The following is a 122,331-nucleotide window of genomic DNA, read 5'->3' as shown; positions in this document are numbered from 1 at the left end:
GAATTGAACATGAACAGGGAAACAGCGTAGCATATTCTAACAGAGAAAGATTTCCGCAAAGATGGTGCCTCAAATCTTGACAGAAGGTCAGAAAGAATGTCCTCTTCAAATTTCATTTGACCTTTTAAGGAATGCAGATTTTAAATTTTTTTTAATTTTTGGGAATTAAATGGTCACACTTCGTACTCAAACGGCATACAAAGCAATTTACAGAAATCTCTATATAGGTTTATGTATTTCATTTGAGAAGAACTCAGCACAGTACATGAAGATTGAGATGAACCCTAGACTGAAAGTGCTGGACAGAGCAGGCAAGCATTTCGATTGGACAATAGCATTTATAAAGAGAGGAGATTTATCAATTCTGCCGCACAGCAAGGCAGTGCAAAACTACAGCAATGAGTAGGGATAGATTTAATACAAGTTCTTCCTTTACGCTGCTCATTGTAGCATTATGACAATATAAAACATGTTTCTATAAGAAAAAGTTTAGTACCGGTTCACATATATGCGGATCGGATGTGGTTTGAACTGCACCCAATCCGCATGACATGTGAAATAATATTGCTTCCTATGGTGTCTGTTCACATATGTCCAGTGCATTGGCAATGCGAATTAAAAAAAAAAAAAAAAAAAAAAGAGTCCTGTCCGATTTCTGAGCGGTGCCTTCAGGTTCAGGTGCGGATTACAGGCTATTGACTTCTATGGAAACCATTTCTAAACCGCATGTGTGAACAGGATAAAATCCTGATCTAAACCTGTCCTGAACCTGATGTAAACCTGGCCTTAATCACTGAACAACTACTGTATCAATTAGCTGTGAAACCTGAGCTTCAGTCCCCACCGCACATGCGTGAATCAGCTCTTTTCAAAACTATCACAGCCGACAGCCCAAGACTGCAACCATAGAGAGATGCAATCATACACACTATAAAATTCCTTAAGGAGAGGCAGCAAATTTGCAAAAATTCTGTCAATAACATGCTTGATAAATCTTCATTTGTATGTACAGCACCTCAAAAAAATGATTCACCCCCTTGGAAGTCTTCATATTTTATTGTCATAGAATACTGAATCACAGCAAGTTTAATATTGATTTTTACACTGAGCAACAAAAAGCACTCTCTCAGGTAAATATACAGTCCCTTTAATACACCTAAATCCTTACTGGTGCCACCAATTACTTCCCAAAGTTATGCTGAAGTGAAATGGAGACCACATGTTTGTAGTCAAGGGGTATCTTGTGATTGTAGTATGAATAGGAATATTCGGTGTAATACAGTGTTCAGTACTGTAGCAAAACCTGCATTAAGAAGACAAGAACACACCAAGCAATTCCTTAAGAATTCCTCCCAAAGAAGGTGACTGAAAAACACATCAGTGTGTAGATACAAAATATTTTCAAGTCACTGAATACTTATTGTCTACAATTCAAATGGAAGTAAACCTTGCAAAGCTAAAATCTGTTCAGATCATTATAGAAAGGGTACCTGAAAAAAGGTTATTGTGCTTTGGATCCCAGGCATGCTCCAGTTTCCCACCAATAACTCTCTGTCTCCTTGGGCTATTTTTTACTGACACCTTGCATTCCATAATGACTCCCAACAGTTAAGCTGGACCAATGTAACTATGCAAAAAAACCCCCATAAATGGAATTCATGGCCATGTCAGAGTTGAGATCTCGATCCAATACAGAATTTGTGGCTGTTCACCCACAATCTCTATGTAACCTGAAAATGTGTGAGCAGTTTTACATGGAGGAATGAGGGAAAACTGCAATATCCAGATACACAAAGCTGGTAGAAACCTAGTCCCACCATATACCAGTCATTTTCAAACAGGGTCCCTTGAGATGTGGCTGACTGGCTGCCCTTTTGATGGTGCCTGCAAAGTTCCAGAGCAAATGCCAAATGGGCCAGCCAGCAGCATGACATCAATGATTTTCTTACTGACCTCTGATGAATTGCAGGAGTTCCCTTTAACCTTAAATTTATTTCAAGGGTTCCTCTTGGGTAAAAAAGTTGAGAAAGGCTGACTTATACACGCACACAGCAGTAATTGCTAACCAATGTGCATCTGCTAAATACTGAAATACTGACATGGAGTGCGTGTATACTTTTGTACTTGGTTATTTTGTGTTTTTTTTATTGTTATTCATTTAACTCAGTTTTCAGGGATCTGTTTTTACTTTGACATGAAATAATCTGTATCTGTTAATTAGTGTGAAAAAGCTAAATTAAATCCAGTGTGATTCAATGCTCTATTGGAATAAAATATGACAACTTTCAAGGCTGAATAATGTTGGATGTGGTGAATAGTGCTGAATAGTGGTGGATGTGGATAATGATCTGGCTCCTCGATCAATGCTGGCACACCAAGTACAGGTGTAGGCAGACCAGTTAAGTACATAATGCCTAAAAAATATAGTTGGCATACAATGCAGTAATGACTCCGAGCGTGAGCTGTTTCAGTGTACTGCAAAATAAATATGAATCTTGCATGCACTTTTAAAAAAGGCACAAATATTCCAAAATTTTTACTCCTAAAATGAAGGTACAAAAATAAGTGAAAGAAGCAAAGTAATCTCTCAAGTACTTTATCTATTTTTTTTTTGTTCTGGATTGGTGGGGAACTAAAGTACCCATATCATCTCTAATTTTTATTTTAAAAATAACTATTCCATTATTCAGGAATCAAGGGATTTTTATTTTCCACAGTGAGAAAATGGAAGGCCTAAATTTCTTCCAAATGCAGACCAATCTGTTGTGCTACCCTTGAGAAGTGCAAGGTGCTTGCCGACTCTTTGGCGGAAGAGAAAACTGACCCAGTGCTGTGCTGGTTTTCTTATCAGCCAAAAAAACCTTAGGAGAATATAGCAATTTGGGCCACATAGCAGCCAACAGAATTGCAAACAAAAAAAGGCAATGAATCCCTCTGAAAACGTAGCATGCACTGCAATGAGTGCACGCACTATTGGACCATGTTGACATTGCAAGCATTAGATCATTTATTGTTCATGACTGCCTTAAAGCGGAGTTCCAATCCCCAGAAGAAATTTTTTTAAAAAGTTGACCCAGGATTGCCATTTCGAGAACATTAACAATTGGATAAAGTTATAAGTTACAGCCTTCTAGTTTGTTTTAAATATGTAAATCTTTACCTTGATCTCGGAAGCAGGCAGTCGCCATAATGGCTCTGGGCATCTGAAGCTCACAAGGCTTTTTTTTCCAGGAGTTGGTGCTGCTGGTTATCCCACCATGCACCACTCGATCTCGCGTCTGCGCAGTACTGACACTGCTCGGCACTACTTGTATAGAACAGGTTGTCATAACAATGGCGGGGACAGCGGAAGTTCCTCCCCCCTTATGGCAACCCGTCCTTCAAATCACACCAGGGGGAAAGCAATTGAAGTCTGGAAACAGAGCAAACCCCGCAACAATAATTAGAACAGCACAGATCTTACACTTCCTTCCCACACTGGACTCCAATAAAATGGCGCCAAACTCCGTCCATTCGTGTCACTTCCGGTTTTGAAGTAATATGATATTCAGTCACTAGGAACCCAAAGAACTCCTGGGATACAGGAAAAGACATCCCAGGAGACGTTGCGAATCGGCTTAACACACCATTGCCTTGGTGGCCGGGACCGGAAGTGCAGTCATGAAATACTATTTTAAGGTATTTACATTAAGAAAAAAATTTTTTTTATCCAAATCGTGCTGACAACACACGGACCATGTAATCAGAGGAACTTCAAAAAATGGGTGGAACTCCGCTTTAAAGAAATCTGTGGCTTTCCAAGTGTCACTAAACACATTGACAATTATCAAGCTAGGCAAAAGATTCAACAGGATGGCTTTGTTCTAGTGATATGCTATCTGCTTGATAATATAATATGCACTTCCTGGAGCGGGAGTCTAAGAGTGCTTCCTATGAGCCCTTTACAAGGGCCATGCAGAAAAGAGAACTTGGACAGGCTAACAGAACAGCCCATCAGAATGAACAAGGATCAACATTTCCATGCTCCAAATATAGGAATTAAAAAAGTTTTACACCACAAGGGCTTCACTTCCCACAGCATACACGGTGCTGAGCTAGCATTTTGACTCTATAAAATGGTTTTTTGCATAGGTTATGCTTTGGAAATATCATGCCAAATATTATCTAAGTGATTAACCAAACTATACAGGTATGACTCCAATATAGATACACAAAGAAATAAGAAGACCATTTAGCTACAAGGATTACATCTACCCAAGGCAAGTATTCTACTACACAATTCTTCAAGTAAACCACCAGAACCTAAATCTAAAAACTGAGGTTGGTAAATGACAGTAAAAATTCATAAGGCTGCACTTTTGGGTCATACAGGTGAAAGAGAAACTAAAATACAACTACCCACCTGACTCGCCAAGATTTATATCTTTAAAACAAGAAGGTTAAACAAGACGCCGACCACATAAGCAAAAAATATATTGAAGCAAAGTCACATATGACCGCATTACAATACATACTTCATGGTTTGTACATGTATAAAAACTGAAGGAATGAAAAAGGAGAACTGGTTGCTACGAGTAACACAGACGCTGTTATTTCCTTACAATTTTTTGTATACAAAAGGCTTGGTAGTGGTAGGTGTGGCAGCTTCAATCACGTCAAATACTAATCATGGATGCACCCTAGCCCCCCTTGATGTATGCAATAGGCAACACAATATACAATTTAACAGCTATTTTCTCTTAGTGCAGGAGCCAGAGGGTAGTACTAAGGGAACAAAATATTGGCTAATAGTGTATAAATATGATGATCATTTGATGAATGTAACACCTAATCCTGTCACTTGAAGTTGTAAAATTAGTTCTATGACAGATAAAATAGGAAATATTGGTAATGATTTCCTGACCCAGCTGAAAAACGTTTCCTACCGATAACCAGTTTAAAACAATTTTTTATCAAACAAGACAATTGCTTATTGTCTATGGCAGGCAGCATGTCTAAACGTTAGGAAATCTGTAAATTATGATTGAACAGAAACAGAAACAACGTATTTTGCCAAAAATCAGCCACACAAATGAATCCAAACATGTACAACATTATCATTCAGTCAGTTAAATAGCATTATGATATAAAAGTTGAAGACTGAAGGATCCGATTGTGTATGGCCACCGAACAGAGGCAGGGGAACATTCTTCCTTCAATACCAAAAGAAGCAAATGAAAAAAGGTAGGCACTGCTTGTTATTTTGATTACCTGGCTCCTGGGATTGTCCAACCAAGGAGAATACAAATATTGCATTATAATAAAAGTAAAGATTTTGGTGTTTTAATAGGACACTTAACCTATAACGTAGCGATAAACACAAAAGAATGGTTTGGGTTTTGTACAGCGCAGAGAGAGACCTATAAGTATAATTGTTGGTCCTCACACTGCCAATCCAGAACTGTACATGCAATGTTCTAAAACAAGACACCTATGCTGAAACTTTTAAAGTATCTCATGCCAACAAACCAGAATTTCAGCCAATATAGCAAGACCAGCCTCTTCTATCAAAAATAAGCAGAAAGTCTTCTTTTCAGATATATATTTAAGTCAGAATCTACATATACATTTTTAAACCCATTCTTTAACTTAATGGCCAGACAGTGGTAAATAAAATCTGGTGACTTGCTGGTCCTCTTGTTAGAATAACTTCCCCAAACTAAAAATCACATGCAAAGTTTAAAGCAACCATAATAAAGAAAAACTATCCACACAGAAAATAATACTACGTTTTCTGATCAATATATAAATATGTTTTGCATTTTCCTTCAGAATGCTGAAAGGAAGTCAAAATGATATTGCATAAAATAATTAAGACAAACAATAAAAGCAATCAAATCGTAAAAATGGAAAAAAAATATATATATAGGAATTTGTAAAATGATGCACTGCCCCCTAATACACATCATGTAGTAAAAAGATTATTATTATTATAGCAAATGTGAGCAGCTATTGGTTAAAAGTAACGGTAATCAATCAGACTTGTGATGAGAGTCTGGCAGTCTTGTAGACAATGAACACATGCTATCTGCAGTGGCCAGCTAGTTGGAGGTTAAGTGTACATATCCCATTGAGACACACGGAGTTATATTCCAACTACTTGTATTATACTTGACTCTTGATATTGGGCTTCTCTTCAAAGAAGAGTGTGTGTCACTATAACCTCATAGCTTTCCCTTGAATCCAACATAGCTAGTAAACAGAGGACAGTCTACAGTTGGGCAATACAGTGTCTCATACTGCTGCTGCAAAGAGGTCAGTTCTATTCACTCTCCTTCAAGCGAATCGGATTCAGTGCATCCAGTGATTAGAGTTTCATAGATGTCCTTCGTAAACTCCAACTTCACTAATAAATCAATAGTGTTTGCCATAATAGTAATAATAAAAGAAAAAAAAAAAAACTCAAACTGATAACTGGCCACCAAGCTAAATGGAAAAAGTGCTTCTGGAAGCAGCGGAGGGCTCATAAAAGCCATCTGGTTTCTAAGCTGGATGTGTACTGGTGGGTTGCTTCAGCGGTAACTATAATTTGCTAAACTGTAGGGATTCCTCTAGTTATATACCAGAAGGATTTGTTTCTTCTTTCTCGTAGTCTTTTCTTCATCTTGTGGCAGCAAAAATGATCACCTCCGCTCTGCTGCAATACAGTAATGTCAGCCAAGAACCTATCCAATACAAACAAAAGATGTCACACAATCTGTTCAATCAGTTAGATGCAAGCAGCTTCTATTACAAATGAAGTAACAATGGTGTAACCATTTTCTGCATACTTGTGAAAATGCACATTTTTGGCCTGATGATTCCTTAACCCCCCCCCCCCTACAAAACGTTATACATTTTTGAAAACAGAGGATATGTAGAATAAAAAAGGCGGTAAATGTTTATGTCACACAGTATTGTGCAACTGTTTATCAAACCTATAATTTCAGTAAAAAATACACTGAAACTAATTTTAGTGCACAAATGCAATATAATCCCTAATTGATAGATAAAATAGAAAAGATGAGATAAAATATAAATATGTCAGGTCTGAAAATTGTCTGTGCCAACAAAATAGACACAGACTAGGATTTAAGGCGAGCTGTATACCATGGCCCTAGATGCAAATGGAGAAACAGAGAAAGGGCGCACCGACCCAGTGCATTATCGTTTAAAATATTTATTGAAAAAACAAAGTAAGTATCATACTCACCATAGACAGCCATGGCAGTGGATCGCACGTGCTGGCCAGCCCCATATACTATTCACCTTCCCTTACATGTTTTCATCATAAACCACCAATGATCTTCCCATAAGTGTAAGTGATTACACATTTATTATTTTCATATATATATATATATATATATATATATATATATATATATTATGATTGAATTAATTTATTTTTTGTCCAATTTTCGAATTGGATGTTAATGGGTTATGTGATGTCAGGCTCCGCCTTTGGGTGGATTTGATACGGCCCTTTTGCTATCATTTAGTAACTTATATAAAGAGAAGTACAGACTCCTATAGTGTTGGCTCTGAGGAAGAGGTTGTGTTCTCAATATGCGTTAGCCATTTGGACATCCAGGGTTCCATCGTATGGACTCAGATGTTGTTTGGATCATACATCTTGTTCAGTCTGACATGCCTGTGTTTTTATGTCTATTGTGAGTATGATACTTTGTTTTTTCAATAAATATTTTAAACGATAATGCACTAGGTCGGTGTGCCCTTTCTCTGTTTCTCCATTTGCATCCAGTGTATTTGGACCACCCCGGTCTGTTGAGGGCAGCAAGCAGTGCATATTCCAGAAAATTCCAGAACATTCCTATTGGGTCTACTGAGTCCTTTCCTAGCGCAGGAGAAAAGTGTTTGTTGTGTTGGATATACTATGGCCCTAGAACTATTCTTCTAAATACCCCGTGAACGGTACCTAACTTGGGTTGCATAATCAGCGTTTACATATGTACAGTGGGGATCGAAAGTTTGGGCACCCCAGCTAAACATTTGTATTAATGTGCATAAAGAAGCCAAGGAAAGATGGAAAAATCTCCAAAAGGCATCAAATTACAGATTAGACATTCTTATAATATGTCAACAAAAGTTAGATTTTATTTCCATCATTTACACTTTCAAAATAACAGAAAACAAAAAAATGGCGTCTGGAAACGTTTGGGCACCCTGCAGAATTTATAGCATGCACTGCCCCCTTTGCAAAGCTGAGACCTGCCAGTGTCATGGATTGTTCTCAATCATTGTCTGGGAAGACCAGGTTATGTCAATCTCAAAGGTTTTAAATGCCCAGACTCATCTGACCTTGCCCCAACAATCAGCACCATGGGTTCTTCTAAGCAGTTGTCTAGAAAACTGAAACTGAAAATAGTTGACGCTCACAAAGCTGGAGAAGGCTATAAGAAGATAGCAAAGCGTTTTCAGATGTCAATATCCTCTGTTCGGAATGTAATTAAGAAATGGCAGTCATCAGGAACAGTGGAAGTTAAAGCAAGATCTGGAAGACCAAGAAAAATATCAGACAGAACAGCTCGCAGGATTGTGAGAAAAACAATTCAAAACCCACGTTTGACTGCACGATCCCTCCAGAAAGATCTGGCAGACACTGGAGTTGTGGTACACTATTCCACTATAAAGAGATACTTGTACAAATATGGTTTCATGGAAGAGTCATCAGAAGAAAGCCTCTTCTATGTCCTCACCACAAAAATCATCGTTTGAACTTTGCAAATGAACATATAGACAAGCCTGATGCATTTTGGAAACAAGTTCTGTGGACCGATGAGGTTAAAATTGAACTTTTTGGCCGGGATGAGCAAAGGTACGTTTGGAGAAGAAGGGGCACAGAATTTAATGAAAAGAACCTTTGTCCAACTGTTAAGCATGGGGTTGGATCAATCATGCTTTGGGGTTGTGTTGCAGCCAGTGGCACAGGGAACATCTCACGAGTAGAAGGAAAAATGGATTCAATAAAATTTCAGCAAATTTTGGATGGTAACTTGATGCCATCTGTGAAAAAGCTGAAGTTAAAGAGAGGATGGCTTCTACAAATGGAGAATGATCCTAAACACACCTCGAAATCCACGGGGGATTACATCAAGAGGCGTAAACTGAAGGTTTTGCCATGGCCTTCACAATCTCCTGACCTCAACATAATTGAAAATCTATTGATAGACCTTAAAAGAGCAGTGCGTGACAGACAGGCCAGAAATCTCAAAGAACTGGAAGACTTTTGTAAGGAAGAATGGGCAAAGATACCTCAAACAAGAATTGAAAGACTCTTGGTTGGCTACAAAAAGCGTTTACAAGCTGTGATACTTGCCAAAGGGGGCAGTACAAGATATTAACTCTGCAGGGTGCCCAAACTTTTGCAGACGCCATTTTTTTGTTTTCTGTTATTTTGAAAGTGTAAATGATGGAAATAAAATCTAACTTTTGTTGACATATTATAAGAATGTCTAATCTGTAATTTGATGCCTTTTGGAGATTTTTCCATCTTTCCTTGGCTTCTTTATGCACATTAATACAAATTTTTAGCTGGGGTGCCCAAACTTTCGATCCCCACTGTATATATTGCACTACATAGTTGAAGGTAAATCTAAAGGAAATTGGGTGGAAATTGGACAGAAAATTGTATAGTGTATGCCCAGCCTTACTGACTGGCAGGAGTTCATTCCCAGCACTCTTTCTAAATTATGACAGCAGGTGCGTGAAGATCCTCTGCCCACTGTCACAAGCAGGGGGATTAGGGGGAGGGAAGGCAGGAGCTGGAACATGTTACATGTTCTACCATAAATACAGATGTAACATGTTCCAAAGGTGAACTTATCTTTTAAGCAGAGAGAACTCCTTGAGGCTCTAAACCATGGCCCGATTTTTATGAATGGTAAGGGTCATGGAAAAAAGCACATTGCAGCATAGAGCGGCTAGGGATGTCCACTCTCCATAATAAATGAGCGCCTTAGTTATCTCCTCTCCTTTATTAAAACAAGGCTCTGTTTTTTTATTACAGCTATGTACTCTTGACTGGGGAAACATGATTTAGACATGAAATAGAGCTACAGCAATTGCGTGACCGGAGGATCTTCTCCCCTTTTAAAGTGGAATTAAACCCACTGATTTAATGGTTTCCCAAAACAGTTACATTGAGCCTGGGTTCACACTGATGTGGTGCGGAATTCTGAGCATTTTCTGTGCGAATTCTGCACCGCATCAGAATCGCACCCCGTTCATGCGAACCACTGCGGGTGTATAACTTAACAACACCTCGAAAGCGGTCCACAAAATGTGGTGCGATGCGCAGAATCGGATTGCATAGGTGTGAATACCCATGCGATCCAATTCTAGTGCGGACCAAAAAAAGGGTCCTGCACGTTTATTGTGTGGATGCGGTGCGATTAGAGCCATACAAAATGTATGGCTTCAATCGCACCGCACACGAATCGCATGTGATTTGCACAGGAATGCGGTGCGGTCCCTGTTCGAATCACATGTGATATACCGCACCGCATATATGTGAACTGATAGAGGCGAAGATGGCAGCTTCCTTGGCTGTAAAGGTTAAAAGGGATTGTTCTGCTTTAAGTTGATCCCAGGCAAAATGAGTAAAGCTAAACTGACCTCTTCAACATTCTATCTATTGTAATTCTTCTGCAGTCAGAAAACCACTTTAGACTATTTTAGTCTAAATTATCTCTTGAATTGTGAAGCCACCAGTGTTACAAATCATTAAAATGAACAGTTACCCCAAAAAATACTTAAAGAACACGTTACCACCAGTTAATTTTCCCAGTCTGTGCAAGGCAAATTCTCTTCTTCATCCTCTGATTCAGGTGAAGCCTCTTTAATCCGTCTAAGTGCCTCATGAATGCTGCGTGTCAGCGGGTCTGTGTCATTCAAAAGTGTGAAAGATTCTCTTAAAACATTTTGGACCTTCTTCAATTTCACCCCCTTCCGGATTTGTGCCAATATATTATTGCTGTCATCCTCATCAGGGAAAGGTGCCAGTGTCCTTTGCTCCACTTTTTTCAGATGAAAACTTCCACGTTTTAGGGAAGCTAAAACTTCATCCATTGGTGAGCTCACTAGAAAAGACACGGAAATCAATGCTAATAGTTATATCATTGTAATTTTAAAGGATTGCAACATTTTTTGGATGAATTAACTGAAATCAGAAGTGCAAAGAAAATAAACCTAATCTAAATCATTTAATGTCCTACAGTTTCAAAGATAAGTGACTTATCGCCACCTATATCATCTGAATGTTTAGGTTGGGCCTCTCTGCCTTACTGTTTAAGGTCCCTTTCACACAGGCGTTCCGTATTTCCCTTTTTTCATCCCTGTGTTAATGGATGAAAAACAGACACTAATGTATTTCTATGGGCTAACAGATATAAGCGAATGATCATCCGTTGACATTTGCTTCCATTAACATTCGTTTTTTGAAATGTTCCGTAAAAAAAAAAAAAGGATGTAAAAAGATGTAAAACGGACATACGGTCTATTTTTGCATTGATAAAAGATGTAAAAAACTGATGAGAAACTGATCCGTTTTTTCTTTGAAAAACGTGACTGAACTAATGAAACACACAGAATGCCTGTGTAAAAAGGGCCTAATGCAAAGACTGAATTACTTCAGGCCTTAAAGACCAATTAACATTCAGTGTAACCACTTGACCTCAGGAAGGTTTTACCCCCTTCATGACCAGAGCATTTTTTTGCTATTCAGAACTGTGCTACTTTAACTGGCAATTGCTCGAAAAATTCATATCATTTTTACACACACAACAGAGCTTTATTATGCTGGTATTTAATAACCACTACGTTTTTATTATTTGCTATATAAATAAAAAAAAGACCAAAAAGTTTGAAAAAAAAAAAAATCCGAAATTTTGCAAATAAATCTTAAATAAATAAAAATAGATTAAAATGTAGTTTTCTACATTTCTTTTGTAAAAATAACACAAATTAGTGTATACTATTTACTCTCTGTTAAAATCATCTGCAATTTATGGTATATTTAGCCCAAAAAATGGCAGGGCAGAAAAAATACCCCCAAACGCCCCCTTTTTGGATAGTAGACAGTCCATGGTTTAGTAAGAGGCATGGCAAGTTTTTTTGAAATTTTATTTTTTTGTCACTTTTTTTGAAAATGAATAAATTAAATAAAAAAATTTTTTTTACATACTGTCAACAGTGCAGCACAGCATCATCATGACTGATGTGGCAGCAATCAGGGATATTGAACAAAGCATGCCCTCTATAATGTGTACTTTTATCAATTAAGAGCAGTAAGTGTCATTTCTTAATGCTGCTTGTTCCTTTGCTATCAGCATGAGTAATTTTTGAGGAATTTTCTTGACACCAAGAGAAAAAAAAGATGACGGGGGAGGGCGCAGCCTGTAATTGCAAGTCTCACTATGTTACAGCTAGGTACAACTTATGAAGGATGAGTTGCTCCATCTCTGTGTATCACCTGAGGCCATTCACTTCACTAGATATATGTAAGGGTTTACAACAACTTAAAAAAAAAAATCTATTTTTTCTTTTTTTACATATTGTCATCAGAGTAGTTCGGTGTCACCATGGGAGTAATCAGCAAATTTTTCCAACCCTGTGACTTATTACAGTGATGATCACTGTAACAGCAATGGGTTGAACTGTCATGAATAGCTTTCATGCACAACTCATTGTTTACTATTGTGATGCTATGATTGGCTCACAGCTATCACACATGATACAGGGCGCTGGGATAGGCCTAGGTACCATGTGATTACTGGTGACCAATCACAGCATCACAATAGTAAGCAATCCGTCAAGACTGAAAGCCATCCATGAGAGTTTTGCTTACATGTTATTGCTATGATTGGTCATATCTATCATGATACCCCGGCCGCTAATAGCGTCCATGCATCACGTTACCACGTGACTCTTTGGTGAAAGATAGAAGGGGGAGAGATGCATGGTTGCATTATCTTTTGCTCCCCAAAATATCACATATGTTAGAGCAATCATGGTGGACTAGATTTACAGCTATAAGGTTTTACATCAATGGTGAAGGAGCTGTTGTATACTAATCTATTTATGCTTTGTTACATGTAGTGTGTAAACCAAAACTTAATTATCTTAGGAATACAAATGTGTATATCCTTGATAATCAATATGATATGTGTGTTCCTCCATAAGATTCTCCTTACATTTAAACTGCATATATATTGTTGAAAAAGCGGACTTTATTCCAAGAAACGCATTGGATGAAAATCATCGTATGCAAGATAATCTTTGATATATGCCATGTAACTATGAGATTTATACTTTTAATGAGTAGAATTTAGGAATGTGAAAAATCCTCTTTATTTCGTGAAAACAAAAGAAAAAAAAAGAAAAAAAGAAATGCTTTTAAGAATATGAGAAAGAACACTTATCACATAATATCCTCTTTCTCTGTACTATTTACCTTATAAAAGGCATAGGGTCTTTCAGGGGCTCCCGCTGCTGTCAGTCAAATCATGTGATGAGGAAGAGGGGGTCAGGGCCAAAACGCTCTGTGTCCATGTACACAGGCTACGTGGCTTGGGATTGAGCCTGCAAGTGTGCCCCGTGAGCAAACAGTTTGCTATGGGGGCACACCAAGAAGAGGAGCCAGGAGCACCAGCAGGGGAACCAAAACCTGGAGGATCATGGCCACTCTAATAGTCAGCAAAGGCAAAAGATCCCATGCCATCTACCCCCCCCCCTCCCTTTTGTTTCCTCTGCATATTTCTCTGATTTGGGGGTTAAGTTTTGATTTATCATGTGCTTCTCTGAATACTCGTTATTGTTACATATTTATCTGATCTGTTTCTTTAGGAAGTACTAGCAATGATACTAATTCTAGATGTTGGCATGGATTCTCAGGAAATTTTTAAGACACCGTACATTTACAATATAGTCAATGGACTGATATATTTACTATCTACTGACGGATATATTTTGTTATTTACAGGGGCTGATGGTCTTTGGATTGTTAACTTTTGTAACAAAAAATCCTTTTTTTTTTAAATTTCACGTGAACTTGTATATGAAATGAACCCACTCTTAATATTTTTTTGATACAGCAATGGCAGCTTCCGTAATGTCTCATGACAAAGTCACGTTAAACTAGCTCTTGGTTTCGGTTAGAGATAAATGCAATGCTACAACCCAATCAGTATTCTGGAAATAGTACTCTACCTCTTCTTTGCTGCAGGCCTTCTAGAGCTCCAGTTTTCTTCAACTTTTTTCTGGCACTGACAAGTTGACTGCTGTCAAATAACTGGGATAAGGGGGCGCCTGCAGATGTTGGAGGTGCAGTGTCCTCCGGCTCCTTCTTGACGTGTATAACTCTGACATCTAAAGGTTCTGTCTCCTCTTTTAAGGAAGGTGGAGGCGGAGGTGGTGGCGGTGGAGGGGGAGGTGGAGCACAGGACACAGGCAGAGACTGGGGTTGTACAGTATCAAGTTCTAGTTTTTCACTTGTGAAGGTGGGAAGAGAAGCTGTTTCAGGAAGCTGAGAGCTAACTGCATCAGGAGGTAAGGAATTCTCTTCAAGCTGTGGTTGTTTATGGATTTTAGAAACATCCAATGGCTGTAACACTTCTAGTGTTTCCACATCAGGTATCCCTTGTGTCTGAATACTGACAGATAGGGAATGTGGTTCATCAAGGTTGGGGGTAGTTCTTGCTGTGGGTTTCCTTCTGCCAGGAGTCAAACGCAATCGTGTAGACTTCAGTATCACTTGCCCAGGATGACGCTGTGTATTAAAAAAAAATAAGTCTAAGCAAGGTCACTGATCATAAAACCCATAGGAAGACAGAACATTCCATAAATTGCATCAAACTGATTTTACTTACTCCAAACTGCCACAAAAGTACCATTGCTGCTGGCAATATAAAGCTACCTAGAGCACCGTCCTGATTTGCCACTAACCTGTTTAAATGTGCGGAGTCTATCCAAGGTCTTCTGTCGCTCCTGACTAACCCAAGTGCTCTTTTGTTCTTCTTCATCTTGCTGTTGGTCACGTTTCTGAAACACAAAATGGTAAACATAATTATCAAAACAGACGGTATGAAGAGACATTAACCCCTTGACGCCGACGTAACACAAATTTGCGGCCTCACAGAACTGGGTTTTCCATGGGGTCACATATTTGCGTACCTGTCTTTCTGCTGGGAGTGCACCGCACGGCACACTCCCAGCTAAAAGACCACGGTGTCACTGAGAGCACCGGGTCCCGTTCTAAGGATCGGGACCCGGGACTCCCAATTCTGGGTCACATGATCGCTGTGATAGCCTCTGACTGGCTATCACAGTGGTCAGTCACTACAGCCCGGCCCCCTTGTTTTTTTTTCTCTCTATGAATGGAGGAGAGAGATACGTTGTATCTCTCTAGCTCCTGGCATAGAGGGAAAAAAAATGTTTGTTAAAAAAAACAAACAAAAAACAAATAAATAAATATTAATAAATAAAATAAAAAATAAAGAAAAATACCTAGATCAAGGTTTGATCTAGTTCTGTGCCAGTTTAAGTGTTTGGGTCAAGGTCAAAGTGAGGGTCAAAGGTCAGGATTTAAAAAAAAAAATGGTATCAGTGGGTCAGTGTGTTTTAGGTAAAAAAACAAAATGTGCACTATTGTTTCTGCGCTGTACTACAGGTACAAACAACAAATAACATACACATATATGGTATCACTGCGATCAACAAGAGCTGGAGAATTTATTCTGGGTTGTTCTTTGGTGGTAGGTTATGGTAGTAACACACAGCTAAATAAAAAAAAATGTATTTATTTTTTTTTTACTATTTTTGGCCAGTTTTCCTTTGATAATAAAACAAAAAAATAAGGAGCTATCCAATACCATTTACCACCAAATCGCAAGTGATATAATAGAGTGCCATGTGTACATAAGTGTTCACACAGGATTGCTATTGACAGGAGTTTTCACACTGAAGTCAATGGGAGGTGGTTTTGCATTGAAGTCAACGGGCCACGAGTTTGCATTGAAGTTAATGGACCACAATTTTGCATTGACGTTAATTGGCCACGATTTTACTTTGAAGCCAATGGGACGCGATACTGCACTGAAGTCAATGGGAGGAAATTGTAGCGAGAAAGAGCAGGCAAAATCGCACCTGTACTGAAATCACACAGAAACAGGAATGGTATTCACAACGAAACATTGCTATTTCACTACACATTTGTGAACCCAGGCTAAAGAGGCTGCTTGCCTGCAGCAGGGCTAAATGTGAAAAAAACCCACCTGCCTGGTGCCTAGGATTGCATGTCCTGGGAACCGGGCGATGATTTGCCAACCCCTGAGTTATGCTATACTAACACTTGCAAATTCTAAATGGCATATGGCCATCTAAAAAGCTCTTGATTGTTTTGTGGTGGTGACAACCATTATATATTTCTGTCTAAAATGTGCAGCACACTGGCTAAATGGTTAGCACTTCCACCTGTAATCCCAACCACGGCAATACCTGCCTGGAGTTTGCATGATCTCCCTGCGCCTAGGTGGGTACTGGGTGGGTTTCCTCTGGGTACTCCCGTTTCCCTCCCACACTCCAAAGATATGCTGGTACGTTAATTGGATCCTGTCTAAATTGGCCCTAGTATGTGTATGTATGAATGTGAGTTAGGGACCTTAGATTGTACACCCCTTGACGGTTAGAGACTGATGTGAATGTACAATATATATGTAAAGTGCTGCATAAATTGACAGCCCTATATAAGTACCTGTAATAAATAAATAAAAAAAAAAAAAAAAAAAACAAGTCTGTGGAAATCAATGAAATAAATGAATATAGAGTTTAAACATACTAGCTGTGCAGCATGGTGTGCACTATATTCCTCATCACTATGAAGTCGTTGCTGTATCTTCTCTGTATGCTTGGCAATACAGATCTCCTGAAACAAGAGACAGAAAATAAGTAAAAAATATGCTAATAAAAAACAAAAATAGATTTCCAAAAAAAGGTAATAGGAGGCAAAAAAAAAAAACCGGTAGGTACAGTTCTTTAATTCTTCCCTCCCCCCCCCCAATATATTCCTTACCTTTTCCCTTGTTCTTCATGCCTATACTTGAAACTTCCAGGGCCAAGCGGCACTATCACACGGTGGTAGCCCTGTGTGAGCTATGACTCTAATGACTCTTAGCAGTCTCAGGGGGCATGTATTTGGTCCCAGAAGCTGAAATGAGCAGTGGGGGTGTAGAAAGGAAAGCCTACATAGAAGTGAACCTGTTGCTTTGAACTTTGTGGATAAACCACAGGCTCACTTGTTTTGTAACTTGTTTAATTTACTTGGTTACATTCTGGATCTCTTACATTTTGTTACGGATACTGTGGTTTACAGAAGGGTTACACGAGAAAGGCAAGAACGGGAATCATGTTTTAGAAACTGCACCTTTTTGTTTCTGAGGTAGGCTTTCTTGGCTGAAATTCGGCCACGTTTTGCTTCAAGCTGCCGAACTTTCTGCTGAAGTTTATGCAGTTCTTCTCTTTGTAAATGGATAGAAGCTGCCATATCTTCAGTTGCAAGCATTGCCTCCATGCTTTCATATGTATCATAATAGACAACTTCATCTCTTTTCTCTGCAGAAAAAAAAGGTACATTATTGAAAACGATCAACCTTTATAATTCTTTACAATCTGCATCAAAGACAAAAAGGACAACCGGTATTTGATATCAGTTTGAATTACTGTTATATCACTTTGAGATATAATTTTTATTACGGTATTAAGAACCTAAATATGTTTTTGTACTTATCAAAACCATGTGGTTCATTCAAGATGTTAGCAATTAGCATAGCTGCCTCTATCTATGCACGTGGTGGTACAATTATTTGGAGGCCATACATGTAAAGTCTCATCAGAAATCTCAGCCGGCAAAGCCTGAAAAGGCCATAATATGCATCACTGCAGTCATATTGGAGATCTTCCTGCACTGCTGGATAAATTCCTACTGTTGCTGGTATCTTCATATACTGAATCCAATCACATATTTTAGAGTATCGTTGTAGAAGTCTGGTTAAATAAAAATGGTCAGTGCACAACTATTCTAAAGAAGAACTATAGGCAAAACCTTGCCCCCCCCATTTTGGATAGAATAAGGGAGGGTTATAACCCCTGTCAGATTTTTTGCCAGCTGTATCCCATTTCAGAGATTTCCCTTCACTACATATCCCATAGTCAAAGTCAGAGGAAATTCCTGCAAATTAAGAAACTTCTTTGGGGCCCCCAGGTCGCCAAAACTAGTGTCCCCATTGGATAATTTCCCCTCTATTACTTTTCTGGGGACAACCCAAAATTTGCAATTTTCTTTTACTTTACTATACACTATATTGCCAAAAGTATTTGGAAGCCTGCCTTTACACGCACATGATCTTTAATGGCATCCTAGTCTTAGTCCATAAGGTTCAATATTGAGTTGGCCCACCCTTTGCAGCTATAACAGTTTCAATTCTTCTGGGAAGGCTGTCCACAAGGTTTAGGAGTGTGTCTATGGGAATGTTTGACCATTCTTTCACAAATGCATTTGTGAGGTCAGGCTCTGATGTCGAACGAGAAGGCCTGGCTCGCAGTCTCTGCTCTAATTCATCCCTAAGGCGTTCTTTCGGGTTGAGATCAGGACTCTGTGCAAGCCGTTCAAGTTCCTCCACCCCAAACTCGCTCATCCATGTCTTTATGGACCTTGCTATGTGCACTGGTGCGCAGCCATATTGGAACAGGAAGGGGTCAAACCCAAACTGTTCCCACAAAGTTGAGAGCATGAAATTGTTCAAAATGTCTTGGTATGCTGACGTCTTAAGAGTTCCCTTCACTGGAACTAAGCGGCCAAGCCCCACCCCAAAAAAACAACTCAACACTATAATCCTCTCTCCACCAAACTTTACACTTGGCACAATGCAGTCAGGCAAGTACCGTTCTCCTGGCAAATGCCAAACCTAGACACGTCCATCGGATTGCCAGACAGAAAAGTGTGATTCGTCACTACAGAGGACACGTCTCCATTGAGTCCAGTGGCACCGTGCTTTAAACCACTGCATTCGATGCTTTGCATTGCCCTGTTTTGATGTAAGGCTTCGATGCAGCTGCTTGGCCATGGAAACTCATTCCATGTAGCTCTCTACGCACTGTTGTGCTAATCTGAAGGCCACTGAAGGCTAATCTGAAGTTCCCAGTTACTTCCACTATTTTATAATACCACTAACAGTTGACCATGAAACATTTAGGAGCAAGGAAATTTAATGGATGGACTTATTGCACAAATGGCAACATATCACGGTACCACGCTTGAATTCACTGAGCTCCTGCGAGCGACCCATTCTTTCACAAATGTTTGTAGAAGCAGTCTGCATGCCTAGGTGCTTGATTTTATACACATGTGGCCATGGAGGTGATTGGAACACCTGAATCCAATTATTTGGAGAGGTGTCCCAATTCTTTTGGCAATATAATGTATATTTGCATCATGAGAATGTACGTCTTGTAATAACAGAGAGGGCAGGGCAAGAAAAGCACAGAGATTGGTTGGAAAAAAATACAACCCATTCAGTCAGTTCTCCCTCCAATAAAGCTCAGGCAGGAGACTTCTAGAATTCCTCATTGGTTGTGGCAGAAGTAAAAAAAGTGCTGGATTAGACAAATGTTTCCTGATTTCTTTGTACACCTTAGGAAAAGACCTGGCTTCAGTGCTGTAGCAAACTGGACAAACAAGGAAAAATACAATTTTTTTAAAACTATATTAGGCCCCTTTCACAAGGGCAATCCGATCAGGTCCACCCGTCAGTTTTTTGGGCGGACCTGATCAAATGGTCTATGCATCCCAAGGATAGATGAGAGTAAAGAGACTTGTGTCACCCGCCTACCTCCAGGTCCAATCGGTCTGCTTAAAGGATCGAATCTGAGGGTAGTCGGGTGTAAAAGGACAGCGGAGTCTGTTTACTCCCAGCCACCCATAGAGCATAATGGGCTCTGTCCGTGTCCGCTCTGCAGAAACTGAACAGACACAGAGGTGTCATCTGCCCGCTTTGCTCTGATCAGCGTGGGATCTGTCAGCTGATCCCCTGCTGATCAGAATGGAATCTGCCCCATGTGAAGGGGGCCTTACTTGGTAAATGTGGTCCAAGTACTGAATAAAAATTCAGTAGTTTTACAAGCAACACTAAAGCAAGCCATACGTGTTTATGTTTCTCTTGGTCTGCCTGCAAACACCATGGATGGAGGAATTTCTCTTGCAAGCTGTAATGTTCACACAGCCACTACTTGAATCCCCACACAGTCACTGCATCTGATAGGATGAATCACTGTTCAGACAAATATTTCCCTCCAGGTTTCTTTAAATTGTAGCTGCAAATCTGTCTAGCTTGGTGGTATGCCAGCAGGGCGCCCACAGTTCAAATTTAGGACAATTCAGGATTCAGACAAATTTTCTGGCACAGCCAGTATGGCAACCAGAACTGTGCAGAGATCATAATAACATATACTTGTCAGTTCAGGCCTTATTAAATCATTCAATACCATGTGTGTCATTTTGTTCGTTAGGGAAAGGTTATGATCCAATCTAAATTTGATTTGTTTTTATAGCAGACCTGAGGTCAAATTTAGATCCGAACTCAGATAAGGATAAAATGGAGACTAAATGGACTATTATAAGCTGTAAAGAAAGGTGACACATCTATGTGTAGAACAAACTTTTGGCAATCATATTCCTTTAGGTAGAAACATTTTAGACAATACTTTGTCTTTAAGACACTATTTGAATATACTGTATAATATATCTCTTATAGAAACATAGTTGTCTACACACAAAACAAGAACCACTCTCCATTTACATTCAAATACATCAAAGTCAAAGAGCTGGCTTACACAAAATGTACTGTTTTATCTGACCTTTATAATAACAATAAAAACTAGTAGAACATATCTGTCACAACACTGGAATGCTGTATGCATTGACTTAAATATAAGCCATGACTCATCTTTACTGTAAGGCTAGGCTGTCATTAAAAATGATTCTGAAATGCAGGGTGATATAATTAGACTCAAGGGAGTCACGCTAATCAAATAACTGACACCCCGTTTTATCTTCCTTGTTTGATATTTTATAGACTGATAACAGATGATGATCCTCAGCAACAATAGACGTTTTCTGCCAGTAAATTTCAATGATTATAGCAATGTTTGATTTTGTTTTTCCTATTTGAAAAGATGCTTCTAACAAAGGTTAACTAACATTTAACTGAAATGCAAAGGCTAGCTTTAAAATGATGTGCTGCTTAAAGCAAAACTAAACCCTCCTCATCCTTTACAGCCAAGGAAGCTGCCATCTTAGCCTCTGCCTGATCTACAGTTGTCATGGTAGTGCACATGTGATCAAATACGACACCAGCCATTTGATGGATTGACAGTTTGGTTGAGAGCACAAGCAACTGTAGTGGGCATGCCTTGAATTTAACCTGTTTTAGGAAGCAGTTAAATGAGAAGTATTACCAATACTTTTTTTGGCCATACTTCTCTTCTGGATCACAGAAGTGCACTTATTTCTGCAGTCCTGTGACCCAGATTGAGCAGACAGCAGGCTAAAACCCAATGTTGGCAGACATCACAGATTTGTTCCAGTCTCTGGATGTACCCCAGAAATAATGGAGGGATCTACTCAAATGCCTGACTAGCAACTGGCTCAGACTCTCAGTTTTGCCACTTTAAGAGTGACGACTTCTGATGCTGTCCTCATGGTTGATTGTTAGACTGTACCCTGATTGGGAGACCCTAAACCAAAGGAAAAGAAGTCAGTGTGGAAGGGACAGTGGAATTGCTCTGAGCTCCAAAACACTGATCAACAGCTGAGCTTCCTCTAAACATCTATGTGCTCTGAACTAAAAGGAAATCCAGGACTCCTTGCCAGTCTGCTAGGTTGGCATCAATACCTTTCAGCCCATTGGGATAAAGATCTTCTCCAATTCTAGCACCAACTGGACATTCATAATTTCAGGACCAACCTGGTTTTCCGGAAGGATGCAAGAGTAAATCCAGGGAGCAAGACTGAAGCCCATGCTAACAAAATGTTAGGTTGCAACAGTGTGGATTCAAACTGGGCATAGAGGACTGCCTTGAAGAAGGCCACCATGAAGCGAATACCCTCATGCAGAATCAAACACAGGGGTGAGTCATGGACCACAGATAATGTTACTTCAACCAAAGGGTCAGAAGTGTTTTCTGCAGAAGCAAAATGTGTGTCAGAGCATGGTTAGGAACAGATATTCCAGGTGGTGCAACAGATCCATAGCTGTCTTTTAGAACTTCAGGATTCAGCCATAGCTCTGCAGAGTCTGCACTGTCCTCAGGACATTAACTGCCAGCCTGTCTGCGGATTGTTAAGCAGAAGCAGGTTATCCAGATATCCAAAAACGGGGATCCCCTGAACTCAAAGAAGGTTCAACACCTTGGTGTAAACCCATGGCGATGTAGCTAGGTCAAAGTACAGAACCACAAACTGAAAAACGGCAATTCTGCTAATACAAAATGCAGATTGCTCCGGTGTGGTTGGAAAATGGGAATGTGCAGGTAGGCATCTTTGATGTCTACCAAGGCCAAAAAGCCCATGATGACGAAGAGCAATCAGTGACTGGACTCCATATAAACCGTTTGTACATAAAGAAATTTGTTTAGGTGTTTTAGGTCCAAAATGGTGGGTACACTTCCATTCAGTTGTGGAACAGTGAACAGGTTGTAATAATAATGCTGTTGCCATGGCTGCTTTCCTGTGGAGGGCAGATTTTATACTGGATAACAAAAAGTAAGGTGAAAACAAGGCATGAAACTCCAGCTTGTAGCCTCTGGGCACAATATGCTGGATTTGAAGAAGTGAGGGAGCCCCTTCACTGGAAAGAGGGATTTCCTCTTGCCTTGAAGGATCTGGGAGTTCGGTTCCTTTTACAGAACGGAGTGCAGTGCTTTTGCATAGAACCATGAAGCTTGGAAGGGACAAAACAATGGCTTTACCGTCTTCTTCTGAAGCAAAAGTGAACTTTTGTCTCTAATGATTTTGTGGAAAATGTATCCAAGGCATTGTCAAATTGGCATTCCTCTCAAAGGACATTCGTTCCAACTGTTTCTCGTAGGGAGCTCCGCCGACCAACACTTGAGCCACAAAATGCATTCTATGTGAATGGACATGAGACCCAAATGAGAATGTTCTCAGAAAGAATCTCCAAACCAGAGCACAGATCATCCTGTTCTGAAGGCCACCTGCTTGGCTCAGACCAACAAAGCATGACAGACCCACTACGTATAGAGGACTGCCTGACCACACCTACCATGGAAAAGAATGATTTAGGCCTCATTCACAGGGGCATACTTTACAGGTGTTCTGTACATCTCTATGCAGGATTCAAATCAATTGGGACACAGCCGCTGCTCTCAATATGACATCTGTACAGATCCCCAAACCTGCACTGTCTGTGCTTGGGGACCTGCACGCAACTGCATCCACATGGCTGTCTATTTGAGAGCAGCGGCTGTGTCCGGAACACCTTTACATCCTGTCTGGGCAAACATGGCCCTCCCATGGTCGTAGACTTAAGTACTGGGCCAACTGCAGGGGGGCGGATAAAGACTTTGTCAGGGTGTGCCAGTCTTCATACAGGAACTTTGGAGTATGAGGATGTAGCAGTAAGGTCTTGACTGGCTTTGGAGCCTTCCAAGAGCTTAATACAAGAACCTGGGTCCAGAGGTTTCTGGTTGCAGCATGCAACCTCTAAATCTCTCGACGACGAAAATAGAAAAAGCTTGTAATAAAGATGGCCAGATAAAAATATCTCCTTAGAGACAAGCACAGTGGAGGAAAGTGACCCAGATAAGAGTCAGGAGAATCTTGACACCAGTGAGGATAAAAGTCAGTAATAAAGTCAGGTAGAGGGCCAATGCTGGAAGAGTTTGTAGAGGGATGCACCATTCCCTTCTTTTCACCATGTGTTCAGCTAAAGTGCTTGCCAGGGGTACTCACAACCTGGACATGGTGTAAAATTTGGAGGGGAAGGCCCCTTGGTATCCTACCACCTGAAGGCCTTAGGGCCCAGAAGCAAAAGAACCACCTGTGCTGCTAGTAACTAGAGGGAACTGTATAATGGTGTTCTGTGGCTATTTGGTAGGAAAGGACTATACCATGACAAGATGGTGTGTACAAATGCATTATGTTCCTGAGGTGGAGCCACCCATGTGCAGGGGAAAGTAACCCCCATAAAAAGGCAAAATCCCATCAAAATGAGCCAGTTTGGAATATGATCAAGGTGCCCATTTTGACTGCTTGCCTTCCATGACTTTGTATGGAAGCTCATGGCCAACTAACCCTAACAGCTGCTGCTACTTCTCAATGCCCAAGAGCATAAGTGCAGTGCACTGGGACCCTATGCAGTCTTCAGATGCAGAGCTGTAGGTTCTAGGGACCCAGCTCAATTCTTTACTTCCAGTCCCATTCAGACTATCCCCTGCGGGTGTCTTCAGGGTCCCCTGCAGTGGACCATGGTCCTGGACCTGTATAGCACCCCACAAGCTCTCTCAAGCTCCTGCAGTAGTGTGCCAGGGTAAGTGCTTCCCATGGGGTTCAGTGCTAGCTAGCACCATTACAGGCCTTCCCTGCTGTTATGCAGGGTCTTGTTACAGTCACTCAAAGCTCTGTGATGTTGGAGGCAAGGGATTTGAATACTGCTGTGAAAAAGAGCCTTCTGTTTAAGCAGCAGAACACCAGAATGAATCTCTAAAAGATCAATTTCAATGGACAGTAGCCAAAAAGTGAAGGTAAGCTGGAAGTGGGAGGAGCTGTGAAGGGCTTGGTTTCAGATTTGCTATTTGCCACTGTCCAATCACCTGCAAGCGAAGCAATATCTGAACAGTGACTGCATCTCTTAGGTTGCAGTCACTGTTTGGCTGGCCATTTTTCATCCATCTCCTTTGACTTTTCTTTTGAGTTTTGCTATGCTGGGTGGTGCAATTAGGGAAATTCACAGTTTGAAGTTCAGCTGATTCAGCAGGAATCAGCCAAAATTCAAACAGTGTATGGCCAGCTTATAAGGCTCCCATATATGAATTCTCAGAGAATAAAACAAAGTGAGAAAGATCTGTGCTTAGGATGTGCATTATATCCTGAAACATAGGAAACAGAAAAAAAGATGACAATCTCTGTATTTTATAGATTATGAATACTTTATAGGATAAGTTCCGTTTGACAAAAATAATAAATGCACATTTTTTTTGCAAGCAGAAAAATGCCTGTAAAGCATTGCACCAGCGATCAGCAGACCAGTCAGTATGTCTGCTTGCCTGTACAGGATATACGGGCAAGCAGATATATGGACAGGAAGAATCAATGAACTACCACAGCGCACCACAGTCCATTCCATTGAGAGGCTGTTGGGACTTGTAGTTCATTCATTCACAGAACGCTGTGAAAGAAAGACGTGGCCATGTGGGCTGAGCCACGCACAGTCGAGCGGTTTTTAAAAAGTGACAGCTAGCAGGGGAACTTCTCCCCATAGTGCTGTCACAGGGTGGGGAAATCGGGCATCGGCTGCAGCATTGGGAACACGTTACATGTTCCACCCTAAAAATGGGTGGAACATACAGTCATGGCCGAAATTGTTGGCACCCTTGATATTTCTCCAGGAAATCATGTATTTCTCACGAAACGTATTGCATTAACACATGTTTTGCTATACACATGTTTATTCCCTTTGTGTGTATTGGGACAAAACAAAAAAAGGGAGGAAAGAAAGCAAATTCGACATAATGTCACACAAACCTCCAAAAATGGGCTGGACAAAAGTATTGGCACCCTTTCACAACTGCGGATAAATAAGAATGTTACAAGCATGTGATGCTCCTGTAAACTCACCTGGGGCAAGTAACAGGTGTGGGCAATATAGAAATCACACCTGAAAGCAGATAAAAAGGAGAGACGTTCACTTAACCTTTGCATTGTGTGTCTGTCTGTGCCACACTAAGCATGGACAACAGAAAGAGGAGACGAGAACTGTCTGAGGACCTGAGAACCAAAATTGTGGCAAAATATCAACAATCTCAAGGTTACAAGTCCATCTCCAGAGAACTAGATTTGCCTTTGTCCACAGTGCGCAACATTATCAAGAAGTTTGCAACCCATGGCACTGTAGCTAATCTCCCTGGTCGTGGACGGATGAGGAAAATTGATGAAAGATTGCAACGCAGAATAGTCCGGATGGTGGATAAGCAGCCCCAAACATGTTCCAAAGACATTCAAGCTGTCCTGCAGGCTCAGGGAGCATCAGTGTCAGCGCGAACTATCCGTCGACATTTAAATGAAATGAAACGCTATGGCAGGAGACCCAGGAGGACCCCACTGCTGACACAGAGACATAAAAAAGCAAGACTACAGTTTGCCAAAATGTACTTGAGTAAGCCAAAAGCCTTCTGGGAAAACGTCTTGTGGACAGATGAGACCAAGATAGAGCTTTTCGGTAAAGCACATCATTCTACTGTTTACCGAAAACGGAATGAGGCCTACAAAGAACAAAACACAGTACCTACGGTAAAATATGGTGGAGGTTCAATGATGTTTTGGGGTTGTTTTGCTGCCTCTGGCACTGGGTGCCTTGACTGTGTGCAAGGCATCATGAAATCTGAGGATTACCAAAGGATTTTGGGTCGCACTGTAGGGCCCAGTGTCAGAAAGCTGGGTTTGCGTCCAAGATCCTGGGTCTTCCAGCAGGACAATGACCCCAAACATACGTCAAAAAGCACTCAGAAATGGATGGCAAAGAAGCGCTGGAGAGTTCTGAAGTGGCCAGCAATGAGCCCAGATCTAAATCCCATTGAACACCTGTGGAGAGATCTTAAAATTGCTGTTGGGAAAAGGTGTCCTTCCAATAAGAGAGACCTGGAGCTGTTTGCAAAGGAAGAGTGGTCCAAAATTCCGGGTGAGAGGTGTCAGAAGCTTATTGATGGTTATAGGAAGCGACTGATTTCAGTTATGTTTTCCAAAGGGTGTGCAACCAAATATTAAGTTAAGGGTGCCAATACTTTTGTCCAGCCCATTTTTGGGGTTTTGTGTGACATTATGTCATATTTGCTTTTCTGCCTCTGTTTTATATTTGTTCCAATACATACAAAGGGAATAAACATGTGTATAGCAAAACATGTGTTAATGCAATACCTTTTTTGTGTGAAATACTTGATTTTCAGGAAAAATATCAAGGGTGCCAACAATTTCGGCCATGACTGTATAACATGTTCCCAAAGGTGAACTTATCCTTTGCTCCATGCGCACTAGCTTAAAAAAATGCTGCTCCTAGAGAAGTTTACAGTTTTGCATGTAATATGTAAGCAACAAATGTTATCCTATGTGTCCATGCACACTAGGTAGTCTAGAGACTTTAAGATCAGTGTTTACAGGCAGAAAGAAAAACCCTTCCGTTTTGCATTTTTTGGAGCACTAATCACTCCTAAAAGCTAGTAAAAAACCGCTCAAAAGCAGCATTTTTTCTGCCAGGAGCTTTTTTAAGTCAGTGAGCATGGAGCCTAAAGCTTTGTGGGGAATGTAGGTTATAGTGACAGGACAGAATTTTTGTACAAGTTTATGATGAAGCCAAACCAAACTCTTTCCAATAATGTAACATTAACAATATCCCTTGTTGTCAATCTGACACCTTTGGTTGTCCTCTGAATAAAGACATTTTGGACATCTTCAATGACAGGCTCAGTATGACGTAAATCCCACACATACCAACAGAAGTTAATTCACCCAACACCCTGAGCAAATATTTGATCCACACACTACAGTTCCACTTTAAGTAACTGGGAATAAATTTACATTTTCAGGGTTTTAAAGATTTTAGTAAATAGACAAAGTACATAACAAAGGAAATTTACCTGACATCTGGCGTTTGATGCTCTCTAGCTGAGCTGTAAGTAGTAGCTCCTCACATTTGAGAATCTCAAACTGGACTTCATATAGCTGAAGCTGATGGGTATAATAATCTGCTTCTAATCGGTCTAACACAGCTATTGCTTCTTCTCCACCATGTAAACTCTGCATCTAAAATAGTAAAAAAAATATTAAGATTAGCTCAAAGGACTGCATTAAACAGAACCTTGCCGAATAAGGGTATCATTGTTATATGAATATGTTTGTCTTATGTGCTTCACTGGCAATTGAATTAAAATAAACATACAACAGCCTGGAATAGGAAAGCCTAAAAGCAATAGGTTCCTGGCGTGGAAAAGATGCCAATGCTCCAATAACAGCATTTAAAGCATTTGCGGACACACAGCTTCAAAAGGCCATTGTAATACAGCCTATAGAATTGTGTGTCTCCTTTATCTTCTCAGGTTCCCGCTGACACTCATGGCCCCCCCTTCCTCCTGTCGGGTGCCCCCATAGCAAGAAGCTTGCTATGGAGGCACCCAAGCAGGTGCGCTCTGGAGCCATTAAAACCACTTTACGGAGTAGGTGGCAGTCTGCGTCCATAACAACCAATGACTCATCAGGATTCCCTGCTGACAGTTGAATGTAAACAAAATAATGCCGGGATTTAAAAACAAAAAAAAAAGGCCACATGTCCTCAACATTGGAGGAGGGTGTTTTTGGGCAGGGGGGCACAAGGGCCTCTTTCCCACAACCCTGGACAGTGTATGTAGGGGTCTCCAGGCAGGGCGCTTTAGATCCAGCACCCCCCCCCCCATGAAAATGAATATGGGATACTCACTCTCAAAAGGAAAAAAGAAAGTCCGCACCCGATGCTGGGTCCCGCCGTCTGACAGATCCACTTCGTAGCTGCTGCTAAATGACCCCTGCCCCCCTGTGATGTCATTGATAGGGCATGCTGGGTTGATGGCATCACAAGGGGATGGGGGTCACCGGGTGGCCTCGACCCCTTAGTTTATTTCGTGGCAACTACAAAGCTGAATCGTGAATGAGGATTGATCTAGACTGAGGGACAATTTTTACAAATTTCTTTTAATATAGACTTATCAAAAACTGTCTCCTGACTATATTTACATTACTTTTTTTTTGAAAGAGTAGAGGTACTATGTACCCCATACTCATTCATATGGGACGGGGGAGGGTTAGGATCTGGGGGCCCCCTTGTTAAAGGAGGCTTCCAGATTCCGATAAGCTCCCCTGCCCACAAATGGGCGGGGGGGGGGGCTTAGACCCCCACCCAGGATGTGGTGTGGAGTTCCCCTCATAATCCAAACCAGAACTAAGGGTCTGCAATAGATTTGGGGGGACCCCATGCAGTTTTTTTTAATGATTCATGCCAGCATTCTTTTGTTTACATTCAGCAGTCAGTGGGGAAATCCCTGGTGGAAAATCGCTCCTAAAAACGCAAACCAGAGAGGCTTTTCTTTCTGATCCTAAACACTGAGCTTAAAAAAATGCATCTAGACTACAATATGTGCATGGACACACAGGATAACATTATTTGCTTTTAGGGGCAGAAAAAAACCTCTAAATGCTGCTGCTAGTAACGTTTTTTAAGATAGTGTGCATGGAGCCCATAGCTGGCGGAGAAAGACGAGGAGAACTTACTGGGCAGAAAAAAAGGCAAAAGAAATCATTAAAAACTGACTCCAGCTCCATGTATTTTAGGTATTAATGGTGGTGGTGGGGCTCAGAACTCTATTGCTGTCTGTGAATCCACTAGGGAGATTTCCCTTAAAGGAGAAGTGTAGCCGAAGCTTTTATGGCTGTACTTCTATGGATCACAAGAGTGCAGTTCTTTCTGCACTCCTGTGATCCATTGTCAGCCGACCCAGGCTCGGGATTGAACCCGATTTTTACAGTTGCGGTTCACCAAGATGCCTAGACCAGCAGATGGTTCAGCTTCTCAGTGAGCCGATCCTGTCCCCTGTACAGACCGGCGCTCCAGTGAGTGTTGGAGAGGCACAGCAGACAGCCAGTGACTGACAGTCACTGGCTCTCTGTTCACTAAGGACTGAGAACCAAGCAATCAGAGGTCTTTGATTGCTCAGTTCTCAGTCTTAGAAGCAGTGGGGGATTGATGCTACATCCACCTACATACAGTTGTGTCCAAAATTATTCAACCCCCACTGAAATTGAGTGTTTTGGCCAGTTTGACATTGCTTTTGATCATTCAGTCATCTTGCTTACATTTACATTAAAGAGGCACTTGTAGGTCAGACAAATATAACATAACAGTTATAATGAAATAACCACAAATGTCTTTTCTGTGCTCACAGCATTATCAGTTTTATTCAACCCCCAAGTGACATTCAATCTTAGTACTTAGTACAGCATCCTTTTACAGTTATAACAGCTTTTAAACGTGAAGCATAGCTTGACACAAGTGTCTTGCAGCGATCTACGGGTATCTTCGCCCATTCTTCATGGGCAAAGGCCTCCAGTTCAGTCACATTCTTAGGCTTGCGCACTGCAACTGCTTTCTTTAAGTCCCACCAGAGGTTCTCAATCGGATTTAAGTCTGGTGACTGCGATGGCCACTCCAAAATGTTCCAGCCTTTCCTCTGCAACCATGCTCTAGTGGACTTGGAGGTATGCTTGGGATCATTGTCCTGTTGAAAGGTCCAACGTCTCCCAAGCCTCAGGTGTGTGACGGACTGCATCACGTTTCCATCCAATATCTCCTGGTACTGAAGAGAATTCATGGTACCTTGCACACGCTGAAGCTTCCCTGTACCTGCAGAAGCAAAACAGCCCCAAAGCATGATTGACCCTCCACCATGCTTCACAGTAGGCAAGGTGTTCTTTTCATCATAGGCCTTGTTCTTCCTCCTCCAAACATAGCGTTGATCCATGGGCCCAAACAGTTCTAATTTTGTTTCATCAGTCCACAGAACACTATCCCACAACTTTTGTGGTTTGTCCACATGGCTTTTGGCATACTGCAGTCGACTCTTCTTATTCTTTGGAGACAGCAAGGGGGTACGCCTGGGAGTTCTGGCACGGAGGCCTTCATTACGCAGTGTGCGTCTTATTGTCTGGGCTGAAACTTCTGTACCCACATCTGACAAATCTTTTCTCAGTTCCTCAGCAGTCACACGGGGACTTCTCTCCACTCTACGCTTCAGGTAGCGCACAGCAGTCGAAGTCAGCATCTTCTTTCTGCCACGACCAGGTAGCGTTTCAACAGTGCCCTTTGCCTTGAATTTGCGAATGATGCTTCCTAAGGTGTCTCTTGGTATGTTTAACATCTTTGCAATCTTCTTATAGCCATTGCCCTTCCTGTGAAGAGAAATCACCTCTTCTCTTGTCTTCCTGGACCATTCTCTTGCCTTCACCATGTTTGTAACCACACCAGTAAATGTCTAGAAGGAGCTGAGTATCACAGTCATTTTAAAGCTGCCTAATTGGTGCTTATTATGCTTGATTGCTGCTCGGTGACATCCACAGGTGTTTTCAATACCTGATGGAAAGCACCTGTATGAACCTCTGTTCTTCAGAGTGGTAGTCTTTAAGGGGTTGAATAATTGTGGCAATGAAGAAACCACATAAGAACCATTTACTACTGTATTACATAAACAATTGATGTCATTTTAGTTGCATTTGGGTAGTTACAACGTCCTTGTAGGATTTGATTCTGAATACAATTCCAAATGTACACTATAGTCCCTAAACCCCTTTACAGCATTGGGGGTTGAATAATTTTGGACACAACTGTAAGTATAACTATTTGGGTTATTTTTTTAAACCCCATACTTTTATTTTAACTGTGTTTCAGCGACAGTGATGTGTCAACATGAAAAGAAATGTGGGGAACCAGGGGTCACCAGGACAGGAAATCACACACGATATTGAAAACTCCCATCACTTTTTGGCCCTCTGTAAAGCTAAATAGTTTTAAAATCAGATCAAAAGCACCATAACCAGATACAAAATTTACAGAGAAACAAAAATAGCAGATGGTGCTTAGTTGACCACTCAGCTCAGTGTCCTATTAAGAGTGCCACCAAAATTTGGAGGGTACGTAGCACTGGCAAGCTGCGGAGTCAATGCTTTTAAAACATAAAACCATCGAGACTGCTATTCCTGTAACTCATCATCTGTAAAGTTAACTATAAATGTTATTTTTGTTTCATTTAATTTTTTATTGTGAGCAAATGTACTGTTATTATTATTATTATATGTTTCCTACTGGGAGGCTTAAACTGAACCTTTGTTGGATATCTGCATTATTGTTACTTCAGTGTAGTTCGATATATGTATCTACTTCCATGACATTATATTTAGTCACAGTGGCACCAGATAACACCTTTGACTCCCTGTCGATGGGTCAGAATTTAGAGGAAAACTCCCCAATGGAGACCTAGAGTGCAATGCAAACCACATTTTATACAAAACAGAAGGACAACAGAATCTTGATTATAATAATGAATCTATGCAAGTCTATTATTTGCTTACTAGACTGTTTTCATATCTCTGGTGGATAATTTGACCGCGTAAAAGCAACTTTAGAGCCTATTGCAGGGGACTTTTGTTTGCTTCAAGCAGGTTTTGCATGCCTACACAAACCTATAGGAATGCAAATCCCATATGCAGGAAAAGGTCAAATGCAAGTTAAATGCACGTCAATGAATTCTGAATGCATGTCAAACTGATGCCACCAACACATGCCAAACAGCAGACCCCAACGTTCCTGGATACAAGTCTGCATGCTTCCTTCTAAAGTTAGTAGTCTACGATGTTTGAGAAAATTCAATCTGAAGAATTAAAGTTGCACCCTGTATCCATACAAAAGCAATGAATTAAAAGAGGCAACATGCAATTCAACATCAATATCCAGCTTATATGAAACACATGAGCCTTCATCTTACAAAAGGGAATTAAAAAAAAAACAAACAAAACACACCAACCACATATTTGACCAGGCACCACATCAAACTTAAAAACAACACTGAAAAGTTAAGTACAAGGCCATCATGTTCTGAAGCAGACCAGACTAGCAATAATAGTACAGCATGATCTAAAACAGAACACACTATCTCAAAAGGAAGACTACTAAACCCTCAAGCCAAGTTCTAAAAGTTCGTTTTTCAAGTTCTGAAAGGCTTCTGGATAAACAGTGAACTAAGCTCTCAGCACCAAAAACTCAAAGATCGAACACTGAAGACAAAACATTTACAAATAAAAACTTTCCAAATACACTAAAAAGAAGGCTAAGATCAGACAGGCAAAAAAAGGCAGTTGCACTACTAAAATCACCAGTGATTAATAGCTAGTAGTATAGGATTGCTATGCATTTACAACAAATGGCTCCCTATAGAGCAGGGGTCTCCAAACATTCTAAACAAAGGGCCAGTCTATGGTCCTTAAGACTTTAGGGGAGCCAGACAGTGGCCAGAGGGCATCGGTGGGAGAAAACATCACCACATTTGGCATTACGGGGAGGAATAGTGCCCCACTGTTGGCATCATTGAGAGTAATAGTACCCCACTGTTGGCATCACTTAGAGGAATAGTGCCCTATTGTTGGTGTTGAAAAATGGTGCCCCATTGTTGATGTTTGGAGACCACTGCTTTAGAGCAAGGCATACAAGCAGCTTGTAGTAGTGATTAATAAATATTCATGCAACATTCCAAATGTGTGTTATTGTTACTACAATCTACTGCAGGCTACGGGCCTCACTCCACAGGGAGCTATTGGTTCCAAATTTGTAGCAATTGCTACTACTAGTGAATAATCGCCACTCTATCGTACTACTAAACATCGCCTGTACAGTTGCAAGAAAAAGTATGTGAACCCCTTGGGATTACGTGGAGTTTTGCATGAATTGTGCATAAAATGTGCTCTGAACGTCATCTAAGTCACAACAATAGAATAACACAGTCTGCTGAACATAATACTACACAAACATTAGATGTTGCCATGGTTTAATTGCACATAACATGTAAACATTCACAGTGCAGGGAGGAAAATGTATGTGAACCTTTGGACTTAATAACTGGTTGACCCTCCTTTGGCAACAATAACCTCAACCAAATGTTTCCTGTAGTACAGTGGTTCTCAACCTTTCTAATGCCGCGACCCCTTAATACAGTTCCTCATGTTGTGGTGACCCCCAACCATAAAATTATTTTCATTGCTACTTCATAACTGTAATTTTGCAGTGGGAGGAGTAGTGCCATGTCATTGGTGTCAGTGGAAGGAGTAGTGCCCCATCGTTGGTGTCAGTGGGAGGAATAGTGCCCCATCGTTGGTGTCAGTGGGAGGAATAGTGCCCCATCGTTGGTGTCAGTGGGAGGAATAGTGCCCCATCGTTGGTGTCAGTGGGAGGAATAGTGCCCCATCGTTGGTGTCAGTGGGAGGAATAGTGCCCCATCGTTGGTGTCAGTGGGAGGAATAGTGCCCCATCGTTGGTGTCAGTGGGAGGAATAGTGCCCCATCGTTGGTGTCAGTGGGAGGAATAGTGCCCCATCGTTGGTGTCAGTGGGAGGAATAGTGCCCCATCGTTGGTGTCAGTGGGAGGAGTAGTGCCCCATCGTTGGTGTCAGTGGGAGGAGTAGTGCCCCATCGTTGGTGTCAGTGGGAGGAGTAGTGCCCCATCGTTGGTGTCAGTGGGAGGAGTAGTGCCCCATCGTTGGTGTCAGTGGGAGGAGTAGTGCCCCATCGTTGGTGTCAGTGGGAGGAGTAGTGCCCCATCGTTGGTGTCAGTGGGAGGAGTAGTGCCCCATCGTTGGTGTCAGTGGGAGGAGTAGTGCCCCATCGTTGGTGTCAGTGGGAGGAGTAGTGCCCCATCGTTGGTGTCAGTGGGAGGAGTAGTGCCCCATCGTTGGTGTCAGTGGGGGGAGTAGTGCCCCATCGTTGGTGTCAGTGGGGGGAGTAGTGCCCCATCGTTGGTGTCAGTGGGGGGAGTAGTGCTCCATCACTGGTGTCAGTGGGGGGAGTAGTGCCCCATCACTGGTGTCAGTGGGGGGAGTAGTGCCCCATCACTGGTGTCAGTGGGGGGAGTAGTGCCCCATCACTGGTGTCAGTGGGGGGAGTAGTGCCCCATCACTGGTGTCAGTGGGAGGAATAGTGCCACATCATTGGTGTCAGTGGGAGGAATAGTGCCCCATCATTGGTGTCAGTGGGGGGAGTAGTGCCCCATCATTGGTGTCAGTGGGAGGAATAGTGCCCCATCACTGGTGTCAGTGGGGGGAGTAGTGCCCCATCACTGGTGTCAGTGGGGGGAGTAGTGCCCCATCACTGGTGTCAGTGGGAGGAATAGTGCCACATCATTGGTGTCAGTGGGAGGAATAGTGCCCCATCATTGGTGTCAGTGGGAGGAATAGTGCCCCATAATTGATGTCAGTGTGGTGGAGGGGAGAATAGTGCCCCATCGTTGGTGTCAGGGGGGGGGGGAAATAGTGCCCCATCGTTGGTGTCAGTGGGGGGAGGAATAGTGCCCCATCGTTGGTGTCAGTGGGGGGAGGAATAGTGCCCCATCGTTGGTGTCAGTGGGGGGAGGAATAGTGCCCCATCGTTGGTGTCAGTGGGGGGAGGAATACTGCCCCATCGTTGGTGTCAGTGGGGGGAGGAATACTGCCCCATCGTTGGTGTCAGTGGGGGGAGGAATACTGCCCCATCGTTGGTGTCAGTGGGGGGAGGAATACTGCCCCATCGTTGGTGTCAGTGGGGGGAGGAATACTGCCCCATCGTTGGTGTCAGTGGGGGGAGGAATACTGCCCCATCGTTGGTGTCAGTGGGGGGAGGAATACTGCCCCATCGTTGGTGTCAGTGGGGGGAGGAATACTGCCCCATCGTTGGTGTCAGTGGGGGGAGGAATACTGCCCCATCGTTGGTGTCAGTGGGGGGAGGAATACTGCCCCATCGTTGGTGTCAGTGGGGGGAGGAATACTGCCCCATCGTTGGTGTCAGTGGGGGGAGGAATACTGCCCCATCGTTGGTGTCAGTGGGGGGAGGAATACTGCCCCATCGTTGGTGTCAGTGGGGGGAGGAATACTGCCCCATCGTTGGTGTCAGTGGGGGGAGGAATACTGCCCCATCGTTGGTGTCAGTGGGGGGAGGAATACTGCCCCATCGTTGGTGTCAGTGGGGGGAGGAATACTGCCCCATCGTTGGTGTCAGTGGGGGGAGGAATACTGCCCCATCGTTGGTGTCAGTGGGGGGAGGAATACTGCCCCATCGTTGGTGTCAGTGGGGGGAGGAATACTGCCCCATCGTTGGTGTCAGTGGGGGGAGGAATACTGCCCCATCGTTGGTGTCAGTGGGGGGAGGAATACTGCCCCATCGTTGGTGTCAGTGGGGGGAGGAATACTGCCCCATCGTTGGTGTCAGTGGGGGGAGGAATACTGCCCCATCGTTGGTGTCAGTGGGGGGAGGAATACTGCCCCATCGTTGGTTTCAGTGGGGGGAGGAATACTGCCCCATCGTTGGTGTCAGTGGGGGGAGGAATACTGCCCCATCGTTGGTGTCAGTGGGGGGAGGAATGGTGCCCCATCGTTGGTGTCAGTGGGGGGAGGAATAGTGCCCCATCGTTGGTATTAGTGACACAAATGATGGGGCACTATTCCTCCCACTGACACCAATGATACTTACCTTGCTGACCCCTGCTCCAGCCTGGGCTCGCTCTCTCACTTACCTGTCAGCTGTCTTCCTTCTCTGGCCGCTCTCCTCTTCACTCGCTCCCTCGGTCTTCTTTGATGTACGCGCGCTGCCGCTTGGCTCCTCCTCTCCAAGCTCCACCTCCTCGCCGGTGATTGGCCGCCTGTGTGCCTCTCCTGAGCTACAGTTCCGGTGGCCAATCAGCGGCGAGGAGGCGGAGCTGCTGAGCGATACCCCGGAGGTGTGGCCGGGTGACAGCAGCGTATCATCCCGCCCACACATCGCCGGAGACTGCAGCGGTGTCTCGGTTCCTAAGACCATCGGAAATATGTGTTTTCCGATGGTCTTAGGCGACCCCTGGGAAATGGTCGTTCGACCCCCAAAGGGGTCGCGACCCCCAGGTTGAGAACCGCTGCTGTAGTAGTTGCAGATCAGACCCGCACAACGATCTGGAGTAATTTTGGACCACTCCTCTTCACAAAACTGTTTCGGTGTAGCAATATTCTTGGGATGTCTGGTGTGAATCGCTCTCTTAAGGTCATGCCACAGCATTTCATTAGGGTTGAGGTCAGGACTCTGACTGGGCCACTCCAGAAGGCGTATTCTGTGCTGTTGCAACCATTGTTTTGTTGAATTACTTGTATGCTTTGGGTCATTGTCCTGTTGCATCACCCATCCTCTGCGGAGCTTCAGTAGGCGGACAGATGGTCGTACGTTTTCCTGCAAAATGTCTTGATAAACTCTGGAATTCATTTTCCCATCAATGACAACAATCCATGCAGGCCCTGAGGCAGCAAAGCAGCCCCAAACCATGATACTCCCTCCGTCATGTTTTACAGTGGGGATGGGGTTTTGATGTTGGTGTGCTGTGCCTTTTTTTCTCCACACAGTGTTGTGTGTTCTTCCCAAACAACTCAATCTTGGTTTCATCTGTCCACAGTATATTTTGCCAGTAGTGCTGTGGAACATCCAGGTGCTCTTTTGCAAACCTCAAACGTGCTGCAATATTCTTTTTGGACAGCAATGGCTTCCTCCGTGGTGTCCTCCCATGTACTCCATTCTTGTTTAATGTTTTCCTTATTGTAGATGTGTCAACAAAAATGTTAGCATGTGCCAGAGATTTCTGTAGGTCTTTAGCTGACACTCTGGGATTCTTCTTTACCTCATGCAGCGTTCTGCGCTGTGCTCTTGCAGTCATTTTTACAGGACGACCACGCCTAGGGAGAGTAGCAACAGTGCTAAACTTTCTCCATTTGTAGACAGTCTGTCTTACTGTGGACACATGAACATCAAGGCTTTTGGAGATACTTTTGTAACCCTTTTCCAACTTCATGCAAGTCAACAATTCTTGATCGTAAGTCTTCTGAGAGCTCTTTTCTGCGAGGCATGGTTCACATCAGACAGTGCTTCTTGAAACCAGTAAACCCAAAACAGGTGTGTGTTTTTTAAGGGCAGGAAAGCTGTCAGCAACACATCCAATATCATCACACTGATTGGAGCCAAGGTTGGCTCACTCCTGGCTCCAATTAGCTCTGGGAGAAGTCATTAAGCTAGGGCCTCACATACTTTTTCCTCCCTGCACTGTGAATGTTTACATGTTATGTGCAATTAAACCATGGCAACATCTAATGTTTGTGTAGTATTATGTTCAGCAGACTGTGTTCTTCTATTGTTGTGACTTAGATGACGTTCAGAGCACATTTTATGCCCAATTCATGCAAAACTCCACGTAATCCTAAGGGGTTCACATACTTTTTCTTGCAACTGTATGTGAGCCTTACTGCTAGCCTAGTGGTGTTCAAAAAGAGAAGACGCCCAGGAAGTACACACAACTATATTCTTTTGGTCTTGTACTACACACTTCTCTACTTAGCCATTGGGGATTCACTTAGGACAAACACAAATAACAGAACAATTTGTTCTGATTTTCACCTGCAGTTGCATTAACAGCAAAAAATGCTTTAGTCCTTAATGCCAAGTCCTCAAAATTTTTTAGCTATTTTGACCTTCTTTGACTTGTTTCAATCCATTCTTTAGTGCAGTAGTTCCCAATCTCAGTCCTCAAACTCCAGCAAGGAAATTTCCCTTCGATAAAACAGCTCTCGTGAATACCAAGCCACTGACACCCATTTTAAACACCTGTGCAAGGTGAAGGAAATACTGAAAACATAACCTGTTGGTGGTACGTGAGAATCAAGGTAAGGAAACACTGCATTACAGTATCCCAGAGTGTGGCTTTAAGGGGTTCAGCATGTGCACCTCAGAGTCCACATATTGTAGAAAGGGCCTAATTCACAAAGCTTTATACAAGTCTACAGGATGTTAGTGCCAGCTGTAGAAAGTCCCCATTTTAAGCCTATTACCAAGAAATTACAGAAATGATCTAAAAATATATCTTAAATATTCATTAAAATATCATTCATCAAGAAATGTTATATCTTACTGATACTAGCACTTTTATGAAAATGTACCAAAGCCTGAAACATTACCTCTTCTTTCAGTGCATGTTTCTTTTGTTCTAGACAAATTTCTTTTGCTCGCATCAGTTGTAAAGTCTCCTTGGAAACCCCATACTGAAGCTTTTCCATGCGCTCCACAGCAGCTGTCCAGGCTGTCTTCCCGAACTTCTTTTGGTCAGCTCTCATGCGATCATACACAGCTTTAATCACAAAGTAGTATTATATACATTAATCATCTACCTAAACCAATTTACAGAGGACTCAAATAAAAGTGATTGCATCAGGAAAATCAGTCACAACCTGAAATTATCTCCAACTACCCTTGTAATGAAAGACAATAAGAACACCATCATCATCGATACAAATGATTGTGACAGCTGCAACTTTGTCAGTCGCACCTGTTACCCCAGTTCTAAAGTTTAGTGCTACTAAACAACTTCTTGGTTTCAGGTTTGTCAAAAATCATAATGGATTCAGTTCACTTTAAATTCAAACTGTATACAATAATTAAAGTTACATGACAAATAGACTTTAAAGTTCTTTTGGTCCTACTTCTCCTGTGGGTCACAGGAAGGCACTTATTTCTGCACACGTGACCCAGATTCAGCTGACAGTGGGCTAAAGTGTGCTGTTGGTTGACATCACAGAGTCAGTGCAGGCATCCCGATGAGTGATTGGCAGCTGAGAGCCTAAACCAGCCTCTCCTGCCCCCTGCACAGATCAGAGCTCCAGTGAGCGCTGGAGGGGTACAGCACAAAGCAGTTATTGACCGTCACCACTTTGGGCTCACAGTGCACCTGAGAACTGAGCGATCAGCGGTCCCGCAGTTCTCAGTGTAAAGCCAGCGGGGGACAGCTGAAGCATGGGCATCTAGGAGAGTATGATTAATCCTTTTTTTACATTCCTGCACTTCTCTTTTAACTACTTTCTGCCTACAGTACATATACTGTGGGCTGGTGGCACGGGTAGACTGGATCATGTAAATGTTAGTCATCCAGCTTGCCCGTGTCAGGGGTGCAGATGTGCGTGCCCGCTGCTGAATCTCGCTGTCACTGGCTACAGCGGGATATTGTCAGCAGGTCCCGGCCTTAGATTTATTATTATTCATAATAATCCCGTAATCTTCGCTCCTCACAAGACCTCCTACTTTCTAGCTCCCTGGTCTCCACCTCCCACGCCTGACTGCAGGACATCTCCAGGACTTCCCCCATCCTCTGGAACTCACTACCCCAATCCATCAGACTGTCACCTACCCTCCTCACCTTTAGGCGCACCCTGAAAACTCATCTCTTCAGGGAAGCCTACCCCGCCCTCACCTAACAGCCGATCTCCTCCACTCCTCCTACCACTCCATCCGACACAGCCACTTCCTCCTGTACCACTATCCCCTCCCTCCTAGATTGTAAGCTCGAAAGAGCAGGGCCCTTGACCCCCTTGTGGTTTGTTTTGTTACTGTACTGTCTCATGTTCTGTCCCCCACTATAATGTACAGCGCTGAGCAAACCTTTTAGCACTATATAAATACTGTATAATAATAATTATTATTTGATTATTATACAGGATTTATATAGTGCCAAGAGTTTACACAGATCTTTACAACGTGACAGCAGACAGTACAATTCAATATAGTAGGAAACAGAGGGCCCTGTCTGTTAGAGCTTACAATCTAAAAAGGAAGATCAATTGATACAAAAGGTAATAACTGTGGGGGATGAGCTAATAAAGAAAAAAAAAGTACAGATACTAGGTTTGTGCAGGAAAGGCTGAGATTTATGGCTGAGACCTGCTCATTGGCTGTAGCCAATCACAGAACAGAGTCCTGTGTTTACAAACACAGGGCTCTGTGCACAGATCAGCAATCTGGCTGTTTCTTCAGGGAGAAAAAACAACCACATCTATTTGTAAAAGCAGCATGTTACACATATTACATTTGTTGGCACTCAGTTAACCCCTTCTCAGCCAGTGTCATTAGTGCAGTGACAGTGTACAGTATTATATCTGATCGCTATATGGCCTCTTGCACATGCAGCTTGAAAAAAAATTTACAATGTGCCTGAACACACTGGGGTGCGTAAACAAGTGATGCATATTCTTGAAAAAAGAAAAAAAAAATGCAATTACCCGCATATGAGCATAAACGTGGATTTTGCATAGGAATGTATTGTACACAGGAATGTGCATTTACGCAAATACGTGTGAATACAAGCGCGAATGCTCGCAAAACAAATGTCTGAAATTACATCCACAAATACTTATGCTCAAACATCAGTACCATTTGCAAAAGGCTTATTAGTGTCACTGGTGATGTCCATGTCAGTCAGTTAGGTCGGCCATACATGGGTCGAAAATCGACCAATTTTTTGTTCGAAAATCGGGCCTAAGAATAATCAGCCGATTTTCGCTCTGTTAGTGGGTCAATGGCACCGGATGATTTTTTTGGTTCCTCCCCTTTTCGATGATCGGGCATGTTGGAAAATTCGTGAAAAACGGCCAAATTTCGACTCAACCAACGATGGTCAAATCGTACGATCGTTTTTCCAAAAAGAATATGCACATGAGCCGTGACCTGGAAGGAACAGAAGTTTTACATGTTATATGGGGTGAACTTTATGACTTGGTCGGCCGATTTTCGAAATCAATGATGGCACCATCGGATTGCCGAGCGAACGACGTTTCCGATTTTTGGGCCATGTATGGCTTGCATTAGTGTACCTCCCAGCAATTTTTATTTTACCAAATACATGTAGTAGAACACATTTTGGCCTAGATTTATGAAGAAATTTTATTTTTTCACTGGGTATGTTTTATAACAGATAGGAGAAGATAGTGTTTTTTTTACAAACTTTTTTGTTTATATAATAATAATAATAATAGAAAAACCCAGTGGTGATCAAATACCACCAAAAGAAAGTTCTCTGTGTGAGAGAAAAAAATGATATCAATTTATTTTTTTTCAATTACAGTACTGCATGACAGAGCATTTGCAGTTAAAGCAGTGCTGTGCTGATTAGCGAAAAAATGCCATGGTCAAGAAGGTATTAAAACCTTCTAGAGGTCAAGTGGTCAAACTGGCTAGACCAGCAATGGGCAAACTACGGCCCGCGGGCCGTATACGGCCCGGCGGACCTTTTAATCCGGCCCGCAGAGCTAGGCTCCCGCTAGGCTCCTCTCACAGTCCGCCCTGAAGACTGGTGTAGCATGAAAATCTGTCTCCTATGAGGATTTGTTCCCTCGACGTATCTGTGCATGTGCCGGAGATCGCCGATCGGCTGCTAATGCCTGAAACTGGCACATGCGCAGATACGTCGAGGGGGACAGATCCTCATAGGAGACAGATTTTCATGCTACACCGGAACGGTGTGGGAAAGGGCGAGAGGAACGCGCGGAGCAAAGGTAAGTGAATTGACACAGGGGGGACTTGGGGACTTAATATGGGGGATGAATTAATATGGGGAATGAATTACTATAGGGGGTATGAATTACTATATGGGGGATGAATAACTATGGGGGATGAATTACTATAGGTGGGGTGAATTACTATGGGGGATGAATTACTATATGGGGGATGAATTACTATGGGGGATGAATTACTATATGGGGGATGAATTACTATATGGGGGGTAAATTACTATATGGGGGGTGAATTACTATATGGGGGATTAATTACTATGGGGGATGAATTACTATATGGGGGATGAATTACTATATGGGGGATGAATTACTATATGGGGGATGAATTACTATGGGGGATGAATTACTATATGGGGGATGAATTACTATATGGGGGATGAATTACTATATGGGGGATGAATTACTATAGGGGGGATGAATTACTATGGGGGGATGAATTACTATAGGGGGGATGAATTACTATAGGGGGGATGAATTACTATATGGGGGATGAATTACTATATGGGGGGTAAATTACTATATGGGGGATTAATTACTATGGGGGATGAATTACTATATGGGGGATGAATTACTATATGGGGGATGAATTACTATATGGGGGATGAATTACTATAGGGGGGATGAATTACTATAGGGGGGATGAATTACTATAGGGGGGATGAATTACTATATGGGGGATGAATTACTATATGGGGGATGAATTACTATATGGGGGATGAATTACTATATGGGGGGTAAATTACTATATGGGGGGTGAATTACTATATGGGGGATTAATTACTATGGGGGATGAATTACTATGGGGGATGAATTACTATATGGGGGATGAATTACTATATGGGGGATGAATTACTATATGGGGGATGAATTACTATGGGGGATGAATTACTATATGGGGGATGAATTACTATATGGGGGATGAATTACTATATGGGGGATGAATTACTATGGGGGATGAATTACTATAGGGGGGATGAATTACTATATGGGGGGTGAATTACTATATGGGGGATGAATTACTATATGGGGGATGAATTACTATGGGGGATGAATTACTATGGGGGATGAATTACTATATGGGGGATGAATTACTATGCTTACTATGGGGGAATATTACTATACTTACTATGGATGACACATACACATCATTCATCTACTCTTGGTCCGGCCACCGGGTCCATTATATGAACCCATTGCGGCCCTCAAGTCAAAAAGTTTGCCCACCCCTGGGCTAGACCATATTATGTTCTGTTCCAGTGATAAAAATCCAGGATTGGGTTTAAATATTAATACATTCCTGCCCAGCCTATAGCAGATTGACAGCTGGGTGGATTGTTTCATATGATGTCCTCTCAGAAGGCGCCACTCACACAGCCGTGCAGTGGTGCGATCTGTCACCGATGACTGATCACTACACCAGCCCACTGTCAGTGTCATGTGATCACTGTGCCCAATAACAGCAGATCTCATGACAATTGTAAACAAGGGATGACTTCCTTTCATGCCATACATTGCGTTGTTAGCTGTGATTGTCACAGTGATCACATGGTACAGACAAGGCCAATCATAACCCATCTATACCATGTGATTAGCTCTGGCCAATCATAGATAATCTCAACAAAAGACACTGAATGAATCTGTTTCATTCAGTAAAAATGGTCTCTTAGATTAATTAAATTCATTGGGATAAGCAAAAAAAACAAAGCGTGATTACTTCTCCAGAGTAGTACAGTGTTACTATGGTAACACGGTATTGCCTTGGTCACAGTGTGTAAAAAATAAATTTTTTTTTCTAATATTTTTTTTAACATACTGACAAAAAAAATTACAATTTCAGAAAACTCTCCTGGCATTTTCGGGCCTCAAGAAATGAAATAGGCCACCAGTACATCAGGAATGATCGATTTTCAGAGACTTTTTAAATATATATATATATATATATATATATATATATATATATATATATATACACACACACACACACACACACACACACACACCATAGATTTTGGACTCTATAGCTTTCCTACAGGCTAAATAATATACATTGATTTGGGCTATTTTCAGCAAAGAAATGTAGCAGAATACATTTTGGCCTAAATTTATGAATTGCTAAATTTTATAACAAACAAAGGAAAACACTTTTTTTTTTCAAAACTTTCTGTATTTTTTATTTATTTAGCAAAAAAAAAACTCAGTGGTGTTTAAACAGAAAAGCTCTATTTGTGTAAAAAGAAATTATAAAAATTTCATATTGGTAGTGTTGCATGACGGTGCAATTGTCAAGGTGCAACAGTGCTGAAAGCTGAAAAGTGCCCGGTATTGAAGTGGTTAATATATATCTTTGAAATTTTAAGAAATTCAAGGGGTGAAGGGAGTAAAAAATGGCAGATGTTAGAATCCAGGCACCTTGGTTACTGGAACTCTGCAAATGTTGATACATAACTCCTACAGACAGAAATTCAAGTACAACAAACCAAGCATGCACACTAGACAACAGAAAGGAAATAATTGGTTACCCTTTTGGGCCTTTGCTGTGATTTCAAAATATTTAACCGTTAGGTCCTGAATAGAAAGGACGGCCATGTGAGCCTTCTTTTGCCAATCTGCATCTTCTTTTTTCAGGCTCTCAATTCTTCTAGGGCCTAAATAATCGTTCTCTATGGAAATCTGAAAATAAAAGCACATATTGGAATGAAAGAACTGAAAATTGTAAGGATGTGGAGGGTAAGCAGTGTTAATTACACTCAGCACAAAATTCTAGATTCCTTGCTCATTTATAGCATCGTGACCAGCGATTATGGCTCATTGTGCAGTGATCTGTTAACCAAACACTTTCATTTTTACAGATACATGCAAAGTTCAGATATTTAGTGCTCAGTGCAATAATCTGTAATTTACCAATTGAGAAACAGTTCAAACATAATGTATTGATATAGGGCAAATTCATTTTAACTGAACACTTGTCTATTTATGCTGAGAAAGAGCTGTAAAAGATGAATGGAATAGAAATGGGCTGCCTAGAATTCTATGCTAGAACAGCTCCCTTCTTCTCTCCATGTCATTAACTGTCCCGCAGACATTTGGCTTACCCTCCCCTGGTGTGTTATCAATATACAGGTGAAACTTAAAAAATTAGAATAACGTGCAAAAGTTCATGTATTTCAGTAATGCATCTTAAAAGGTGAAACTAATATATGAGATAGACTCATTACATGCAAAGAAAGATAGTTCAAGCCCTGATTTGTCATAATTGTGATGATTATGGCTTACAGCTCATGAAAACCCAAATCCACAATCTCAGAAAATTAGAATATTGTGAAAAGGTGCAATATTCTCGGCTCCAAGATTCCCACTCTAATCAGCTAATTAAGCCAGAACACCTGTAAAGGGTTCCTGAGCCTTTAAATGGTCTCTCAGTCTGGTTCACTAGGAATCACAATCATGGGAAATACTGCTGACCTGACAGTTGTGCAGAAAACCATCGACACCCCCCATAAGGAGGGAAAGCCTCAAAAGGTAATTGCAAAAGAAGTTGGATGTTCCCAAAGTGCTGTATCAAAGCACATTAATAGAAAGTTATGTGAAAGGGAAAAGTGTGGAAGAAAAAGGTGCACAAGCAGTAGGGATGACCGCAGCCTGGAGAGGATTGTCAGGAAAAGGCCATTCAAAAGCATTGGGGACTTTCACAAGGAGTGGACTGAGGCTGGAGTCAGTGCATCAAGAGCCACCACACACACACGGATGCTGGACATGGACTTCAAATGTCGTATTCCTCTTGTCAAGCCGCTCCTGAACAACAAACAATGTCAAAAGCGTCTTACCTGGGCTAAAGAAAGACAGACCTGGTCTGCTGCTCAGTGGTCCAAAGTCCTCTTTTCTGATGAGAGCAACTTTTTCATCTCATTTGGAAACCAAAGAACCAGAGTATGGAGGATGAATGGAGAGGCACACACTGCAAGATGCTTGAAGTCCAGTGTGAAGTTTCCACAGTCTGTGTTGATTTGGGTAGCCATGTCATCTGCTGGTGTTGGTCCACTGTGCTTCATTAAGTCCAGGGTCAACGCAGCTGTCTACGAGGAGATTTTGGAGCGCATTATGCTTCCTTCCGCAGACGAGCTTTATGGGGATGCTGACTTCATTTTCCAGCAGGACTTGGCACCTGCCCACACTGCCAAAAGCACCAAAACCTGGTTCAATGACCATGGGATTACTGTGCTTGATTGGCCAGCAAACTCGCCTGACCTGAACCCCATAGAGAATCTATGGGGCATTGCCCAGAGAAAGATGAGAGACATGAGACCGAACAATGCAGAAGAGCTGAAGGCCGCTATTGAAGCATCCTGGTCTTCCACAACACCTCAGCAGTGCCACAGGCTGATAGCTTCCATGCCACGCTGCATTGAGGCAGTAATTGCTGCAAAAGGGGCCCAAACCAAGTACACATGCATGCTTATACTTTTCAGAGGTCCGATATTGTTCTATGTACAATCCTTGTTTTATTGATTGCATATAATATTCTAACGGCTTGAACTATCTTGCTTTGCATGTAATGAGTCTATCGCATATATTAGTTTCACCTTTTAAGCTGCATTACTGAAATAAATGAACTTTTGCACGATATTCTAATTTTTCGAGTTTCACCTGTATATAATTAAATGCAGCATGGCTAGCAGAAAGTCAGTAGTCATTGAAAGGCATAGAGAGCTCTGTAAACTGGGTGGTGTTTTGCAGCAATGTGTGAAACACAAATCAGAAACCACCATACCATACCAACAGGGAATGTTTGAATATTTTATCTATACAAAATATTTATCATCTACCCTTTCCATAAGACACTTCCAGAATACAGCATGCTATTAGATTCCATGGCCCATATATCATACAGACCTTCCCTTCTGGATTCAAAAATGTCAGGACCTGCTATCACCCTACCCCTGCTTACGTCCCCACCTTATCTCAGCAGTCGCCAGCAGAGAGGAGACAGAACTCCTCCTCTAGATCCTGCATTTTCAATGCAGCAGCGGAGATGCTCGTCTCTGCCCCCCCATCAGTCGACAGCAGAGAGGACAAAACTCCTCGCTAGATCCTGTGCTTCTCCATGCAGTCACAGGGAGGCTCATCTCTGCTCCCCCCCCCCCAAAGAAAATCTCAGCAAATCTCCCTCTACAGATTCTGCACCTCTCTGTGCAGCTGCAGCACCCTCTCATCTCTGCCTCCCCTGGTCTCACAGACTCCAGCAACTTACTCCAGTCCTCCTCCAGACCCTTCAATTTCTGCATCTCAGCTCCCCCACCCCCAGCTTAATGCCGGAAGCAGCACAAGGTAAGAAGGGTGGACTGCGATGTAAGGGAGGGTGGGGGACTCTTGACATCTGAAGTAAGGGGGGGGGGCTCTGGCCATTTAGTTTCACAGATGCACCCGGCCTTTTGAGGGCGGGCATAATGCTGACGTGGTCTTGAGTTTGTCACCCCTCTACTATTAATTTGACAGTCGAAGTCCTGGTCCATGGAATACACAGCCTGTCAGCTTTCTGCACTGCCCACTGTAACAGTATGTTAGGGTTTCCTAAAATGTATTTTTTTTTTAGAAGCCATTTCTATTTAACCCCTTGGTTGACTCTTTAGTTTTCCCTAATTACCTACTTCCTTCTCTCCTTTAGTCTCCTAATATGCCCAGTGCTTTCCTACATCTAGTATACAGTATGCAAAATTCTATCTGTATTCTCCTGAACTGTGCCTACTTCAGTCTCCAATCACCAGTGGGCTGCAATAAAAGTGTACTCCACTCAATAAAGTAAATTACAAAGAAATCATAAAGGCTAGCGCTTTTTAACATACCAAAAAATATATAAATCATGTGCTCAATAGATATATACTTGCCAAAAATATTGGGACATCCCTCCAAATCATTGGATTCATGAGTTCCAATCACCTCCATGTCTACAGGTGTATAAAATCAAGCACCTAGGCATGCAGACTGCTTCTACAAACATTTGTGAAAGAAGGGATCGCTCTCAGGAGCTCAGTGAATTCCAGCGTGGTACCATGATAGGTTGCCATCTGTGCAATTAGTCCATCCATGAAATTTCCTTGCTACTAAATATTCCACAGTCAACGGTTAGTGGTATTAAAACAAAGTGGAAGCAACTGGGAACAACAGCAACCCTGCCATGAAGTGGTAGGCCACGTAAAATGACAGAGCGGGATCAGTGCATGCTGAAGCGCACAGAAGTCCCCAACTGTCTGCAGAGTCAGCAGCGAAAGACCTCCAAACTTTGTGTGGCCTTCAGATTGGCACAACAGTGCATAGAGAGCTTCATGGAATGGGTTTCCATGGCCCAGCAGCTGCATCCAAGCATTACATCACCAAGTGCAATGCAAACGTCGGATGCAGTGGTGTAAAGCAGGCCGCCACTGGACTCGGAGCATTGGTGACATGTTCTCTGGAGTGACAAATCATGCTTCTCGATCTGGCAATCCGATGGACGTGTCTGGGTTTGGTGGTTGCCAGGAGAACGGTATTTGCAAAATTGCATTGTGTAAAGTTTGGTGGAGGTTGGATTATGGTGGGGGGTTGTCTTTCAGGGGTTGGGCTTGGCCCCTGATCCAGTGAAGGGAAACTAGTTTCAGTGAAGGGAACTCTTAAGGCGTCAACATACCAAGACATTTTGGACAATTTCATGCTCCCAACTTTGTGGGAACAGTTTGGGGATGGCCCCTTCCAACATGACTGCGCACCAGTGCACAAAGCAAGGTCCATAAAGACATGGCTAAGTGAGTTTGGGGTGGAGGAACGGGACGGGCCTTCAGAGAGTCCTTACATCAACCTGACAGAACACCTCTGGGATGAATTAGAGCGGAGACTGCCAGTCAGGCCTTCTCGTCCGACATCAGTGCCTGACCTCACAATTGTGCTTCTGGAATAATGGTCAAACATTCCCATAGACACACTCCTAAACCTTGTGGACAACCTTCCCAGAAGAGTTGAAGCTGTTATAGCTGCAAAGGGTGGACCAACTCAATATTGAACCCTACGGACTAAGACTGGGATGCCATTAACGTTCATGTGCGTGTAAAGGCAGGCGTCCCAATACTTTTGGCAATGTAGTGTGTGTATATATATATGTTCCATAATAGGTGTCCACATTCCAAAAAAACTGTGTAGATCCAGTATTAAATATACAATCCCCTCTGCTGTGTAATACACTTTTCAATCCGGTGCACCACTGTATCCAAAACTGAAAATTCACCACTGTGCTCCACCGTGATAAAACTGCACTCTCCACAAACACCAGTTGTGCTCTCACCTTGTTATTTGGACCTAATGGTTTGTAGGTCCAAATATTGCTTTTACTCACCAGGTGTTATTGTCACAATCTGTCCAGGTAAAGATAATCTGTCCTTCCCACTGAGGTTATACTGTCTCTCCCAAACTGGAACATCCACTCAAAATAAATGGTAGAAAGAGCTTATAGTGCTTACTGTACTAAAAGAATGTTATTCAAAACACAATGATAACACTTATATATTCTGTGTCTAAGACCGCCCACCTGTCTTGCACTACTGGCACCGCTCAGTACTCCGGATTCACTCCACAAAGACGCTGCCGGTGGCGTTGTGAGGGGGACTGGCATAATTAAGGTCTTCATGGCTACCACTTATACTACACTAAGGGCCAGTTCGCACCTGACGCCGACCATGTTCCTATACGACCCGCGGTGCAATTTTCAGCTTATTAATTGGAATAGGTTTAAATGGCACTGGATCATACTAAAAGTAGTGCATGCACTACTTTTCAAAAACACACTGCACTGCATGGTACTATGGTACCATGCAATCCAGTGCAGCCAAAACGCACTGCATTTCTGATCTGCATTTGGGGTGTTGTTAGGATAATATTGACACCCGCAGATCGCACATGCAGTGTATTTTGAACATGATGCAGGAAACACACATGAAATGTAGGTTTCTTGCACCACATTTTGGTGTGAACGAGTCCTAATCCTTCTTACCCTTCCCTTCCTGAACTCTGTTAACCATTATACTACATTTATCTCAACAAATCCATTAATTTTTGATCCACAGTTACCCAATACAAACAAAATAACTACCATACAATAAAATACTAAAATATTAACTTCCATAGAATAAATACACTGAATAACAAAACAATACTTTAATTTTCAAATAGTTAATAGATTAAAAGTAATTTAGGTCTGGCTCCACATTAAGGCCCAGTGCTTGCATGGTGTCTTACAGATAGATCCACTTTGTTTCTTTTTTATATTTGTCGGGTTTGAGCCCCTGTGATAACCCCCCCCCCCCCCCCAATACCATAAAATTTCATTTTATTGGGATCCTTACTATGGAGATCCTTAAAGGGTCAGGATACACTATCATTTTTATATTCTTTTTTGATGTTTATAACATGTTCCCCCCCTATTCTTTGATGTAACTTTCTAGTGGTGTGTCTTACATACTGATGCCCACATGGGCATTCCAAAAGATAGAGGACGTGGGTGTAAATACATTTTTTATATAATATACAGTACATTCCCTTTTTTCAAATCAAATTTTACCTTACTTCCTCCAATATTTTTATTTTTTTTTTAAACATTTCTACAGGGCATACATCTTTTTATGGATAGAAATACACCCCATTAAACATATTACACCTAGCTTAAACGTGTTTAGATGCATTTTTGTAGGTCAAGCGGTTTTTAGTGGTAAAACTTTTGTAGCGCTACTCCCTTAAGGGCTGCTTAGTAATTTTTTAATTCCCTGTCAATCTGGACCTCTTTTTTAAAGCCCAACTCTGCTGACACCATACCCCGGTGACTAGAATAATTCACCACTGTAATATGGACTCACACAGGTTAGTGTAAACCAATATAAAGTTTATATTGAATTTAAACGTAGCATGATCAGAAAGAACAAAATAACATTGGCATACGCAGCAAATAAGATCACTCTTGTCAGCTTTGAGTAAAAGTGACAGCATTCACAGTAAAATACCAGTGACTGTTAGCAACCCTGCTTTCAAAAATAATCCACTTCCTCCAATCTGAGGAGACACTTGTTCTCGCTCACTGGTGATTCAACAATCAAGAAACAGGTAAGCTCACTGTGGGTCCTCAGAACCTGATGGCAAGAATTAGATTTGAAGTGTAGAGACCAATGTCTCTTTAAGAATATGGAGTCTTCTGCGCACTTGTTGGTGTCCAGTTGGTATGAGGTTGAACTAGGGTGTAGATGATAATTGTTCAGGATAACACAAAGGATAATGAGGAAAAAGGGAAAGATTTAGTACTTCTCTTTTTGATGGTAGTAAATTAGTGCAAGGTCCCCCTTAAGGCACTAAATAACGGCAGATTTGAAATAGTGAGGTGTAACAATTGGCAAAAGTGTCTATGTAGCAAGAACAACTCTCTCTGGGTGTCAAGGGCCAAAAGCAACAGTAGTAGAAATCCCCTCCTGCTTGGAAGGGTAAATTGTTGTTTCAGTTGGCACTTCTGTAATCTTGCCTGCAGCTGTGTGCCCTGTGATCAGCTTGGATGATGGGACTGTAATGCAGATATATCCCAACGATGGCGGCTGGGAGAACTAGGCCGCAAACTGGGGAAACTATGCATAATACCCACAACTATGTGCAGGTAGGTAGCTGATGTGATAAAACAGTCAGTGAGTGTATGGGACTCTCTCACCCAATCAATGATGTCAGGTACATCATAGCGTTCTGTCTTCCTCTGCAGATGGAGGCCCCCCACAGACAATCTGGTCCTGTTCCGGCATCCCGTCTGGTCTCCTGATAACAGATTGGCTTGTTGGGCAGTGTGGCACGACTGATGGTCAGCAGGCTCTTTCTCCCTTTCTCCAACTCTGGCTCCGTGGCCTGGTTAAGCACTCCAGCTGTCAGCACACTTCGTTCTCTCTTGATCTCTCCCCTCACACTTCCTGCTCAATTTCCCAGGCTTTGATAGTTATAGGCGCCCGCCCACACGTTACGCTATCTGCTCTCCAATTAAGTCATGCTGTTCAGTATACAAGTTTCAGAGGGCTGTTCTGCCAAGTGTGGGTGACCCTGAATGGCAGGCCACCACCATCGAATGTCCATTTTAATATACTACATCTAACCCCATTTCAATGAGTTACGCATTATTCTCCTGTACGAACTGCCTTTTTTTTTTTTTCTGCCGCTGAACACCTTGCTTGTAAATGCCTATGTATGCATGGATATATAGGCTAACAATGAGGGACAAATAGAGGCAACCCCCCCCCAAACAAAAAAAAAAACAAAAACACACAAAACACCTCTAAAAGTGACATTTAAAACATTCTATGTGCATGAGGCAATAATGTACCAATTTTGTTCTCAACAATGAAAGTGCTGCCCACACGGAAACCACAAGTGCAGTGCGGTCCCCAGTGCAGGAAGCTGCGCTGTTGTTTCCAGTGCATGGGGTACCATTAGGATTAATGGCACCCCTACACATCTCCTGAGTGGCAGTGCGTTTTTCTTTTCTGTGCGGGTTACTGTGACTACAGGAATATGTTTGGTCCTGCAGCAACAACCACCCGCACAGGTGTAAATCTAGCCTTATACTGCATACTATAAGGCCTATCATAGATGGTTCGAATCTCAGCTGGTTCAACAGGAACCAGCTGAGATTGGACCCATCTATGGGCAGACTGATTGCACCTAAATCAATTGTTGCACAACTTAGGTACAACCAGCCTGTCGGATTTTTCATGCTATCAGCAGCTATAGCCTCTAGCAAGGTTCACTGTGTTCTCCCAGCAAGAATTACTCCCCCCCCCCCCCCCACATCATCTATGGTTGGCTTAACTATGTTTACTGTATTTCTCTAGTGTCTCTCCCTAATATATAGTATTGTCCATATCTTTATTAGCCACCGCTCTACACAATTTCACTAATTCACAATTTTTTTATACATTCTCCTCAAACGTCTTCATTACTGGCATCTAGTCCAAATAATCATCCTTCAAGGCTGGTTCACACCAAAATGCGATGCGGGAAAGACAGGTCAAGTCGGTGCTCTTGAAAAGTGCATAGGAAAGGTCACTCAGTTCTATTAACCTCTTACACCGGAAACTTATGACAGTGGGGGTTGGCAGCATTACACGAGGTAGATTTCAAGTAATGCAGGAGGAAGCAGCAATGGACACTTCAGACTGATAGTAAGTAATGTCCCTTGTGTTGATTTTTTTTTTTGGTTAATAAACATGGACTTGAATTTCCTAAATTCTAAATCAACCATTTGTTTTTAAAATGGGTGGTTTCACTTATAAAAAAATTTTCTTAAAGTGTATGCTTTTCTAGTAGAATCTATGGAAAAAGTTATCCATAATGCGAAACATAAATTCTATGCTAAAGCCAACTAGCCAGACTTGGCATTCAGGCTTCAAAATATGATCACATCTCCACGAAGTGCCCAAAGCAACCCTTTGTCAGCAAGTTTGTCCACCGTTATTCATTAACTTGTTTACAAGACAGCGTGGAATGTTGAACCATGTACATATGTGATGGTTGGTCTAGTAACTGAGGCTGTTTGGAAGAAGATATTCTACATCTTATACAACTTTGGCCATTTTGATTGGACGGGCAGGGGATGATGTGATTCCCCTGCATACTCTATTCAAAGCTAAGTACTTAGGCTGGCCATACATTATACAATTTTCTTGAGATTTTTGGTTTAGATTTACCAAAAACTATATAATAGGAGGTCAAACCTAAACAACACTTTTGTGTTTGTACTAATTGTATCCAATTAGGCGGGCCCTTTCGCTACACAGTTGAAGGTAAATCTAAAGGAAATTGGGCAGAAATTGAACAGAAAATTGTATAATGTATGGCCAGCCTTAGACTGGAAGAGAGAAGGCAGCACGGTAAGCCAACTGGAATCTGCTGCACTGCACAGTGAATTAAATCTTATGTCAAAACGTTGTAAAGAGTGGCCATGTGTCTTTCCACCTTCAGTGCCCACTCACAAACTAGGAAAATCCGTAGACAAGGCTGTATTGCTCAGCTGCAGAAAGGTGAAGGAACACAATCTGGTTGCAGTGTCTGGACAACAATGCTGGATAAACAGAATTACAATTCTTAATCTTAAATAAAAAAATATAATAATAGTTTTATTTATTTTTTTTATAACTCAGTGATCACAGCTAAAGGCATAATGCAACATATCCAGATTACCAACTGCTTCAATGCACGTTAGCAGCTGTGTTTACATGTGCAAATCGAAGCTATATATAACCTTATCAATTTGCATAAATATGAATATGCTTGGTTTTGGGATACAAAAGCAAACTGCCTTAGATAACTATTCCAGAGTATTACATGAGAACATCAGACACATTCTCAGGAAATGCTGTAACTGTTAAGGGAACATAATTGTAAAGCCACCAACAGCACAGGGAATGACATCATGGAGATTGTCCAGCAACATGAACTGACAGATCAGTGAGCGGGAAGAAGCAGCACAGAAAATGGCAGCATTATTAATTACACTTTTTGGGTGGGAGAAAAAACACAGCTGAGCTCTTTGTCAGCCCAGCACAATAGAGACAATGATTTAAATAGGGTCAGACCTATTCCCACATCATCTACTGTATGTCAAAGATTCCCCCACCTGACACTGGTGCTCCCTAAAATCTTTCTACCTTTTATTCTAAAGGTGCTCTGGCCGCAAGGCTCACAAAGGTGGCAAAAGGGCCATTATGGATCCAGTGGAGATGCTCAGAAAGATTTGTCAAGTTTTTTGGGTGTGATTCCTGAGAAGTCATTATGAATATTTGCTTTTTTTATTTGTTGATTTTTTTCTACATAAATATATGCTTTTTTGCCATAACATTTTTTGATACAACTTTTTTCTGTAAAGATTCTCTATTTTTCATATATATAACTGTAAGGTGTTAATCAAATGCACAAATAGGCATCCCGATTGTCACCTAGATGAAGGAGAAAAAGACAATCCAAAAAAAAACAAAAAAACTGGTGTCTCATCACCTTATAAATCCACATCATTCATTTTTTTCAAACTAATTTTTAATTAGGAAACAAAAAATGAAAGGGGGAGATTACGGTAAATGCTAATTCCACCATATTTCATGCTTCACCCTTATTTACGTCTGTACATGATAACATGCTGAAAATCAACCACAGATGGACTGGAGTAATCACTGGTAAAGAAGTGCAGTGTTTTCTCCATTCATAGTCCACTGATATTTCCTCCAGCTCTCAAACAGAAAACCTTTCATTTCTTGTATTCAGGGCATTCCTTACTGGGTGCCTACGGCCTTAAGTGTGAGCATCACCCCATATACCATCCAGTTGCAGTAGCTTTCGCATTTCTAGGGGCTGGATAGTGCACCCGTGCCTTCTGCCTCCACAAAAACATTAGAATCTCATGCACAGGAGGGCAAATGCCCAGTGTGCATGAGTCCTTAGCCTTTAAACATTAGCCGCCTGGCCAATAGCCGTTTGGCGGCTGGAAAAATGCTGTAGATTTTTGGGTGGACGCCATATGGCATACTCCCGGGCATGCGCAGTTTGCGCGCTTGCAGAGCCGCACAGCGTCGCAGTCTGTCACCGGCCGTATACCTCGGACACGGCCGATGACAGATCTGAGTACCGACTTCATTCATGCCATTCATTGTATACTAGTGTCTAGCTGTGAATGGTCACAGCGATCACATGCGCATGTCATGTGATTAGCTGTGGCCAAATCACAGCTAAGCACAAAAAAAAAAAACCCTGAATGAATCAATGTCATTCAGGTAAATGCTTGCTTATAGCAAAGTATTTCTTTGCTATAAGCAAATTGTGTAAAAAAAAAAAAAAAAAAAAAATACTGATCACTTCCCTAAAGTAGTACAATGTTACTATGGTAACATTTTACTACTTTGGTCATAGTGAAATATGAAAAAAAAAATAAGTATATATATATATATATTTTTTTTTTTTTTTCCCATACGGTCACCAGTTAGTGTCCCTGATCACCGCCATGCCAGTTATATGATGACGCTGTACTGCACTGGTGACCGTATGTAAAAAAAAATAGTGAAAATAATTTTTAAAATGTTTTCATTTTCCGAAAAATTATGACAAAAAAAATACAACTTCAAAAAACTCGCCATTCCTCTTATGAAGTACGTCAGACTGTTTACTTTGCAAAAAGGGGTCATTTGGGGGATATCTGTACTGTTCTGACATTCTTGGACCTCACGAAATTAGATTGGCTGTCAGTACTTCAGGATTGATCAATATTCAGATCTATCCCATAGTTTGTGAACTCTTTAAGTTTCCTACAAACTAAAAAATCCATCCTAATTTGGGTTATTTTCACCAAAGACATGTAGCAGAATACATCTCGGCCTAAATTTCTGAAGAACAATTATTTATTTGCAAACTTTTATAACAGAAACAAAGAAAACCCTGTTTTTTTTCAAATTTTTCGGTCTTTTTTTGTTAATTTAGCAAAAAATAAAAACCCCAGCGGTGATTAAATACCACCAAAAGAAAGCTCTAGTTGTGTGAAGAAAATTATAAATTTTTTAGTTTGGGTACAATACACATGAATAGTAGTAAACAAGATGTAACTTCCTGACAACATTGCTTACTACTTGTGAAATTCACAATAGCCTTGTACCATGTGACAAGCTATGACCAATCACAGCTCTCACAGTATTCCTCAATGGCTGCAAGAATGCAGTCAGAGAGGAGAAATGGTTGCTTTTACAGCCTTTATGGCTTCATCACCCCCCACAAGTAGTACAGTGCAACTATGGTGACAGTATGTTCAAAAACAAAACAAAAAAAACAAATACTAATATAAAAGAATAAAATAAAAATGTAAAAAAAATGTTTTGACAAATTATAATTTTTGGTTATAAACCAATTTGGGTTATTTATTTTTTTTATTAAAAGATAACTGAATACATTTTGGCCAAGATTTTTGAAGAAAGATTATTTATTTGCAAAATGTTATAAGAAAAAAAGCTTTTTTTTCAAAATTTTTGGACTTTTTAATTTATATAGCAAAAAAAAAAATTAAAAATCCCAGTGGTGAATAAATACCACCAAAATAAAGTTTTATCTGTCTCAAAAAAATGCTAAAAGTGCGATAGCACTGAAAGCTGAAAATTGGCCTGGACAGTAAGGGGGTGAAAGTGTCCGGACTTGAAGTGGTTAAAGGCAGCACCAATCAACAAGCCAGAAATGCAAAACACAAAATAAAAAAAACAATAAATTATTGAAAATCCATTCAAAAGACAGAAATACCAATAATTATGTGGCCATAGTAGCATATGATCGCATACATATAGCAATTGTAGTCAGGCATCCGACATGTGTCGAGATCAATAGACTGCTCTTCTTCAGGGATGCAACAGATGATTATAATAGATCCTAAGGTTTAAAATGACAATACATATTCATTGTGTGCACAATTATTGGGCAAGTGAGTATTTTAACCAAATATATATAAACTGTATAAACTTGAATACTTATTGGATTTAAGCATATCAGGTAATGTGTATTTGTGTAATGAGGGAGGGTGTGGTATAAAGGAGGTCAACACACTATATCAAGGTGTGCTAAATTACTAAGCAAAATGGCCAAAAAATTAGATTTAACCAACTCTAAAAAGTAAAAAATTGTAAAATAAAGTATTTCAGAGGGATGCAGCACTCTTTGTGCAAAGATATTGAGGCAGGACCACAGAACCATTAAATGTGTTGTTGCAAATAGTCACCAGGGTCGCAAGAACAATGCTGAGGGGGGGGGGGGGAAGACAACACCAACATGTGGTGAAAATTTCATGTCAATAACACCTTTTGAAATATATTTACTTAGAAAAATGGTGATGTGTTCAATACTTATTTTACCCACTATAAGTTGAAACGTCAAGACTGGTCCAAGAAATATATGAATACAGATTTTTCAAAGGTTTTATGACCTGATGAGATGAGAGTGACTCTTGACGGACCAGATGGATGGGCCTGTGATTGGATTAGTAACAGGCACAGAGCTCCACTTCAACTCAGACGGCAGCAAGGTGGAGGCGGGGTAAAGGTATGGGTTGGTATTATTAACCGCTTCCTGACTGCCCTATAGCAAAAATAGCTATAGGACAAAAATAGCAGAGCACAGCCATCCAAAGCAGTGTGCTTACAGTGAAGCACACGGATACAGCACTTAGTAAAACAGCACATAGTTAACCCTTTGATCGCCCCTCATGTTAACCCCTTCCTGCCCAGTGCCAGTGCTTTTTTTTGTTTAGCATTGATCAATGTATTGGTGTCACTGCGAATGTCCCGCTATAAGTCGCTGATCGCTGCCATTATTAGTAAAAATAAAAATACCAGTATAGATAGCGCCATTTTTAAACGCTATAACTTTCACGTAAACCAATTAATTTACACGTATTGGGATTTTTTTTAGCAAAGACATGAAGCAGAATATATTTAGGCCTAAATTTATGATATTTTATTTTTTTTAAATTTTTTTACTGGATATGTTTAATAGCAAAAAGTCAAAAATATTGTTCTTTTTCTCAAAATTGTCGGTCTTTTTTTTTTTTATAGCAAAAAAAAAATAAAACCTGCAGAGGCGATCAAATACCACCGAAAGAAAGCTCAACTTGTGGGAAAAAAAGTTCGTAAAGTCCATTTGGGTTCAGCGTTGCATGACCGTGCAATTGTCAGTTAAAGTAACGCTGCGCCGTAACGCAAAAAACAGCCTGGTCAGGAAGAGGGGTAAATCCTCAGGAGGGCAAGTGGTTAAAAAGATGAGCTAGCTGGACCTTTTTCGAGCTGAAGATGGACTCAAAATCAACTCATAAACCTACTGCCAGTTTTTAGAAGACACTTTCTTCAAGCAGTGGTATAGGAATAAATAAATCTGCATCTTTCAAGAAGACCATGATATTTATTGCAGGACAATGTTCCATCAGAAGCATCAAAGTACTCCACTGCGTGGCTAGCCAGTGAAGGCCTTAAGGATGAAAGAATAAGGACATGGCCCCTTTCCTCGTCTGACCTAAACCCTATTGAGAATGTGCGGGCCCTTCTTAAACAGGAGATTTGTGGTGAAGGAAAACAGCACATCTTTCTAAATGGGAGGCTGTGGTTGCTGCTGCACAAAAGGTTGATCGTCAACAGATCAAGAAACTGGCAGACTCCATGAATGGAAGGCTTATGACTGTTATTGAAAGGAAGGGTGGATATATTGGTCACCAATTTTTTTTTTAAATGTCAGAAATGTTTATTTGTAAATTTTGAGTTATTATTCTCACTTTAACAGATGAAAAGAAACAAGTGAAATGGGAAAAGTTTCATTTTTCATTTAGTTGCATAAAAATTGTGCACAGTAACAGTTGCCCCATAATTGTGCACACATAAATATTCTCCTAAGAAAGCCTAAACCTCACTTTTATTTTTTTAAATATTCAGATTTGAGCTGTAACATTTTGCATTGACCGAGAGCATTGTAGTTGTTCAATAATGAAATTATTCCTAAAAATTGTGCACACAGTGTAAACATTTTATAAATTTTACAACATGACATTTCTTCATTACGTGATAACATACTGACCTGTATGTTCTAGACTTGGGTGCATTGAAAACACAGATACTGTGTACTGCTGCTGAGATTGCCACCAGGATAAACCCAGGATCGCCAAGGCCACTGAGGTTGCCGTTAGGACAGGGATAGAAAATTTACTAATGCTGTAATTATTAAACATAATCCTTAACAGCATTAGTGAATTTTTTGAAAATGTATCCAGAATTGCATATGTGTGAACCAGGGCAGATCCATTCACACCTGGGTGTTTCGAGACCGCGGCAGAATCTCACGTTCAATTGCAGGGTTTTGCTGTGATTGTTGCACGACAAATCGCATCACGTGAAGCTTGTAACTCAATTGAAGCTCCTGCTCCTTTTTGGGCAACAAGCTTCATGTGATGCGATTTGCCAAGATTGCTGCGCAGTAAATCGCACCACAATCGTGGCAAAACTGTTTTAGGTGCATTTCGGCAGCTCGTTAAAAGAGCCATAAATTCCCCTTTCCAGGTGAGCACTCAATCGGTGCTCATTGCACTGCAAGGTCTCTCCCCTCCCTGCTAGTTCCTGGGTGCAGTGCTGGAGACTGGCAGGGAGGTGAGTAGAAGATAAACAGAGCAATGTTAAAAAGCCATAAAGCCCCTTTCATTTTTAAAAGCCCCAGACATTCCTAAAAGCACCTCCGATTTAAATAAGGTTTTGGTTAAAATTATTTATTTTTTTATATCATCAGGAAAAGTAGATTGGAACCCTGGTTTAATCCCTTGGACAAGTTTTTTTTTTTTTTAATTCCACACCCCTGAAAGTGATTGCAAAAGTTTCATCTTTTATTTTTTAAAATAGCAAACATGTTACTTACCTGCCTGATCCTCCTCTTTTGGCGTCCCTCTCTGGCAGTGTCTGTTCCACCCCCTTGCTGAGTGCCCCCATAGCAAGCTGCTCACTCCAGAGCCAGCTCTGTATGTCCATACACAGAGCGCAGCTTTCTCCAGCCTTCTGCTTCCTCCTTACTGGCTGTGTCGGACAGCAGCAGGATCCAATGGCTCTCGCTGCAGTCTCTGAGCCAATGAGTAGTGAGTCTCTGCTCTCATGCACATCACAGGATCAGGCAAGTTTTTTTTGGGGAGGGGCTGGAGGGAGCTGCATGCAGAAGGTTTTTTCTCCTAATGTATAGAATGCATCACTTTAAGTAAAAGAGAGGTTCATTCTACAGCAAGATAATGACCCAAAACATACTTCCAGGCTATGTCAAAAGTACAACAGATGAGAATGCAATATGGTAGCCTTCAAGTCATAACAGTCAGCACAGTGAACCGCTGAAGAAACTCAAAGTGTGATCACCGAAAATACACTTTACTTTCCCTTTAAAAGGAGGCTAGAAAAAGAAGAGGTGGAGAACTGGGAGCCCAAAAGTATTAAATGTTATTTTGTTTAAGACAAACAAAATGAAATCCCTGCCAGATTAGTAGCTATGGGCAACAACAACACATTTCAGTTGTCCTAGGGTTTATAATACATTTCATTGTGATTTTACAGAGACTTTAACTAGAAAATAAAAAAATCAAACATGCTCCATGCTTCCAGTCACTTTAAAAAGATTTATTGGGCCAGCTTGGTTTAAATAAATGCTTACTGTTACAGAACAGTCTGCCCACTGTGGAAGCTGGAATATACTGCAGAAGCCTGTGCTGCATAAAGTACGCTGTGCTGTATTCCTGGCCAAATTCTACACATTTCACTTCTGAGTCCAGAAAGATAAAGGGTCAACCCTACAGCATCTCAGCCATTCAGGAACAGCCTTTTATTTATTATCACTGACTGGGTGAGGTGAATATTATGCTGTCCAATACACACACACACACATATACATACACATACATACATACATACATATATACACATACACACACACATATATATATACACACACATACATACATATATACACATACACACATATATATATATATATATATATATATATACACACACACATACATACATACATACACACACACTTATTTTGCTTAATGCAGCAAGTTAAAGATTGTTAGTAGATTTTTATAGTGTAGGATATTTTCTTTGAACGATATCTAGCATTCTAACAGAACTCCTGTAAATGTTCTGTTTTCAGCCATTAACCAACACCACTCTGAGGCCTTATACCAATCCTAGCTTGTCACATCTAAGACTCATAGAGTTAATTAAATTTGTGTTTCTACATAGAAAGCCTCAATTACATGTTAGAACTTCCTTCCAATATTTGAACACCTATAATGACACGGTTATTTTTCAGGCTTTCTTCTTCTAAGATGTAAAAGAATTTTAATTCAATATGCCATTCTGAAAAATCTTGCTTGTGTTGTCAACCTGAATCCAGAAGAAATGAGGAAATGAGACATCAAAGGCAATAACTACTTGACACAACTAGGACAATCCTAGTAAGGCCCATATTTCTTACATAATGAGATTACAATATGTATCTTAAGGGAAACAAAATCAAAAGCTGCAACATATCTGCAAAAATAAACAAAATCAGTCTTTGATGAAAATGCCATGAAAAAAAAGTCAGCTGACTGAGATAGAAGTAGAAGTGTGATACCAATTTAGAAAACCCCTCTCCTCAATGTTCTGCTTAGAAGAATCTCCCTTTTTTTTAACTGTGAAATACAAAAACAAACCCCATTATGCAATATAGTTTTTTTGGCTATAGTGGCACTGTACCCGCATGTACCTTCCTTTGTGATAAAATTTACAATAAATGGCCCCAGAATTTTATAAAACATTGTTAAAAAACAAACAAAAAAAAACCCTTTCTTCAAATGATAGGTCAAGGGTCGCTTCTCTGAAGCCCAGCCAAAAAACTTCTAGTCACTGAGAACAGAAGCTGCTGCGACAGATGAAGTAAGTGTTCTGTGCACACGTGGTTGCATGTCAGAGGGAAAGCATTTGCTTCTTAGATGCTGGTGCCATGTACTAGATCCTGCACTGGATGCAGCAGATCTCTCAAAAGACATTTTCTTTAATATATACTTTAAGGTAAACTCATTTTTCGTCACTAATCCTGGTGAACTTACCCTTTAAAGCTTTGGCTCCTTCTCCCACTTTTCAGTGAGATGCTCCAGCATCTAGTAGAGGAGACCCCTATTGGACAGTAGAGTGGGGATCTTCTTAACCTCCCTAGCGGTCTGATTATGTCAGTATTTCTGTGCTCAAAGCGTTACATTTTTTTGCATGAAAATTTTTTATTGTAGGCCTGTAATTTTTAGGAATAACTCACTAAAATCTGTCCGAAAAAGAGTCTAGTAAACATCCCGGGTATGTTAAAATTTGAAACACGAAATCATAAATTATAATTTAATAAATAATCATAAAAAATAATATAATAATAATAAATTTAATTAAATAATATGATCAAACCAAAAACACTGAAATTTGAAATAGAGTGCCAGGTTCGAACATCACTGAGCAAAGTCGCAAAATCATTTTCAGTGTCTGATGATGAATTTCCCCACGAATCATTATCATTCAATTCTACAAGTAGTTCTAATTTACTATCGCTGTTCTCTAGCTGGTCTAAAATCGCTTTTGACCTAAAGAGACGCTTTTTGGACACCATGGGCATTTCTCAGTTTCAAGGCAAGAAAGAACAGTAAAAATGCAGGCAGGGCACAGGACAAAGCACTAGGGACAAAATGTATGTGAAATGGTTTGATGTGATTTTAGTGTATTTAGTGAATGTAATTTTTTGACATTTTTAAATTCCCCACCAGTTCCGTCCCCGTACGTCCTGACATCGCAGGGAATGGATCCCAGAAGACAGATTCCGACATCGGCCGGAGGACATTGCCGGGGAGGCTTCAGGGAGGACATCACGGGAGCAACGCTGCAAGGTATTCCCAAGTGTAGCTCGGGGTTAACGCTTGTGGTGCTGAAACTTTACCCCGAGCTACACTCGGGAATACCTCCAGGGAGGTTAAACCCTCTGCCTGAAACTCATAAAAACTGGCACAAATGGATTTTGTGAACGTGCCTCATGTGTTCTAAAAGCTGTGGAACATGTGCCAAATTCATGTACTTGTCTAGAAGTTGTACCGGAATTTGCCGCAAGCTGCTGCATTTTTAGAATGCAAGCTAGGCACTTTTGCAAAGTCTGTGCTAGAATCTCTCTGTACGTCAAAAGAAAGTTGGTCTTAATTAGCTCTTCTTTTGTAACAAACAAACTGCTGTAGTCTATTTTGAATTTGGTGCATTCAATGCAGCAAAATGTAGAAGTGGCACGTTCAATCCGACACAATGTAAAAGCGGCAGTTAGAACTACCTGAATTTGGTGCACGAGTTGCTGTCAGAATCAAAAGTGTTGCAGATGCTTCATGAATTTGGTGCAATACATTAACAAGAGGGATTAACACAGAAGCTTTATTGAAGTTCCCAAGTCTGGCTGGGTTCAGGGGATGCAGAATCAAAGGATCATGGACGTACCTTGCAGTGCCTGTTCTTTAAGCAAACCTGTTCCTTAAAGTGATTGTAAACCCATATATTAAAAAATGAAAAATAAAAATGAACAAACATGTCATACTTACCTGCTCTGTGCAATTGTATTGCACAGAACAACCCTGATCCTCCTCTGGGATCCCCCGTCGGCTCTCCTGGCTCCCCCCCCCTCACTGAATACCCGCTATAACAAATCAGTTTTGTTTGTCCATTGTGACACAAAACACAGCTCAGCCCCATCCCTGCTCCTTCGTTACTGGCAGCGATTAACAGCAGTGGGAGCAGAAAAATGTAGATTTTTACGCAGATGTGAACCGTTTCAGAACTGGCTTGGAAGTTAAATGGTTAAGAAATGTGATAAATAATTACACAGTGCCAACAGCTACAGAGGCCAGTGAAGGCTTGTTGTGAAGGAATACTGTCACCTTGTCATTACAGAGAAAAGAGAAAAGTCTCTGCAAAGGACATCCCCTGACCCTGATGTACTCACCTTACCTGTGCTTCCTCACAACTGCTTGCTCCACCGCAGCCAGAGACAAAACTTCACACCTCTGGGCATGTGACATGCCTAAAAGCCAATCACTAGACTCAAGCACTTTCACATAACCAAGGGAGTGATGCCACTGCGCTCTGTGTAAACGGACAGAGCCAATTTCAGCAAACTTCAGTTACTTGTATTTCTGTTATTGTATTAAATAGACATGCTGGAAGGTTAATTGGCTCCTGTGTAAATTGACCCTAGTATGTGTATGTATGAATGTGAGTTAGATTGTACGCCCCTTGACGGTTAAGGACTGATGTGTGAGTGTACAACACATATGTAAAGCACTGCGTAAACTGACGGTGCTATATAAGTACCTGTAATAAAAATATATATATAGAAATGTATAGACTAGCCAGTAAAAGAAGCTTTGTTTTTCAAGTTTCAGTGCACTCAGCCTCCTTGCTTGCTTGAAGTAAGACATTAGCTACAAATATAGACTGTATTGTTACCATTGGGTCAGCAGACCCATAGATTTTGCACTGAAGAAAGAACAGTAATGCACAGCCTCTAGAAATGCACAGACATAGGGAAAGTCTGAGTATGCAATTAACAAACATGAATGCACGTATTTATATATAAAATTGCAACCATGCATAGAGATAAAGTTCATAAAGCAGAACTCCGGGCAAAAAAATGTTTCCCCATGCAGTGGTGCTGTGCCTGCACTGCATGGATTAACTGCTTGTTTTTATCCAGAGGAGAAAAGAGTCAAGATATACTTGCCTAATCCGCCTGACCCTCCCAGCGCAAGACCGATCCCCGGTGCTCCTGCGTTCCCCCACGGTATAGCAGTCTTGCACAGTGGACTGTTCCTGATGTCATCACAGCCACAGACCAGCTCTGGATGTAAGGATGGCAGGAACAATCCACTTCTAGACATGGGGGTGTGCCGTTTTTCAGAGGATCAATGGATCGGGTGAGTATGAGCTCTGTGTTTACCCCTAGACAAAACGAGCAGTTAACCTATGAAGGTGGGAGGTGGCAGCATCGCTCCTGTACCACTCTTTGAAAAGCAATCCACCTCAGATCCTTCTTTAGAACTAATGTGAGTAAATGAGACCTAACACACAGTGATAAAATTCAACTTCACAAGTATTCAAAACATAGCAAACTCTCTTTACAATTATAGGGGGTTCTAAAAGCTGAAGAGTTTTTACCTGAATGCATTCTTTGCATTAAGGTGAAAAAACCAGAGTGCAGCTCCCACCCACCAAGCCACCCCTTATATTTACCTGAGCCCAATCTCGATCCAGCACTGGTTATGAGATCAGAGGCTTCTCATAGAGCCATTGGCTCCCACTACTGTCAATCTCAGCCAGTGAGGAGGGAGCAGGAGGCATGGCTGAGCCATGCTCCACGTGTCTATGGATTCACAGAGCTATCTAGTGGCTTACTATGGTGGGCACTTGGCAGGGGGGAGGGCTGACCTGAGAAGAGGAGGATCAGGGCTGCTCTGTGCAAAAATTGTACTTGTAAAACACATAATTAAAAAAAAAATAAAAAAACAATCACTTTAAATAGATCAATGAACAAACAGCAATAACAGCAAATTTTTTTTTCTCTAGAGTTATTCATACAGAAATAGAAGGGGAAAAAAGTTTAGGTTTACTATTTTTAATACATTTTTGATACCATGATAAAATGTAGTGTGATCACTGACCCAGAAACAAGCAGGTCAGGAGTTCCGACATCATTTATTGCATCAGTAACTCCAGACCAAAAAAGGCACTTCTAAAAGCTACTAAACCGCTCCAAACCGCTTATTTCAAGAGTTGTTTTTTTTTTTATTCATGTACTGTAAAAAGGCTAATAAAATGCTAGTGCTTCTAAACGCTACTAAAATCTGGCACAAAAATCATTACTCATATCAGCATTTTTAACCAGCGGATTTTTTTCAGCTTATAAAAAACCGCTAGCATGCATGGAGCCTAAATATCACAAACAATAATAGAAAAACGAATATAATAGAAAACAAATCATATTAAACCACCACCATGGACTTTTACAAACTGAGCAATGCTGCCCCATAGCACTGACTGCTTAATATACCAGAGCCACGTGTGTTAACCACTTCCAGACCGGACACTTTTACCCCCTTCCTGACCAGGGCAATTTTCAGCTTTCAGCGCTATCACACTTTGAATGACAATTGCGCAGTCATGCAACACTGTACCCAAATTAATTTTTTACCCTTTTTTTGCGACAGATAAAGCTTTATTTTGGTGGTATTTATTCACTGCCGGGATTTTTATTTTTTTTGCTATGTAAATGAAAAAGTCCAAAAATTTTGAACAAAAGTGTTTTTTTTATAAAATTTTGCAAATAAATAATATTTCATCATAAATCTTTGCCAAAATGTATTTCGTTATCTTTTTAGTAAAAAACAAACAAAAACAAATTAGTTTATAACCAAAAATTATAATTTTTAAACATTTTTTTTTACATTTTTATTTTATTTTTTTATATTATTATTTTTAATTTTTTTTTTTACATACTGTCACCCTAGCAGTACAGTGTCACCATGGTGACACTGTACTACTTGTGGGGGGTGATGAAGATTTTTTTTTTTTTTACAATGATTGCTTTTACACCCATATAGGATGCAAAAGCAATCATTTCTCTTTCTCTCTGTGTGCATTCCTGCACTCATTGAGAAATACAGAGTGAGCTGTGATTGGTCACACCTTGTCACATGGTACAAGGCTGTTGTGAATAGCCTTGTACCATGTGACCTCTGTGATCATTCACAGATTTCACATGTAGTAAGCAATGATGTCACAAGTGACATCTTGCTTACTACTTTGCATGTGATCACTGATTGGCCAATCAGTGATCACATGATCGGGACCTCGTACAGAGGTCCCGTCCGACGATCGGTGTTTCACTGTGTCCGGAGGACACAGCGGGCACTGGATCGCGGTGCTGCGCGCTCCCAGGGAGCGCGCACAAGCAGGGTGCGGGGAGGCCGTTCATAAACGGCCACCTGACCCTGTACTGCCACCGTCCGGCCGTTTATATGCAACGGCCGGTCGGGAAGTGGTTAAGAAGTCGCAATGCTGAACACAGCACTTCAATAGAATCCTTCAGTGTGCACACTGTTTGTATCATTTTTCACAGAACATAGCCAAGTCAGCTTATTAAGCATAGCCCCTTTAGGTGGGTAGAACAACAGAGGATCAAATGTGATCCGGACAGGCAACATTTTCCTTTTAAAAGGATGCAGTGTTAATCTCAACCACATACCCAGGATGATATCCCAAAGCAGCTATGGCAGTGCATCATTGCATATATTGGATATGCTAACGAAGAAGCAATCATTTTCCAAAGTAATACTCTTTAAATTCAGAGTGAGCCTTATGTGAATTACACTGTGAAGGAGGAGTCAGACATTTGTCTTGATGAAACCAGTGGGTGGTTTGCCTGTACATCTGGCACACATGCCATTTGTAGTTGACTGCAACTACTAAATAGACTGAAATTGCCTGAAAGGTTATAGTTGCCAGGGCTAGACTCCAGTAGCTGTACAAGTAGTGATTGATTGCACTACCTCTTGCATTCCTCGGAAGCGTGTCTGTTTTCTGGGGATGGCCATGCGGAGAGGAGATGATAAATACCAGGGATAAACTGCACTAAGAGCAAACCTGCCATCACAGATACACTGGCTGGAAACCCAGAAGCTGTACAACTAGTGCATGGAAATTCACAGATAAGGACCACCATACCAGACACTACACAAGTTTAGTAGCCAGTTAGGCTATTGTCATAACTACACTGATGATAGAAATTTGAATACTTTGTGCAAGACTCCTAATATTTGTAATGCTGCACTGTCATGGATGCTTCAGCGACATCAACCTGTGTATGTGGTTGAGATGAGCACAGCGCGTCCCTTTAAAGTAAAATGCTGACCTGTCTGCAACATATTTTGTGCATTCTTGCACTCCCAAAAATGACTAAACTTAAAAAGCTAATACGTTCTGCAAAACGTGTACACTGAAGGCCACGTGCACACTGAAGGCCACGTGCACACTGAAGGCCACGTGCACACTGAAGGCCATGTGCACACTGAAGGCCACGTGCACACTGAAGGCCATGTGCACACTGAAGGCCACGTGCACACTGAAGGCCTCATGCACACTGGACACTTTGGCCAACCCAGTTAGACACCTCAGGGGTGTGGAAACTTTTGACAAATCTACTTGCCCTTGGACTAAATCAGTGTCCCAATCTACTTATCCCTCATGACAATCTACTTGTCCCGATAACAAAACATTTTATTTTAACCAAAACCGTATTTAAATCGGAAGTGATATAAGGAATGTTTTAAAAGCAAAAAGGGGTTTTTATAGTGACTAAAACCTGTAATATTTTTAACATTGCGCTGTATATCTCCTCCTCCCCTCCCTGTCTCCAGCACCACACTTGGGGACTAGCAGGAAGCAGTGAGACCTTGCAGTGCAATGAGCACCGATTGGGTACTTGTCAGGAAAGGGGAGTGTCCGGCTTATCCTTTATCCCTTTTGCTGACAAAGCCGTTTTTGCGTTTTTTGCTCAAGATTAAAAAAAAATATTTTAGGCCTGAAGATTACACAAAACCTCCAAACATGATATATTTTCTGAAATCAGAGACCCTAGAGAATAAATTTGGTGGTAGTTCCAATTTTTTATGTTGCATGATATTACTGCAAAATTTCAGTAAAAAATACAAGTTAGTTAGTTTTAGGGCACAAAAGAAAAGCAATAAATTGCCGTTTTTTTTGTAAAATATAAAAGAGGAGGATGCAGCGAGTAAATAAGATATCCAACTTGTCAAACCATACATTTGTGTGCACTCGTGAAATGGCGATGAACTTCAGTACCCTATATTTTCTATAGGTGACGCATTTAAATTCCCTTCTAGGTTATCAGTATAGTGTTATGGAGAAGGTCTGGTGCTAGAATAATGCTCTCATTCTGGCGTGCTCAGCGATATGTAATGTGTATCGCAATCAACGTTTTCATGCGTATGCGCCCCAGCGTGTGCCTTTACATTTGTACTTGCGTATATGTGGGGGGGAAGGGATGTTATGTGCTTGGGTGTAACTTTCATTTTTTACAATTTAAAAAAAAAAATGTTTTCATCATATAGGGCACAATGTCTCCTATGTGATGATTTTTTGGGGACATGTTCTCTTTATTGAGACACCCAAGGATGTCTCCCTTAAATGTAATGCAGTGCATATCGCACTACATTACATTCTTTCCAGGCCTCAATTGCCAGGAATCTCTCAACGGGGACCCAGATGTGTCTACTCTTCTCCCTCCCCTCTAGCTGCCGGAGGTGAGCCGGTCAAACGGAGCCTGGGAGACAGTGGGCGGGGGGTGCTTCACATGGGGGGGCCCCGAGAGGCTAGCACTGTGTGAGAGCATTCGGGCGGCAGCGCTGCCACCCGAATGCTTCCACCTTACAGGTGAGCCCTGCCGCATGCCCGCAGCAGGGTTGTAGGTTAAGGAAAACTACCTGCCCGGCGCCCAGAACTACATGTCCCCGGCATCAAGCGCTAGGAATTCAACAACCCTGCACCTTTCTCCTGACAGCAGAAGAAAAAACTCTTGATGTCTGTAAACGCAGTGGTGTGTTTAGGCATGTTTAAATGTGTCAAGCGCTTGGGCGTTACATCATTGAATTAGCCAGAATAATATTTTATTCTAGCCATTAAAAGGAATTATCACTCAAGCACTAAACGCTCGTAGTGTTATCATGCGTTTACACGTGTCAAACATTTTCTTTGACAAACCGCATCTCTCCTGAATGCAACTTTGATGCGTTCAGATTTCTGCCCCTAAACCCTCCTGCTTCTGAGCTCCTCAAAAAAAATTTAAATACCTGTGTAACAGGCGTTTAGGAGCTCAAGTGTGCATGAGGCCTTATAGCTCAGTTTTTACAAGTCCATGGTGGTGGTTTAATAGGATAAACTATACTAGTTTTTCAATTATTGTTTGGATTATTATAGAACATTTTTTATTACTTAAAGTGGTAGTAAGCTGTAAGCAGCCGGTGATGTCACTGGCGCATGTGCTCTGAAGGAATGGCATACCTGTGTTGTTTCTTCAGAGCTGTGCGCCGTGACGGAGACTCCCGCGAACATGCACAGGAGTGATATCACTGCGGTTCGGCCATAGAGAGGGCCGCAGCCCACAAACCTGGAAGGAAGACCGGGTGTAGATGGAAGCCTCTGCAGCGGTGACACTGCGCTGCTGAAGAGCTTCGTTTCAAACGTGCCTTTATCTTGCAGAGTTTCTTTTTTTTTTTTTTTTAAAGCCTTTACTACCGCTTTAATAAAAACATTTGTATTTTTGATAATACAGTGGGAACATCTCGCTTTCTTGTTATATTATTTTCATAAAGAGACCAGCAATGGCAGCCTACATATTACTTGAAGTAAAGACACTCAATTGAGCAGTGGTCTGCTGCATACCAGTTATACTTAAAATAAAAAGGCTAAAGTCCTGAACAGGTAGGCCATGTTCTCTTTAAGAGTTTAAAAAAAAAAAAAGGAATGATCCCTCCATTGCTACAACTTAAACTGACTTGTCTACCTTTATGATTATTATTATTTCAGGTACTTATATAATGCCGTCAATTTACGCAGTGCTTTACATATATATTACATTCACATCAGTCCCTAACCCTCAAGGGGCGTACACTCTAAGGTCCCTAAGTCACATTCATACATATACATACTAGGGACAATTTAGACAGGAGCCAAATAACCTACCAGCATGTCTTTGGAGTGTGGGAGGAAACCCACGCAGGCACAGGGAAAACATGCAAACTCCCGGCAGGTGGTGTCGTGGCTGGGATTTGAACCAACGACCCTAGTACTGCCAGGCGGAAGTGCTAACCATTTAGCCACTGTGCTGCACTACCTTTATTTAGCAAACTATATTATGTAAAGTAGCGGTGCACCAAAATGAAAATTCTGGTGCCAAAACTGAAAATTCAAAATGCACTTGGCCGAAAACCGAAATGCACAGTTTTTAAAAATGCACATATATTTTTTGGAAAAAAAATACACTGATTAAAAAAAACAATATATACCCCAATTTTTTTGTAAAATATGAAAGAGGATGTTACGGCGAGTAAATAGATACCCAACATGTCACGCTTTAAAATTGCCCATGCTTGTGGAATGGTGTGAAACTGCGGTACTTAAAAACGGGTAATGCTTTAAAAACAGGTTAGCAGTGTAAAGTTACAGAGGAGGTCTAGTTGGAAAATTATTGCTCTTGCTTTGAACACCGTTGGTTTGAACACCATTTACATATGTGGGCATGGCCTACGTATGCGTTCACCACTACGTGCGAGCACGGGGGGATGGGGCACGTTAAACTTTTTTTTTTATTTATTTAATGTTTCGGGGGGTTTTTTGCACTGTCCCTTTAAAAAAAATTTAATCACATTTATTCTTATTAGAAGAAATGCATGCATCCCTTGTGATAGAAATCAGTGACAGGTCCTCTTTATGGAGAGATATGGGGTCAATAAGACCCCACATCTCTCCTCTGCAATGTAAGGCATTGGATCAAAAAAAAAAAAGCATTGGTCTAGTGCTTTAAAAAAAAAAAAAAAATGGCCGGAATGGGAAGTGACATCACTCCGGTCCTCCAAGGGCACAGAGATGAGTGGCGGCCATCTTTCCTTCACTCATCTCTATGTCCAGTGCCGGGATCGATGGTTTCTCAGGTAAGGCTGAGAACTGTTGAGCGGCGGCGGCGGAGGGCGAAATTTCGGTGCATCCCTAAATTAAAGTGTAGCACTTTTGCAGAAAAAAACTCTCAAGACTGTTCATCTACTCGGTCCTGATAATCTTTTTCTTTGGATTTTTAACACCTTCCCCTTTCCACTCACACCCTTAATAATGCCCAGGTCCAGAAACAGGCACCTACAGCACTATGGAATGCAATCACAGGCTTACCTATGTTTCCATTACCACAAAGTTATTTGCACGGAAAATGCAGAGGTATAGAAATTACAGATATGCTACAGTACTTTATAGTGCCTGTGAACTTTCTGTGTTTGGGGCAATATGTCCCTGTAAGCATTTGGCCCTGTACACCAGTACCACTTGGATGTGGCTACAGCCAAAGCATATAACAGTCTCTTGTTGATTTTGACAGGCAGCTGGCAGTGGACTGTACACACCAGCTGTATGGTATCAGGCCTAAAATGTTTGTAACTACAGATTCAATGTGTTATAAAGATGAACCTGTTAAAACACTCAGAAAGTCAATGGCTGCAGAAAAAAAAAAATATACATAGAAGTGTTTTCCCTTCCACATTCCCATCCCTTATTGTTGCTGCTGCTAAGTCTGCCAGCATTCCATGAACAAAGTGCACTGCACACCCCGGACTGCCTGCAACTAAGCAACCCATAATACCAAACAATGCAAACGGCAGCATTCAAGTATCTTCAAATAAATTCCATTGGAATTAGGCTATAAACAACAGCTAACTACCAGCTATGTAACCATTATTAAAATAATATACATTTACATCATGTGTCTTCTTTCCATATGCAATTTCTCTGAAATTGTATTCTAATCAATAACATATAAAATATTCCTAAAGTATGTGTTATCATATACGTCAGGTTTCATCCACATGGCCGCACAGCATGCAGAGCCTGCATACCAACAGTCCCGGGCCCCGATGGTGTACAGCCATCCACTGAGACGCATTAGAAGAGGTGGCAGTATATGATCGTGTGTCAAGTATTGGGAAAACACCTGTACCCACACTGACATGTGCTTCAAATGCAGATCGTGTGCATTTGGAGCCTAGATCAGTTTGCATGATTTACATAGCTCCTGACGTACAACCATATACAGCCGACTCTTCAAATACATCTCAATAGCCGGATGTACAAAGTAGGTCCCAGAAATGTCAGTATGTAGGCTCTGCACACTGTGTGGCTGCGTACATGAAGCCTTAGGCACTGGGGATGAGTGTCAGACTCACAAAATCAGCAAACTGCATATTTTTGGTCTTACCTGGTCAGATCATTGCAGTTACATCTATTGCATGTTTCTACACAAATCAGAACGATCTGCTTTTAAATATTCAAGTAAACCAAAAATCTGCAAAGTGCTCTAATGCTGGGCACCAAACACCATCAGATTGCATCCTGGACAACGTATATAACTCCATATCCCCAAGTGTTATTTGAAATCACAAGTAGAGATTGCACAAGGATACTCAAATTACCTTTATTTGTTGCCTTCGTAACATTGCCAGCTCTCTCATATCTCGGAATGGCTGTAAAAGATATTGATAAAGTTCTGTAGTGGCTTCTACAACAGCATTGTAAGCATCATCTTCCATCTGATACAACTGCAGTAGGTCAACCATGTTTTCTGTCACTTTGTGCTTTTCCAGCAGCTGCAAAAAAGAAAAAAAACACACAAAAGACTTAGATGGCTGTATAATTACGAGCTGAAAAACACCCAATAACTGAATTCACTAAAGTACAACACTAAAGTGTTCCTTTGCATAAAAGTCCATCATTAGACATCATCCATTACTCAGCCGAACCCCCGAACTCATGCCCTAAACTTACTGCAGTGGGCTGCGGGTTGGGATATTCCCGGCTCTATTTAAGTGAGCTGTGGAGTGGGAACCCCAAAACTCATTGGAGTAAAATAAGAGCGCGAGTTTGGAGTTCAGCTACGGAGGAGTTTGGAGGAAACTCACCCAAACTCATCTTTATTGGTCATGTATGTACATTTATATGTACAGATGCAGTTATTCAACATAAGAAATAATATTTTTCAGAAATTGATTGCACTAAATGCATGGTTCAATTAAGAAAATTAAAAAAAAAAAAAAAGTGATTGTTCTCATCATTTGATAATTCAATTTACAATCAATAATTTTTCACCATGTGTATGGCCAGCATAAGGAAGACAATGGGGTTGATTTACTAAAACTAGAGAGTGCAAAATCTGGTGCATCTGTCCATGGTAGCCAATCAGCGTCTAACTTCAAGCTGAGCTGAGAAAAAAAAAAATCTGGAAGCTGATTGGTTTCTATGCAGAGCTGCACCAGATTTTGCACCATGCAGTTTAATTAAATACCCCCCATGTGTACATACACTGTGTGCACAATTATTACACAAGTGAGTATTTTGAGCAACTCATACTTTTTATGTATATTGCCCAATTCCAAGCTGTATAAACCTGAATTCTAATTAGATTTAAGCATATCAGGTAATTTTTATTTGTGTAATGAGGGAGGGTGTGGCCTATTGAGATCAACACCCTATATCAATGTGTGCATAATTATCGGACAGCTTCTCTTCCTCAGGCAAAATGGACCAAAAAGAGATTTAGCGGACTCTGAAAAGTCAAACATTGTAAAACAGAGGGATGCAGCACGCTTGCTAAAATATTGGGACGTGATCACAAAACTATGAAACGTTTTGTCACAAGAAACGTGTTGCGAAAAAAAGACGCAAATTACCTGCCAAACATTTGAGAAGAATCAAACGTGAAGCTACCAGGAACCCATTCTCCTCCAGTTTCATTATCTTGCCATTATATTCCAGAACTGCAGCCTACCTGGAGTGCCCAGAAGTACAAGGTGTTCAGTGCTCAGAGACATTGCCAAGATCAGGGAGGCTGAAACCCGACCACCACTGAACAAGGCACACAAGTGGAAACGTCAAGACTGGGCCAAGAAATATCTGAAAAAAGATTTTTCTAAGGTCTTATGGACTGATGAGATGCGCGTGATTCTTGATGGACCAGATGGATGGGTCCATGGCTGGATCAGTAACAAGCACAGAGCTCTACTTCGATTCAGGTGCCAGCAAGATGGAGGTGGGGTACGGGTATGGGCTGGTAATATTAAAGATGAGCTAGTTTGTCCTTTTTGGGTTGAAGATGGACTCAAAATCAACTCCCAAACCTACTTCCAGTTTTTAGAAGGGTGGATATGTTGGTCACTGTTTTTTTTTTTTTTTTTTTTTTAAATGCCAGAAAAGTTTATTTATAAATTTTGAGTTGTTTGCTTATTATTCTCACTTTAACAAATGAAAATAAACAAGTCAGATGGAAAAAAAAATAATTTTGTTGCATAATGACTCTGCACACATAGATATTCTCCTAAGAAAGCCAAAACCTCTTTTTTTTACTTTCTTAAACAGTCAGGTTTGAAGTTTATTAACATTTTGGACTGACCGAGAACTGTAGTTGTTCAATAATGAAATTAATCCTCAAAAACACAACTTGCCTAATTGTGCACACAGTGTGTGTCTGTTGATAGCCTTAGAGCAGAACTCCAGAATGCAGACCCCCACCACCTCCACTGTGCAGCTTTATCCCCTTATCCTTACATTTATCTAAGGATTTCTACATGGAAGAAAAAAGGGTCACATGACAATCTTATTATTTGCCATTTTTGTTCACACTGTCAGCACATTAGGGCAGCAACAGTGTCTGACATTCCCCAGACATCATGTAGACCAGTGGTCACTAAATGGCGGACCGCGGTCCAGGCTCCCTGCCCGGCCACCGACGCCATCCCCACAGCGGGCAGGGTACAAGGAGCTGCAGATCAGGACCGAGGGACGAGAGCTGCCCAAGTAATGTCAACAAGAGGGCGACCACCCGGCCCGCCAACATGAAGACTCCCACCCCCCCTTGAGCTGCAGAGAGTGGAAATCCCCACACACCAACAAGCCAGGCAATCACCAGCTCCCGCCCCCTAGTCCCGATCTGCAGCCACCCACACCCCTCCAACCGCGAGGACGACACCTGGGTGGGCGAGGAGCTGCAGATTGAGAACGAGGGGAAGGAACCGGCGACTGTACAGGGGAAGACTTGCATTAAAAGGGACTCTGTGTTGTGTTAAAGGGCGCTGTGTTGTATAGCATGGTGCACCAGACCTAGAGAGACTGACAGCTGTTTTGTGTTTCTTCCATTTGCAAATGATTGCACCAACTGTTGTCACCTTCTCACCAAGCTGCTTGGCAATAGTTTGGTAGCCCAGTCCAGCCTTGTGTAGGTCTACAATCTTGCCCCTGACATCCTTGGACAGCTCTTTGCCATGGTGAAGTTGGAATCTGATTGTTTGATTGCTCCTGTGGAAAGGTGTCTTTTATACAGGTTACAAAATTGGATTAGCAGCACTTCCTTTAAGAGACTGCTTCTAATCTCAGCTTGTTACCTGCATGAAAGACACCTGGTAGCTAGAAATCCTGCTGAATGATAGGGGATCAAATACTTATTTCCCTCATGAACATGCAAATCAGTGCATAATTTGTTAGAAATGCATTTATGTTGTTATTCTGTCTCTCAGTGTTACAATACACCTAGCATTTGATTTTTAGACTGATCATTTCTTTGTGAGTGGGAAAAATTCTAAATCAACAGGGGATCAAATACTTATTTCCTTCACTGTATGTACTACCATGTAATTTGAAGTTCATTACTATGTTTGATGTGACTTTCATAGTAAATAATACCTTCAAGGCCCCGGTGAAAAAAACTCAGAAGGACCCTTGACCCGCCCACCTTTTCTCTCCGAGTCCTAGGCCCTTCCCATTGATCATGGGTCCCTTTATTATGGTCCCACAGTGGGACCCTTTCACATGTTTTGCAGCAGCCCCACCTTCCTACCGTTTTGGGTAGGGTTGCTACCTTTTCTTCAATCCGCACTGGGGGACTCTGCAGACTCTGTTGTAAGGGAGAACTCTGGGGACTCTTATTTAAGGGAGAACACAGATGTAAGAAGCAATGCTGCAGACTCTGGTGTAAAGGGGATCTGTGATATAAGTGGATCTCTGGTAACCAGAGCCCCCACTTACATCAGAGTTCCCAGCAATCTCCTAACATCAAAGTCCGCAGAGCGCCCCTTACATCAGAGAACTGTCAATGCTGGCTCTGGGCTGTGTGAGAAAGACTGCCTCAGATCAGTCCTGCAGCCGCTGGGGAGCAAAGCTCTTGGCCTCCACCCCCCAGTGGCGGAACATCAGGGCCCTTTGTGACCCTGATAGTTCTGCCACGGAGTTTCTCCTTCCTTGTTCCCTGTGCCAGCCCATTGATGACACCTGTGCCTGGTCTCACACATACACAATATATAAACAGATGTATGAATTAACATCTCTTGGGATTCCATTGATGAAAGTATAGCTCTTAATCTGCCTCCTTGCCCATATGACACTAGACATCATCCAGAATGCCTTTGCAAGGAGATATCCTACAATATCACAGGATCTCGTAGCACATGCCCCACTGATTATTATTGTTGAGGGAAGGGGGGAGGTCCATTTTAACTCTTAGATAATGGGATTAATTTACAAAAGAAGTACAGAATGTATTCACTTTGCTCAGTGAATTTGCACTTATCTTAGTGAATAGGGTGAAACGAAGTAAAAATTTACTTTGCAATATATACCCAATCACTCATAGTCAAAAATAAAGGCTCAAGCCAAGTAAAAAAAAAATCACTATGAACATGTTTTAATTCTTTATTTAATCAACCCAAGTGTGACAAAGTGATGTATTAATCTCTGTTGAATAATTACACATGAAAAAAACTGAAAGAGCAGCAATTACGTCTATGAAGTCACTTCATTAATGCAGGGAAATGCAGCTGTAATAAATGTGCCATTGATATGAACTTAGAGCCATGCTAACTAGTCAACTGTAGATGCAAATACAGAACAATTCCAGTACATTCAGTGCAGCAAGCTGAAATCGATGACAGTAGACTCTCTGTTCATATCTTAGCACGAACTATAGGAAAAACAAATGTCAGTGGAAATCATGCAGTAACAAAAATTTGGCAATGAGAAGAAGAGCTTCAACAATTATACAACTAACTCTAGACTCTATCATGTTCCTGACATGCTTGTAAAACAGCCAGTCTACTTAATGAACTTTGGAACTTACCATGCAAACGAACAGCTATAAATATTGTAATTTATTAAACAGATCAGAAAGAAGAGAACCAGTGATGGCTTTTTCTATGGAATTTCTGTTAGATAAACCCATCAAAATAAAGTGTGCTGGAAGGAGGAAATGCAAGTGTAAAGTCCAGCTGTCATAAACGTTCACACTGCACAGGAATCAATAGAGTACATTAGTATTACCAAGCATACTGATCTGCTATTGTTATCAATGGGCAACCCATGCGAAACTCTGCACTGGCTCCTAGAAGGATAAAGAAGCTACAAAGCCCCGCAAAGGCCAAAGCAGCGGGAAGATGCCAAGCTCTGACCGGAGGTCTACAGTATAAATGTGATGAGCAGTAAATTTCACTACAACTGCATGTTAGGCTCTTTATACAGTAGACTGCATGGGTCGTGCAGGTTTACATTTCATAGGACATGCTTAACCACTTGACCTCCAGAGGATCTACCCCCCTTAATGACCAGGCCTCTTTTTGCTACTCGGCGCTGCACTAATTCAACTGATAATTGCGCGGTCATGCAATGCTGCACCCAAACGAAATTTACGTCCTTTTTTTCACACAAATAGAGCTTTCTTTCGGTGGTATTTCATCACCTGTGTGCTTTTTATTTTTCACGCTATAAACAAAAAAAAGGCAAAAAAATTTTGAAGAAAAAATATATTTTTTACTTTCAGCTATAAAAAATATATAGTAAACTCAAAGTTGGTTATAAATTTAGGCCAAAATGTATTCTGCTACATGTTTTTGGTAAAAAAAATCCCAATAAGTGTATATTGATTGCTTTGTGTGAAAGTTATAGCGTCTACAAACTATGGTATAGATACTGTAATTTACGGCATTTTTTTGCTATACAGCGCTGCGCTAGTTTAACGGACAATTGCGCGGTCATGCAATATGGTACATAAATGAAATTTACATTCTTTTTTTTTCCCACAAATTGAGCTTTCTTTCGGTGGTATTTGATCGCCTGTGCGGTTTTTATTTTTTGCGCTATAAAAAAAAAAATAGGCTGACAATTTTGAGGAAAAAAAACAACATTTTGTACTTTTTTGCTATAAAACATGTCCAGTAAAAAAAAATTTAAAAATCAAATTTAGTCATAATTTTCTGCCAAAATGCATTCTGCGACATGTCTTTGCTAAAAAAAAAACCAATACGTGTAAATTAATTGGTTTTCGTGAAAGTTTTAGCATTTACAAATGGCGGGAAAGATACTGGGATTTTTAGTTTTTTTTATACTAATAATGGCGGCGATCAGCGACTTATGGCGGCGATCAGTGACTTATGGCGGGACTGCAGCGGACATTCTGACATTGGGGGGTACTGACTTGGGGTTACTGACATCCCCAATGACACCAATACAGTGATCAGTGCAAAAAAAACAAAACACTGACACTGTACTAATGGCACTGGGGAGGAAGGGGTTAAGTTTATTATTCAGGGAAAGGGTTAACTGTGTGAGGGGAGTGTTTTACTAGGGGGCGGGGGTGTGTACTGCAGGGAACACCGCTGATCAGGAGAGAGAAACTCTTCTGTCCCGATCAGCGTGTCCTGAAGCTGTCAGGGAACTGACAGAAAGCACAGCTACTGCAGCTGTGCTCTCTGTCAGCGATTGCCGCCGATCGCTGGGACATAGCCGGTAACGACCGGCTGTGACCCGGCGACTGACATCTGCGGCTGTGATCGGCGGGACAGGTAGGGCGGCGGCACGCCTCACGTGCACCCCCTACCTGTTTTAAAAACACACGTTTTAAAACGTGCTTTTGCCCAGCCGTGCTGCCCTGCCGCCGTATTTCTACAGTGGCTGGGTGGCATGTGGTTAACCATATGTTCAGACACAAAAATAATTATACAGTAACTGCCTTATATAATATTTGACACAACTGCCTTCCATCTGTTCTCCACTGCATTTTACTTTTGGAGAAAACCATGAATGGCAGACAGACATTTGACCCTTTCAAGCATAACTGCAAGAAAGAAGAGCGTTTGTAATTAAGATAGTAACCAAAGCAAAACTGCCGCTGTAATAGTGCCAGTAAACCCAAAAATGAATCCTCCTCCATCTCCCACAGACTTCCTATGTGAATGGCCAAGGTTTTGTTAAAAATAGTGGCACATCAAAATGAAAATTCTGGTACTGAAGCCGAAAACAAAAATTCAAAATGAACTTGGCCAAAAAAAAAAAAAAAAAACGAAATGCGCAGTTTTTAAAAATGAATATATATTTTTTGGAAAAAATACACTGATTGAAAAAACAAAACAAAAAAAAAAAACATATATATACCCCAATTTTTTTGTAAAATATGAAAGAGGATGTTACGGCGAGTAAATAGATACCCAACATGTCACGCTTTAAAATTGTGCACGCTCGTGGAATGGTGTGAAACTGCGGTACTTAAAAATCTCCATGGGTGATGCTTTAAAAATGTCTACAGGTTAGCATTGTAAAGTTAGAGGAGGTCTAGTGCGAGAATTATTGCTCTTGCTCAGACGTTCATGGCGATACATCACGTGTGTGGTTTGAACACCATTTACATATGTGGGCATGGCCTACATATGCGTTCACCACTAAGTGCGAGCACGGGGGCACTTTAAACTTTGTTTTTTTTTTATTTATTTAATGTTTTTGTTTTTTTGTACTGTCCCTTTAAAAAAAATTTGAATCACTTTTATTCCTATCACAAGGAATGCATAAATCCCTTGCAATAGAAATAATTAGTGGCAGGTCCTCTTTATGGAGAGATCAATCAGACCCCACATCTCTCCTCTACAATGTAAAGCATTAGATTAAAAAAAAAAAAAAAAAGCATTGATGTAGTGACATCGCTCCGGTCCTCCAAGGGCATAGAGATGAGTAGCGGCCATCTTTCTTTCACTCATCTCTATGCCCAGCGTCGGGATCGATGGTTTATCAGGTAAGGCTGAGAGCTACCGGGCAGCAGCGGCAGGATTTTTTTGGCACCTGTATCGGTGCTTTTTTTTTTCATTTCAGCCAACGGTCGAAAGGGGGGTTTTCGGCCGAAACATTTCGGTCACCAAAATTTCGGTGCTTCCCTAATAAATTATTACATACTAAGTACCTGGTGATCCTGCCATTTCATAGTGCCTTCTTCTCCAGAGTAGTAACACTATGTTGGCTGATCCTCAGTCTTCCGTGCCGCCCCTCTGATTTTACACATTCTATTTTCAGTAGTGGTGCACCGAAATAAAAATTCCGGTGCTGAAAATTCAGAATGCATGTGGCTGAAAACCAAAATGTCTGCATACAGGGTGGGGATTTTTTTTTTTTTTCACTTTAATGTGTTTTTTTTTTTTTTACTTATGATTTTATTGAGATCATATAGGGGACCAATAGTCCCCTATGTGATAGTATATGAGTGACAGGTCCTGTTTGTAGGGGGCGGGGGGGGTGTGGTGTGTGCAAAGAGGAGGCAGGAGAGGAGCAGTGTATACAGTAAGAGAGCAGGAGAGTTAGCATATGCACCAGCCTCTCTCAACCTTTTTGCCCCAGAGAAAGCTTTAAAATAATGTACAGGTCTTGGGAAACTCCCACTAAACCATTTTATTGGAGGTCAGTGGATAAAATGCCCTTTACATTGGTGATCAGTGGGAAGAAAGTTCCCCACCCAGATTTTAAATCAAGTGCAGCAAATTGAAAAAAAAATAAGCAAATAGGAGTCTATTGCCTGTAGTTACCTATCATTTGAAGGATGAAACTAATGAGTATCAGCCCAATTTCTGATCCGATATTACTTCTCAAATTTCTGAGAAAAACAAGCATAGACCATGTGTTATCAGACTCTCCCATCCTATTGGGAACCTGGGCAGTGGGGTTAATAACATGGCTGAAATCCCTTTTACGAACAGGTTTGTTCAGTTTTTACTAGTACTGGAAATGACAAATGCAGCCAACATGCGGAATGATTTAAAGCCTATTCTACTATGGTCAATGCAAGGAACTTTCCTGGTCACGGTGATAAGGTACCAACATATGTTTGGTGCTCTAGCAATCAGAAAGTGCTAAATTAGTTTGAGCACCAGAAAAAGTTCACCAATTGTTAGAATGCTCAGTCAAAGCATGAGAACTGTCAATTGTCCTTCCTTTACTACCTGGCGAGTCCCTGACCTGGAACAAAGGAAAGAAAATCATGTCTCGGGACACGTCATATATACACACATACTTGTTCCAGGTCACGTACTCGCCAAAGAGTAAAGAATAAAGATGCAGGTCAGAGTGATCGATAGATCCAGAGGCATTTGAATTTTATGCAAATCCTGTATATTTCTAGAACAGTTGAATTTACCCTGCCCCCTATATGTGGAGCCTTACTTTATTAAAGCACTTGTAAAGGTATTAGGTAACATGTCATACTTACAGACCAGCCCTGAACATCTTCTTCTTGGGTCCCCCGCCAGTGCTCTCTGTTCCTACTCCTGTGTACTGCAATTGCAAGCCACTTGCTACGGGGGCACACCTGAGTGCTCAATCCCATACCGGGCTGTATGCATCTATTGAAACACATATCGCCACTCAACTCCACCCCCTGCTCACAGCATTTGATTGACAGCAGTGGCTCCGACTGCTGTCTCTGTGAGAACAGAGAGAGCAGGAAGCCGCAGCAGACAGCACAACGCTACATCGAGATCGGTCTCAGGCAACTATACAGGGAGGTAAGGGGCTCCACAAATACTGAGAAATTTTTTACCTTAACTTCCCAACCGCACTATAGCCGAAAGACAGCTACAGCAAGGTTGTCTAGTTCTACGGACACAGCTGATCACGGGAAACGGTAAAAGGCCAAACACAGCTGCCTTTTACCACGTGATCAGCTGTGTCCAATGACACAGCAGATCACCGGGTAAATACAGTTGCCGGTTATCACAGCATGAAGAAAATACTGCCGAGAACCGGCAATTGTCAAGCAAAGGGATCGGCACTGATCGTTGCCCACCAGTGCCGCCCACCTGTGCCCAGTGCTGGCCACTTGTGCCACCCACCTGTGCCTAGCAGTGCCACCCATCAGTGCTGCTCAACAGTGCTGCCCGTCAGTGCTGAGCAGTGCCATCAGTGCAACCCATTAGTGCCACCTATCAGTGCAGAATCATCAGTGCCAGCTCATCAGTGCCGCCTATCAATGCCTCCTATCCGTGCCACCTCATCAGTGCCCATCAGTGCTGCCTATCCATGCCACCTCATCAGTGCCCATCAGTGCTGCCTATCCATGCCACCCCATCAGTGCTGTCTATCAGTGCAGCCTCATCAACGCACATCAGTGAAGGAGAAAAAATTACCCGTTTGCAAAGTTTTATAATAGAAACAAAAGAAACTTTTTTTTCCAATTTTTTGCTCTTTTTTTGTTTATAGCGCAAAAAATAAAACACCCAGTGGTGATTAAATACTCTATTTATGTGAAAAAAAAAGATAAAAATTTCATATGGGTACAGTGTTGCATGACCACACAATTGTCAAAGTGCGACCGCACTGAAAACTCGATATTGCCCTGGGCAGGAAGGGGGTATAAGTGCCCAGTAGACAAGTGGTTAATGCAAGGAACACATTAAAGTAAAAAATATCCACGCTTTAGAACTGCTTTAAGTTAGGAAGCCTCACTGGCCTACAGAGAGCAAAGGGAGGTACAGGGGAGGAGCCAAGCTAAAAATTACAGTAAAAGCGCTGATTTTCACATTATCCACTTCCTGCCGACCTGGCGCATATATAAGGCCTCTCTACAGGTGGGCTTTAATGCCAAGCGGCCACATACAGTTAGGTGCATATATATTTGGCCACACAGGAACTATTTTCATACTTTTAGCTCTGTATGCCACCAGAATAAATTAAAATGAAACAATCCAAATTAATTTGAAGTGCAGACTTTCAGCTTTCATTCAAGGGGTTGAACATAAAAATCAAGTACAAATTTCAGGAACTGCAACCATTTTTATACATTCCCTCCATTTTCAGGGGCTCAAATGTAATTGGACAAATGAATATAATCATAAATAAACTGTTCATTTTTATTTTTTTGTTGAGAATCTTTTACTGGCAATGACTACCTGAAGTCTGGAACCCATGGACACTACCAAAAAGGGTTTCCTCCTTTCAGATGCTTTGCCAGACTCTAACTGCAGCTGTCTACAGTTGTTCTTTGTTTGTGGGTCTTTCTGCTTTTAGTTTTGCCTTCAGCAAGTGAAATGCATGCTCAATTGGGTTGAGATCAGGTGATTGACTCGGCCATTGCAGAATATTCCACTTCTTTTCCTTTAAAAGCTCCTGGGTTGCTTTTTCAGTGTGTTTTGTATCATTGTCCACCTGTACTGTGAAGCGCCGTCCAATCAACTTTGCTGCATTTGGCTGAATCTGGGCTGACAGTATATTGCTAATCACTGGAGAATTCATCCGACTGCTTCTGTCACATCATCAATAAATACCAATGACCCAGTGCCACTGGAAGCCATGCATGCCCATGCCATCACACTTCCTCCACCATGTTTTACAGATGACGTTGTGTGCTTTGGATCATGAGCTGTTCCAAGCCTTCTCCACACTTTTTTCTTGCTGTCATTCTGGTACAGATTAATCTTAGTTTCATCCTTCCAAAGAATGCTTTTCCAGAACTGGTCTGGCTCTTTCAGATGTTTTTTGGCAAAATCTAATCTGGCTTTTCTGTTCTTCAGGCTTATGATTGGATTGCACCCTGTGGTGAGCCCTATGTATTTGCTCTCGTGAAGTATTCTCTTGGTTGTAGACTTTGACAACCAAGAGAATGCCCTTCACTTGTCTGGATGTTGTGAATTACCATAGCGGAGATTCTGCGATCATCCACCACTGTTGTCTTCCGTGGACGTCCATGCCTTTTTATGTTGCTGAGCTCACCAGTGCGTTCTTCTTTCCTCAGAATGTGCCAAGCTGTTGATTTGGCCACTCCTAATGTTGCTGCTATCTCTCTGATGGATTTGTTTTGTTTTTGAAGCCTTACAATGGCCTGTTTCACTTGCAGGGACAGCTCCTTTGAACAGAAGATATGTTCACAGCAATAGATTCCAAATGCAAACACCACACTTAGAATCAACTCCAGACCTTTTACCTGCTTAACTGATGAAGAAATAACAAAGGGGTAGCCCACCCATTGCCATGAAACAGCTTTTGATGCAATTGTCCAATTACTTTTGGTCACTTGAAAAGGGGGGATGGCTACTCTTAAGAGCTGTAATTCCTAAACCTTTCCTCCAATTTGGATGTACATACCCTCAAATTAAACCTGAGAGTGTGCACATTCTGCCCATATCCATTATATAACTATAGCTTGAATATGTTTTGGTAAATACCTAAAAAAAACGAAAATTGTGCCTGTGTCCAAATATATATATATGGACCTAACTGTATATGCGTCCCTAAGTGAACGCTTTACTATGCTGAGAAAGTGTTTCCTGAGAACTCCCAGCACAGTAATGAGAAGGTACTGGAAAACTCCCAATGCATATTTGTGATCGGGAATTTTCTGATCACGTGATCACTGTGACTGCCTGTTGCCACCTCCCGGCATTTAGATCCTATTAAAGGGTCAGGGGTTAGTGGTAGGAAGAGGTTAAAGCTTGACTCCGGGCAGAAATGAAATTTAAATGCTGCATTGCACATCAAGTCTAGATTTCAGACATCTCTTCCTAATGCGGGGTACACAGAAAAGAAACGAGTTTAGTACAGCAATCTCCCCCAGCATTTCCAGCATGGCCGTTCAACAGAAGTTGGATGTTCGGCTGGCTTCTATTGGAAAAGCTGCTGTACACACGTCAGGATGGTTTCTGTTGAACCAGCTGATATTCGGCCCACGTGTACCAGCCTTTAGCCATCCTGCAGTGCAATGGATCAAAGTCAATTTCCTGTATGAACAAACCTAAAATCCTGCCCTGGGTACCAGACATTTTTCCTTGCTGATTATCTTCTTAGGCCCTGGTTTCCCCCCCCCCCCCCCTTATGACCTCTCAGCAATAAGTACATCAAGCAGGCAGTGATTTGGACACCCAAAAAGGACCCCAAAGTATTGAGGAAGGCAGGATCATCATGTGACAGTGACTTCCTGGAGTTGGGCTTTAAGCTGACTACATCCCTTATCGATCTATTGATTACAAGCAGTTTTCACTAAAGGAACCTCAGTAGGGAAGAAAAGAGCTATGAAAAATTTATTTTTTTACCTTAATGCAGGGAATACATTAAAGTGGTTGTAAACCCTTATATATACCCAGTGAAGTGACTAACCTCAGGTAATACACATAAGTTGTACTTTTTTATCTGCGGTCTTCTCTTCTCTACACCTGTTCAAAGTCCAGAATTTATAAAGCTTGTCTGAGCTGACACAAAATAGGGTGTGGAGAGCTGAAATTACACTCCGCAGAGCTCCATGAGGAGAGCACTGGAGCTGATTGGAGGAAAGGGACACACCTCCCTTCATACAACACACAGGAACAGAGCTGAGGCTGTCAATCACAGGTTGTGTGTAGGAGTTCCCTCCCCCTGTCACCATTTTTCACTTTGTGTCAGGAAAACTTGTCAGAAGTGATTCATGCTGATAGAGGAATGAAGTAGACAGAAATGACACTTCAAGCTCTGGGCCGAGACAAGTACATACTATAGAGGAATATGCTTTGTTCTTATTTCATATCTGAGGTTTGCAACCATTTTAAGGTAAAAAATATTTTGCCTTTATAACCACTTTAATTATTAATCTATTAATTTTTTGCATTCATGCCTGCAGAGCACTGCAACTGCAATCAGTGCATCACATGTGCAGTACACGGGCTCCTGCACTGCTTACATCCCAGCTCCAGGTCTGTATGAATACAGTTATGGGGCTGGCGTTGGTAATCATTGTCCATAGAACTGATGGGGTGACCATAGAACACTATAAGGGAGATTTGCTAAAACTGGTGCACTCAGAATCTGGTGCAGCTGTGCATGGTAACCAATCAGCTTCTAACTTCAGCTTGTTCAATTAAAGTGTTACTAAACCCAGGACCCTGCATTCACTATATCTGATCTCCCACAGTACACAGAACATGGAAATGCAATTATTTTAAATGTAAACTGCTAAATACCTTTTCTCATCAGCAGTTAAAGCAATCTTGTGACTTCTATCAGTGCCCAGCCGAGCACTGGTTAAAGCTTGTAGGAGGAGTTTTCACTCTCCCCTGATTGTCCTATGAGACTGCAGGACCCTGACTGGGCCTGTGCTGATCACATGCACTCTCCCAAGAACAAAAAACTATCTAGCAATACAAACCAAAATGAGTATGTACAGCTTGCAAACAAGGCTCTGTTCTATCAGCAGATGGACTGGGGACAGTAAAAGAAGGGTAGGATCAGAGAAGACAGAAAAAACAACCTTTTTACACAATGCGGAGGATTAACCCCTTAGGTTCTACAGTGAGTATAACAAGCATGCATTACTGCATATACAGACTGATTTTACTGTTGTGGGTTTAGTAACACTATAAGTTTTGACAATAAAACCTGGAAGCTGATTGGTTTCTATGCAGAACTGCACCAGAATTGCACTCTCCAGTTTTAGTAAATAACTCCGTGTATGTACCTTCCACTACACATCTCTGAGATCAATGTCCACAGGAGCTCTCTCAAGTGCATCTCTAGTAAAACGTTTCTTTCTTATGGTTTTGTGTATGGTGAGGAAGCGTTAGGCCTGGTTCACACCAATGCGTTTTTAAGTGCTTTTTGCAGAAACGCCCTACAGTCCATTTAACATTGTTTCCTATGGGACGCGTTTACATGATCTATGCCTCTTTTAGCCACTGCATTTTTGGCAAGGGTGGCTTTTTTTAAACGCAAAATGCTGTGTTTTTGGCTCAATGGATTTTAATGGAGACATGTACAAAATGCATGTAGTGCGTTTTTGACACATTTTGATGCATTTTGCATTTTTAATCTGACCAGCATTAGGTTATCCCCCCCCCCCCAAAAAACAACAACCCATAAAGAACGCAAAAAGCATAAAAAAAAAGGCCCACTGCATTTGTGTGAACCTGGCCTTAGAAAACCTGTCAAGTTTTTTTTTGTATTGCTGTGTTGCCACTAGGCACATTTGCCCTCTCTGTTTGATCTTGGTATCGTTCTCACAAGAAAAAAAAAGTGACCGATAAAGGGAAGAATCAGAGAATCCCCAGGATTTACAAAGTTTGTAAGCGGAGGTCTTTTGGCCTAAAAATTTACAGGTTCACCTCCAGAAAGAAGGACGAACCTATAATGCAACACACAGCCTTTGGTCACCTGAGTCACAAGAGCCAATAGTCTGAAGAGATATAGCCCAGCCCCCTCACTATAAAAGGTGTGCTCACAGCAGCCATATTGTCAGCCTTTGTTGGAGATGTTAGAGGAGATATCGTATTATTTTTCAAATATGCCATTGGTGCATGTCCCCCATGTCAGTGTCCAGCTCCCCATGCCTTTGTATAACAGATTTCTTATTAGCGCTACAACCGGCTAGAACTGAATAAGATTCATCCCCCGTGGACTTGAATGGAGATCCCTGCAAAGTTCACAAACTTCAAGCAAGAACTGAACCCAAGCGGATTCACTCATCCCTAGGTAAAACCACCTAACGTTATGGTTGTCACCGGCACAGGAGATGAGATCTTCCACCAGAACTTTGAAGAGAGGACTCCTCCTTTCCTGTTGTCTCCAAGACACTAAGGTCCCGTTGAGACAGGGGAATGAGAGCGGACAGGCTGCTGTGTTCAGATGTCTCTGGACACAGCAGCACTCTGTGTTAAGAACCCATACTATCTGGATGATAGGCTGTAGCCAGTTTGTATGCAACAAAAAAAAGCCATCCCTGGAAGCAAACTGCATACAGGGCCAGTCCTGATCCTTCATCCAAATGATTGCATGTGAACAGCGGCAGTGCCGATCGTTGGGTACAGGTACAAATCTTGGCACAGCTGTTCCGACACTGACCTGAATGAGCCCTAAATGACAGGAAATGTCTCCAACAAAAAAGAGCAAAAACAATCCTGACAAACAAGAGAGTGCCAAGTTTTATTGCCATCTGAGGTGGCCATTTTTTCTGCCATCCCCAAGACTATCTCTATTAGGCATTACCATGGCAAACCCAGGCAACCATCTTTACCAATGACACTGTGGCCCAGCTGCCAGCGTCCTAGCAACCAATCATGCTGTATATCATTGGTAGCTGGGCTGCTGTGTCACTGGTTGCTAGGATTGAGGCAGCTGGACCACACAGCATTATTGGCTGTTGTGGTGTATACACGGCAATGAGAAAACTGTGTGCGGTACAGACACTCCGACCTCAGTGTTCTGCAGACATCCCTCTGGGTCCTATTCCCAGACCGAAAAGTGCCGGAGCCCCTGTGTCCCCACACCCCCTAGTCAGCCTACGAAGGCACAGCAAACCCTCTGGGTCTTATCCCCACAGTAGGGGTTGTTGGAGCCCCCCCCCCCACTGTCATCCAATAAAGACACACTGATCCCTTTGGGTCTAATTTAAACAATGAGAAGTGTCGGGGTCCCTGTGGCCCTTCAAGTCAACTTATAAAGGCACACCAATCATACGGGAGAAAGGTAAACCCCTAGTTGATCACTCTATGAAGGCACCGTGATCCCTCTGGTTCTTTTCCCCACAGTGGAGGAAGTTGGGGCCCCTGTGCCGCCCCCCCCACTCATTCAATAAAGGCACATTATTTCCTCTTATTACCGCAGTGGGGAGTGTCGACTTCCCCCCGCAGCCAGCCTACAAAGGTATAGCGATCCCTCTGGATCTGTTCCCAACCAGTGGGGCCCCCAGTCAGTTTATAAAGGGACAGCAATTCCTCTGGGTCTTAGTTCCACAGTGGGGAGTGTTAGGGGCCCCTGTGCGCCCCCCCCCCAGTCATTGTAGAAGCCCAGCAACCTCTTTGGGCTCCCCCCAATCAGTCATCCCATAAAGAGCCGGTGATCCCTCTGCAGGTGGTGTTGGGGCCCCTGTGCCTACCCCCCAGTCAATCATCCTAAGGCACAGCAACCTCTGGGAGGGGATATTGGAGGCCCCTGTGGCCCTACAGATGGTCATTGTATAAAGGCCCAGCAATCCCTCTGTCGCCCCTCCCAGTCAGCCTATAATGGCCCAGTGATCACTCTGCAGGTGGTGTTGGGGCCTCTACACTGTGGACTGCTGGGGCCTGCCCAGGCTATAAAGGCCCAGCAACCACCCAGGGCCCCCTCAGTCACCCTATAAATGCCAACAACCACCCTGGACCCCCCCAGTCATCGTATAAAGGCCAGCAATCCTCCTGGGGCCCCCCCGACATCCTATAAAGGGACAACAATTCCTCTCCTTTGGATCTTGTTTCCACAGTGGGGAGTGTTGGGGCCCCTGTGCCGCCCCCCCCAGCCATTATATAAGCCCAGCAGTCCCTTTGGGCTCCCCCCAATCAGTCATCCCATAAAGGGACGGTGATCCCTATGCCCCCCCCAGTGAATAATCACAGCAACCTCTGGGAGGGGATATTCGAGGCCTCTGTGGCCCTACAGATGGTCATTGTATAAAGGCCCAGCAATCCATTTGGAGCCCTTGTGGCCCCCCCAGTCAGCCTATAACGGCCCAGTGATCACTCTGTAGGTGGTGTTGGGGCCTCTACACTGTGGACTGCTGGGGCCTGCCCACTATCCCCAGTCAGTAATCCAATAAAGGCCCAGCAATCCCTCTGGGGCCATCCAGTCAGGCTATAAAGGCCCAGTAACCCCCTGGGGCCCCACAGTAATCCTATAAAGGCCAGCAATCCCCATAGGACCCCCAGTCCTCCCATAAAGGCCCAGCAATCCCCCTGGGGCCCCTCAGTCATCCTATAAATGCCAAAAATCACCCTGGACCCCCCCCCCCAGTCATCCTATAAAGATCTGTAATCCCCCTGGGGCCCTCAGTCATCCTATAAAGGCCCAGTAATCCCCCTGGGACCCTCAGTCATCCTATAAAGGCCCAGTAATCCCCCTGGGCCCCTCAGTCATCCAATAAAGGCCAGCAACCACCCTGGGGCCCCTCAGTCACCCAATAAAGACCAGCAACCACCCTGGGGCCCCTCAGTCACCCAATAAAGGCCAGCAACCACCCTGGGGCCCCTCAGTCATCCTATAAATGCCAACAATCACCCTGCCCCCCACCCCAGTCATCCTATAAAGATCAGTAATCCCCGAGGCCCACCAGTCATCCTATAAAGGCAAGCAATCCCCCCCGGGCCCCCCAGTAATCCTATAAAGGCCAGCAATCCCCCCAGGGCTCCCCAGTCATCCCATAAAGGCCAGCAATCTCCCCAGGGCTCCCCAGTCATCCCATAAAGGCCAGCAATCCCCCCCAGGGCTCCCCAGTCATCCCATAAAAGCCAGCAACCACCCTGGGGCCCCCCAGTCATCCAATAAAGGCCAGCAACCACCCTGGGGCCCCCCAGTCATCCAATAAAGGCCAGCAACAACCCCGGGGCCCCCCAGTCATCCAATAAAGGCCAGCAACAACCCCGGTGCCCCCCACTCATCCCATAAAGGCCAGCAACAACCTCGGGGCCCCCCACTCATCCCATAAAGGCCAGAAACCCCCCCGGAGCCCCCCAGTCATCCCTTAAACACCAGCAATCCCCCCCGGGGCCCCCCAGTCATCCCATAAAGGCCAGAAATCCCCCCGGGGGCCTCCCAGTCATCCCATAAAGGCCAGAAATCCCCCCGGGGGCCTCCCAGTCATCCCATAAAGGCCAGCAATCACTCTGGGGCCCCCCCAGTCATCCTATAAAGGCCAGCAATCCCCCTAGGTCCCCCCAGTCATCCTATAAAGGCCAGCAATCCCCCTGGGGACCCCAGTCATCCTATAACGTCCAGCAATCCCCCTGGAGCCCTCCAGTCATCCTATAAGGACAACAATCCCCCTGGGGCCCCCCAGTCATCCTATAAAGGCCTAGTAATCCCCCTGGGCCCCCCAGTCATCCCATAAAGGCCAGCAATCACCCCAAGACCCCTCAATCATCCTATAAAGGCCAGCAACAACCCCGGGCCCCCCTATAAAGGCCCAGTAATTGCCCTTGGGCCCTCTGGTCATCCTATAAAGGCCCAGTAATCTCTCTGGGGGCCCCCCAGTCATCCTATAAAGGCCCAGTAATCCCCCTGGGGCCCTCTTGTCATCCTATAAAGGCCAGTAACCACCCTGGGGCCCAACAAGTCAGTGCTCCTAGACAGGCCCATTGTAGCTCCCCGCGGGGCCCTGTCTGTGGCCCTTACCTCGTGCAGCCCCCGGCGGGCCCGACTGAGCACCTCTTCGTAGCCGTTGTGGCGGAGCTCGCTGAGGCTCTCATAGTACTCCTCGGGGTCGTCGTTCTCGGTGAAGAGGAGCTGGGAGAGGATCCTCCAGCCACATGTGTCCAGGGCATGGCCCAGGTAGAGCTGCAGGCGGCGGCACAGTTCCTCCACATCGTCTTCGCTGAGCTCCGGGGGCCCGAACAGCACCGACCAGACGGCGGACGGCTCCTCGGGGAAGGAGGGCAGGCACGGCTCCAGCTCCCCGCTGACGGAGCACAGTTGTTGGTGGACGGCCCGGAGGTCCTGGAAGGAGAAGAGTCCGGCCCAGCTGCAATCGTCCTCCGGCTCCTCTCGGGGGGGCCCCGGCTCCTTCTTCGGGCTCCCCCGGGGACTGCGGCTCTGGTCGGCGCTCCTCTGGCGCTGGGCCGTCCGGTTGTGGCAGGTGATGGCGAACTTGCCCTCCACTTCGTTCCAGGCCACGATGAAAACGAACTTGTGTCGCTCCTTCTCCTCGAACACGTTGGGCCTCACGGCCACCCAGTCCGCCTCCAGCGTGTCCTCCAGGGTGAACGACATGTCGGTCGGTGCGGTGCTGTGCGCTCGGTGGACGGTGCTGCGGCCCGATCTCTCCCCGCTGGCCCCTCTATTGTTGTTATTGTCATCAGCGGCCTCGCGCGGCTGTCACGTGACGCGCTTTGTTGATAGTCACCGGGCAGCCGAGCCACTTCCCCGCCGCAGCGCCGGCGATCACCCCGCGGCCTGTCCGCACCATCACCCGCTGGGTCTCCCTCTGTGTCTGCGGCCACGGGAACCGCTCCCCGCCGCCGCCTCAGCTCTGATCCGCGGCCTACCCCAGATCGGGACTTTTGCTGGGAGACAACAAAGCTGTCAGGCCGGTGCTGACGTCACGGTCCGTGAAAGAAACGTAAACATGCGCACGTGTCAAGGGATCGCGCCTGTGCGCGGGACCGGGCTGGAGGCGCGCGACCTAGCTGCGGCATTGTGCTGTCTCCATTCTATACAAGTCCATAGTGGCAGGCTTCTTCTAGCAGACATTGCCATGTTGTCTTGGTAATTTCAGGTCTCATAGAACTGAAGGCAAAACTGGTTTATTCCTTTCTGACAGAGTCTGTGAAGAGGCTAACCCCCCTTCAGGGAAGAGGATTAACCCCCCCCCCCCTTCAGGGAAGAAGCTAACCCCCTCAGGGAAGAGGATAACCACCCCTCTCAGGGAAGAGGCTAACCTCCTCAGGGAAGAAGATAATCACCCCCCTCAGGGAAGAGGCTAACCTCCTCAGGGAAGAAGATAATCACCCCCCTCAGGGAAGAGGCTAACCTCCTCAGGGAAGAAGATAATCACCCCCCTCAGGGAAGAGGCTAACCTCCTCAGGGAAGAAGATAATCACCCCCCTCAGGGAAGAGGCTAACCCCCTCAGGGAAGAGGATAACCACCCCTCTCAGGGAAGAGGCTAACCTCCTCAGGGAAGAAGATAATCACCCCCCTCGACGAAGAGGCTAACCTCCTCAGGGAAGAAGATAATCACCCCCCTCAGGGAAGAGGCTAACCTCCTCAGGGAAGAAGATAATCACCCCCCTCAGGGAAGAGGCTAACCTCCTCAGGGAAGAAGATAATCACCCCCCCCAGGGAAGAGGCTAACCTCCTCAGGGAAGAAGATAATCACCCCCCTCAGGGAAGAGGCTAACCTCCTCAGGGAAGAAGATAATCACCCCCCTCAGGGAAGAGGCTAACCTCCTCAGGGAAGAAGATAACCACCTCAGGGAAGAAGATAACCACCCCCTCAGGGAAGAGGATAACCCCCTCTGGGAAGAATATAACCCCCTTCAGGAAAGAGGCTATCCCACTCAGGGAAGAGGCTAACCTCCTCAGGGAAGAAGATAACCACCTCAGGGAAGAAGATAACCACCCCCCTCAGGGAAGAGGATAACCCCCTCTGGGAAGAATATAACCCCCTTCAGGAAAGAGGCTAACCCACTCAGGGAAGAAGCTAACCCTCTCAGGGAAAAGGATAACCTCAGTGTTTTACACCATCTGTGTCTCATTGTGGAGAATTCTCTCCACTTGCTGTCCCATAGTCAAAACAGGAAGTGAGCAGAAATCCCTCCAAATTGACAAAATTCTTGGAAGATTTCCCCCGTTCTGGTGACAGCTCAAAACTTGGGAATTTCTGTCACTCTTGGTGATAATGGCCAACACAACCAAGACAGAGGATGAAGCTCAGGGACGGACAGCAATAAAAGCCTGGCAGGTGTTCTAATCCTTCTCCATTCTATCCAGAATTAAAAAAGGTAGACAGTTGTCTCCATTAGACCATTTCAGACAGGCAGCAGTACTTACAGTAAATGATGAGGATTGGTATAGCCAGCACTCGTCTTCCAAAATACAGTGGTACCTCAGTTTACAAACGCCTCGGTTAATGTAATTTTAGTTTCCGAATGAAAATCCATTGAAAATCATGCCTCGGTTTACAAATTTTTTATGAATTTTTTTCGCAATACAAAGTGTATGTCGATGCTGATTTTTAAATGCAATTGCAGCTTTTTTTTTTTTCTTCACTATATCTTACAGGATTAGCTGTCACTTTCCCTGGAGTTAAAGGAAGCTTTGTTTCTTTTAAGAAACTAAAAGGAAATATTGTTTCTTTTAACTGGGGAAAATAAACTAAAAGAAAACTTTCTTTCTCTTAGCTGGGGGGGAAAGTGACAGCTGAATTTCTGAGCTATAGTGAAGAAACAAAAAAGCGTTAATTACATATAAAAACCAGCACCGGGTCCCCCCTCCCAGCCATACCATGCCCTTCGGGTCTGGTATGGATTTTGAGGGGAGCTCCCAAGCAAAATTTTTTTTTTTTAAATGGCGTGGGGGCCCCCTGCAAAATCCATGCCAGACCCTTATCCGAGCATGCAGCCTGGCAGGTCAGGAAAGGAGGGACGAGCGAGCGTCCCCCCTCCTGAACCATACCAGGCCACATGCCCTCAACATGGGGGGGTGATTTGAGGTAAGGGGGCTCCCCCCAATGTACCTTTTCCCCATGTTGATGGGGACAAGGGCCTCTTCCCCATAACCCTGGCCGGTGGTTGTGGGGGTCTGCAGGCAGAGGGCTTATCGGAATCTGGAAGCCCCATTTAACAAGGGGGCCTCCAGATCCTGCCCCCCCCCTATGTGAATAAGTATGGGGTACATGGTTCCGATACTCATTCACAAAACGTGTAGTGTGAAAAAAGACAGGACACGGTCTTTGACAAGTTCTTTATTAAAAGAAAAAAGAAAAAGAATGTCCCCCGCAGTAGATCCAACGTCAATCACGATGTCCGCCGACCCGAAAAAAAAAGGCTCCACTTCCAACGATGGCTCCCACCATCTGCCTGCTCCGGTGGTTTGATAGTTCTTAAATAGGTAAGGGGCGGGACCACCCGGGGTCATCACGTATGTGACCCAACCCCATGTGACATAAATGATGGAAAACAGCGTTTCGATTTACAAATTTTTCGCTATACAAAAAGTCTTGCAGAATGAATTAAATTCGTAAACCGAGGTATGCCTGTAATTAACTTTATTGAACAAGTAAAATGTGCATAAAAAATGGGATATTTATTTTGTAACCTAACCTAACCCTGCTTTAAACTTCTCCACGACTTTATCCCTGACCTGTCCAGTGTGTTCCTTGGCCTTCATGATGCTGGTTGTTCACTAATGTTCTCTAATCTCTGAGGGCTTCACAGAAAAAATGTATTTATACTGACATCAAATTTAACACAGGTGAAGGCAATTGGCACCACTAGATCTTAGTTAGGAATATCAGACTAATGTCTGCTATAGATGGGTCGAAAATAAAAAAAAAAAAATTGGCCAATTTTCGCGCTGGTAGTGGGTTAATTGGTTGGCCGTTTTTGGAGTTTTTTGCACAGTTTTTTTGTCGGTCATGTTGGAAAATTTGCGGCCGATTTTGGCGATCGGCCGATTTTTCCCGGCAATGATGGGCAAATTGGCCAGTCATTTTACCGTTAAAAAAATCCACGCATGAGCCATGACCTGCAAGGGACAGAAGTTATGGGGTGAACTTTATGACTTAGTCGGACGATTTTTTCTACTGTTGGTGGTAACATCGGCCAAATGACTGATGTTTAATTTGTTTTTTATTTTTTTAAAAATCAGCCGGTTTTCGACCCGTCTATGGCCTGCATTATGCAAAAAAAAACAAAAAAACAAAGTCGTTCGTTCAGCCGACGTTACCACCAACGGTAAATAAAATTGGCTGACTAAATCATAAAGTTCACCCCATAACTTCTGTCCCTTGCAGGTCACGGCTCATGCTCAGATTTTTTATCAGTAAAACGATCGGCCGATTTGCTCATCATTGCTGGGAAAATCGGCTGCAAATTTTCCAAAAACTCTGCGAAAACCCTGAAAAACGGCCGACCAATTAACCCACTAGCAATGCGAAAATCGGCCGATTTTCGACCCGTCTATGGCCGGCATAAAGGGCGCTGAATACAAATGCACACCACACTTTTCACATATTTATTTGTATAAAAAATTTGTAAAACCATTTATCATTTTCCTTCCACTTCACAATTATGTGCCACTTTGTGGTGGTCAATCACATAAAATCCCAATAAAATACATTTACGTTTTTGGTTGTAACATGACAAAATGTGGAAAATTTCAAGGGGTATGAATACTTTTTCAAGGCACTGTATCACCCTATGAAAAGCAATCCACAGGCGATATAGCAGCAGCTGACAGGCATTTAGGAGGTGCTACTGCCATCTCATGATGCCCTCCCCCTTTTTTTTTGTTGAACAACAATTTTACATCATGCAAAAAATTATTAAACCTACAAAATGGTGTTTAAATTAGATTCATCCAGAAGACACCATCAGATTTAAATCATTGCGCCTATGTGCTTAGAAGTAACATATGAAAACCTAAAGTGGGTGCTGCTAGTACAAAACCACTGTAACATAACAAAGATTGTGATCAATAAATGAATTAAATATATGTGCCACAAATAATAGCGCAACCTTTGAATATATAAATTATATAAATAATATTAATATAAACACCACCACCATAAAGTGCAATATTAATCAAATGAATCTGTTGAATCCTCATGAAGTCCATTCAAAAAAAGTCCATATCATATATGATCCTCAATTAATGAAGTCATGAAGTAAACTTTCACCAGTGTAGTAATCAGTGCTCGAAACACCCCATCAAAATGCACACTCTCCAGAATCTGGTGAAAAACCAGCGTATCTGTAAAGATCCAGAATTCCACCACTGAACTCCAGCCAGAACCTGGTGATAAACCAGCGTGTCTATATAGATCCAGCACTCCACCACTGAAGTCCAGCTTATGGATATCCAAAATATTTTTATATAGTACATGCAGATAAAAAGAACACTCGCCATAGTGCAAATAACGTATTGATTTATTGAAATAATCCCCCTTGATAAAACTGCACTCACATAGAGTCAAAATATACAAGCGTATTGTTACTAGGAGCACAGAGCTCTCAATCCAGCGTCTCACCAGCCTGCCTGCAACCAAGATGGCGTTGTTGCGATCACGTGGTCCGGACACGTGGGTTAGCATGTGTGATGATGTCACCAGCTAGCCACGCCCTAACGCGTTTCGTCATACGACTTCTACAGGAGAGTCTCTCTCCCTCAGAAAAAGTCGTATGACGAAACGCGTTAGAGCGTGGCTAGTCGATGTCCGATTGCCCGCCGCATTATAGCAGTTCCGTTATAAGTCAATGATCATTATGATTAGTAATATAAAAAAAAAAATCCACTATATATACACCATAGTTTGTAGATGCTATAACTAGAGATGAGCGAATTATTCAAAAATTCGATTCGGCTGCTTCGCCGAATTTGCGGGAGAAATTCGATTCGATGCGAATTTATTCGCCGCGAATTTAACTTATTTAAAGGGTTTCTAGGCTTCAGAGAGCCTTTATATTAGTGCAGAACACTGTACCTTTAATTTAAATGCCCTTGGAGTCTGCTGGGGAAGAGAAATAATACTGTCAGTCAGTATGACATGCAGATGAGTGCCGTCGATCTTAGAATCACCGCACACTTCACTCATTTGGGCAGTCACGGGGCACGACGAAGAAGAAGAAGAAGAATAATGAAAAGAAGAATGAAAAGAAGAAGAAGAATGAAAAGAAGAAGAAGAAGAATGAAAAGAAGAATGAGAAGAAGAATGAAAAGAAGAAGAAGAATGAAAAGAAGAATGAAAAGAAGAAGAAGAAGAATGAAAAGAAGAATGAAAAGAAGAATGAGAAGAATGGAAAGAAGAAGAATGAAAAGAAGAAGAAGAAGAATGAAAAGAAGAAGAAGAAGAATGAAAAGAAGAATGAAAAGAAGTAGAAGAAGAATGAAAAGAAGAAGAAGAAGAATGAAAAGAAGAAGAAGAAGAATGAAAAGAAGAAGAATGAAAAGAAGAATGAAAAGAAGAATGAAAAGAAGAAGAAGAAGAATGAAAAGAAGAAGAGGAAGAATGAAAAGAAGAATGAAAAGAAGAAGAAGAATGAAAAGAAGAATGAAAAGAAGAAGAATGAAAAGAAGAAGAATGAAAAGAAGAAGAAGAAGAATGAAAAGAAGAAGAAGAAGAATGAAAAGAAGAATGAAAAGAAGAAGAAGAATGAAAAGAAGAAGAATGAAAAGAAGAATGAAAAGAAGAAGAAGAAGAATGAAAAGAAGAATGAAAAGAAGAAGAAGAAGAATGAAAAGAAGAAGAAGAAGAATGAAAAGAAGAAGAAGAAGAATGAAAAGAAGAATGAAAAGAAGAAGAATGAAAAGAAGAAGAAGAAGAATGAAAAGAAGAAGAAGAAGAATGAAAAGAAGAAGAATGAAAAGAAGAAGAAGAAGAATGAAAAGAAGAAGAAGAAGAATGAAAAGAAGAAGAAGAAGAATGAAAAGAAGAATAAAAAGAAGAAGAAGAAGAAGAATGAAAAGAAGAAGAAGAATGAAAAGAAGAAGTATTCCAGTACAGCAAAAAGTGTATCTGCAGAGAGCTCCGCTATTTCTGACAGTTCTCTGACAGTTCCTTCACATTTACAGCGGTTGAAACATTGTATCTATTTATTTCCGAATAAAAACATCTGTATCCTAAATGGAAACAAATAGATACAATGTTTCAACCGCTGTAAATGAACTGTCAGAAATAGCGGAGCTCTCTGCAGTGACACTGCTGATCGGGAAAAATTCGATTCGTGCACCCGAAGTTGGCTAAAATTCGGATTCGATGCGAATCGAATTTTTCCCGATATTCGAAACGAATTCCACTTCGCCTGGTTCGATTCGCTCATCTCTAGCTATAACATTCACACAAATTAATCAATATACACTTAGTGGGATTTTTTTAAATCAAAAACGTAGCAGAACACATTTTGGCCAAAATGTATGCAGAAATTCGATTTTTTTTTTAATTGGATATGTTTTATAGCAGAAAGTAAAAAATATTGTTTTCTTTTTTTCAAAATTTTTGGTCTTTTTTTTTTTTATATCGCAAAAAAATAAAAAACCCAGTGGTGATCAAATACCACCAAAAAAGCTCTATTTGTGTGAAAAAAATTATGTAAATTTTGTTTGGGTGCAGCATTGACATAGCCGCGCAATTACCACTTAAAGTAGTGCAGTACAACAAAAAAATGGCCTGGTCATGCAGGGGGTAAAATCTTCCGGAACTCAAGTGGTTAAAGTAGAACTATAGGCAAACTTTTTTTTTCATTTTGGATAGAGAGAGGGAGGGTTATGACCCCTGTCAATATATTTTTGCCATCAGTATCACATAGAGGAGATATCCGTTCACTTCCTGTCCAATAGCCAAAATGACATGAGAGGAAATCCTTGCAAATTAAGAGAATCCCTTGAGGACCCCCAGGTCACCAGAACTAGTGTCCTCATTGGAAGATTTCCCCTCTATTACTTTTCTAGGAACTACCCAAAATTTGGGATTTTCTTTTACTATCAATGATAATGGTAAACAGGGCAAATAGAGAGTGAATCTTCCTTACAGTCACAGACAGCAATAAAAACTGACAGGGGTTCTAATCCATCTCCACTCTATCCAAAGCTAAAGAAAACATTTTGTCTGTTGTTATACCTTAAAGCCTAAGTTTAGTCAAAATTAAAAAAAAAATCAGCACAAGGTACTGTACTTATTGATCTGATGTGTCGCTTGTGCTGATGACTTCTGCATTCATTGAAATCTTTCCCCTCTGATCCCCCCTGCCCCATCGCCATGATCTTCCAATGTAGTGGGCGTTGATAGAGCTGATTGACCTGTGACAGGATCTCATCTAGAAAGCCCAAATATGCCCACCCTTTCCACCCCCTCCTCAATTCATAGAAGCCATACTGCAGCTTCTATGAATGAAACATGATCTATGAATGGAGTCCGGATGGATGGTCAGTAGCTCAGATTAAGAGATCCTGTTTCATTCATAGAAACTGGGGGAAAGCTGGGCGGAATGTGTGGGTATATTCTTGATGAGAGCCTGTGGTAGCCTCTTAGTTGTATTAACCCTGACCGTGCTGAAAAATGACAGTGGGAGGATAGACTGAGCAGAGATAGAGGAGAAATTGACACAAGGGAAACATCCTACTGACTGTAACTTATGTCCCTTGTGCTGATTTTTCTGATTTTCATTTTAGCTACACTTAGGCTTTCATTTATCTCAGACAGTTACACTTAAATCATACGATTAGTCAAAATTAGAAAAACAATATTGCAAAGGAATGTACTTAGAATCAATGTGAAGTGTTACTTGTGCTGCTGGCTGCGGTTTTAGGTGGGATCCTCTCTCTTCTGATCCTATTCTGCAGTTATAGTCTTCCGGTGCTGTGGGGGTTAATACCAGCCAAGACGTCTGTTATATGCACTCATCAAAAGTGTCGACTATACCCACCCTTTCCGCCCCCCCTCTCCCATTCATAGAAGGTGTACTATAGTTCCCATGTGGGACGGGCAGATGATTGTTAGGTCCACATCCTCCACTCATGAATCACATTCCATTTATAGAAGCTCTAGTAGTAGCTTCTATGAATGGTGGAGCTGGGCAGAAAAGGCAGGTAAAGTCAGGTTCTCTTAATGAGAGCGTGTGACAGCCTCTTAACTGTATTACCCCATCTCACCAGAAGATAGCAGCAACAGGGATGGGAAAGAGGGGGGTCGTGGATGGAATAAGATTTCACCTAAAAGAAGGGACATCAACACAAGGACGCATCCTACTGACTGTAAATTACACCTTTTGTGCTGATTATTATTATTATACAGGATTTATATAGCACCAGCAGTTTGCTCAGCGCTTTACAATATAAAACGGAGACAATACAGCAACGATACAGTTCAATACAAAAGAGGAGGGCCCTGCTCCTTGGAGCTAACAATCTAAGAGGGAGCTGCTGGTGGTACAAAAGGTAGTAACTGGGGGATGAACTGATAGGAGAAATAGAAGATTCGGTTATTAGCTGAAGGCAGGATAGGCTTCCCTGAAGAGACAGGTTTACAGAGATCTCCTAGAAGTGGGCAGAGTAGGCGATAGTTGGATAGATTGGGGTAGAGAGTTCCAGAGGATGGGGGAGGTTCTGGAGAAGTCCTGGAGACGAGCATGGGAGGAGGAGACAAGGGAGCTAGAGAGCAGGAGTTCGTGGGAGGAGCGGAGAGGACGATTTGGGTGATATTTGGAGACAAGGTTGGTGATTTTGTGCTGATTGTTAGGTTGTTGTTTTTTTAGCTGCACTTAGGCTTTAACAGACTTTGAAAATGTCTTTCCACACTCACCCTGACATGCATGCCTTAGGCCATATTACGCCTGTGCGATGCATAAGTGCATCCCTGTGCAGGCAGTCCCACTGAAGTCAATTGGGATGCAGCAGCTGCACGGACACAGCCGCTGCTTTCAATTTTACATCCATGCAGGTGCAGGTATAACTGAGTGAGCTCCGGGACATGCACCCACACAGACGTCAGATTGGGAGCAATGGCTGTGTCCATGCAGCTGCTACGTTCCCACTGACATCAATGGGACCACCTGCATGGGGATGCATGGAACACCTGAACATCCCCATATTGGTAAACATGGGTGAACTCTTTAGTACTCCTCGTGTGAACAAGGCTTTAAATTGCCAATCCCTGATTTAGTCATTTGCCTGGAGCTCTGCTTTAATCTGATTTGATTTCTGTGCTTATAATTTCCTCCTTCGAGGCCCACTGCGTCCGACTATTCTCCCCAACCCCCCTGAAGATTGCTGTGATATACCGGCCTCCTGGATCCATACCCCGCTTCCTGGAAGACTTCTCCTCCTGGCTACCCTTCTTCCTCTCCTCTGAGCTACCCACCATCATTCTTGGGGATTTCAACATCCCTGTCAACCTTGACAACCCGGACACAGCCCGTCTCCTCCACTTAACCTCCTCCTTTGCACTTGCACAGTGCATACAATCCACCACCCACTCCGACGGTAATATCCTTGATCTTGTCTTCTCCAACCGCTGCGCTCCCCACAACCTCACTAACACCCCCTTCCCTCTCTCTGACCACAACCTGATCACCTTCTCTATCTCCTCGTCCTCCAACAAAAACCCCTCCAAATGTCACACTACTACCAGCCGTAACCTCCGCAACCTTAACCCTGCCCCCCTCCACTCTGCAGCTGATCAACTCCACGACCGCATCCTCCCCCTGTCCTGCCCCGACTTGGCTATGACTGCCTACAACAACGTGCTGTCAGCAGCCCTTGACTCACTAGCGCCTTTAACCACACGCAACATCAGACTCCGACCGCTCCAGCCCTGGCAGACTGATCACACCAAAACCCTCAAACGACGCAGTCGTGCCCTGGAGCGACTATGGCGCAAAACAAAATCCCAACAAGCTTTCACCTGCTACAAATCTGCCTTCCGCACCTACACCTCCTCCCTCCACGCAGCCAAACAAGCCTACTTCCTGACCCTCATCAAGGCCCTCTCCTCCAATCCTCGCCGACTCTTCTCCACCTTCAACTCTCTACTCTCTCCACCCCCACCTCCACCCAGCACCTCACTCACCGCCCTTGAGATTGCCAATCACTTCAAAAACAAGATTGACACAATTCGCAAGGACATTGCCGCAACTCACACGCCCTCTCAACCCGTCCCCTCTCACACAGCTACCCCCTCATCCCCCCCCCCCCCTGGACATTACCCGCAGGGACTTCGTCACTGCTCAAACTCCCTCCGACCCCATTCCCCCTCACTCGGCTACCCCCTCATCACCCCTCTCCCACGGCCCCACCACTGCTCTGACCTCCACTCCCACCCCACCCTACATTCCTCATACTGAAGCTCCCCCAACACTCCACACCTTTGACCTTACTACCATTGAGGAAGTCTCCAAGATCCTCTCTGATGCCCGCCTCACCACCTGCCCCCTCGACCCTATCCCCTCACAATTCCTACGACCTCCCTCCCCCTCCATCCTACGCTCCCTCACCCACATCTTTAATCTCTCCCTCTCCTCCGGCACTTTCCCCTCCCCACTGAAGCATGCACACATCACCCCCATACTTAAAAAGCCCTCCCTGGACCCCAATGACCCGAACAACCTCAGACCCATCTCCCTGCTCCCACTTACATCTAAACTCCTCGAGCGTCTCGTCTACACCCGCCTATGCTCTCACCTCAACGACAACAACCTCCTCGATCCCCTACAGTCTGGCTTCCGCCCCCTACACTCCACCGAAACCGCCTTACTCAAACTCTCCAACGACCTTCTAACCGCCAAAGCTAATGGCCACTATTCAGTGCTCCTACTCCTTGACCTCTCTGCGGCCTTCGACACAGTTGACCACCCCCTCCTCCTCAAAATACTACACTCCCTCGGCCTCAGAGATTCTGCTCTCTCCTGGCTCTCATCCTACCTGTCACAACGCTCTTTCAGCGTTACCTATAATGCTACCACCTCCCCCTCACTCCCCCTCTCTGTTGGGGTCCCTCAAGGCTCTGTCCTTGGGCCCCTTCTCTTCTCCATCTACACCTCCTCCCTTGGCCAACTCATACACTCTCACGGCTTCAACTACCACCTCTATGCCGACGACACACAAATCTATCTCTCAACCCCCCACCTCACCCCTTCGGTCTCTGCCCAAATCACACACCTACTGAGCGACATATCAGATTGGATGTCGCTCCACTTCCTTAAACTGAATCTCTCCAAAACCGAGCTCCTTGTCTTCCCCCCAGCCCGAACCCCACCCCCCATTGACTTCTACATCACATCCAACAACGTCAATATCAAACCCGCTCTGCAGGCCAGAGTACTTGGTGTCATTCTGGACTCCAACCTATCCTTCCAGCCCCAAGTCCAATCTTTAACAAACTCGTGCAGACTCCACCTCCGCAACATCGCCAAAATCCGCACGTTCCTAACCCCAGAAACCACTAAACAGCTCATCCACTCCCTCATCATATCACGACTCGACTACTGCAACTCCCTCCTCACTGGCCTGCCTCGCCGCTGGCTATCCCCGCTTCAGTTGATCCTGAATACGGCTGCCAGACTCATTCACCTTTCCAACCGCTCCATTTCCGCCACCCCCCTCTGCCAATCCCTCCACTGGCTTCCGATTGCGCAACGGATCAAATTTAAAATCCTAACACTGACGTACAAAGCTGTCCACCATACTGCCCCGAACTACATCACTGACCTAATATCCAAGTACCGCCCAGCACGCACACTCCGCTCCTCACAAGACCTCCTTCTCTCTAGTTCCCTGGTCTCCTCCTCCCATGCCCGCCTCCAGGACTTCTCCAGGGTGTCACCCATCCTCTGGAACTCCCTGCCCCAACCCATCAGATTATCACCTACTCTCCTCTCCTTTAGGCGCACCCTGAAAACCCATCTCTTCAGGGAAGCCTACCTCACCCCTTGCTAACTTGCTGACCTCCTCCACTCTTCCTACCACTCCATCCCCCACAGCTATCTCCTCCTGTACCACTATCCCACCCCTTCTAGATTGTAAGCTCGAAAGAGCAGGGCCCTCGATCCCCTCATGTTTTGCATTGTATTGGTATTGTTCTGTCACATGTTCTGTCCCCCTTTGTAATGTACAGCGCTGAGTGAACTATTGGCGCTTTATAAATACTGTATAATAATAATAATAATAATAATATTTAATTACCTTTACATGACTGAACATACTTGTTAATAAAGAACATTGTAATTAAAATATTAGTGAAATGGCAGGTTCTTTATCTCCCTTCTAAGCTGACATGTGTAGCTTCATAAAGCAATAAATTAAGGTCACTTCGCCCATTATTACCATTATGATGATCAATAGAAAAGGTATTCCTGATCCCATTAGCACCAGATGGGCTGACTAAGAACTTTTTGAGCTATTTTTTCTATTGTCCTATTGTAAAGGTGCGCACTATCTTATATATTTTAGGAGGAACATTGATTTGCTCTAACAGCATTATTTGTACACATTTAGAATAGTCTAATTATAAAGACAGCTATAGATTTATAACTGAAACAGATGTAGATGTATATATTGTAATACGTCTGTTTATTCCAAAAATGGATTTCACTTTTTTTAACCCTTTGGTGCCAGCATTGCGGGGTTTCTGACACCGGGAGGCGGGGGGAGTTTATATTGGCTGTCACAGCGGTCACATGATCAGAAAGCTCCCGATCTCTACTTGCAATCAGGAGCTTTCCGATCATTCCGAGCACTTGTTTGTGTACATCAGGTACACATATATGTGGCCTCTCAGCTTGAAGGCCCTGCAGAGTTGAATAAATATCTGAAGATTTCATTGGGATTTATTGGGTTATTTGTGTATGTGTGACACTTGAGCTTAGATCTCAGCATAATAGCCCATAAGGGTCCTCTTGTTAAAATGCTTCTAAACCCAAGAACAAAATGTAATATATTGCTTTTTACCCATCCTTGGCTTGGCTTTTAGGCTTGGATGCAGCTGTTCAGTCATGGAAACCCATTCCATGAATCCCGATTTCCTGCCTGGAATGTCCACCCTGTTCCTTTCAGGGGCTGCACCTAACGCCGTTCTGAGGTCCCATCATTTCTTTATAGATGGCACGCTCCTTACATGTGACCGCCTTGCCTCTAAATGGCCAGAAGCACATTTTACCCCATGGACCTATATGTTGCTCCTTCTTTTCTTATGCAGCCCCATATTGAAGTTGGCCCATGCACAACCACTTACCCCGTTTTGAAAACCTCTGTTCTAAGGCCGCCCCTCAACGGCATCTCATTTCCACAATCCATAATCTTATTGGATACAACACTGAGGAGGATTCGGGGAAGGCTTGCAATGCTTGGACCAAAGACTTACAGCTTGACTTCTCTCTGGATGACTGGGACTGCATTTACCGCAATGTCCACAAAGGATCTGTGAATGTCTTGATCCAGGAAAACAGCTAAAAACTTTTTTCCTGGTGGTACCGTGTGCCCACCCTGATCCATAAATTTGGCCCGACCATCCCCAGCTCTTGCTGGTGTTGTCACCAAGCGGTTGGCACTCTTTTACACATTTGGTGAGACTGCCCACTACGTCAATCCTTCTGGACTGAGGTACACTCAGTTATTTCCCAATAACAACCTACACTCTGGATTATTGCAATACTTGCTTCATCACACGTCACTCTCATCTAAAACCTATTTTAAGTCTCTGCATATGGCAAATGTGGCTAAGCTGTGCATACCTGTTCACTGGTGTTCCACCCACACTCCTTCCATCCAGGAATGGTTCACTCATGTGGGCAAAGTGGCAGAGATGGATGAGCTCATTCACATAGCAAAGGATTCCCCTTTAAAGTTTACCAGAACATGGGCTTGTTGGTTTCACTTTCAAGAAACAGATACTTATCACTAGATAATGGGGGACTCTTCCTCCCCACCTGTTCCAGATCATACCACAGTCACTCCAGTTTCTTCTTTCCTGCTACACTGCAGGTGGTTTACCTTGCCAGCCTATGCTCTCCCACTCATTGATCAGCTTGCATTTGCCTGGCACATTGCACCCTGCTGATGGGGTTGGCAAAAGAGGAAAGTATTACGACAGGTAGACACCCCCAGAGGTCCTGTACCCATCCCTCCTTAAACCCCATACCTTCAGCCCTCTTACCGCTCCCCTCATTTTTTTTTCTGTTTTCTTTCCTCTACTCTTACCTGCTCTCCCCTCTCCCGTTCTTTCACACCCTCTTCCCCTTATACTTTAGGGACTGACGAAGTCTAACTTTAGAAGGATCCCATTGGCCGTACTTGATTTTATGTAACCCAACGCTATATTGCTTCTAATCCCAATTTAACAGAAAAACACTTCCCTATCCGGCATTGAGCCCTGTCATTTTACTACCTAACATACTACATGATCACCTGCCACTCACACTACGCTTACCCATCCTGTAGACCATGTTCAATAGATTCCTTGTAACGAATAACTACATTATCAAGGATGCATAAGCTCAGCTCCATGTAACACCCTATCTGTCTGATCGTATTCTTCAAGATATTGATTGTTAGCATTAAGGCTTTGGAACCATTTATGGCATAGAGCTATAATGGTCTTCATCTTTCTCTCTTTTTTTCATTTTTGTTTTTGAATACATGCATTGTTGCAACCCTGTCATGGGGCTTTCACTTGTATATCTTATGGTGGAAATATCAACTGAATTTAAACTCAATAAAATTTGTTTGGAATACAAAGAAAAAAACAGAAAGCAGAAACAAGGACAGTGACATATGGGGTTGATTTACTAAAGGCAAATAAGCTGTTCACTTTGCAATTTACCTGAAGCTTAGTGAATGTGGTGAAGTTTCATTTAGTTTAATACCCAATCATGAGCAAGGAACATACAAAAAAATGTTTTTGTTGCACATGATTGGATAATGGAAGTCAACAGAGCTTCATCTCATTCACTAACCTGTGGGGCAAATTCCCTTGCAAAGATCAACTTCCCTCGTAAAGTGAAGTCTATTTGCCTGATGATACTGCTTTCCATTGGCCAAAACAAAAATGCCGGAAACCACAAAATTGTACAATGCATGTCAAAAAGCACAAAAGATCCTCAAAATCACCCCAAAAATATCACACTCATATCTAATTTTTTTATTTTGCCTATAGTTTCACCTTAAAGTGGACCTGAACACAAAAAGTGAAGATTTGCTGGTTTCATTCAAAAAATGATATTTCAATGCTTTTGAATTACAGACCCAGAACAAGCAATATCAGAACAATGTTGTAATTTCTCATCTCTAAAAATCAGTGTCCTCCTTAGAAAGGAAGGAAAGAAGAGCCGTACACCATGACGTCACGCCGCCGAAGCCGCAAGAAGTTTCGGCGGCCATCTTAGAGAGTGGCTGTTCAGCCACATTGTCTTTTATGCTGTTTATATGCTGGTATTTTCAAGCATTTCCCTGTGGAAGATTTATAAATATATTTTTTACATAACAAACTGGCAACATTACTACACTATTAGCATTTTTGTTGTTGGCTCTGGTTTGAGGTAATGATTCCCAGGACCCCAGTGGAAGTGTGGCTGCAGAGGAGGCTTGTGTCCAGAGGAGGGATCCTGGTTCCATGCTGTCTGGCAGATCCATGTAAAGGGGGCTTCCTACAGATTCTTGCACAAGATATTGCGCATTAATCATGCGCATCTGGTGTCGCATGGATTAAGCCACACGAATTTATTGGATATCACATGTGCATTAGGACTTATTTGGAGCTTTGTATGCTGACCTGATTTCGTCAAGTCTTCACTATTTTATGAACACTTTTTTGTTTTAAGATTTTCACAGTTTTCACAGAATTTGTTGCGCCCATCATAGCGCTTCATTCACTTATATTGTTTATCACTATTCAATTATGTTTTATTGATCTAGTAATATCATTGATTATATTCTACATCTATTTTAATAGTTACTTATAATATTATAGCGCTGTACTGTCTTTTCAGATTCTCCTTAGAAAGTCTTTGAGATGTTTTGAAATTTAGCCGCGTAGCCGCCCCCCTCCCCAAAAAAAAAAAGAAAAATCAAGGTAAATCACAGAGAAATTGAAGACTTGGGTAAATGTTTATGAGCTCATATGTGTTTTTCAGAGCTCTCTAGTATATTGATCTGTGCTTTCTGTCTAAAGGCTTCCCCTGGCTGGGATCCTATCCAGAGCTATGCCATTGTTGTTCTAGGCCTGCATCCAACATTCAAATCCTGGATGTGCTTGTGCTGCTGGAAAGACAGGTACTGGTTATTCTCAAATCTGATTCCTTCTACTGTCCTGGCCTGTTCTGCTCAACAACAGTGGCCTGGGGCATGTTACCTGGAATCAATCTGTGAAAATGAATGTTCTACTCAGCACATGGTATAATTGGCGCCTCAAAGGTGTTTCTGTTGAAGACTAAAACGAAAAATCCAGCAGCCATGTAGATTTGGAAGAAACTATATGTAGTCAGGAGATGTGTCACAGGACTTTTAAAATGTTGCAAGTCAGAAAATTCAACAGAATTGTTTTTATTTCTGTTTAGAATCCTCTTCAACAGCAATAAATAAATAAATAAATAGACAAACATTCTGTACATTATGGCCTCTTTTACATGGACATACTACAGCCTACAACAAAATTATTATTATACAGTATTTATAAAGCGCCAACAGTTCGCTCAGTGCTGTACATTACAATGGGAGACAGAACATGCGACAGTACGATAACAATACAATGTGATACATGAGGGGTTCGAGGGCCCTGCTCGTTCGAGCTTACAATCTAGGAGGGAGGGGATAGTGGTACAGGAGGAAATGGCTGTGGGGGATAGAGTGGTAGGAAGAGTGGAGGAGGTCGGCAATTAGCAGGGGGTGGGGTAGGCTTCCCTGAAGAGGTGGGTTTTCAGGGTGCGCCTAAAGGAGAGGAGAGTAGGTGATAGTCTGATGGATTGGGGTAGGGAGTTCCAGAGGATGGGTGATGCCCTGGAGAAGTCCTGGAGGCGGGCATGGGAGGAGGAGACCAGGGAACTAGAGAGAAGGAGGTCTTGTGAGGAGCGGAGAGTGCATGTTGGGTGGTATTTAGATATTAGGTCGATGATGTAGTTTGGGGCAGTATGATGGACAGCTTTGTACGTCAGTGTTAGGATTTGAATTTGATCCGTTGGGCAATCGGAAGCCAGTGGAGGGATTGGCAGAGGGGGGTGGTGGAAACTAAGCAGTTGGTAAGGTGGATGAGTCTGGCTGCCGTATTCAGGATCGACTGAAGCGGGGATGGCCTGTGGTGAGGCAGGCCAGTGAGCAGGGAGTTGCAGTAATTGAGTCGTGATATGATGAGGGAGTGGATGAGCTGCTTACTGGTCTCCGGGGTTAGAAACGTGCAGATTTTGGCGATGTTGCGGAGGTTGAGTCTGCATGAGTTTGTTAGTGATTGGACTTGGGGCTGGAAGAATAGATTGGAATCAAGTATGACCCCAAGTACTCTGGCTTGTGGGGTGGGCCTGATGGTGGCATTGTTGGATGTGATGGAGAAGTCAGTGGGGGGTGGTGTGCGGGCAGGGGGGAAGACAAGGAGCTCGGCTTTGGAGAGGTTCAGTTTATGGAAGTGGAGCGACATCCAGTCTGATATGTTGTTCAGTAGGCTTGTGATTCGTGCGGAGACTGAGGGTGTGAGGTGAGGGGTGGAGAGATAGATTTACGTGTGGTCGGCTTAGAGGTGATAGTTGAAGCCATGAGAGTGTATGAGTTGGCCAAGGGAGCAGGTGTAGATGGAGAAGAGAAGGGGCCCAAGGACAGAGCTTTGAGGGACCCCAATAAGAGAGGGGGAGTGAGGGGGGAGGTGGTAGCGTTGTAGGTAACGCTGAGGGAGCGTTGTGATAGGTAGGACGAGATCCAGGAGAGAGCGGAGTCTCTGAGGCCAAGGGAGTGTAGTTTTTTGAGGAGGAGGGGGTGGTCGACTGTGTCGAAGGCCACAGAGAGGTCAAGGAGTAGGAGCACTGAGTAGTAGCCATTAGCTTTGGTGGTTAGCAGGTCGTTGGATAGTTTGAGTAAGGCAGGTTCGGTGGAGTGTAGGGGACGGAAGCCGGACTGTAGGGGATTGAGGAGGTTGTTGTCATTGAGGTGGGAGCTTAGGCGATTGTAGACTAAGCGTTCAAGGCGTTTGGATGTAAATGGCAGCAGGGAGATGGGTCTAAGGTTGTTCGGGTCATTGGGGTCCAGGGAGGGCTTTTTAAGTATAGGGGTGATGTGCGCGTGCTTCAGAGGGGAGGGGAATGCGCCGGAAGAGAGGGAGAGATTAAAGATGTGGGTGAGGGAGCGTAGGATGGAGGAGGAGGGAGGTCGTAGGAGTTGTGAGGAGATAGGGTCAAGGGGGCAGGTGGTGAGGCGGGCATTAGAGAAGACCTTGGTGATTTCCTCGATGGTAGTAAGGTCGAAGGAGTGGAGTGTGGAGGGGCCTTCAGTGTGAAGAATGTTAGGTGGGGTGGAGGTCAGAACAGTGGGGAGGCCGAGGGAGAGGGGTGATGAGGGGGTTGCTGTGTGAGAGGGGACGAGTGGGGAGGAAGTTTGAGCAGCGGCGATGTCCCTACGAATAGTGTCAATCTTGTTTTTGAAATGATTGGCGAGGATTGGAGGAGAGGGTCTTGATGAGGGTCAGGAATTAGGCTTGTTTGGCAGCGTGGAGGGAGGAGGTGTAGGTGTGGAAGGCAGATTTATAGCGGGTGAAGGCTAGTTGGGATCTGGTTTTGCGCCATAGTCGCTCCAGCGCACAACTGCATTGTTTGAGAGCTTTGGTGTGGTCAGTCTGCCAGGGCTGGAGCTGTCGGGGTCTGATGTTTCGTGTGGATAAAGGTGCTAGCGAGTCAAGGGCGGCTGACAGCGAGTTGTTGTAGGCAGTCATGGCCAGGTCGGGGCAGGACAGGGGGAGGATGCTGTCATGGAGTTGATCAGCTGCGGAGTGGAGAGGGGCAGGGTTCAGATTGCAGAGGTTACGGCTGGTAGAAGTATGAAACTTGGAGGGGTAGGCATTAGAGGACGAGGAGACAGAGAAGGTAATAAGGTGGTGGTCAGAGAGAGAAAAGGGGGTGTTAGTGAGGTTGTGGGGAGCGCAGAGATGGGAGAAGACAAGGTCCAGGATGTTCCCGTCGGAGTGGGTGGTGGATTTTATGCACTGTGCGAGTGCAAAGGAGGAAGTTAGGTGGAGGAATTGTGATGTGGCCGGGTTGTCGGTGTTGACAGGGATGTTGAAATCCCCAAGGATGATGGTGGGTAGCTCAGGGGAGATGACAAAATGACAACAATGGCCTAGTGCATTACATAGTAAAATTGTATTAAAAGACAAAACATGCTAATACAAAAAGCCAAATGGCTAAGGCAGCAATCGGCAAACTACGGCCCGCGGGCCGTATACGGCCCGGGCGGACCTTTTAATCCGGCCCGCGGAGCGTGGCAAACATTGGCTGTCAGGATGTAGGCGGGGCAGCGTGACGAACTCCTCTCCTCTCACAGTCCGCTCTGAAGACCGGAACGGCGCGGGAACACGGCGAGAGGAACGCGCGGATGAAAGGTAAGTGAATTGACACAATATGGGGAATGAATTACTATAGGGGGGATGAATTACTATATGTGGGATGAATTACTATGGGGGATGAATTACTATATGGGGGATGAATTACTATGGGGGATGAATTACTATATGGGGGATGAATTACTATGCGGGATATTACTATATTAATTACTATGCTTACTATGGGGGAATATTACTATACTTACTATGGATGACACATACACATCATTCATCTACTCTTGGTCCGGCCCCCGGGTCCAATATATAAACCCATTGCGGCCCTCAAGTCAAAAAGTTTGCCCACCCCTGGGCTGAACTGTGATGACATGACTCCCACCCATGCGGGAGTCACAGTTACGACACAGAGCATACCCTACCCATACATACCTGAGATTTGAGCAATTGAGTTTAGATCTACTTCAGTTACTTTTTCAGCTGTAATATTTATTCCTTGGTACCTACATCTCACCAAACCTTTTCAGCTGTAATATTTATTCCTTGGTACCTACATCTCACCAAACCTGTGATAGAGCTCTGCCTCAAACCCCTCCTTTGGGACTAGTGAATAACATAATAAAGAATGGTGAAAGGCCCTGCCATTCTTCATTTGTCCCTCATAGCACATCTACCAGTACAGTACAGCAGGGAAGAACAAGGTGAAGGAAGCAACCTCCAGATCTATGGCAGTATTAATTATTTAATTCATACAGAGACCAAACCGGGAAGAGGGCTCAGAGCCACAGCCAGTGGTGAAGGCTCATTCCATGCGACTAGTTGCATCCTGGGCAGCACTTTCCAGGGTCTCCATACCTTGGTACCATACCATGTAATTCAAAAGATTTATGAGTTATTCAAGCTCCTGTTTCAGCTATCCAATAAAATTCTTTATGCATCTACCCACCCTATTGGCTAGTATTTATCACAGGCATGCTGCCTTGTAGGCACCAGAAAAATTGAAAAATTGTGTCAAATACCGTAATTTTCCTTTCATGATGCCTATCTATGGCTTTTTACAGACCCTTGATATGTAGCTTATTACAGAGAATTCCTGGGGCCCTGGACCTTTCTCTTTTTATGCTATTCACTGGCCTTGAAAAATGGGAAGCATGCTGGCATGAGTAGGCACCAGGAAAGGAAAATTATGTTAAGTATTTGATAAAATTTTTCATTTTCGTTAGCTATATTAAGAAAGCATTTTCTGTGGTAACTGAAGTTAGTTCTTTAAAATATATATAGTCTTTTGTTTTTTTTATTTGCTGTGTCCCATGGAGGATATTTTCTTCACTTCTTGTCCCTTTTTCTTTCCCATTCACAATGATCATAAGGATAAAGAGGGTGAAACTTCCCTCACCAGTCTCCAGGATAGTAAACATTGCTTTATTCACATTTATGCCTGGTGCAGTTGATGCATTTCTCCGGCGCGTTTAAGATGCATTTTACGTATTCTTTTTTTGGCTAATAGGGAAGTATGACAGTTCAGTTCATATAGTGCGACTTTGGTGCAAATTTTCACTCTCTGGCACTCAGGTAGCATCAAAGTCGCATCAAGGTAGTGCAGAAACCTTTATGCGTCCAAAGTCACATGTTAGGATTAGAGTTAACCACTTCCCGACCGGCCGTTGTATATAAACGGCTGGAAGGTGGCACTGCAGGGTCAGGTGGCCGTTTATAAACGGCCTCCCCGCACCCTGCTTGTGCGTGCTCCCCGGGAGCGCGCAGCACCGCGATCCGGTGCCCGCTGTGTCCTTCGGACACAGTGAAACACCGATCATCAGACGGGAACTCTGTACGAGGTCCCGATCATGTGATCACTGATTGCCCAATCAGTGATCACATGCAAAGTAGTAAGCAAGATGTCACTGACATCATTGCTTGCTACATGTGAAATCTGTGAATGATCACAGAGGTCACATGGTACAAGGCTATTCACAACAGCCTTGTACCATGTGACAAGCTGTGACCAATCACAGCTCACTAAGAAGTTCTCAATTGCTGCAAGAATGCAGACAGAGAGAAAGAGAAATGATTGCTTTTACATCCTATATGGGTGACACCATGGTGACACTGTACTGCTAGGGTGACAGTATGTAAAAAAATAAATAAATAAATAAATAATAATATAAAAAAAAAAATGTAAAAAAAAAGTTTAAAAATTATAATTTTTGGTTATAAACTAATTTGGCTTATTTTTTTTTTTTTACTAAAAAGATAACGGAATAAATTTTGGCCAAGATTTATGATGAATTATTATTTATTTACAAAATTTTATAAGAAAAACACTTTTTTTCAAAATTTTTGGACATTTTCATTTAGCAAAAAAAAATAAAAATCCCAGTGGTGAATAAATACCAACAAAATAAAGTTTTATCTGTCTCAAAAAAATTGTAAAAAATTCATATGGGTACAGTGTTGCATGACCGCACAATTGTCATTCAAAGTGTGATAGCACTGAAAGCTGAAAATTGCCTTGGTCAGGAAGGGGGTAAAAGTGTCCGGACAGAAAGTGGTTAAGGGCTGGGGGTAGGGTTAAATGTTAGGGTTAGGGTTAATGGCTAGGGTAGGGTTAGCGGTAATCATTAGGGTTAGCGGTAATTGCTAGGGTTAGCGAACCAAGGCTAATATTGGATTTCATACATAGAATGAAGCATGAGAACAGAGCAGCCACATTTTGCAAATAGAAAACTGCTGAATAAAAGTCAAAGAATATTGTTGAATCAAAGTTACAGTGCATGTAGAGCAAACTTTATTTTAGTTCTTGAACATAGTGAAACATAGTCGGCAATAGTTGATTGTCCTGAGATTCAACAGGAGATGGGAGAAAATCCCTACAAATTGAGGAAAATTTCCCTGTTAGACAGTTGTCACTGGAATGGGTGTCCCCATTAGAAGATTAACCCTCATCTCTTGTTCTTGTGATAACTCCAAATTTTGTATTCCCATCATTTTCTGCCTTGGTAACAAAGGTCACCTGTGGACCTAGATGGGTTGAATGTATCCAAATAGGACACAGACCGCAATAAAAACTTTACAGGAGTTCTGAACTTTCCCTTCTCTTACAAAACTATCCATTGCTGCATCAAACATTGTACATGCATATCACTTCCAGTGAATCCACTGGAAAACAAAGATTTCTACCTGGCCTGTCAGTCTTACAAACCAATGTATCTGTATTAATAACACTGTGAACAGATTTATTAAATATATGTATGTTCCTTCCTGATGCTTATGCTGTATTTTCTATAACCCCCTCTGTTGACCAGGTGTGAGGGGTCATACGGTATATAAGAAGGCTCCTTGTGGTCTATGGCTTTAGATTCAGCTTTTACTAATCTGTAAGCTGCACACAGGACCAGCTGTCAGTTGGGTCGTTTTCTTGTTATCAATCCCCTGCTCCTCTCCATGCAGAAGAGCGAAGCTTAGTACATGCCATCTGGATTTTATACACAGACACTGCTTGCTCACCATTTATTGGAAGGATTAGAGGAATCCAGTAATTAGCCCTTGCTGATTTGAAGTAAAGTAATCAGCTTGTCTTTGCAACAGTTTTTTCTGGAAGCATAGAAATGCGAAGGCATAGCTAAGGCAGAACTGCAGTCAGTCACCCAAATATGCAGATGATTTGAAATGCTTCACCTGATGGGAAATCCTTCACCTGCCATTTTTGTAGCCACTAGCCCCGTGCTTGGCTAGAGACAGAGAGTGATTTAGGACACTCAGACTGAATGGGTTACCATTACATTCACCAAGGGCGAGTTCTGAAGTAGATGGAGCTCAAGAGACTTGATGGTTGGCATCAATGAATCATGGGGAGACAAAGTTTGGGAAATAAATTTTACTATGGCAGTTGATGGACTATTGGAGTACTATTGCCATTGCAAACTGGGTATAAAGAGAGAGTGAGTTGTATGTTCATAGGCTGAACACCAAGGGATTTCCTCTTTCCTGCGAAGAGAATGAGGGGTGCACATTGCTGCTGCTGTGTGCATTACAACCTGCTACAAGTCTGCAGCCAGAGTCGCTCCAGGCAGATCTAGAAGTGAACTGACATCTGAACAGCATGACCCCTGTCGCTGTACTGCTGGGACTGGTGAGAGGATATTTCTGTCATTAACCTGTTGCTGATAGCAGAAACTGAGCACATAGGGACTGGCCATCTAACCAGCAGCATTATTTACTGCATGCAGACTTTACTGGGACTGTACTCCTGTGCTCCACCATAAAGACTGGGTTCCAACTCTAGCCGGCTGAAGAACTAGGGCTAAAGGCTGCACACTCAGCTGCTTCACAAGAACTGTGCCTGTTGTCCATAAGTACCTCTTTAGGGAGTCTTAAATTTCATCACTGACATTCATATATGGAGTGCACTCTAAAGTGGATATAGCCTACTGTATACAGAAGAGTATCGCAGTATTGAGTATCATTGTTGTTACTGTTTTCTGATGCCATTACTTATTGCTGAATATGTGGATTACCAGGTTTACTCTGTTGTAGCTGCATAGAACTCGATTCTATGCTGCAATAGCCTAGTGAACATATTGTCTAGTGATTGACCTAATTCTTTACGTAGTCATTTATGTGCATACTTCTATTTACTGCAACCCATGGCAATATATTGAGTTAATTTACCACTAACCAGTCTGATGTTTGCTTTTGATACTGAATGTTAGTTGTGTGTGGGATATATATATTGGTGCTCCCAATAGCAATGCAGTATCCATTTGCTTAACTTGGTGTGTCAGTGGGGCTTAGGTTATTTTCAGAGTTAGGCTGGATTCACACTTGAGCTATTTGTAGCTTGAAGCTCCAAGCTTGAAGCTCAAAAAACACTCAAACTTAAAAAAATCAATTGTTCTTTATGGTATCTGTCTGTCTGATCAGGTGTGAACCAACACCATAGAGAACAATTGATTTTTTATGTTTAAGCGTTTTTGGAGTTTTGAGCTACAAACTTCTCAAGTGTGAATCCAGCCTTAAGGTAGAAGAACAGAGACCCAATTAACCAGTGGCTTCTGTGGGGGTAATTCTGTTCAGCCAGGCATTGGGCCTCCTCTGCAGTGGCAGCACATTTTGTCAAGAACACAACCCCCAGCCTACTGATCAGACAGCTTTGGAGTTAGGTCTCTTCCACAAGGACATTCCGATTGGGTCCAGCTGCCCTTTTTTCACAAGGACGTTCCGTTCGGGCTGCCTGCCCTTTTTTCACAAGGACGTTCCGATCGGGTCCGCTTGCCCTTTTTTCTGAACCTCTATTCTAAGCTATGGAGCAGCAGGTGTAAACAGACATGTCTGTTTACACCCGCCAACATTCAATCCGATCCCCCAAAACGAGACGTATGGGAATCCATTCCCCTTCCATTCATCGGATTGGTTCAGATGGAAACAGATAGGCGGCCTGTTTCTATCTGTCCGCCCATAGACAGCGGGCTATGTCCGCTCTGCATAAGCGAAGTGAACATGGACCTGTCATCCGTTTGCTCAGTGGGAATCAACAGACAGATCCCCCATTGAGCATGTGGGTCCACTGAAGGGTTTGCCCCATGTGAAAGGGGCCTAATACACTGAAGCCATCCTCAAAGCTCATATATAGTAGCTGCCAATGTATGTGCACTGCAGGACACCGAAACACACATACCATGCATTGTGTTACACTACATTTCAGAAAATGGCAAAAGGTATGGTTTTTCGGGCTGCTGAAAATAAATGTTTTTTTGAGTTGTTTAAAAGTATGCATTGTTTCAAGTCGCTCAGTATAAATGGGCAGCCTCAAAGCAATTGTAAACCTTCTGTGCAATAGCATTGCACAGAGCAGCCCCATTCTTCCTCTTCTGGGGTCCCTCACCAGCGCTCTCTATTCCTCTTCTTCTGTTTGGTCCCCTATAGCAAGCCACATAATATGGTGGCACAGATATGGGAGCACTCTCAAGCTGGGCTGTGTTTGTGTCCATAGACACACACAATGCCGCTCGGTCATGCCTCCCGCTCCTTTGATTGACAGCAGCAGGAGCCAAGGGCTCCCGCTGTTCTCAATGCAGCCTGTAAGAGCAGGGAAAGGGAAGAGAAGTGAAGTTCAGACGGGCACAGTGCTGGATCGATACAGGACTCAGGTAAGTGTTAGGAAGGAGGGTGGTGGGAACAGGCAGTGGAAGGTTTTTTACCTTAGAACCACTTTAATGCTGCATGCCTCAATACAAGAAACCTTGTGCTTTGTGGGATCTGTAAGCATCCTGGATGAACATAAATCCAATATGGAGGAGATAACGCATAATTACAGTAAATAAATGTTTCTTTTTTGTATCAACAGATACAGTTTAAATTGTAGAAACCCTCTGGGTCCATTCACACTCAAGCGTTCACACATGTTGAAACATGTTATGGCACGTTAGCATGCGTTGCATTCATGTGGCCCAATCATTATAAATGGGCTGCCAATGCATCACAACAGATGAAAAACTGCATGACACTTTTTAACAGCATAGCATACCACAACACACAGTATATGTGTTGTGGTGCGCTGGGTGCATTGTGCATTAGGCACTTCTGTACTATGCATGGTGGTGTCACTCACAATAAATGGTACCCAAATGCAACTCACATAGAGCAGGTACATTGCCATGCATTCATCAATTTCATGCAGTATATGAAATTTTCTGAAATACTTTGTATGCAAAAAAGGGCATGTTTTATAGTTCTTTCTGTAAACCCAGTTGGGATGTCTGTTGGCATTCTATAGTGCCTTTTTTATCATCCATTCTGTGCAGGGGCAAACTGACAACTCATGGGGCCCCTGGGCAATAGGGGATCATGGGGCCCCTGTGTCCTTGCCCAAACTCAAAAAAGCCTATGAATAAGGTACCAGGGGCATCTCATGGGGCCCCCTACTGACCCTGGGCCCTCGGGCAGTGCCCGAGTTTCCAAATGGTCAGTCCTCCCCTGTTTCTGTGTAGCTACCTAATGTTCTACAGTATCCCTCCTTTTCATTTATTTTCATCTCTAGGCCATAGCCTCTCTCTTCCAGATTGAAGAAATGTCAGGCATGGAAGGAGATTAGAAGGTGATTTTGCTTGGATGGATGAGGGAGGTTAGAAGGAAGACTGATGCAGATCAGAGGTATGTACATAACATGACAACATCGACCTACCAGCTATAGAAAGAGGTAGCTCCTAAAAATAGCAATATTAGACAATTTAAGGACTATGTCAAATGAATGTGCCAGGTCGGCTTGTATCAAAACTGATTCACAAACAGTTATTTTTCAAAGTAGGAGCACCTTTTTAACCAATGATACAGCAGAGCTACTATTTCACTCTATTGTTGTGTCTCACCTTAACCTTTGCTACTTCCTTCTCGGTCTACCTGTACTTCAATATGTCATGATCACTGCTGACAGAATCACCCACCGTATAAATAAAGAATACCGCACTCCCTAAATCCCTTTCAACTAAATTAACAGTACTAGAAATTCATTACCAACACAAACTATGTGCAATATATTATATAAACACAAATAATAAAGTGTAATCGTATCACAAACACCTGATACCTATATAAATTATGTGCAAAAATAAATGACGATGTGAATATTTTATACAATTAAAAACAAAAGTCAATTTTTAAAGTGCTTCATATCAAACTTCCATATTCACAGTGTGCAAAATAAAGACACCCAAGAAATAAGTGTTCTTCCTTTCTTCCCAAGAAGGACAACACACTGCACTCACCAGAAATCTATGACCTCTTTTCTCAAGAAATATCACAAATGGATCTTATCCTCCCATTTGGCCGGTTTCCATATGCGTAACAAATCAGATGATGACAAGAATCTTAAGCAGCAAGAGACTCTAAATGAAGAAAACTCCCTTACAGAGGGAATGAGATAGAGGACCTCCGCATAGTGTAGTAAACATTATTTATTAAAAGACCACTTTAAAATTACACTTATATCTAGTAAAATCATTCAAACATGTATTATCATCAGAAAAGGAAGCAGGAACGCTGGTTTGCATTCCACCTGCGCTCCACCTGCCCGGAAGTGATGTATCGTGGAAACTTCAACATTGTTCAGATAAATAGGAGTAGGCCAAAGATTGTTCCTGCTTCCTTTTATGGTGATAATACATGTTTGAATGATTTTAATAGATATAAGTGTAATTTTAAAGCAGTCTTTTAATAAATAACGTTTACTACACTATGAGGAGGTCCCATATCTCTTTCCCTCTGTGAGGGAAATTTCTTTATGTAGGGTCTCTTGCTCCTTAAGATTCTTGTCATCATCTGATGTGGTCCATATATGGAAGCCGGCCAAATTGGAGGATAAAATCCATTTGTGATATTTCAAGTGTACATGACCTTCTTTGAGAAAAGAGGTCATAGATTTCTGGTGAGTACGGTGTGTTGTCCTTCTTGGG

The 122,331-nt window shown here is 42.7% G+C and overlaps 1 protein-coding gene across 1 annotated transcript; it reads right to left on the bottom strand.

The window, feature by feature from the left end:
* Positions 1-1,037: 1,037 nt before the first annotated feature.
* JMY (junction mediating and regulatory protein, p53 cofactor) lies at positions 1,038-94,278 on the bottom strand. Its single transcript, XM_089658367.1, has 11 exons — positions 93,327-94,278; positions 74,354-74,527; positions 45,000-45,150; positions 39,100-39,269; positions 27,955-28,120; positions 17,456-17,643; positions 16,871-16,957; positions 14,980-15,075; positions 14,245-14,803; positions 10,807-11,117; positions 1,038-6,704 (listed from the first exon to the last, which is right to left on the bottom strand). The coding sequence occupies exons 1-10, from the start codon at positions 93,918-93,920 to the stop codon at positions 10,813-10,815; spliced, it is 2,490 nt and encodes an 829-aa protein (XP_089514493.1). The 5' UTR covers positions 93,921-94,278; the 3' UTR covers positions 1,038-6,704; positions 10,807-10,812.
* Positions 94,279-122,331: the final 28,053 nt, after the last annotated feature.

Source organism: Staurois parvus, unplaced genomic scaffold (genome assembly GCF_062004578.1).
Source record: "Staurois parvus isolate SC_StPar_1 unplaced genomic scaffold, SC_StPar_1.0 ptg001065l, whole genome shotgun sequence".
In the NCBI taxonomy this organism is placed as follows: Eukaryota; Metazoa; Chordata; class Amphibia; order Anura; family Ranidae; genus Staurois; species Staurois parvus.
The sequence above is the reverse complement of the archived record's forward strand: the minus strand, read 5'-3'. Positions and strand labels throughout refer to the sequence as shown.

Bases quoted from the DNA above. Each gene is read 5' to 3' on its own strand.
- JMY (XM_089658367.1), bottom strand. From the start codon at position 93,920: ATGTCGTTCACCCTGGAGGACACGCTGGAGGCGGACTGGGTGGCCGTG. The intron at 39,270-44,999 runs GTAACCAATTAT...TTGTGATTAAAG, and splicing joins CACAGCAAAGGCCCAAAAGG to CTGTGTATGATCGCATGAGA. The intron at 15,076-16,870 runs GTATGTTTAAAC...TTTGTGTTTCAG, and splicing joins CACACCATGCTGCACAGCTA to AAACGTGACCAACAGCAAGA.